This window comes from Magnolia sinica, chromosome 12 (genome assembly GCF_029962835.1).
Source record: "Magnolia sinica isolate HGM2019 chromosome 12, MsV1, whole genome shotgun sequence".
In the NCBI taxonomy this organism is placed as follows: Eukaryota; Viridiplantae; Streptophyta; class Magnoliopsida; order Magnoliales; family Magnoliaceae; genus Magnolia; species Magnolia sinica.
This window is the reverse complement of record NC_080584.1, coordinates 12,344,771-12,466,666: the sequence shown is the minus strand read 5'-3', so window position 1 is coordinate 12,466,666 and position 121,896 is coordinate 12,344,771. Positions and strand designations below refer to the sequence as shown.

General features: G+C 39.4%; 3 protein-coding genes and 1 pseudogene across 5 annotated transcripts; 1 reads left to right on the top strand and 3 right to left on the bottom strand.

The window, feature by feature from the left end:
• Positions 1-12,006: 12,006 nt before the first annotated feature.
• Positions 12,007-49,826, bottom strand: LOC131219934 (probable LRR receptor-like serine/threonine-protein kinase At1g56130). Its single transcript, XM_058214920.1, has 22 exons — positions 49,652-49,826; positions 47,124-47,295; positions 46,797-46,868; positions 30,563-30,634; positions 28,463-28,534; positions 27,267-27,338; positions 25,017-25,088; positions 24,614-24,682; positions 24,185-24,256; positions 23,848-23,919; positions 23,656-23,727; positions 23,385-23,456; positions 23,188-23,253; positions 21,763-21,828; positions 21,227-21,271; positions 20,942-21,006; positions 19,519-19,892; positions 18,128-18,335; positions 16,349-16,519; positions 15,630-15,748; positions 14,687-14,897; positions 12,007-12,242 (listed from the first exon to the last, which is right to left on the bottom strand). Exons 1-22 carry the CDS (start codon positions 49,824-49,826, stop codon positions 12,007-12,009), a joined length of 2,625 nt encoding a protein of 874 aa, XP_058070903.1.
• Positions 49,827-64,212: 14,386 nt separating this feature from the next.
• On the top strand, positions 64,213-66,459 carry LOC131220932 (phenylalanine ammonia-lyase-like; annotated as a pseudogene).
• A 3,617-nt stretch (positions 66,460-70,076) lies between these two features.
• LOC131220931 (probable LRR receptor-like serine/threonine-protein kinase At1g56140) lies at positions 70,077-95,954 on the bottom strand. 3 transcript variants are annotated; one of them, XM_058215879.1, is made up of 29 exons: positions 95,763-95,954; positions 95,438-95,509; positions 93,787-93,858; positions 93,111-93,182; positions 92,809-92,874; positions 92,372-92,443; positions 91,901-91,972; positions 91,496-91,567; positions 91,012-91,083; positions 90,570-90,641; positions 90,072-90,143; positions 85,262-85,333; positions 84,906-84,974; positions 84,467-84,538; positions 84,073-84,144; positions 83,877-83,948; positions 82,979-83,050; positions 82,829-82,894; positions 81,660-81,725; positions 81,141-81,185; positions 80,811-80,875; positions 79,542-79,909; positions 77,961-78,156; positions 75,831-75,983; positions 75,117-75,235; positions 74,446-74,656; positions 72,888-73,119; positions 72,229-72,379; positions 70,077-70,727 (listed from the first exon to the last, which is right to left on the bottom strand). In XM_058215879.1, the coding sequence occupies exons 12-29, from the start codon at positions 85,327-85,329 to the stop codon at positions 70,386-70,388; spliced, it is 2,439 nt and encodes an 812-aa protein (XP_058071862.1). In that variant the 5' UTR covers positions 85,330-85,333; positions 90,072-90,143; positions 90,570-90,641; positions 91,012-91,083; positions 91,496-91,567; positions 91,901-91,972; positions 92,372-92,443; positions 92,809-92,874; positions 93,111-93,182; positions 93,787-93,858; positions 95,438-95,509; positions 95,763-95,954; the 3' UTR covers positions 70,077-70,385. The 3 variants fall into 3 exon arrangements, with proteins under 3 accessions (XP_058071862.1, XP_058071863.1, XP_058071864.1); XM_058215880.1 differs by lacking the exon at positions 90,570-90,641; XM_058215881.1 differs by lacking the exons at positions 90,072-90,143; positions 90,570-90,641; positions 91,012-91,083; ... (6 more) ...; positions 95,438-95,509; positions 95,763-95,954 and adding exons at positions 87,833-87,904; positions 88,037-88,345.
• LOC131219933 (probable LRR receptor-like serine/threonine-protein kinase At1g56130) lies at positions 88,227-103,870 on the bottom strand. The gene is made up of 15 exons (XM_058214919.1): positions 103,862-103,870; positions 103,638-103,692; positions 95,763-95,928; positions 95,438-95,509; positions 93,787-93,858; positions 93,111-93,173; positions 92,809-92,874; positions 92,372-92,443; positions 91,901-91,972; positions 91,496-91,567; positions 91,012-91,083; positions 90,570-90,641; positions 90,072-90,143; positions 89,650-89,707; positions 88,227-88,334 (listed from the first exon to the last, which is right to left on the bottom strand). The coding sequence occupies exons 1-15, from the start codon at positions 103,868-103,870 to the stop codon at positions 88,227-88,229; spliced, it is 1,101 nt and encodes a 366-aa protein (XP_058070902.1).
• Between the last annotated feature and the right edge of the window lie 18,026 nt (positions 103,871-121,896).

Genomic DNA, 121,896 nt, shown 5'->3' with positions numbered 1-121,896 from the left:
CCGATGCCCAGCTCTAACTACCCATCCATTTTGCCAGCTTAGCCATGTAGTGCCACTAGGACATCTACGAGGCTACCATGATGTATGGCTTTTATCCATACGGTCCATCCATTTTGCAAATCATTTTAGGGTAGAAGCCCAAAAATTAAGCAGTTCTAAGTCTCAAGTAGACTACATAATACTAGGGATGTGGGGGTGTGTGTGCCAGTGTAAAAAAAGAGTACATAATAATACGGATTAAAACTTAATGCCATATCTATGTTTTCCCTTCATCCAAGTCTATATAACCTTGTGAATAGATTAGACGGCAACTAACCATCACAGCCTGCCCTAATCAAGTTTCAACTGGGGTGTCATTATCACAATTTCATCCAGTGGTGTGGTCCACATGACCTTCGGATTTGCTTCTTTTTTAGCTGGTATTCTAAGATAATATGGAAAAGTGGATGGATTTTGGGGATAAACCCTATACATCACGGTGGCTCCTCAAAGCCTCCGTGTATTCCTAGCTAGGAGCAGGCCAGGCCCAATCGTGTGCTCACACAGCACACGGATTTTCTTGTGACTTCTGGCAGAGAGAAATCTATTTTATGCCCGGGGCTGTATGGGTCCAGAGAAATGACCCTGGAAAATACACCCCGTTTATATGTTTTGAAAGATCAAAATTGATGATTTTAAAAATCAAGCAGATCTAAAACTCAGTTGGACCACATCCACGGTTGAAATCATTCTGGAGTTGACCATGATGTTTATATGCCATCTAAGCCATTTATATAATTATTACCAGTGAGATAAACTGTAGGAACAGAAATCTTCCTGACACGTAACTTCTGTCAGCAAAGTATGTTCGATCCCCACTGTTTTGTATGGTATGGCCCACATTAGTTTTGGATCTGCCTGATTTGCCTGATTTTGAATCTTATTCTATTGTAGCCTTTCAAAACAGGTGGGCAGAGTGGATTTTTTACGGATATCCCTGCGAGCCTCGCACAGCCCAGGACACCTGGATATCTCTATGGCTCACACAGCCCCGGGTCAGACGTAATCTACTCCCGGGCACATGACCTGCTGCCGTACACGCGGGTGCGTAGCGAAGCTCGTGACCTGCACATGACCCGTGCAACATGGCCTGCTCCTGTACACAGCCCCGGGTCAGACGTAATCTGCTGCCGTACACGCGGGTGCGTAGCAAAGCTGATCATATCACCTATAACAAAATAGCTACATGCACTTTCTACCTGGCGTGTGTTCGTAGATATGCAGTAAAATAGGATACATCGCGACTTTATCAGTTGAATCAGGGTCCTTTTCAAATGTTACAAACGGTTTATATGATAGATCATAATGCAGACTCAGGTTAACCAAAGGGCATGCCAGGACCGAAATATTAAAACTGTTTGATTACTTAAAGTTAAGTGATGGTCCACGTTTGAAAGGAAAGACCCAATGATCAAAGGACTAATCCATGAGCTTTTGATATTTATGTATCACTCATCCAAGGTGAGATCCGTAATATTAATGGCTTTGATTATTGAAAGAGGACCCGGATCCAAATGCTAAAGTCCCTGTGGATTCTACCGTAACATGTTGTGACGTACTTTAGCAAATCTCAACGTAGATATGCATATTCTAAGATCGTTGTTATGGACCAAATTCATTTACAACAATGGGATTCATAGGGGTACCAATATACATATATGGAAATCCAATCTGTCTATCAGCTGAGAACCATTATTGGAACTGCACATACTCAGATCGATAGAAACTTGATAATTGCGACACCAATGGAATCAATGTGAAATCGCTCCTAAAACCTATAGTTTCACGAGGTGTGACTTGTCTGAGAATCCCATCAGCATTACTTCCATACCTTAACTGTATCCGCATGATTTAAAATTAATTGACAGTTTTGATTAAAGATACGCAATGTGGTGGCCTCGAACACCAACCTATGATTGAAGTTCCATCCACATTATTCCCTGTGATGTGGCCCACCTGAAATGTGGTTCTAGTTGAAGTTTTTATCTAGGGATTATAATTGAAGATAGAATCTGATGGACAGAGTGGATGCTGCATATACAACGTTGTGGGCTAAAGGAGTTTGGGTGTTGTACACACTGTGTAAAACAAGTGTCGCAGTCTGACAGGTGATTCTAGTCCCATCGCCATGGCTGTGTACCGGAGAGAAGATCCTCGCACCAGGCCCATGCGATGGGCCAGTACACCTAGAATCCCCAGCATCCACACAATAGACCTACCTGATGAGTGGCTTAGATCTTGTACACGTGTCATTTTTCCACACGCGAGAGTCTGATTGGTCAAAAAATTGCACCGTGTACTGCACGCAAAGAAAGTGGCATTTGCTTTGTCTCTCGGTTGACTCAAATTGTCTACGCCTGATTTTTTTTCCTACTGAGGAGGTATCTAAGTCATCAAACACTCAATTTCCATGCAAGCTGGCATTTGCTTTGTCTCCGTATCCTTATCATAGACTGTCTTATCTAAGCAATCAAACGCTATTTTCCGTACCTGCCCACAAAGAAAGTGGCATTTTCCTTGTCTTTGTGGGCCCAAATTGACTAGGCCTGATTTTTTTTCTCATGGGGAGGGATCCTATGCTAGACTGTCGTATCTAAGTCATCAAACACTCACTTTCCATACACGTCTCATGCAGGTGCAAGGTTAATGTGAACGGAGAATCCAACTGGTCGGATGATCCTAGCTGCCGATTAGACACTTACATTGTCCCGCCCTTGGGACCTTCACTTAGCTGCCCACTTGTAATGCTGAGGTCTATTTGTAGGGTTGTCAATGGGTACCGGCCCGTGTAATGGACCCAAACCTGTTAAGCAGGTCCAGATCTCCTTTTGGACCCGTTAGCAACCTGGTTCGGGTCTTAATTTTTTTTTTTCTTTTATCATAGTTGAGTTGGGTCAAGTTAGTTTTTATAATACTATAATATGCATTAAATATATATTGACTATTTTAACAATGAAGTGAGTTTCCAAACCGTGAGAATGTAAAAAAGCCTATTTATATACCATGCATGCGTCAAAGTGGCACCTGTGTGTGATCTAATCCATCCATCTACCTATGCACTCACACCTTAGTGATTTTTCACAATAATGGGTACTCAAACTATATATATATATATATATATATATATATATATATATATATATATATATATATATATATATATATGAGGCTACCACTGTACAGCAGCATGAGTAAAGACCCAAGGCTCATCAGGACCCAAAACCCAAGCACATGTACTACAAACCTGGGCAAGACTTGGGTATGAGTATTATAGAACCTAACCCATTGACAGCCCTAGATATTTAGTCGCAGAGGAGCAAATTATGAGGGTTTTTTTTTTTTTTTGGCAAACTCAGGAGCGTTAAAATTTAAAATTGTCTTAATGTTTCTTAGTGGAAATAAGGATTTTTGGTGACACATTGAGTTTTGACGGGGAATAAGAAGAGTTTTAAATTGTGTTTGGTTGACGCGCGCTATGATTTTTCTTGGAAAATACTGTAATTTGGTGGGTCACAGCATCTCTATCACATATATTGCGCCTTTAACCGACCATGACTTGACCATCGCTGTAAAGATAGCTCCAGCTGTTGATTAGTGGAAAAACAGGCTAGTTTGATTATTCTTATTGGAAAATGTCATCTCATTGATTTGGTTTCTCCATGATTATCCCACCTTTGATTGCCCATCTCTATGGAAAAAACCACTTTATCCGCATCTAATCAATGTCCTTGAAAATAGACAATCCATACAGCTTACAATGGAGATAGTCCAACAGGGACCATCATGTGGGGCCCATCGATCTCAAAAGTCAAGTCATGGGATGATCCCAACCAATCTATTATCAATGGTTATGAAAATGAGCAGTCCATATTGATTATACTAAAAACATATCTAGCCATTGATTCGGATCATCCATGATGTTGGTCTGCCGTTCATTACCCTTAATTAGCTTGTAAAATCACTCATGATCTAACGATCCCAACCATCTTATCAATACACAGTAATGGATGGTCCTATTTATTATTGTATAAAACGTCTGATTAGCAATCCAGACCATAAACCATGTGGGCCAGAGCTCTATTGAAGATTCATACCAAAAAGTTATTTTGGTAGAGGATCTTAGCCATCCGATCAACAGCTAGAAAATTGGGGGACAATATTTATTATATAGAATATGGTCCTATTTGTTAACCATCATGTTGGTCTATCCTACTTAAAAATTAATTTGGTCAAATGATGCTAACCGTCTGAGCAATGGCTTGAAAAATGGACGATCACTGTTGATTTGGACCTTACATTATGTAGGATCCACCTTTGATTTCCCTTTTAAAACTCACTTTCATTGCATGATTATAACTGTTAATGCAAAAATCTAGTCCACCTTCTTTAGACTTTGGAGTACCTGCATAGGAAGAAGACAAAGGAGACCCTGGATAGAGAGGGGACCCTCTAATGCCAAAGTCAGGCCAGGAATCTGGGTCTTGTAGTATTGAGGAGTTTTGGGTTAGAGATTTTGCGTACCTTTCACCATAGGCGGAGTCCTTATTTATAGCCTTTTTGGGGTGGTGGTGTATATTCACAATGACTCTTGGATGGTGATTACGTATTACGAAAGATATCATCCTCGGGACGTGTTGTAATTGATTTCATGAGATCCTCCTGAATATCTTGGAGGATAATTGTAACACCCCATACTTTCAGTACTCGGGTGTCACCATGTAGATCCAAATTAGCTTACATATGTGCAATTACCCACATAATTTACCTTACACGTCACTATCCAAAACCCTCAATCTATATATCCATCTTAACCCTTAACATTTTAGACTATGACAACTCACAACATCATAATAAGATTTGGAATCAATCTGTCCGTTTGACTATCACAAGTTGAACTGTATTTAAATAAATGAAAATCTTATTTGTATAATCTTAAGCGTGATGATATCTCATCATACACCTATTTAGTACAATCGATCTGTATGAAACCAATGTAGAGATCAAAATCACAAGATCCATTATTCATCAGTTTACAATGCCCCGTACAAAGATCCATCCTATTTAACTCCCAAATTTCACCTAGACATTCATTTGGACCCCTAGAATTATCAATAATGAAATACTAGACAATCCAATCGTTGGATTGGTTTATAATGATATTAACTCCTAATGACCTACAGTATGGCCCACAACATGAATTATATATATAGTGTGCAGACAATGGTAATAATAATACAAAAATGATATAAATACATATATATACACAACAAAATAAATGAAATAAAATAAAATTATTATTATTAAATGGGTAGTAACAAGTCTTGAAGATGTGGACAACCCACAGGGTCACTTTAGCCATTAACGATCGATTTGGGGTAAATCTGATCACCAGGACAATTATAATCATCCGTTATGGGTCAAGATGTGGTTAGCATGGCCCACCTGGGTCTCACCATTTACCCAAAATGGGCCAGGGTCCCTTTGAAGGGTTCCCAATGCGAATGGACGGTATGGATTATGATACTGACATCTCAGCGGGCCCTTATACAACGCATGTACACAAAAAGAACACTTAGGTGCGAAGTACACCAAACTCTTTAGCTCGGTCAGATATGCTTTGACCGACCATTTTGCAAAACACAAATATCTCCCGTCAACAGAGGTTTAAACCGACTGTGTTTGAGCACTTAGGTGGCCCACCACGGCCACTTTCCGAGCCATTTAAGCCTTCCAATCTCTTCATGGGACCCACACGAACAAAACGGTATAGCCATTTGATCATTTGTAAACAGACGAAGGAGATTGAATGCCACCGTCCATCCCGGCCAAGAAATCGCCTGACCAAGAGCCTGTGGTAAGAGGGAAGAGGGGACCGCCCTTCCTCTTTGGGAAGGATGAATCTCAGCCATCCAAGAGGGAGAGCAATCTCAGCCGTTCTCTCTCTCTCCCTCTATCTATAAGAAGGGTCCTGTAGCCCGAGGAAATTTCATCGAAAGCAGGTAGACAGAGAGTAACAGTGGGAGAGAGAAACAGGGAGTCGTTCTCTCCTGTTATAGGTTGAATACAGAGTCGACAATCACCCACCTCAGGTGATCCTTCTCTTTCCCTCTCTTTATAAGTTTTAGCTAAGTTTGGGTAGCAGTGGCTGGACCGATATCATGCCAAACAATGGCTGAGTGTCGGCCCAGCAATGGCAACCGTGGAAGACTGATGGAGGACCGAATGACGGCCATACATAAAGGCCAAATGGAACTCTGTTTGAGACGAGAATCATGCTTCAAACTGGCCTGTTTGGGGCTCTGTTTTGAGCTCTCTGTAGAGCTTCGAAACTAGATCAGAGGGCAAGCCAATCAATGGCAATAGAACGGACTGTTGAGTCTGTCGTTAGGTCCCTGTTTCGAATCGGAACTGAGCCAATCCATGACCCTGTTCCGGGCTGAAACCAACCCAACTAAAGCACAGTGTTGAGCAGGAGGCGTGCCTTAAAACAGGCCATTAATGGCGCTGGGAATAGCTCTCGAGCGGGGTCCACACATGAGGTGGAATCAAGCCAATCAATGGCTGAGAATCAGTCCGAGGAAACCGAAAATTTGGTCCCTGTTTTGGGACGGATCGGGCCATGCATTAGGACCCTATTTTAAGCAGGATCTAAGCCAACCAATGGCCCTGAATCTAAGCTTCAACCCAGGCCAAATAAGGCCGATACAGTGACGCTTTGAGCTGAGTATTTCAACCCTGTTTCAGTCCGAGTCCAAACCAGACAATGGCTGTGATATGGACCGAGATATCAGCTGAGGAGGAACCCTGTTTAGGGCCAAAGCTGAGCCAATCTCCGCCTCCATTTAAGTCTGAAATCAGACCTACAACAAGGCCGAGAAACAAGCCTGTTTGGAGCTCTATTTAGAGCTGAAACCAGACGGTCCAACAGGCCATCAGATGGCCCTATTTCGAGCACTATTTAGGCTGGGAATGGGTGTTGATTTGAGCTCTTAGATTAGCCCTTGATCGGCTTCGATCCGGCCTCAAAGACTGATCAAAGTTGTGCTGTGAATGGGTCTCAAAACTGGACCCCAATCCAGCTACAAACCGTCCGAGAAAATGGCTCCAAATGGCATGCAGGGAAGAAGCTCTTCACGTGCATACTAGTGGGCTAGTCATGGGCCCTGCAAATTGCAGGTGGGCCTCACTATGTTGGGCCACACATTGAAGAAGAATGGTGGGCTGTACGAATGCAGTGGCCGACCCTACTGCATATCCACACCATCCTCTGTCTTGCCGGGTTGAGAGAAACCCATCTGCACCGTCCAGATCTGGACGAGTGGTTGCTGGACACTTGAACGGTCCATAAATAAGTGCATATATTATATAAAATATACAATATATGTGATGTTATACTACGTAGGGTATACGCATATATGATACATGGGTGGATGTAAACGTGTCACATAGGACCCACACGCGTAAAGTAAATTGTGGGTGCATGCATGCACCAGCGAGTGAAAACAGAATATATCAGTTCACGTAAACCGATTGCAAAATTTTGAGATCTCCCCATGGCTGATGAATCTGGAAAATCTGAATGGTCCACTTGGAGCAGAACCTCATAAAACCCCCTGGTTTCCATTTTTACCTTGAACCAAAACTTGGGTGGGCCATGATTAATGCAAACAGTTTCTTCCCTTGAAAGTGCATTTATCTTTGCTATGGCCCACTAGAATCTTAAATCAGGATGAAAATTTATCCCCTAAGGTTTGTTGGGATTCCACATCTTATGAACCATTCGGATTCGACACCCATGTCACATGTGTGAAGGTGCACACGTGCCTAGGTGCCTAGGTGGGCATGCCTCATATATTCATGCATGATGAGTCCTGCATGTGTGGAACCCACATTTGTGCACACTGAATATAGACCGTCCAAGGTCGGGATGCAGTGCACCTGGACACACATCCACACTGTCCGCCCAGAGCTCACGTGATACATGTATAATATACACATATATATGTAAGGTTGCAAATATCATATACATGACGTATACGGGGATACACTGTGTGATGTACATGAAATAAAAGTAGTGTGCTAGCTCACCCATATGACGGTGGCCCATGTATGTGGGCCCCATCATGATATAGATGCTTATCTACACGTCTGTGCAATGGACCCACCAACTATATAACCGTATATTGTGTCCACTCGTTAGAACAAGTATTGACGGGCCTAGGTTCCTCTCAAATGAGCATCAAACCATCATGATTTGGGCCATTCGACCAACCATGGCATCCTAGAACCTTAGAACTTATCAGCTAATGCAAGGGATTTCTCTAGGAATCTGTTCAAGTGATGCAGAGACATTAGCTTCTCAAGAGGGCTCACACCAAACGACACCCTACAATGTATCTGCTGATGATTCTTTCCTCTTAAGCTTTCCATCTTCTCATTAGCTTAAGTTATAGTTTTTATTTAAATTTATAATTGATATCTCCCTTTATAATCACATGTGTTAGCTGGTGAAAATTGAATTGATGTATTACATGCTTTATGATTATCCTGTATAATTGTTTATGCTTGTGGATTTCTTTTTGTGCATTGCTTATGGAACTTAAACTGGTACATTAGTGGAAAATTCCCACGTATGAATATACACCCATACTTGGGATGTAACTTAACTAGTTGTGATCGTAATGGACCTTCGACTTGGTGGTTATTGAGTGATGGTCTAGATGCATCATTGATGTGGGCCTACCATCCAGGGTTGTTGTGTCCAATGGCTTTCAAGTATGGTCTTTTATCGCATGGTTCTGATACTCGCCCTATGTGGCCTACTTTGATATCGCCCTATGTGGCTTTGTTCTAGTATTTTTCCTATATGGGTCCGATGTTTTATATTGTGCAACCATGTGATGCTAAGCCCCATATATTGTAATGTGATTAGCCACTAGTCGATGGGGTTCCATTAAACATCCTAAGGTGGTAGTCTCATGGGTCGGGGATGGTGGTAATGGGATATTATGCCTGAGCTATCAGCCTACGTTGGGCCATGTGCTCCCCGTAGTGACCGTGAGCTTAGTTAAATTGGCTGGTTACAAATGGACTAATAATGGGCTAACAAGTCATGCATACATGACATATTTCGATGACTTGGATCACTCTACCTTGCGATTACACTGCGTGTTGCGCTTATGACCAGTCATTCGATTGTGATACTGATTCAGATTATCATGCCCTTCGATTACATTGTGTGTTGCGCTGATAACCAATCTTATCCTTGGGTGACGACCCCATTGCCCATCCGGATGTTTTACCCAGGGCATAGACCGTCTGGATATTTTACCCGGGTCGATCATTACATTCATGCATCCATGCATCTAACAAGACTGGATTTAACCTGTTTTGGTTGTCTGTATGTTTTATACTATTTTTTACCTAATGCGTCGGTGTATAATCTTGAGGGGAATTCACACTGAGTTGGCCACTCATCCATCAAATATAAAACCGTACAGGTAGGTGGCTTAAGTGATATGCATGTTCAGACTTGATAAGGAGTAGTGTACGATCACCAGGAATGCTTGACTGTATGCTTGGAGGAGCTGCATGATCTTGCGGCTTATATTTATATGCTTTCTATTATTTCTCATGTATTAGATCATGTAATTCTTGTATTTGTTAATTTTGGAGACATTGGTTTGTATAAGTCATTATGGGCATATTTGAATGATAATGAAATTTTTCTTTATGTCGATTTGTCCACACTACGCTCATTTGCTTACTCTAATAAAAGAAAAATATTATACATTCCATGTTTTTGGTTGTATCTGTTATGTTCACCTGGCTTCACGTGAATGTAACAAACTATCTCTAAAATCGGTCAAATATATGTACTTAGGATTTGGGGAAACTCAGAAGGGTTTTCGATGTTATGATCCGATTTCTCGTAGTGTTCAGGTTTCACGACATGTTGTTTTTCTTGAACACATTGCCTTTCATTCATCTCTTCCTCCTCCGCATACTCCAAACTCTCCTGGTCTAACTGCCTTTTTAGAAATTCCATCTGTCTCAAGTACTCTCCCTCTTTCATTACAGGTTTACTCATGTCAACCACGTACAGATCCACCACCTATTACTCAACCCGAACTACTGTACCTGTTGTAGATCCCGAACCTACCTCGATACGTTGTTCCGCTCGTGAACATCGAGCGCCTAATCGCTTGATATGCTCTATGTCTGCCATGAATGCTACTCTGGATATTGTTTCTATTCCTACTTCATACTCTCAGGCAGCCACTCATGATTGTTGGAAGAAGGCTATGGCAGAAGAACTTGCAGCATTGGATGATAATCATACGTGAGACATTGTCACTCGACCCGCTGACCAACAGCTAATTGGTAGTAAATGGGTTTATTCTGTCAAGCTCAAGTCTAATGGATCATTGGATCGATACAAGGCTCGACTTGTCGCTCAGGGATACAAACAGGAATACGGAATTGATTATGATGAGACATTCGCTCCCGTGGCCTAGATGAAAATTATTTGTACTTTTCTGGTAATATCTTCTGTTCGCTCTTGGCCACTTGCTCAGATGGATGTAAAAAATGCTTTTCTTCATGGAGACCTCCAAGAAACAATATATTTAAAACCTCCTCTTAGCTCTTTAATCCCTGACAATAAGGTATGTCACCTAAAGAAAGCCCTAGATGGCCTCAAACAGGCACCTCGGGCATGGTTCGAATGCTTTCACGATGTTGTTACAGGTGCTGGCTTTACTCAAAGTAGTCATGACCCATCCTTATTTTTGCGCACCACTGTGCGCAGAAATGTCATTGTTCTCGTCTATGTTGATGACCTACTTCTGACTGGTAGCGATGTTACTGACATCTTGGCTTTAAAGGAAGTTCTGCAATCCTCCTTCAAGATGAAAGACCTTGGCCATCTCACATACTTTCTTAGGCTTGAAATTTCACGTTCTAAACGTGGGATCCTGGTCAGCCAGCGTAAATATGCCAAGGATCTTCTTGCCTTGGCATCATTGACGGATCAGAAGACAATTCAGACTCCCTTAGAACTTAACGTTCAATATGGCCGTGATGATGGTGATCTACTTGCATAGCCCGACTTATATCGTCATTTGTTTGGGAGTCTGGTTTACTTAACTATGACTCGCCCTGATATTGCCTACGCTGTCCAAGTCGTCAGTCAGTTTGTTTCTTCTCCTCGGACTCTTCATATGACTGCGGTGTTGCGCATCCTATGATACCTACGTGGAACTCTAGATCGATCACTGTTCTTCTCCTCCACGGCGACTCTGGATCTTCGTGCTTATTCGGATGCTGATTAGGCCGGTTGCGCTCTCACACGAAGATCTACCACTGATTACTGTGTTTTTTTCGGCACTTCTCTCATCTCTTGGAAGTGTAAGAAGCAGGCCACTATTTCTAAATCAAGCACAGAAGTCGAGTATCGGGCGATGTCCGCTGCGTGTAGTGAGCTTGTCAGGTTACATGGACTTCTTTCCGACTTGGGCATTCCTCTGCAGAATCCTACCCCACTCCATGTTGATAATCTAAGTACCATTCAAATTGCCTCTAACCAAGTTTTTCATGAATGGACGAAGCATGTTGAAGTTGACTGTCACTTTATCCGCGAGAAATTTCAGTCTGGGCTCATTTCTCTTCCATATGTTGCATCATATGATCAGATTGCCGACATTCTCACCAAGTCTCTCACTTCTGCATATCATTCATTTCTAGTTGGCAAACTATTACTTGTCGATGACCAGCATTAATTTGAGGGGGGATGTTAGATAGGCTCACATACCTTGTATAGCTAGTATACCTTGTATAGTTCGTTTCCATAGGTAGAGGATTCTGATTTTATTAATTTCGTTGTATAGATGACTGTAATCTCTATATATTCAACCCCTTTGGGTTATCTCAAATACAAAAAAGCTTTCAGCTCCTCTTGATTTTCACTTACATTGTCCCTGCGATACGTGTACTGATGTGGGTCATCTTGTCATCATAGAGCTTGGCCAAACCAAAATCTGATATCTTTGGATTGAGATCCGCGTCGAGTAGAATATTACTGGCTTTGACATCCCTGTGAACAATGCGAGGCCTGGATTCCTCGTGAAGGTAAGCGAGACCTCTTGCCGTCCCCAAGCATATCTCCAAGCGGGTATGCCAATCCAGATGCAAGGTACTCTCTCCTGCAAGGAAATGGCAGCCATTGGCATTGAAATATAGTAAAATCAAGCTCTCCTACATCTACCTGTTACATTAGGATTTTGAATTGTACTCTATGTCCCATGTGCCACTGCTGGCATGTGGGGTTCAAGGTCCAGGCCGTTCCTTCATTGGGGCCCATCATATATGTGTAGTGGCCAGAAAACAAGCCAGTTTAGTCATCAGGTGGGCCACAATCCTGTCATGGTTCACCTCATGACAGGATATTTGGGCCATGGTACATACACGGTGGGGACCACCACATGAACAACATGGATCTTGCTAACATGGAGCACATGGCACATCCCATGCAGCCATCTAGACCATCCATATAGTCGACCAACTCTTTATCGAACCCCTAGCTCAAAAATCAAACAAGATACAAGTTCATAACACTGATCCATTGCCCATTTTTAGAAGATGAAGAAAATTTTAAGATTGACTGTCAAAGACAAAATGTATGTAAGATCATGTGGTTAGAAACAACTGAAAACTGCAATATTTCTACCAACACCTGATCCATGAGAGTGGCATTTCACTTGATTAGTTCAGATTCTTCAAATGGATCAAATGCACTGTTAATCTTATTGCCAACAGAATCAGTACAAGGCCACATTTGGATGGAATGAACTGCGAGCTGTTATTGGAAACAACCAAATTCCCAATCCCTCAATAAAATGCTAATGTCCTGTTTGGTTGCCACTTCAAAATAATTTCATCTCATTTTAGTTAACAGTAATTATGTATTAGAGATTTCAGTAAGGATTAAAACAAAAATCTTGATAACCATAATTCATAAAGAGAAATGCTCCACTGTTCTCAAAGCACTTTAAGTTATAGTGCTCCTAGTTGCATTGATTCACTTGGATGGTCCAATCAATCAATCTGAACTGTCCATTAAGATTGGAACACATTTGATGGGCTAGAATGAAAAAATACCACTGATTGTATCATCCAATGATTTGACCTTATTTTCTATAGTGATCCTTCTTCCAGGCTATTGATGAGATGGTTACAATGGCGTAAAAAACGTGATTCTTTAGAATCATAGGCAATCCATGATGATCCCTGACAAATCGATGGGTTATGTAAATGATCTTGACCATCCATATTTAGGGTCAATGGTTAATATTTATTAGATCAGTGTGATATTTTCATAGTAGACCATGAAATGTGAGTTGGACCTATTGAACAGTCTAGATCAATGGATTGGACTGTCTAATTGTCCCAATGCAACTAGTAGGACTGTTACTTATAGTGCTCGAGAACACTGGAACATTTCTCATTTATATAAACTATGATCTCTAATATATAATGAAATCATTTTAATGTGGCAACCAAACAGGGCAAAAGGTAATTACAATTTGGTAATTATTTCCACTTCACTGCGACAATTACTGCAATTCCATTCAATAGTGCATGCCTTGGACCCACCTCACATGATAAGGGAAGTGCTAATGTAAAATTGGCCATTTTGTCCGTATATAAGGGTGTGTTTGGACATAGAATCAATTTGAATAGCAATCGAACTTTTCATATTGTCTGTCGCCTTCAAATTGTAGTTACATTCCTTTGATGTCCTGGCTGAAAATTTCGTAATCACAATTCATTGCCTCTATTCCATCAATGCAAATGCTAAGGATGGTAAGTAATTGCAATCTTAATAAACTAATAACTGTAATCCAATTCGATCGAGTTGGTGTTGTGCCCTGAAAAACCAATATAGAGCTTGTCCACGGATGACATGGATGTGATATTAACGTCTTATCCATATAGCACGATGACCATGGGTCATAGAATGTTTCAACCATTAGACTTTTATTCTAGCCATTAAAAAGGTTTTGATCGCACTTGGTGATAGTCTAATCTAATAGTTTAGATCTGAGGCTCCACCACTTAGTTTGCATGAGTATTGGATCGCATCTGAGAGAGAGAGAGAGAGAGAGAGAGAGAGAGAGAGAGAGAGAGAGATTCCATATTTCCCTCCCTCCTTTCATCACACGTTCCACACGTGGGTCCACCTAGAAGGCTCTACTCATCTCCTTTGGCCCGGCTCCAAGAGTTGACTTGTTGGTTCTCAACTTCTCCCTCGTCCAGGGTAAATATAGGAGAGACCTAGTTTGAAGGACCAGCATTATCAAAACGATGATATATATATATATATATATATATATATCATAGATTTAAGGTAATTCTAGTTCTTAAAATTACCTTTTTCCATTCTAGAGATTTGAAAAATATCAAATGAGGATCCTTAGGCTTAGCACAAAATCTAGAATTTGAAAAACTTTAAATTCCACTGCATTTTGAAAATCCTAACAAATGGTATAACAAACGTACCCTAAAACCATATAAGACAAACTAAGGCTAGTGTTAGTTTTCATTCAAGTATATAATTTCATTGAGAAGGGAGAGGGTGGTAACATACCGAAGAGTGCTTGATCTAGGCTCTTGTTTTCCAGATATTCATAAACAAGGAGCTGATTCACTCCCTCAATGCAGCATCCATACAACTTCACGAGGTTCCGTTGTTGGACAGCAGATATAGTAGCAATCTCTGCTACAAACTGATTATTTCCTTGGTGAGATACTACTGAGAGTTGCTTCACGGCCACTATCCGCCCATCAAGCAGTTTACCCTGTGGTGAAAATCAGATCAATCGGTTTTCCTTTCAAGCATTTTCCATTAGGGAATTGAAATAGTACAAAAGTGTACGGCAATTTGCAGAAAATTAGAAAGGAAGAAAATGGATGTGAACCTTAGGAAATGGATGTTTTGGATGTGATCAAGACCATTGATCTGCCTCATACAGGTAGGGGCCCGGCTCACACGGGCCGCCTATCCCGAGTGTGCCCCTGTATCATAGGGCCACCCCACTCAAAGAGTCTCAAACACGAGACCTCCTGCTCTGATACCAATTTGATGTAGGACAACTAACCACTTGCTCCAAAAGCTCGAACTGATAGAGCATGGCGAATTAATCTCTTTATCTCATAGCTCAGGCCCCACATCTTATGGGTTAGGACCTCGGCCGAGTACCCCTTTATGGGCCTTACATCACATGGGTACCGCCTTACATGAGCCACTCATCTCAAATGGGCCGCCCACCCCGAATGGGCCCCTGCATCCCACAGGCCACCCCACTCAAACCCAGTGTGAAAATGCCCTGCATTACTTTTGTTCCATTAAATGTGAACAATTGTTTTTTTTTTTTTTATTCCTTGCCATCTTTCCGATAGAAACCATCAAAGGTTCAGGATTGTTCCATTAGGGAGTGGGCATCCTTGATGGGATTAAAATACCGAGGCTCGGGACTGTTCAAATCTTCTAATCATTGTAGTCAACATGCATGCAATAAAAACAAACTGACCTTAAAAACAGGCCCGAATCCTCCCTCGCCCAGCTTATTTTCAGAATTGAAGTCTTCGGTGGCGGTCTTCAGTTCCATGTAACTGAAAGTGTTTGGTCTGAGACCCATTCCAAGAAACTCTGCAGATACACATGAAAAGGCAGGATGCATTCATACATTTAGTTCAATCCAATACATGGCTAAGAAACATTTGTACCATTAGGCAGTCCAAGTTATTTTGATTGCTCATTAAATTTGAATGTATTTTTCTTAGAAATCACAAGAAAAAAGTAAGGAAATAAAAGTACGCCCAGTTGAATAAAGTTAAACCCAATGAATGGGATCAATCGGCGCATTTAGGATGTGTTTGGATTCACTATCAAATCAAATTGCAACTGTTCATCTAATAAAATGGAAATCATCAAATTTTAGTTTCCTTAGAATTCATATTGAGGATTTGGGCTTTGACTCGTCATCTCCTCTTGATCAGATGGAACACTTGCGATTCAGTTGACTTGTCCATTGAAACACAGAAGTAAGCCACACTTGGATTTTCCCACTTACCAGATATAATTTTCTAGGCTAGCACCAAACCTTATTGGTTTGGAAAAACACCCAACGGCGATTTGATGGTACATCCAAACGCACCTTTAATGTACTGCCGATCTGTACCATGTGACTCGAACATTTCTGAATTTTCATTTTTGTATCTTTTAATTATTTACAAACATCGGAATTACCTTCGTCTTCATCAGTGCTCATCGTTTGACTCCTTTTCCGGATAAAAACTACAACAACCAATACAATGCATAGAACTCCTACAGAAACTGAAATTCCAACAGCCAAAGCAGTCTTGTTCTTCTTTCCTGAAGTTTGTGGAGTGACTGGAGTCCTGACAGTCGGTTCAAAATCTGGACAAGAACTCGGTACAATTAGTAATCAATGTTGAACTTTCAGATACTTTAGAACGCACTTTTAGAAGAATACTACAAGTGGACTTGCAGATGGTAATCAGGACTGTCGATTTGGCGAGTCATCACTTGGATGGTCCATAGAATGGACTATTGTAGCCATCCAATTAGTAGTGGTCAAATCACTAATTTACTCTGACTTATGAGCCATACTATGGAACTTTTGGAAAGAGCAATTGAGCAAAAGAACAAGACATGAGATGAATATATCAGAAAATTAGTTTGGTTTTATGCCAAGGAGGTCTACCACTAAAGCTATTTTTCTAGGACAATTGAGAGAAATATAGGGAGAGGAGGAAGGATCTCCACATGGTCTTTATTGACTTAGAGAAAGATTAGGATAGGGTCCCTAGAGAGTTAATCGGTGTTGGGAAAGAAGGGAATTTCAAGAGGATGCGATGATTAAGGATATGTATAAGGGAGCAATAAAAAATGTGAGGACCACTAATGGAGGGACAAGTGAGTTCTAAATTTCAATAGGCTAGCACTGGGGGTCGGCATTAAGCTTGTATCTCTTTGCATCCATTATGGATGAGTTAATGAGATATTTGCAGGAAGAGATCCCCAATTGTGTATGTTGTTTGCAAATGACATAGTTTTGATTAACAAGGCAAGGGAGGACATAAACACAAAGCTAGATTTCTAGAGGGGTGCTTTAGAATCTCAAGGATTTAATATTAGTTGACTAAAACAGTGTATATAGAATAGAATGCAACTTTAGTAATAATAGGAGTGGGAACAAGGAATTAGTTACGATTGTTGACAAAGAAGTTTCCCAAAATAGCCAGTTTCAATACATAGGTCAATAATTCATGACAGTGGGGAGATTGAGAAGGATGTTGCACCCATAGAGTTCAAGCAAGGTGGAAGAAATGGAGATGTGCATCTAGAGTTTTATGTGATTGGCATGTACAACTCTAATAAAAGGGATATTTTATAGGATAACTATAAGATCAACCATGCTTTACAGAATAAAATGTTGGGTAGTCTAGGAACAATACGTTAATAGGATGTGTAGTTGAAATGATGATGTTGAGATGGACTAGTGACAAGATAAGGAAGAATAGCATTAGAAATGAATGCATTGGAGGGAATTTAGGAGTAGTAAAGTACATTTAGATGGTTCGGCAATGTGCAGCAGAGATCAAGAAGCTGGTTAGATGGAGTGAGTTGGTACAAGTTAGAGGCTCTAAAAGGGAAAGGGGAAGGCCCAAAAGGACATGGGTGGAGGTAGTAAGAAAAGACTTAATGACCTATGGTCTAACTGAAGTTATGGCCCTTGATAAAGTGGAATGATAGAAAAGGATTCATGTAGCCAGCCCCAGTTAGTTGGGATAAGGCTTAGATGATGATGATGATGATTTTTGGCCAATGGTCCATCCACATGATAACCACCAAAAAAACAATTGCAATTACCATCCATGATCGCCACACTAACAGTTGGGATCACACTAAATAGAATTTCTATGAAGAGCTTTGGGCGATAACAACATTTCTCTTTGTTCTAATATAGAATCAAACTTCAATCACAAATTCTTTAAATCTTACTAGGAGTAACACGGATGGCCGAGATGGTGGGTCCGTAAGTGCCTAGTGAAGGTATACAGCAAGTTCCCTTTCCAGCCCAAAGGAGATGAATTTCAAGTACGTTTTGGGATACCATAACCTGTCGTTGCTTCTCAATGGCTCTGTAGACAGAACCTGCTTCCTTTTTTATATTGAAGTCTTTCCATTCCAGTTTACCCCGCACCATTAACTTAGCTTTAAAACTAACAGAACTCGTTGTCACAATGAATTCAAATTTCAAAAACAGAATTTTGATAGGAACAGATAGTCATTTCAAAAACAGAATTTTGATTGGAACAGATAGTAAGGCATTATGTTTGGGACTCTTTGCGAGTAGATGGAATTCAAGAAAACGTCTACCCATTTTCAAATGAATGATGTTCATTTGAAATTGCAGATCTCAATAGCTTGATCAATGTATAATGCATGGAAAAAGAAAAAAGCTAGTTCATGATTAGAATAATCAAAGAGTTCTGCTTAAATCACATAGATCTGAGACAGACACAAAATGAAATGACTAGTGCCACCCCTCCTCACCCCTATGCGGGGCTAATAGCAATGTCTATGAGAAATCCACTCCATCCATCGATTTCTCCAGCTCATGTTAGGACAAGAGCTCAAAAAAGCAGCAGATCCAAAACTCAAGTGGACCACATGACAGAAACAGTGGGGAAATAGGGATGGAAATGCCCATCATTTGAAACCTTCCTGGGACCCACCATCATGTTTGTATATATTCCATCCATACTGTTCATACTGATATTCCCACTAAGATTGACTGAAAACACAAATAATATCGTGATGTAAACTTAAGTGATCCCATGAAGGTTTCAATGATGGACTTCCAATCCCCACCACTTCCTGTGGCACGCCCCACTTGAGTCTTGGATCTGCCTCATTTTTAAGTTCATGTCCAAACATGAACTGGTGAAACCAATGGACACTGCATTTCTCATGGACATCACGGTGGGCCCACATAGCTTCTGCTTTCAGGAACTTGTTGGCAGGGCACAGGCAGTTCGCATCCATCTGAGACATGCACCAAGTGGACCCTGCCGCCTTGATGACCCAGTCCATTATGCCAGTCCACACTCATCAGGCAGGCTGCAAGTATATTTCAAACATGCACTGTTGCCAATTTTCAGAAACCAACCGATTATTTCACTCTTCATAAATTTCTGGACTACCAAACTTTGGCCAGATTATCTACACATTGGGTCTCATGTGATGGATGTGTCGAATGTCGTATGCATGCGAAGCTGGCACCTGTTTGTACATAGAAGAACTTATGGTGGGTCTATCAAACATATGGGATTTGGGTTGAAAAATTAAAAAGATCTTACAAACTCAGAAAAATGTCCTAATACACATACCTGAAGATAAATGTCGAAAATGCGCTTTCCAGTGCTCTGCCATGATTGTGAATCTGGAAATTCCGTCTCTGCAAATTTCAGATTTACAGTGTAGTTCCCGTTTTCGAGCCCCAGACCGTAATATCTCAGCGATCCTGGTGATAGCCTTGCATATTGGAACAGCCCCAAGTCTACTGTATTCGAAAATACATCCTGATCATATCTGAAATATCTAGTGTTGCTGCCATCACTAAACCTTCCGACATTACTGACGGCCCACTTCTCTGTGTTGGTGACATCATAGGATGCTGGGCCCAGAGTTGCATTGTCTGCCTCATACTCAGTGTTGGTAGTTATCATTGTGGGCCCACCACACCTTATCGCAAATGAAGAATCTGTAGATCAATGGAACAGTGAGACACTGATCAGTTTATAGCATACTCGATGGATTGTTCATGTACAGTGGTACGGCAATCTTTGGATCGTGATCAGATGATGGGGCTCATCGACCCATTGCATGATCACCGTTAGATCATGATTTGCAGCGATGTTTTCAATGAACATGGAAGGTCCAATGCAGAAAATGAAACATTGATCTCATTAAACTGAAACTTAATAAAACAGTACACGTGATTGTCCAACGTAGACCCCATAATGGGTGGGCCATAACCCAATGACAACATCATTAGATGATCCTAATCATTTGATCAGAAAGACATTGATAAAAATGTCCTCCATTCGAGCAATTATGATCATCCAACTGGCATTATTTTGAGGCCATTGCCCATCTGTGGTAAGTAATACATGATGATCTATATGGTGGGTCCAACCTAATACATGGCTTGGATGTCTTACACATGTGCCAAGTTTACACGTCGAATCGCATGTATAGAGGTACAACAAACCTCTGATTACTTTCAAGTGCTATATCATACTATGGGTAAACCTCATACATATAAAGAAACAATAAGAACAGGAAGCTCCCACATTTCATAGGACCGTGATCTCATGCCTGGGTGACCAAAGTAATGTGTACATGTGGCAAATGTGGAGGAGATCTGAACCATTCATTCAGCTGTTGTGCTAGTGAGTGGGGCATAGACCAAACTTCACATTGATTGGATGATATAAAACAACTAATTTGAACAAATATGGACAGAAAAAGGGGCAACAGGATTGCAGTCAATCATACTCAATGAGAAAAACTTCATTGATTAGACAGCCCAAATTCCCCAATCAAGGATATTTCTGGTTGATAGCCAATCAATGATAGATGGTACAGATAACCATACACACATGCAACAAGTACAGGACAGATAATGGGCGGACGATAACTCCAATGCACCTAGGGGCATGGGGCCACTGGCCCATTTTATTACTATGTATATAGAGAGAAAAAAAAAAAAAAGATTATCTATTGATAGAAATGGAAAGAATGGCTTACAGATTGGAGGGTTCCTATTGCATGGAAAGCTTCGCTGAAGACAATTCAAGCTTAAAGGCAAACCACTGAATGCACAAGAAAAATGACTGTTAAATAACGGCCATTATATGGTGGAATGACAGCCATTGATTACAGAGGATTTCTAGTTTGTTTAACCAAGAAGCCGAAATTCAACATGGATAAAATCAATTGGTAATAGGAAGTATTCAAATGGCCAGGTATATAATGTTGCAAACCAATGCTTTTATTGTTTTGACTCATTTAAAAAATGACATTAATAAGCACCTGCTGTTAGAACTATCGAATATGAAATTATTTGCCACCAAGCTCCTGCACACAGAGCATAGTGTCAGTATCATTGATAATGTTGAAAGTCGAGTGCTTTTATGATATGCATGTGAAAATGTATGTCCTCATTGGGATCAATGATCCAGTGAGCTATCACAGTGAATGGGCCATGCATCAAAATTACACTAATTGGACAGCTCTGACTATCCAACTGTTCTGCATTTTTCCTACCAAGTGCTTTTTGAGTGATCATCCCTTATGAGACCATAATTCGGTTGCTTTATCTTTCGGAGGGCCCACCAAATCATCAGTCCTGATTGGTGTACACACATTCCAAATGTACACTAGAGATGTTTTCGAATATTTCGGACATCAAAACTTTGAAACCATGTTTATATTATGAAAGCAAGAAAGAAAGAGGGTTTAATCCTAGCCCTGGAAATGGTACTCTGCATTTAACAGCGTAAAGTATGGTTTTACAAGTACAAAAAATGGTGGTGAAAAGAGGAAGGTTTGTGCTTCCTTAGACATACAAGTTTAAGCCGCCTTCTGAAACCCAGGATGGAAATCTTCCTGATAATTGATTGTATGATAAATCTCTGTAAATTAAAAAAAAAAAAAAGCAAAAAAAAAAAAAAAAGAAAAAGAAAAAAGAAGAAGAATATCAAAGATGATCGAAACATTGAATGTAAGATAGCATTTATCAAATAAACAGGCACTAAGTTATACAATTGTGATCATTAAAATGACAATCTTTGTCATACAAAACACATTATCTTTGTTGATGAAGAGCGCGCAATGGAAATTTATGGCCTGTAACACCTATCCGTACAGAGAAAACTATTTTGATTTTCACTGCTGAAAGTTTGTGATGACACACGACTTGCGGCAACACGTCGTACTGCTACTTGTCAGCTCGCCGTTACAAAATAAATCTTGTTTGTGGGGTCTTGTCCACATAAGGCCACATGTAATGATGACATAGAGCAATGGGCCACGATTCGACTATAGCCTGTTGGCATTTGAAATTCAAATGGGTTTCACTGTGAAAACATGGCGCTTGATGGAGATATAATGAACCTATGAAATCTTCACGATTGAGTCATTTACATAAAGCAAAGGCAGAGATAGCAGGGAAATGTGGTCCTATGTTATTTGCAAGGCTGCATTTCAGTGAACTACTGAGTACAATTCCAGTTATTAGTTCAATTGAAAGGAAGCAACCAAATTGTAGTAACCTTCAAATTCAGTGTTAGAGAAAAATAAATGTTGTTTATTTTATTTTTGATGCCCCCTACCGATCAATTTCCCCAAATTTCTCCTCTAATAACACAGTAAAAGGCCTCAAGTTGAAGTTATAATGTAATTTCAATGTGGGGTAAAAAACTAGCCCCTCATCATTGATACTATAGAAAGCAAGGGGTGTTTGGATGGAGGAAAAACAAAACATGGACATGTAAAAGTAAACTAGAATCATTAGAAAATTAAAAACCATGGATTCCAATTTCCCTTCATCTATATATTTGTGATTGCAGTTTTATATGGATTCCATGTATGATCATCTTAAACAGTCACCTCATGTGTCTTTTTTTTTTTTTTTTTTTTTTATAAATTTTATTTTACACACGCACACACACCCCACACACTCACGCTGGTGGAACTTCACCACCTATGGGTACTCGAACCCTTGACCGGGAGTTGAAACTCCTGAGAGTCTACCACCCGGGCAAGAGTAAGGACCCACCTCATGTGTCTTCTTTGCCTTGGAAGATTTAACATCTTTATTTTCTTTTACGGAGAAATGAATGCCCACAATTTTGAGGAAATCAGGAAAATGGAAACTGGTTTTGAAAGCTACTTATATGGTATCAGAGCTAGAGATTGGAATTCAACTCGATACTGTATCCAAACACAGTCTAAAGCTATAAGTTCAGTACAAATGAGTCAGATGAACATACATATTAAGAAGTCCATTGCTTTTTTGGGATGGCAGTGTACCGGATAAGATGTTGTTTCCAAGAAACCTGAAAATCACGATGATGAAATACATAATCAAAGAGAATTATGTAAAGAACATTTGATTGAGGAAAGGTTGTTTGATTCTTACAAGTAAACAAGTGAGCCTATATTGAAGAGAAGGTTGTTTGATTCTTACAAGTAAACAAGTGAACCTATATTGAAGAGAGACTCTGGAATTTGTCCACTTAAATTGTTGAAGCTCAAATCCCTACAAAAGTAAACAACTTAATATGGTAGAGGAAAACAAAAATGAGAATGAATTGCTAAGAAGGCAAGTCAAAGATCAACAGCATGTGACAAGTCCCTACTAGGTGAATGGTCCCCTCACGTCACATGGACATCAAATGTATGAACTCAGTAAACATGAGAAATTGTAATTTGAACCAAACATAACTTGACAAACTCACATCTGCATCAATAATCGGTGTCTTCCAATGGTGGACGGGATAGTACCAAAAAGCATATTGTTTCTTAGGACTCTGTAGAGAAAAGCACAAATCAGATATGAGTATGTTAAGTTTTCAAGGCATGGATGAAAAAAGAAAAATAAGATCTAACAAACTAGTATTACTGCATGTGCTGAGATCATATGGTCATACAAGTTGTTTAAAGATGTCATATTCTCAATAAAATTCAACGATGAGCTCCCATTAGACACATCACTGAGCCGCCTGTATGATTATACAATTAGTTAAGACTGTTTGGAGAAAAACAGTTTACAATTTTCAAGAGTTCTACTTTAAAATCAAATTGATAATCATGTAGATACATAGGAGCTATTTTTCTTTCCTAAACAAAAGAGACCCACTTCTCAATTTTTGGAATTTCTACTTGGGGTATGTCCGGTTGCACCAAATATCAAACACACCCTTAGAGCACAAATTCCAATATCAGAAATTAGAATATTAAAACAAGTTAATGAACAGCGACACTCACAAATCAGTCAGTGAGATCAAATTGGAAAAACTCGATGGTATCGGACCCTCAAAAGCATTGCCTTGCATATTCCTGCATCAACATTTTCATAGTCAGAAATATTCTTTAAAGAATTATTCTATGGCATATCAAGAAAATTGAGGTTTGCTAAGCTACTCATATGGTAGGTCCCACTTGCAGCTAAAATTAATGACCAGTCGTCCACATTCGACATACATGTGTGGCCCCCTAGATGACCGATCTTCAAATGCGGCAGGAATCCCTATCCACAGTCAGAACAGGATTTGGCAGGAAACCTACTTTGAGTGTGGATAGAATTCCTGTCCACCACCAGTAGATGGTGGGAGACCTTGTTACACAATCCCATGTATGCCAAATGAGAAGATAGGAGTTACAATCAGTTTGGAACTCTTTCAAGTATTAGCTTACAATTTGGTAAGATTCCAACTCCCAATGAAATCAGGTATCCTTCCTGTGAACTGGTTATCAGAGGCCCACCTGAAATCCAATCAGATTTTCCACGGTAAATGCGGATATTAAGAAATCTAGGGATCAGAAATGATAGACACGGCATACAAGTAACCAAAATTGAACCATCCAAAATCATGGGGCCCACAGTAGATGGGTCATAACCCAAAATCAGATTGATTGAACTGTCATAAGCCCTGGATAATGGGCATTAATCTGTCGAATTCAGATCATTGCGAATTTTCCCATTTTAATGCCCATTGGATGCAAACCATAATCTGTGCCACTGCTAGTTCAAGAGCAATCTAAGGTAGGGCCTATGATTTTGACGATTTCCATGCTTCTTATAATCATGAGCTCTTACAAGATATGAATGTTTCTCAAGCTAGCAAATGTTGAAGGAATCTCGCCGCTTAGCCCACTGCTATCCATATATCTGTGAAAAGCAAGCATAGATCATGAATTCAATTGTAAGATTTCTTGTTCTATTATCAGCTAGAGGAATGCTCACACCATCTCAATGGATGAAAAGTAGCTGTCCATTGAGTTACATTTAAAGCAGTTAACATGGTTGAGAGGGTGCTTTGAATAGCCATGTGACTGTAAACAAAGAGTCCAGGAAGAGAGTTTTACACATTCCAACAACCACTTCCTCTCTGCAAAATAAGTTTTCTAAACTTCTCATTTTTGCTCCTATTTTCAGGCTCATTTTTGTAGTTTTTCATATTGTTATTCTATCCTTGCATAAACAAATAAAAAGCTTTGAATTTCTAGTGACTTATTGCTAGAGTTGTCTGGTGCCATTGTTCTCCAATGCTTATTGAAGATTGAAGAGATCTAGACTAGAATGGATGTCCGCCTTACATCCCTAGAGAGGCGAACGCAGTGGCAGATGGGCTCGCTAGGCTGGGGACATGCAAGCTAATCAGGATTACCTATCGTTGGGAGATCTCCCGCCCTCCATTCGAGGCCTCTTGTTCCTAGATAGAGTGGGCCTAGGATCCATTCGCGAGAGCTGGGCCTTTTTTCTGCCTTGTCTCCATTACAATAGGAGGGCCTGCCCCCTTTTCTTGGCAGGCCCTCCCAAATTTTGTGCTTTCATAGCTGTGACCTTCTGTTCCTACGAATACAATCTATACTTCATTTAGAAAAAAAAAGAAAAAAGAAAAGGAAAAAAAGAAAAGAAAAAAAGAGGGTATGGATTGTCTGTTACCCAATTTCAAACTTAGGTTTTATCTATATTGGAGGCAAATACTCTCTCAAGTAAAGCAACTCCATAAAGCAACTTGAAGTGGCTTTCCTTCACATTTAAGGCATAGTCTTCAAGAAGAGCTGTTTCGTAGTAACAAAAGTTTAGTCTGACAAGAATATATTCCATGATTTGTCTACTACTTCTTTACATAAAAACAAAAACTATATAACTTGTTCTTATAAAAACTATAGACCATGTTCCTGGAATGTTATATGGCAGGCCATTCTATTATTGTACATAGTGCCACATTCGTGACACATGCTACACATGCCAATATGCTAAAACTATCGTATGAACCTTCTATACCCTTCGTGTGCCACATTTGTCACATGTGCTAACTTGGACATGTGATACACATGTTGCATATGCCACCACACAAGGTCAAACATCCCACATGCGACATGGTATATCTTCGAGAACCTCACATACACCCCATATTCTATTATACATTTATTAGCACCGCATATGCATTGATGTGCTAAAATTTCAATATGTATGTAATCTTATTTATTTTAGGTGCTTGACAAACAACATAAGAGTAATTAGTCCACAACAATAGCATGATTAAGCTAAGACAAGACTAGGACGAGCCTCACTTGGATAGACAGTCTAAGACCAAATTTTTTCTACTATCAAACCACCCTAAAATAGTTTTGTTCAGGTTAGTAAATCATGATACTATGCATGCTCAACTGCATTAAGGCTTTGTAAGTACCCCTTTTTTTTTCCCCATAAAGGTTTAAAAGAAAAAAGAAGGCTCTTTCTCTCATTTATTTGTATTTCTCTGTCTATCTTAGGTCGATAATAAGAGTCTTTTCTTGCTTGCTTTCTTTTAAAAATAAAAAGTCACATGGTCCTACTAATTGATCAATAATATACGAATCCACCCAACAAATAACTTCCAACCTTTTGTGGATGTGACATCCCATCCATTCAATACTCCGACGCCATTATTGGGATTATCTTTTGCAAAGAACACATATCCGCTCACCCCGAGTGAATCATACTATGATGTTTTGTTATTTATCAATGGCTAAACATTATTGCTTTGGTCACCTAACGAGTGAATGAGGCTGAATTTTGTACAAGATTATGCTTATGGTAGAGCCAACCTATTGGAAGGGTTGAATGTCACAAAAACATAATAGGTTATTGGAAGTAATTTATTGGGTGGACAGTAACTTATGGTCCAATTGATTAGACTTAAAAAAAGAAAAATAAAAATAAAAATAAAACCACCACATATTAATCACTATTAAATTTGAGTGACAAATTCTAAATTCTAAACACATCATATGCCATTTTTAAAGAAGAATAATAAAAAATAATTAAATAATTTAAATAAATAAAAGCAGAACTTACAGTTGTTGCAGACTGGTCAAATTTCCCAGCTCAGGTGGGAGCGAACCAGAGAAGTTATTTGAGCTTATACCCCTGAGATAAATAATTATTTAATTATTTAATCTCCAAAAATATCCCTGTTGCTTGAAATCACTACAATGACCTCCATCATTTCGCTATCATTTGAGAACTGAAATGTAAGTACCATAACTTGTGGTGCAGCAAACCTTTCCGGCCAACATGACTCTTCTGTAGAACATCCGTACCATGCCAATTTTAGGTCCGATGATGAAGATCATCTAGCTTAAAAATCAGATGGGTCCGCTTATTAAGTTGACCACGCCTGAATGTTGATTCAGACCGTCGGTTATCCACTCATTTCAGGACGCTGTTTGGGTGGGGACCCCAGCATCAGCCAGATAGCTGATGTCAAAGCTCTATGGGACCTACCATGATGTATGTGTCATATCATGCTATCCATCCATTTTTCCAGCTCATTTAAGAAAATGAGCCCGAAAATGAGGCAGATCCAAAACTCAACTGGACCACATGACAAGAAACGGTGGGGATTGAACGCCTACCGTTGAAAACTTCTCGTGGTCACAGAAGTTTTGGACCAATGTTTTCCCTTCATCCAGGGTTATGTGACTTTATGAACAGTTTGGATGGAAAATAAACAGTGTGGTGGGTCCCGGGAAGTTTTCAACAGCAACCGTTCAATCTTCACTGTTTATGGTGTGACCCACTTGAGCCTTGGATCTGCCTCATTTTTGAAATCATGCCATAAACCGAGCTAGAAAAATGTATGGATGGCGTAGATAAAACATATACATCATGGTGGGCCCACAGAGCATTGACATCAGCTGGCAGGCTGGTTTTGGGTTTGGGGTCACCAGCCAAACCGCGTCTCTCATTCCAACGGTGCAGCCCACTTGTGGAGAGGTCTGGCCTGTTTTTCGTGCCAGGTGTTTCATGGTGGGGCCTACCATTTTGAATGTGCTGATTCCCCCACAGAACTGGCATGTTTACGGGAAAGATCACACCATCTTTACCACGTGCTACATACTAGCATTCCCCTTTTAATTTCTGCACTACATATCCTTACGTGGTTAGGATCACCTTTTCATTGTGATTTTTAGTCTATGGTCCATTCATGGAGCCTTACATCAAATGAATGGTTCAGATCATCACACACTTATATGCGAAGGAGATCTTACAAGGAGATTACGTTCTGAAGGTTTCCCAGCTCTTTTGGGATGCTGCCTGACAAGGCATTCATACTAACAGTACTGAGGAACAAAAAATCAAAGCAAATGTTAGAGTCATAGTACATTGCACCATAAATCAGGCACGTTCAATTTACACGTTTCACACACATATATCTTAATCCGAACGGTCCAAAGTGTGCCCCATCAGGCTATATTCAATTTTGACGGTGCAGATTTGGGTACATATATGCCATGTCCAGGTTGAATTTGCTTGCCAGCATGATCTATCATATAATTCATCCATAAATACTAGGATGATTGGGCATGATCCTGATCGTTCATGTGGGGCCCATGCTATAGTTTCAGAGTTTCCGAGATTTGCTATGGAAAGAATACAACTGTCCAATTATATGATCAAAGGCCCATAGTCGGACCCACAAAATGAAAGGTTTTTGATCATCCACCCGTGTGTAAGCCTTGTACATCTCTACATAAGCACAGCTTTGAATGTGGCACAGGTGCACAGATCTGAGCTTTCTATAAGGTGGCCCTCACTCATAGATCTTCTGGCCTAAAAAATCCTGCAGGTTTACTCTTTAAGTGGGCCACAGTGTACAAAACAAACTTCTAGCTAAAGCAATTTTTTTTCCAGCCATCCATTTGTTGTGTGCCCGCACCAACAATGAAAAGACCTGATTTTTAGCTAGAATATCTAAACAACGTGATCAGCGGATGGAAAGCTCCGATCTTACACGTTTGCCATTGTGAGACATGCGATTGGAGATAGACGGATGAGATTTGTATTGTTCATTGTGACAGTCCAAATGATGCTGATCGGATAATCGTAACCATCCAACTGGAGGCCAGGAATGGACGGTTAGAAAGAAACTGGTCAGCTTTCCGAGTTCAACGGTCGGAAAATTAGATATGCTTTTCCCCACGACTACTTTAGGGTATTAACCATCCATAAGCGGTCCATAATTAGGACGGTCTGCAGATGGTTAATAAGTCCCTAACCACCAACTGGAGGCGTTGGTTGGACTTTTATTTATAACCGTCCGTTCCCATCCTCAAAAGTTATTGAAATCCGTGGCTAGGATCATCCGGACCGGATGCGGATTGCGTCCTACCCGATTACCGTCCGGGCGGGGCTCTGTGGGGCCCACCGTGATGCAAGTGTTTTATCCACGCCGTTAATCGATTTTATCAGGTCATTCTAATTAAAGCATTCAAAATGAAGAACGTCCACAGCTCCAGTGCACCACACCAAAGAAGCTGCAGTGGTAATCACACCCACCGTTGAAACCTTTCTAAGAGCCACCTTTATGTTTTTTTACCATACAACCTATTCATACGGTCATGCATACGTGGATGAAGTGAAAAAACAAATATCAGCTTGATCCGAAACTTCTCCAGATCCCAAGAAGTTTTTAATAGTGGACGTTCAATCCCCACTTTGTGGTCCATTCAATTCTTATACCTGCCTCATTTTTTGGCTCATATCTTAAAATGATCTGAAAAAAACGATGAACGGCGTGGATAAAACATTTACATCACGGTGGGCCCCACAGAGCCCTGCCCGAACGGATTACTGTCCGGGCGGGGTAGGACGCAATCCGCGTCCCATCCGGACCGTTTATAAAGATGTAAACTTTATAAAATTCAACTGGTTGCACCGGATACAAATTACTGTAATAGTTAGCCGCCATTTCGAAAGTGGTGGTGACTCATCCACCTACCACGTGGCACTCAAATGCAGCTATCCAGACCATCCAAATTGTGGGGAAATTGTGGATGGAGCGCGCGCGCACACACACACACACACACATATATATATATATATAGATATATATCTGATCAAGGAATCCTAACCGTCCAATTGATGGTTATAGTATGAACGGCTAAAAGTAAATAAATGTGTTCCAAATTCGAAATCAGATGGCTCCTATAATATTCTTCATGTAAATTTTTTATGTGTGTTACATCCACCAGTATTTCAGAGAATTGGGTGGTCTGGATCGCCCTACCACCATGCCACGTGGACTGTTAAAGGGTGACAAATAATAACAATAGCGGATATTTCGCTGTGGGAGAAATTTCGATACTTACAAGTATTGCATGGACCTTAAATTGCCGATGAATGCTGGCAAGGTACCCGTTATGTAGTTTTGCGTAAAATCCCTGCAATGTAAAGAAAACACTTGGTGAAGTGTGACACGTGTGCAAGACCAAAGACGCTCATCAGGTGGGGGGCCCACAATGTTGATTTCTAACCAAGCTTTACCTCTAAATTGATGAAATCGGATTGCGTACTGAGTAACTCAGTACGCTCATATCCTGCTGAGTAAACTCTGTTGGGCCCACCGTGAATACATGTAGTTTATCCACGCCGTCCATCCTTTTTTAAAGATAATTTTAGGGGTTGAGCCCAAAATTGAAGCATATTCAAAGCTCAATTAGAGCATACCACATAAACAGTGGAACTATTGATTTCCACCGTTGAAACCTATATAAGGCCTCCCGTGATGTTTATTTGTCATCCAATCTTTTCATAATATAAAACAGACACATATAAAGTGAAAATACAAATATCAGCTTGAAATATCAGCTTGATATAAAACTTCTGTGACCCACCCTTAAGAACTTTTCAAAGTAAACATTGAATTCACACTGTTTCAAGTGGTGTGGTCCACTTGAGCTTTTTATATACTTCATTTTATGGATAAAGATATAAAATTATCTGATAAATTCAATGGACGGAGTGGATGAAATGCATGAATGATGGTGGGACCCACAAAGTTTACTCAGTATGTGATGTGACTCCTAATAAATTAATAGGCACACATGTATGTTGAATGTTTGCTACTCGTCAATTTCCCCGGCCATCCCATTCTTTTTATTTCATGCGTAGCCCCTAGGTATGCCAATAAGTCTAATCTATGCCATTGACCACACGCGCGCGCCGAGCCATGCCATGACGTGCTGAGTCGAGTCGGCGTGTGCGACGGGAAGGGACGGGGTAAGGTGCGGGTGCGAGTATACTCGCATGGGTGTATGTGTACGTGACTGTTCGGTTGGTCTTACCTGTTAGATTTAAACCCAACAAACCTAAGCCTTTCAAAAGGGTGCTTAATGCACCACTTCAAAGTCTATATAAGGACTTCCGTTCTAATTTTAAAAAATGAAATCTTTCTTATCTTCTTAAAACTTTTCGAAACCTATTACACTTAGATCACTGTCCAAGGAGAGCAAATTCGATTTCAAGCCTTTCAAGCCGAGTGACTCACGTCATGCCTTGACTCAAATATATAGGTTTTCTATTTCAAATTTAATTTTCTTTTTTTCTTTTTGTTTCTTGATTTTAAACAGTCTATTCAATTCAACCAAATATTCCAACAATATTGAAATTGAATTGTTGAATTAAATAGACTATGGCTACCGTAACAGTAAATGCTTCTACCAAGTTAGGCAAAATTGAATCTATCGTTGGACAATGCTTTAAACAGTGGAAACAAAAACTGATGTTCACACCGACTACCCTTAAAGTTTCATACACACTATCTGAATCATTTACTATAGTCCATCAAATCAAACTAAAGTAGTAGATAAAAATAATTGCAAAAATTATATTCTGAACTATTTGTCTAACGAACTATTTAATGTATATGCTTCTTACGAGTCTGCTAAAGATATATGGACTGCTTTGGAAAAGAAGTAAATTTTGGAAGATGCAGGCGCTAAGAAACATGCAATCGCTAATTTCCTTCACTATGAAATGACAGATGACAAACCTGTCACTGATCGGATTCATGATTTTCGAAATCTAGTTCATGAACTGTTATCAGAAGGAATTAAGTTGGATAAAACATTTCTGTTAGGAGCGCTGATAGAAAAGCTACCACTCTCTTGGAAAGAGTATAAGAATAAAATGAAACATAAAAAGAACGGTATTTTATTGGAAACTATAATCGTATATATACGAATAGAGGAGACTAATAGAAAGAAGGACCAAAAAGAAAATGAAAATGAGATAGATTCAAATGTGAATCTTGTGAAATCAAGTTGGAAAAATAATAAGAAAAAAAATAGGCAAATGTCTTAACTGTGGCAAACCTGGACATTATGCCAATGAATACAGGCTCAAAAAGAAGAATGTAAACAATTAATTAAAGAAAAATGAAAATTGTTACAACTGTGGAAAGCCTAAGCATCATATTAAAACATGCAGGCTTAAGAAAAACAAAGATAAGCTGCAGACTAATCTTATAAATAGGCAATGGGTCTGACATGGTATTAGTTGTGGTGTTAGAAGTCTTCCTTATAGACAACTTGGAGTGGGTACTAGACACTGGTGCAACTATGCACGTGTGCAAAGATCGTAACATGTTTACCTCCTACCAAGTATTAGGAGATGATGAACAGGTGTTCATGGGTAAAGTTAGAACATCTCCAGTTATAGGGAAAAGGAAAGTACTTCTTAAACTTACTTCTGGAAAGACTTTACTATTGAATGACGTCCTACATGTGCCTGACATTAGAAGAAACTTGGTCTCTAGTTCACTCCTCAATAAGACTGATGTCAAGTTAGTATTTGATTCAGATAAACTTGTGATGACTAAGAATGAAACTTTTGTTGGTAAGAGATATTGTAGTGATGGTCGATTCATTATAAATGTATTCAATGATAGTAATAAGAAAATATCCATTTTTGTTTATATCGTTAAACCCTTTTATTTATGACATAATAGATTAGGTCATGTTAATGTAATGTCTTTGAAGAAAATGAAAAGATTAAGTTTATTACATAATATAGCTAATGAAGAAATCAATAAATGTGAAACATGTGTAGAATCAAAATTCATTAAAAAAAACCATTTAAATGAATAAAATGATCCTCTGTTCTATTAGAGTTGATATGCAGTGACCTAGGTGATTTTAGAAATCATATGTCTGAGGTGGAAGATATTATATAACTTTTGTAGATGATTATTCTAGCTTCACTAGAGTCTATCTATTAAGGAATAAAGATGAAGCTTTAGATGTTTTTTCTAAGTACATAATTGAAGTTGAAAATCAATTAAATATAAAAATTAAAAAACTTAGAACAAATGGAGGATGTGAGTATGAATCTTCTTAATTTAGAGAATTATGTAAAAAGAGTGGAATAATTCACGAAAATACAACTCTTTATACACCAGAACAAAATAGAATAGCAGAACGTAAGAATGGAACTCTTAAGAAGATGATGAACGCTATGTTAAATAGTTCAGGCTTACCCTTAAATATGTAGAGAGAAGCAATTTTGTCTGCTTGTTATATCCTAAATAGGATTCCTTCTAAGTCTTCTGAACAAATACCTTACGAACTTTGGAAGAATCATGTTGCTAGTTATAAATATATTAAAGTATGTAGGATTGCTTGAAACTAAGAAAAGAAAGTCAGGCCCTAAAATGACCAATTATGTATTTATAGGGTACGCACAAAACAGTGCAACGTATGGGTTTTTAGCTTTAAAGACTAAGTATAATATTCTAGATCCCAATACAATTATAAAAGCTAGGGATGCAGAGTTCTTTGAGAACGTATTCCCTATGAAATCCAAATCTATAGGAATGGAGGAAGTTAATGAATCAGATATCGCATCTACTAGTAAAAGTACTTACGAGAAAGTAGTAAAAGTGATACAACCAAGAAAAAGTATTAGAGTTAGAAGAGAAACTAACTTAGGAGATGGTTTTTTCACCATCTTAGTAGAAGATGATCTTACAACCTATATAGAAGCGATTAACTTTCTAAATGCAACCTTCTAGAAAGAAGCAATAAATGATAAGTTGAAATCTATTATATCTAATAACACTTGGAAACTTGTAAACTTACCACCTGAAAATAAACCAATAAGATGTAAATGGGTGTTTACAAAGAAACTAAAATCAGATGCAACTATTGATAAGTTTAAGGATAAGTTGGTAGTAAAAGACTTTAAACAAAAAGATGGAATATATTATTTTGATACATATTCCCCTGTAACAAGGATTACAACTATCAGGGTCTTAATAGCGATAGCTTCCATATATAAACCGGTGGTATATCAGATGGAAGTTAAGACGGCTTTCCTAAGTGAAGACTTAGAAGAAGAAATATATATGAAGCAACTTGGGAGTTATAAGATATTATGTAAAGAAAATAAAGTATGTATACTAATTAAATCACTATATAGTCTAAAACAAGCTCTTGAACAATGGCATGAAAAATTTGATATTGTTTTAAAATCAAATGGTTATTATATAAATGATGTAGATAGATGTTTATATAGTAATTTTTTTGAAAATGATTGTGTTATTATATGCATTTATGTTGATGGCATGCTTATTTTTAAAACTAATATTAAATTAGTTATTACGACTAAGAAATTCTTGTTATCTAAATTTGACATGAAAGACTTAAGAGAGACTAGTGTAATCTTGAGTATTGAAGTAACTAGGAAAGATGACGTTATTGTATTATCACTATCTCATTACATTAAGAAGTTACTGAGAAAATTTAACCATTTTGACTGTTTATCTGTCAGTACAACTTATGATTATAGTGTGACTATCATGAAAAATACAAATAATAGTATGTGTCAATTGGAGTATTCTAGAATAATTGGTAGTATCATATATCTAACAAACTGCACTAGATCAAATATAACTTTTGCAGTCAGAAGGCTAAGTAGATATATACATAACCCTGAAAAAGAGCATTGTAACGCATTGTCTAAGATTTTGAAATACCTAAAAGGCAATATGACATATGGTTTACATTATAATGGTTATCCTGCTATATTAGAAGGATATAGTGATGTTAACTGGATCACTGATTCAAATGAGACAAAATTCACTAGTGGTTATGTCTTCACTTTGGGTGGAGTAGTCTCTTAGAAGTCTACCAAATAGACATGTATCGCTCGGTCAACTATGGAATCCGAATTTATTGCATTAGAAAAGGCTAGATCAGAAGTTGAGTGGCTTAGAAATCTCTTAACTGATGTACCATTGTGGCCAAAGCTTGTATCGGTCATATCTATTCATTATGATTATCAAGCAGCTATAACAAAAGCAAAGAGTAAAATATATAATGGAAAGAGCGGGCATATTAGACTCGGACACAATATAGTGAAATACGTGTTGCGTGATGAAGTCCTATCTATTGACTTTGTGATATTAGAAAAGAATCTGGCAAATCCTCTGACCAAAGGACTATCTAAAAGATTAATCAATGATACATTGAAGGGAATGAGACTAAGCCTAATATATGAGCTACCAGTCTCGGCAACCCAACCTATACAAGTGGAGATCACATGAGATAGGTTCAATGGGTAAACAATAAGACACGAGGTAGATGATTACACTGAGATATATGAGCCCCTTCTATGGTGTACAGTGTGAGATATAACGCAAAATGATGAGTTTTTAGAACTCTTAATGAATCCATAGCCATATATTTGGTGGTGTATACAGTTGCTATATACAGTTGATAGAATTCACCTATATGGGTGTGGAGGTGGAGGCCACTTTCTGTGAGAATCTAAGCGAATTCTCTAGAGCACTCATGAAATCCAGGTAATGATGTATGACCGAAAAATACCGAACCGCATAATCACTTGCAGAGGAAGAGTTGTATGAGTGGCATGTATTTGCGATTTATATTAAAAGGATTCAAGTTTAAGACTATGGTGTGACCTGATTTTGTAGACTTATCTTGCTTACTCTAATGTCGGTTCAAGTTTATGGTGGCGCCAACATCATTGCACTAACTCGAAAGACTTTTAATTTTGAAACATGTGGGGTATTATTGTATTTTGTTTCAAAATTTATATTTAAATTTGAATTTCAAATATTTTGGTTTCCCTCCACATTTAAAATTCTGATATTTTGGGTTTATGAGTTTTGTCCCACATCAGATTTTCTAAAGAAAATCTTCTTATATATAAGATAAGCCTTTTGATTTGAGGCTTGAGCCCCATTCAAGGGGCATGTGAATTTGGTTCCCGAAGGGGGCGGGGGCCACGCGCCAAGTCGAGTCCGAGTTTGTGTCCATGTGCGCGTGCGCAACGCTACGAGACAAGATGGGATGGGACGGGCTGGGCTGGGATGGGGAGTGGTGTGGATGCGGGTGCTGGCGCAGGTGCGGGTGAACTCACGTGAGGTATGTGTGTGTATGGGTACTCGCGAGACTTTATTTACGAAAGTGTACTCGCACTTGCACCTTTTCATTTTAAACTAGAGAGATGTAACTGTTGGGTTTAAACCAAACAGACCTAACCCTTTAAAAGGGTGCTTAATGCACCACTTCAGAATCTATATAAGGACTTCCATTCCAGTTTCAAAAAATAAAATCTTTCTTATCTTCTTAAAACTCTCTATCTTCTGGTTTACAAGTTTTGATTGGTGAGTTCGTCGCTCAGTCAACTCAGAACTTTTGGGTTAAACTGCAAGTGGTTCGAGCTTGTGTACAGTGAGTGCACCGCTAGGACCGGGTCATAGTCGATGTATCCTGGAGGTTGATTGCTTTGGAAACCTGTTTCACTTGGGACACTGTTTAAGGGAGCAAATTCGATTTCAAGCAAAGTGACTCACGTCATGCCTCGACTCAAATATATAAGTTTTCTATCTTAAATTTAATTTTCCTTTTTCTTTTTAGTTCTTGATTTTAAATAGTCTATTCGATTCAACCAAATATTCCAACACTTAGGACTCAAGAGGGTTGTGGTTAATAAGCTTAGCCTGGGTTTTGCATGTAGTAGACTGAGCTCGACTTAGGGTTGTCAATGGTCGGGGCATAGGCTTGGCCTAGTAGTTCAAAATCCGGGCCGAAGCCAACCTGAAGCCTGGCCTGTTGACAGCCCTAACTCAACCCAACTAGATATTAAGAACAATAAGCTTGATCTCTATGTGGCCTAATTACTAACCATGTTATATTTTATATCCATGCTATCCATCTATTTTGCTAGATTATTTTTTAGCATGAGCCTAAAAACAAACAGATCCAATTCTCAAGAGAACCATATTATGGTAAATAGTGGTGAATAACTATTAATAAGCCACAAAAGTTTTTGATCGAGATGATATTTGTTTTTTTTTAAAAAAATTAAATTCGTCCAGTTTTATGTGACCTTATTAATAGGGTGGATGACAAATGAATGTTGCCGATACATTATAGTGGGCCCTGAAATTTTTTTTAATGATAAGACGTTCAATCACTACTATTTCTTATAATATAGTCCACCTAAAGTTTGGATCTTCTTCATTTTTTAGCTCAAGATTTAAAATAATATGACAAAATAAATGGATAATGTAGATATAAAATACATACATCAAGGTGAGCCCCACGATATGGGTGTTGGGGAAACGGCGGAATCACACAGAGATGAATCTAGGATAACAATCCAAAAGCGCCAAGAAAAAAGGAAGGAGAACATAACGATTTAACGTGAAAAACTCTTTCGAGAAAAAACCACGGCACGAAGTGACAAAAATTCACTACGAAAGCAGAAATTACAAAGAAAGAAGACTTACCCGATTCAAACAATCTTAAATCTCACCCTTGCTACACCTCTTTGAAACCCTATAACTATTTAGAAACCCTTGGAATGCATCCTAATCCCATTTACACCCATATATATAGCCTTGGAAAGAATCCTAAACGAAATAAGAAATAAATCCCGCAATTTCGCAATTTTGTAAAAAAATCTACGCAGAATCTGATTAGATTTATGACATCGAATAGAACAATCTCCACCATATCTTCAATCTTCAAACGTGTAGCTCCTTGTCCTCTTCTCTTATCTCTGCCTCGCATCATAGCTTCATCAATGCTTCTCGTGCACACTTCGTCTTCCTTTTACGTTATTGCCAAGCCTAGAGAAGTTGTACAAAACTTGAACTTCTCTGTAGGAACAAACTTGGTGAGCATGTCTGCTGGATTTACATTAATATGAATCTTCTCCATAGTTATGCCTCCTTCAAGCACCTGTCAGATAAAGTGGTGACGAACATCAATGTGTTTAGTACGAGAGTGATAAACAGAATTTTTAGCCGAATTTATAGCGCTTTCGCTGTCACAATTAATCAGCACGACTTCCTTCTGAAGCCCTAATTAATTTATCATGCCTCTTAACCAAACACTTTCCTTAAACATTTCTGTCACTGCCATATACTCTGCTTCGGTCGTGGAAGGAGTCACTACGGACTGAAGCTTCGACATCCAACTAATTGCTCCACCCACTAGAACAAACGAGTATCCTGAAGTTGACTTTCTGGAATCCATACTGCTTATGTAGTCTGAATCCACATAACATACCAACTTTGCCCCTATATTCTTAAAAGTTAAGACAGTTTTTTATACCTCAAATGTATCGAAGTAGTCATTTCACCGCTTCCCAATGTTGCTTGCCGAGGTTTGACATGTATCTGCTTACAACACTGACTGCCTGTGAAATGTCTAATCTTTTACAGACCATGGCATACATTAAACTGCCAACCACATTCGAATAAAACACATGAGACATAACATGTTTTTCCTCATTTGATTTAGGACATTGTTCTGAGAAAAGCTTGAAGTGAGCAGCATGGGGAAGCTCACCAACTTTGCCTGGTCCATCTCATACTTGATTAGCACATTTTCAAGGTATTCTGTCTATGATAACCAAAGATTGCTCATCTTCCTATCTCTATGAATATTTATGCCGAGAACCCTCTTTGCAGCCCCCAGATCTTTCATCTCGAATGTTCTTGATAATTGAGTCTTCAGTACGTTGATTTCAGACGTATCATGATTGGCGATCAACATATCATCTATATACAATACTAGGATGATGAATTTGTCATCACTCAATGTCTTGTAATAGACACAGTGATCGTATTCACTCTGAATAAATTTCTAACTCATCATGAAAGAATCAAATTTTTTATACCACTGCCTAGGCAACTATTTCAAGCTGTACAACGACTTCATTAACCTGTAAACTTTTTTCTCTACCCTTTTAACTTCATAGTCCTCTGGTTGCTTCATGTAAATCTGCTCTTCCAACTCCCCATACAGGAATACAGTCTTGACATCCATCTATTCCAGCTCAAGATCATATTAGGCAACTAATGTCAACACAAATCTGGTAGATACTTGCTTAACCACTAGGGTGAATATCTCTGTGAAGTCGATTCCTTCTCTTTGAGCATACCCCTTTGCTACTAGTCCCGCTTTGTATCTGTCATGTTTTCTTTTGAATAACCACTTGCATCTGATCGCTTTTCGGCCCACTAAAAGCTCCACCAACTCTCATGTGTTGTTTTTGTGCAACGAGTCCATCTCATCATCCATAGTCGCCTTCCACTTTTCTGCATTAGGCTCATTAAGAGCCTCCTGAATAGTAGACGGGTCTCCCTCATCTATAATGAGGGTATATGCAATATTAGAGTCGTCTCTATATATTGTCGGTAACTTGCGATCATGCGGTGTGTTTATTCTCACAAGTGACTGCTCCACCTGCTCTTATACCTCTGTCTGCATATTTGTCTCTGCCTGAGTATCATATGTGTCAATCTAGAGATCTACGATCAACTTTTCTGGTTCCTCTTGCTCCTCTTGATCATTCTTGTGGAATATGGAGTTTCATCAAATCTGATGTCATGGCTAGTGATAACTTTACGTGTGACCTTGTCGAATAATTTATAACCTTTCACACCAATACTATAGCCAACAAATATATACTTTTTGGATATATGGTCTAATTATCTCTCTCAACTGACAGTACATGAGAGTAAGCCTCACAACCAAATATGTGCAAATCTGAGTAGTCAATCTTATGACCACTCCATACTTCCTTTGAAATTTTACATTCAATTATCGTAGAAGGAGACCAGTTCACCAAATAACAAGCTGTGTTAACGGCCTCTGTCCATACGTCATTGCCCAATGCAACATTACTTAACATGAGTGGGGCACTCTTTAAGAGAGTTCGATTCATCCGCTCAGTCACACCATTTTGTTCAGGTGTGTGGCACACTGTGGTATGCCTAATGATCCCTTCATCATTGCAATATTCATTAAACTCATTGAAAGTAAATTCTACACCATTGTCAGTCCTTAAAACCTTTATTTTTGACCTTGAATGTTTTTCCACCATTGCCTTCTATTGTTTGAATATGGTGAAAATTTCAGATTTACATTTCATGAAGTAAACCCAAACTTTCCAAGAATAGTCGTCAATGAATGAAACAAAGCATGACGACCCCCAATGGAAACCTCTGGCGATGGCCCCCATACGTCAGAGTGCACATAATCAAGCACTCCCTTACATACATGTTTTCCTGATTTAAAAGATAATCTAGATTGTTTACCATATATATAATGCTCACATATATCTAAATCAGAATTCTTATAAGCTAAAATCGAACAACGATTAGATAGTACCTTCATGCCCCGCTCACTCATGTGACCCAGACGAGCATGCCACATATGTGCAGATATGGAATATGCAATAATCGCTGCTGCTCCACCTGCTAAAGTGCTCTTGATCAACCTGTAAAGGTTTTCATGTCTTTGCGCTCTCATAACCATGAGTGGCCCTTTTAAAACTTTAAGGACACCATTAAGACTAGTGAACTTGCACCCTATAGCCTCGAGTGCACCGAGAGAAATCAGAATCTTCTTCTTATCAAGAACGTGACTGACATCAGTTAAGGTACGCTCTATCCCATCAAACATCTTGATGCTCACCGTACTAATAGCCATAATATTACAGGCATTGTTATTACCCATAAAGACCTGTCCACCATCGCATTCTCTATAACTGACGAACTAACTCCGATGAGGAGTCATGTGATATGACACTCCTGTGTCAAGGATCCACTCATCTTTATGATATTCATGCAAGTGTCAGATCATGGACATGGACAAAACATCACCTCCACTTGTCTCTTCATCAGATGTGACAACATTGGCCTCCTTGGAAGAAGCCTCTGAGTTTTATTTCTTTACTTTAAGATTTGAACAATGCTTTTTCATGTGTCTAATCATCCATAGTTCCAGCACTTCAATTTTCTTTTTCCCTTGCCCTTAGATTTGGATCTAGGTCTTGAAGATCTTGTACCTCGATCAGTGTTCCTGCCTCTCGTAAATAGTGCATCAGAAGATGTCCCTATGCCACAGTTTATCTTTCTCATGGCCTTCCCTTGAAGGGCTGAGATAATAGTGTCCACACTCAGGGATTTATATGCGGTGCACAATGAGTCTCTGAATGACTCATACGATGCCAGAAGAGAATTCAACAACATGCATGCTTGATCTTCATCTTTGACCACTTCCTCCATATCCAGTAACTTGCAAATTAATTTATTAACGTAACTAATGTGGGCCTCCACATCTCCACCCTCTGTCATCTTGAAGGTAAACAACTGTAACTTCAACTGTAGGTGATTTTTAGTGGATTTTTTCACATAAATATCATCTAACTTCACCGATAAACTAGCTGCAATTTTCTCTCTCAAAATATTATAGAGAACCTTATCCTTGAGACACAAACGAATTGAGGATAAGGCCTTCTTATCAAGAGTATTCCAATCATCATCACTTATAGTCAGCTTTCACTCCTTAAGAGAACCATAGGGCTGAAAGTTGGACGAGTTTAACCCGATCGACCTATGATCGACCCGACATTGGGTTGGGCTTGGGCAGGATGTATCGGGTTTGGTCTCGGGCTTGGGCTATACAAACACCAACCCGATAAAACTTGGGTTGGGCTCGGGTTGAGGTCTTGGGTTGCCCGACCCAACCTGAACCCGATCAATATATAAGTTCCTTATAAATTAATTATAATTGAGTGCAGATCGTCTGCGTTGAAGGCACAAAAAATCCCAATGCCGTCGGGTTTCATTGATCCACGTCATTTCGATGACTTAAGCTAATAATACGACTTTTAAAGGATTAGTTGTCCTATATATTTAGCTTGTTTGTTTAGAAAAAATGAACTTCTTTACGATAAATAACTACATATATAATTAATAAAATTATAGGTACAAAAAATAAGACATGTATTGAAAATATAACTGGCTAACATAATAATGAAAATATTAGCATATATCTACCCGACCCACAGGGCTAACCCGACCGAGCCCGCTTGGGTTGGGCTTGGGTTGAGAATTCCCAACCCGAGGTTGGGTTAGGTTAGGATTGAGGTATGGGAACCTTGGGTTGGGCTAGGGTTGAGCACCAACCCAACCCAACCCGCCCGACTTTCAGCCCTAGAGCACTATCTTCACCTTGCTTGGTTAAGGAACTGATCATCTTGATCTTTCATAACTCAAAGTTATTTTTACCTGAGTACTTCTCAAGGTTATACCTAGTGTTTCCTATTAATGTCAATCCTTCAGATTCAGGCCTGCGCCCCAACAATTGCTCTGATACCACTTGTTGGGAAAATGACGAAATCACACAGAGATGAATCTAGGATAACAATCCAAAAGCACTAAGCAAAAAGGAAGGAGAACATAACAATTTAACGTGGAAAACCCTTTCGGGAAAAAACCACGACATAAAGCAACAAAAATTCACTATGAAAGCAGAAATTACAAAGAGAGAAGGCTTACCCGATTTGAACAACCTCGAATCTCACCCTTACTATATCCCTTTGAAACCCTATAACTATTTAAAAACCCTTTGAATGCATCCCAATCTCGTTTACACCCATATATATATATATATATATATAAAAGAATCCTAAACGAAATCGGAAACAAATCCCACAATTTCGTAGTTTTGCGAAAAAATCTGCACATAATCTGATTAGATTTAAGACATCAAATACAATAAAGGGCAACACTGTCTTGGGTGAGGCTAGCGTGCTCCCGCTAGATTGTGACTATCCATACTCAGGCACCTAAAATGTGTGTATGTGGCATCCATTACATGGGACTTGGGTTGGGTGAGCAGTGGTGAAATGCTTAGATTTGATTGGTAGGTCATATGTTATTAGAGATAAACAATGTAGCGTGTGGAAAAACCTTATAAAAAGCAGGCCTTCTCTGATAGTGTATTGCCTCACCAATCATATTTCCTCACATCATTTCACCGCCTAGGTGGGTGTGGGTGGTGAGCTACTCCCCCATTGCATGGAATGAGTAGTGTTGGGAGGGAAAATAGTAAGTCGGATAGCTTAACTTGTGGAATGGACCAACTCTACTAAACAGCACGAGCCCCTCGACACTTAAGCCCTAAAGGGCATCTACGTCTAGAAACAGGCTGACCTCCTAGAGGAATGGTGAACTGTAAGGACACACAAAGAGGAGGCCACCGTAAGTCTACTCAAATGGCCAATTGCCGACCTAACCTATTGGTCGGCCATAGCTCGGCCTTAGATCGGCTATAGGTCGATTATAGGTTGGCCATAGTCCGGTTGAGGCTTGACTAGAGCTCGATCATAGCTTGACCAGAGCTCAGTTTTAGGTTGAGATGACCTCTAAGAGAAGGCATATGCCGGTTCCATAGAGAATTCGGTAAATGACCTATCCATGAACTAATAATCTGAAGATCCTTCCAACGGCCCAAAATCTCTCCCAAGATCTTTGGAGGATTAGATCGGATCCCAAGAACTTCGGAATCTAATAAGGATCCTGAATGGATTTTGAAAAAGGATTTGTCTCCGGTATATCAGGAAAGACTCCCTACCACGTACGTCTTCCCTCTCCTATAAATAGAGATATTCCCAGCCAATGTAAGATATGCACATCTACACCCTAATACTCGACTGGTGACTCTTTTCCAAAGATATCCTACCCATCTAAAGACCCCAGAGATCTGACTTAAGCATCGGAGGGTCCCTTGTACAAGCCAGGGTCTCCTTTGTTTTTTGTTCTTTTTTGTGCAGGTTCAAACGGGTTAGCCAAGGAGGGTCTGTCGGAAAATTGCATCAACAAGTAGTTCACCGTCCACCTTAGTATTATGAAATGATGCAAGAATATTTGATTGGCGGCTGCATCATGTAATTAGATATGAGGCAAATATAACTGATTATTGATTGGGTCCTGCCCCTGCTTGGATGGATTACCATCCCCGCAAATCTGTGGAAGGGTCCATCGTGATGTATTGATTTATCCATCATCTATTTTCTTGAATCATTTTAAGGTATGAGCCCAAGAAAGAGACAGATCCAACGCTCAAGTGAACCATAACAAATCGGGGACTCGGGTTACATTAAATGCACGGAGTATTAAATGCAAGAGTCATTTGTGGGGTGATCAGTTGAACATTGTATCTGCTTCATTCTTAGACTCACACCTTAAATTGATCCAAGAAAAGGAATGGACGGCACGGATAAATAGATATATCAACCCCTCCACAAATGGGTTTCCCCTCTTCCTTCATCCCTCGGTCCAGGACTGGCTGAAGTAGTTGGTGGAAGTTTGGCAGATAAGGTTTGGAAGCATTTCTTCAGCATTTTTGGGTTTGCCCTCTTCCCTCATCCCTTGGTCCAGGACCGGCTGAACTGGTGGTGGCATCTGCCCCTACCAGGCGGTAGCATCTCAGAATTATGGTGGCTTTCCCCCTCCTTTATTCTATGGGAAATCTGGAGGGCCTGGAATGAGGCAAGGTTCGACGGCTCTATGGTTTCTGCTTCAAGGGTGATTAAAAAAGTGAAGTGGTGGTTGGGGAAAGTGGACCGTGGAAATCCGAGGCTCTCATCCTAGCCGATGATCCACTCCCTTGCTCTCTCTGAGCTGGGGATATCCCGCCCCCCTCCCCCTCCAAAAACGTTCTCTATTGTGAAGTGGATCAGGCCTAGAGAGGGTTGGGCCAAACTGAATGTTGATGGCTCTGCTTTATCAAATCTTGGGCCATCAGGTGGGAGGTGGCATCATTAGAGACTGGCATAACAATATGATTTTCGCTTTTGTCAAGGGCTATGGGCACAGTTCCAACAACATGGCGGAGCTTCGGGCGATGTGTGATGGGATGGCCTATTGTATGAACCTCCGAATAAATAGAGTGATTGTTGAATCCAATTCAAAATGGGTGGTGGGCTCACTCAATGAGAGGTCCAGCAATACCTGGAAATGGAGGTACTAGCTGAGCCGGGTTAGAGGGTATCGAAGTAGGGGATCTTTTAATCTCTATCTAATTCCGAGAGAAGGAAATGGCCCGGCAGACGGTTGGTCAAAGAAGGGAGTGAGAGTCAAGTGAACCGGATTTTCTGGGAGACCTTTAGCCTGCCCTGTCTTGTCAAGCGCCAGTATCGTATCGGTTAGATAAGGCGGGGTTGGGCTCTATTAGAGAGCATCAATAGAAATTCGCAGTGTAGGATATGATAGGCAGGCTAGCCTTTTTTGTAATGGGTCTTCCCCGAGTAGCCTAGTCCTGTACGTCTTGATTTATCAATGAATACATAGAGATTTCGGAAAAAAAAAAGCCCCTCCACAGATCTGCCTGGACGGTAATTCGTCCAGACATGGGCAGGACGCAATCCTAGGCAGGGCTGGATGCAATCCACTTTCACATTAAATTAAAAAACAGAGAGAGAGAGAGAGCTCAGATCATGCTTGACAGACCATGCCTCACCATTGAGGCTACACAACCTCGATGGCGTGGCCCAATCCGCTTCGATGTAAAAACAAGGGAAGGGGATTGCTGTACGCATACTAAGTAAACTTTGTGGGGCCCACCGTTGTTTATGTATTTTATCTATTTCATCCATCTATTTTATCAGCTAATTTTAGAACTTGATTATCAGCTAATTTTAGAGCTTGAGAACAAAAATAAAGCATATTGAAAGTTCAAGTGGACCACACCAATGGAAAAAGTGTCAATCAAAAGTCTACGTTTAAAAATTTCTTAAAGCCAAGCTGATATTTGTCTTTTCCCTTCATCTATCTCTGAGTAATCTTACGAACTGTTGAATAAAACTGATGGAAAGTTTCCACAGTAAAAATCATTATTCCCACTTCAATTTTGAGCTCAACTCATGAAATAAGCTATTAAAACTGATGAACAGTGTAGATAAACTACGATAAAAGCCTACTGAGTTAGTCAATACGCAATCCAAATTTCCAAAACAAGAGACAAGTATAGATCATTTTTTCCCCAACGTTCAATCGATGATCATAACTTTTGATTAATGGATGTTTATCCTTTGCAATCAAATCATTGAATGGCATCATTCATTTAAACTCTACATCAAATATCCACCAACCAACTACTCAAGAAGTTAAATAAGTGTAGTTTTTTAAACTGGGTCCCAACATTTGAACGGTTGATATTAGTTAATTTCTTGTATCATAACAGCAACAACGAAAAAAGGGAGGGGAATCCGTACAGGTGTGTCAAGAAAGTCAGGTTTTGGAGCTCTTCCGGAATTGGCCCTTTCACATTCAACCCCTTCAGTTTGCTGAAAATGAAAAATAAAATAAAGTGTAAGTAGGATTCCAAGGAATACACGAATCGGTAATCCACTACACCTTTACCTACACGTTGTATTTACTCTCGATGATCGAAGCCATTCATCTGGTGATCCACACTATGGATGAGCCATTACACAAAGATCAAATCGATCAGGAAATTCTAAAGATCCAAGGCCCACCAGACGGTTCACTTGATAAATAATATTTTCTTACTAAGTTAGCATATCTGAGTGTACACTTACATTTGGGTTATGTGGCAGGTGGATCCACCGTTGAATGAGCAATCACATATGATCCCTGGGTTGCTAATCGTTGATGAATTAACGGCGATCCCGTTACATGGCTCTCCACTTATGTTCCATTCATTAGAAGCAGAACGACCCCAATGTTGGAAAATGGCATTAAGAGCTCTCACTGGCCATACACATATAGAAAATGTTATAATAAGCCCATGGGGGCCAACACTAATCAACGGCAGTTAGGAAACCCAAAAAAAGAAGGGAAAATGAGTCGGAAATTATAATATTTTGGAACTATGTGGGGCCCAACCGTGATATCCACGTGGAATCGAAACCGTGAATCTGGTGTAACTCCTCGTGTGCACCATACATCCCAAGAATCATCCGCAACAAAATCCCAGGTGAGACACACTACACGGAGAAATGTACAGTCATCCATAAAACCCATATATTCACTTGTTGTGGCCCATCTGAATTTTGGAATGGGTTGATACAAGGTTTCTTCCTTCATCCTAGTGGGGTTCACCTGATGAATGGGTTGGATGACATATAACCTACATGGTCGACCCCACATTCCATTTGGTGTGTATCCCACTTCCCATCGTCCCCCACTTTTCCACTTTTTTGTGGCCCACCTGAGTCATGGATCAGGCCTAACATTATGAAGGGGCGCATATAATGGATGGGTTGGATGGAACTCACACATCATAGTGGCTCCCACAATCTCGAACGTATGGTAACTAATGTTGGAGGTTGCTGATGAGAAAGACTTCTATACATGTCGGGCCATGGTTCGATAATCAAGACCGTTGATCTAGTCTCGTGCATGGTGGATTTGAGATGTCCTGAAAATTTTTAAGATTGCGAGATCCAAACCCTTCCATTGATTGTCTTCAAATGTATGAGTTAAGTAGATAGTCATATTCAAGCCAAAATATTTCAAAAATAAATAATAATCATAATAATAATAACAATAACAACGACAACAACAACAGCAAATAATAATAAGAATAAATTAAATAATTCTCCTCAGTTGGTTTTTTCTGATTCTTGCAATTGCAGTGAGGCCCATCCATAGGTGCTTTGGATCATTGAATTTGAGGCTTTTATTTGTTGACTTTTCATCATTGAACGAGTGGTTTATTAGGCAGCCGATCTCATCAGATCTCGGTTGTACACTACTAGTCTACCTATCTCAGCGATTGGGTCATAGTTGTTCCGTTTGAATTGAGCTGCAAATCCAATTTTAACATGCTCACATTCCAACGGCTGAAAACCAAACACCAACAGGAGTTGCAATTTCGCAGAAACCCAAACATGCCCAAGATTGGATTATAAACAAACGTGGCATATATGAACAATTTTATAAACAATCACATGAATGCTTTTATCTCCCAGTGTACTTTTGTATATGCCATATAAACTGGATTGGATATGCAAATCCAATGACCGGTAGATCTTAGCTTAAATAAATCAAAGACCTTGGTGTTGCATCAGGACAATTAGACGGTCCAATTGTTCTACGCAGACCATTTATTAGGTCCGGTATACATTTCTTGGGCCAGATTAAAAAAAAAATCACACCAATGAGATGATCCAATTCATCTGTAAGTTGTGGCCTTCTTTTTTATTATTCATCCATTCCCAAACTAAGGATGAGATGGTTAAGATTGCATGATAAAATTAATTCTCCCGTGATGGGCCTTACCAAAGAGATGGCTTATATTGTTGATTGGACCTGATTTTATTTAAACGATCTTGATCATCCAGTTGACAGACTATTGATAGGATGAGTAGAATGGTCTGATTTATGTTCTCTGCACTTATAGTGCTCTGTATCATTTATTTAGTACACATGATCGGCAACTAAGCATCATTATCCAATCTAAGAAAATACTTATAAAATTAAATTAAATTTTTTTTTAAAGGCTATAGATCATCCATCTGGTGGCCCACAGCATCGATGGGCCTCAGCCCAAGAAATTGCACCACCCACTTAATCCACAAACAAATGGTCACATGCACCCAAGAAAAAAAAGAAAAAAGACAACAGAGAGAGAGAGAAGAAGAAGAAGATGAAGAATGGTCTGCCACGGGGCAAAAGTCCAATTCACGCCACTTTTGGTCCATAGACCATATATGGTACAGACCAGAAGATTGATGGTTGTGATTGCATTTTTTTTTTCCATGAAAAACATAAAATAAAAATCATCTCAGGCCATCTAAGCCTTGTTCCAATAAGTCGGGTCATTAATTAGAAATGCCAGCAGCTAACTTAATACAACCCCGTCCTTTATCTGGGCTTGGGACCAGCAATGAGAGCAAGCTCCCAGCGGTGTTCCTACGTACAGAACTCCTACTTAGTCTCAACTTGCTACTTCATTAAGAGAAAAAAATTAAAAAAAAAAATTCAAAAGAAAAGTTACAGCTGGGTTTCAATAAAAAGATTCAATGCAAGACAAATAGAGTCCTTGTTGAGATGAAACTCTAAATTTTCATAAGAGAGAGATTGAGATTCTAAGGATGCAAACCTTCATCTGGGTCTGTTGTAGCATTAGTTGTATCTTGAGCTTTGCATCTCTCCACCAAACACAAGAGGTGTATGCACCAGAAGCAAAAGGCAAGCAGTGTATGAAATGGAGATTTTGGCATGGATCTTTTCATCATTCCATGCACCAGAGGTGTACTGTATATAGGCCTTCTCATTTCCCGAAACTATGCAACTTAAAATCCCAAAATCCCATAAATAGATGGGTCTCTTTTGATTACAAAAGTCGTCTCCTAAAAGTCTTGTTTACACGGGTTCGGTTGATATAAAAATGAGAGTAAGGATATTTTTTACTCCCCACTAATGCAACAAAGGCTATGGTGTAAATTGGATGTCTTAAATCTGTATTTTACCGCACTGCTCGACCAGTCGAGAGACTTGCTCGACCGTTCAAGAGGCTTGCTCGATTAGTCGAGGCCCGATCAACTCGAAGTCCAACGAGCATAGCTTTTAGGTGTTCGGGCCGCTCGACCAATCGAGGGTCAGGCTCGACCGGTTGAAGGGGTCCTTCGATTAGTCGAAGCCTTGGCTCGACCAATCGAGGGTTATGCAAATACTGCGCGAATTTTGTGCAGACCACGTAAATTTAATGTGGTTTCTGGATTTTTCCAAAGAGGTGAGTAAGTGGAGTTTCATAAACTATAAATAGGGGTCCCTAGGGCTATTATAAAGTATTCTAAGGCTTCCTAAAGAGATTCCAAGGGTTTCTAAATAGTTTTAGGGTTATCAAAGGGTGTAGTAAGGGTGAGATTCGAAGTTGTTCGAATCGGGTAAGTCCTCTCTCTTTGTAATTTCTATTTTCATAGTAAAGATCTGTCGCTTTGTGCCGTAGTTTTTTCCCGCAAGGGTTTTCTATGTTAAATCTTTGTGTTTCTCTTGTGATTACTTGGTACTCTTGGATTGCTATCCTAGATCTAAATTTGTGTGATTCCACAACACAAATCTCAACAAGTGGTATCAGAGCAATCGTTAGGGCATAGATCTAAATATGAGGGATAAGTAATAATGGTAAGCACTATGTATGATATTGAGAAATACTCAGGGAAAAATAACTTTGAGTTATGGAAGATCAAGATGATCGGTTCTTTAATCAAGCAAGGCGAAGATGGTGCTTTTGAGGAGCAAAAGTTTATTATGTTTGATGATGATTGGAATACTCTTGACAAGAAGGCCTTATTATCGATCAATTTATGTCTCATGGATGAGGTTATCTACAACGTCATGAGGGATAAAACTACGGCTAAGTTATGGGCAAAGTTAGAGGATGTCCATGTGAAAAATCTTCTGAAAATCGCCTATACTTGAAGCAGAAGTGGTATAACTTTAAGATGAAAGAGGGTGGAGATCTAGAGGCTTACATCGGCAACTTTAATAAATTAGTTTGCAAATTGCTGGATATGATGAAAGATGAAGAACGAGCATGTAAGTTGTTGAATTCTTTTCCGACGTCGTATGAGTCATTCAAGGACACAACGTGCACCACGAATAAACGACACCATTATCTTGGTCCTTCAAGGGAAGGCCATGAGAAAGTTAAACATCGACATGAGGATATCTTTTGATGCACTGTTTACAATGGGTAGGAATTCTGAATAAGGTATATGTTCTTCAGGTTCTAGATCCAAATCCAAGGGTAAAGGCAACTGAAAGGTAAAGTACTAGAATTGTGGGATGGAAGGACATGTGAAGAAGGATTTTGAAAATCTTAAATCGAAGAGAGAAGAATTTGAGGCTTCGTACAGGGAGGCCAATGCTGCCACGTCAGATGGATCGAGTGGATATGACGGTGATGTTTTGTTTGTGTCTACGAATAGACGACCATACAATAATAGTAGGGGCGAGTGGATTCTAGACACAGGGGCATCCTTTCACATAACTCCTCGTCGGAGTTAGTTCACTAGCTACAGGGAGTGCGATGGTGGACAGGTATTTATGGGCAATGACAGTGCTTGTAATGTTGTGACTATTGGTACGGTGCATGTTAAGATGTTTGATGGGACAGAGCGTACCCTGACTGGGGTGAGGTACGTTCCTTATATGAAGAAGAGCCTGATTTCTCTTGGTGCACTCAAGGTTATATGGTGCAGGTCACAAGTATTGATGGTATCCTTAAAGTATCTAAGGGGGCACGGGTAATCATGAAAGCGCAACGACTCGATAATGTTTATAGGTTGATCGGGAGTACTTCAAAAGGTGGAGCTGCACTGGTTGTGACGAATTCCACCTCTGCACGTGTGTGGTATATTGGGCATGAAGGATATGATGCATGGACAGGGATACAGAGCAGGTGGAGTAGCCACCTGTAAGAAGAATCATACGGCATAATCACAGGATATCGGCAAGGTACATGGATGATTCTAATATCGCAGGGGATCTGTCTTCTAATCAAATGGCTCTAGGTGAGCCTGGTGCTGAGAAGTGTAAGGTGACTATGAGCGATGTGATGGACTCGTTGTACCAGACTGACAAATGAGAACGAGTGGAGCTTTCAGTGGGCCAGAGAGTGGTTGGATGCAGATGGATCTTCATGAGGATACAACATAGATATAGAGTGAGGTTGGTAATGAAGGGTTATGCTCGAAGAGAAAGGATCGGCTTCTCAGAGATATTCGCACCGATGGTATAGCAGATGTTTATTAGATCCGTGATTGGCGCTGGTTGACCAATGTGATCTCGAGCTGGAAGGATGGATGTGGAGTCTGCAATTCTGCAAGGGAAATTGGAAGAGCAGATCTACATAAAGCAACCCGAGCAGTTCGAAGTTAAAGGGGTTGAGAAAAAAGTTTGTAGGAGGTCGTGGTGCGACCTGTCGCCTAGGCAGTGGTATAAAATTCGATTCCTTCATGGTGAGTCAGGTATTGTATGTTGATGACATGTAGATCGTCAATCATGACATGTCTGAAATTAACGTACTAAAGACTTGGTTAAGTGGGACATTTAGGATGAAGGATCAGGGGGGCTGCAAAGATGGTTCTCGGCATTGAGACTGAAAGAGGAGTAGGCTTTAGTTATCTCAGGTAGAATACCTTGAGTAGGTATTGATCAAGTATGTGATGGACCAGTTAAAGCCAGATAGCGTTCCCTACGAGTCTCTCCTCAAGTTTTCCTCAGGACATGTCCTAAAATAGGTAAGGAAAAGCAGGATATATCTCATGAGTCTTATTCGAATGCGGTTGGCAGTGTATGTCATGGTCTGTATTAGACTGGTTATTTCACACACTATCAGTGTTATGAGCAAATACCCGGCAAGCAATATTGGGTAGCTGTGAGATGGTAAGAAGACTACGTCTTTACTTTTGGGAAGACATGAGCAAAGGTGGTTGGGCATATGGATTCAGATCCAGTAGACATGCTCACCTAGATCGTTCTTACAGAGAAGTTCAAGTTCTGTGCAACTTCTCTAGGCTTGGCGATGACGTAAAAGGAGGACAGAGTGTGCACGAGAAGTTATGATGTGATGCAAAAATAAGAGAAGAGGTCAAGAAGCTATACGGTTGAAGATTGAAGACTGAAGACATGGCGGAGATCGTTGTAAATTGGATGACTTAAATCTGTGTTTTACAGCACTGCTCGACCAGTCGAGGCCCGCTCGACTTAAAGTCCAGCGAGCATAGTTTTTATGTGTTTGGGTCGCTCGACCAGTCGAGGGTCAAGCTCGACCGGTCGAAGGGTTCCTTCAACCAGTCGAAGCCCTGGCATGATCAATTCAAGGTTACGCAGATACTGTGTGGATTTTGTGCGGACTGTGTAAATTTGATGCGATTTCTAGATTTTTCCAAAGAAGTGTGCAAGTGGAGTTTCCTAAACTATAAATAGGGGTCCCTAGAGCTATTCTAAAGTATTATAAGGCTTCCTAAAGGGATTTCAAGGGTTTCTAAAAGGGTTCTAGGGTTATCAAAGGGTGTAGCAAGGGTGAGATTTGAGGTTGTTCGAATCAGGTAAGTCCTCTCTCTTTGTAATTTCTATTTTCATAGTGAAGATCTGTCACTTTGTGCCATGGTTTTTTCTTACATGGATTTTTCACGTTAAATCTTTGTGTTTCTCTTGTGATTGCTTGGTGCTCTTGGATTGCTATCCTAGATCTAGATCTGTGTGATTCCGCAACACAAATCCCAATAGGCTAACCCCTGTGACTTGTGTGTTTTTTCAAGACTAATTAGAAGAGTAAGCTAACCTTATTCCTTACATATTATCCATATCTCAAGTGGTAGATTGAGTGAAGATAACCTCGTTTCAACACTAAGGTCTTGGTATCGATTCTCAAGTGGGGTGTGTACTAACAAGTTAACCCATATATCTATATATATATATATATATATATATATATATATATATATATATATATATATATAGATTGATATATATATATATATATGTATGTATATGTATATGCATATGTGTGTATATATGTATATATATATGTATGTATATGTATATGTATATATATGTATGTATGTACACACACACACATACACAAAATCTATATACATATATATATATATATATACATACATATATATATGTATGTATATATATATATACATACATATATATATGTATATATATATATATATATATATATATATATATATATATAAAAGAAGAAGAGAAAAGCTAACCGTATTCCTTAGGGGCCATTTGGAGCGGTGTAAATGGAGGTAAATGACTTTTCAGGTGTGTTTAGATGGAAATAAATGCATGGAAATGAAATGAAATGGGAGTAAGTGAGCTTGCAATGAGAGAAGATTTCGAAGTAACGAAGGAAATGCCTTCCTGAGCTCTCTTAGAGAGTCGCACGAGTAAACAAAGGTGTTTCTATGCACATTTTCATTACCTACGAAGTACACTAATGATACTTCAAAATAATTTAATTATCAGCTACGTCACTAAAATCACACAAATAGAATGATCAATACTGTCCAAAGGATGGCCATCTAAACAGACAACTAAAAAACAATGGCAAGCTGCTTATTTGTGAGCCTTACATTTGTGGCCCGCCCGAAGCTTGAAATTTCCTCATTTTTTGTAAAAGTATATATTTCAATGGGCTTATTATAATCATTCTATTAAATATTAGATATGTATACTAATTTAGGATAATAAGGCTAATTTGAAATATCACACATGTTCCCGTAAATATATTAAAAATTTTCAACGCATTCCAATTCCTTCTATTTACTCCCATCCAACGTAGTATTTGGATTTTAAATGCATTTCATTTACTCCCATCCAAATATAACTAATTAAGCCATTTACTACCAATTCATTTACCTCCAATTCCATTTCTCATTTACCTCAATTTACTAGGTTTCAGTTCATTTAACTCTAATTCCATTTGTCATTTACTTCCATCCAAACACATGCAGTGGCATTGGCAGGACTCCTCGCTCCAGCCATTTATTAAGCAGCTTATAATAGTATCTTTTCTTACTTGAGCTTGTAAACTCTAGTTTAATAACTCTTTCAATACTCTCGTACTAGCGACTAGGTTTAAACTGACTTAAGAGGGCCCTAGACTGCTAAATGACCAGGACAGGGGAACAAAGGAATTAAATGCCGCCGCCTTACACGACTTCTATTAAGACATCTCTTCCTTTTTATCTTGTGTAAGATGGGGAAGAACTTTGATACTCTGGAGGTGGTGGGCGATATATGGTTGATACATGGGCACTAAGAAATTGTAGACGTGGCATGAAAGTTTTTTTTTTTTTTAATTTGAAGACGAATTTTATTTATAATCAGCCAAAGATGTACAATCTTTCAAGCGGGAACCAACAAAAAGGATCGGGCCTTGCCTATCGTGTATACCGGAAACAACCAAAGCCATGCACAAAAAGACAACCGAATTGTCCACATGAAAAACTGCCCAAACAGGGGCTAGCGGGGGACCGATTAAGAAAATCTAAGAATACCGATCCCTGCATTGTGGAGGACCAGAGAACCCCTGATGGTTCTCGGAAGGTCAGCCTGTGAAAGTAACTTAACTTAAACCGTCCAAATGTTGGTTGACACTTTTGATGGGTTGCAAAAAATAAAAAATAAAAATACAACAATCTGTGGACATTCATCGTGATGGGCCCCACAGAGTTTACTCAGTACACTTTACACAATCCACTTCCCCTCCCTCCAGCCATTTATTTAGTAGCCAGTAGTAGCATCCTCTTCTTACTTGAGCTTGTGAACTCTAGCTTAATTATTCTTCTGGTAATGTCCTACAAGCGACTTACTTTGAACTGACTTAAGAGGGCTCACTTGACTATTAAACGACTAGGATGGGTGACTTAAGAGGGCTACGGTTTACCTAAGAAAATTAAGTTTTTATATTAAAATCCATAACTAATTCTTAATATTGGAAAATAAGAATATGCTATAGGAGCAACCTCACACATGCACCGTGGCTACAGTCCTGGTGTGTCTTTGATCAAATACATTTGGTTTTCACTACTTTTTCTTTATAAGGACATATCCTCTCCACTACAAAATCATTCAAAAATTCTCTCTTCTCTAAATTTTTCTTTGGTCTGTGCTTTTTTGGTGCAAATTAGTTTGAGTATTTTTAAGTTCATATGGCGTGATTAATAGTGAATTAGATCTAAGCTGTTCATCTTAGAGGAAATTTGTTGTATTTCGAAGGCAAATTTGTTGAAACCCAGTTCATTAGGAATCATTTTCCTTTAACGGCAAATAAGTCTTTAAGACAACAATAATAACATACATTGACCTCTTCAAATTCTTTTGTTATTATTTTTTATTTATTATTTTGAATTTTCTGATATATTTCTATAATTTAAAACTAATATATGATGTAGAACTTTTCCATGTGCTTGACCGGTTGAGTTGGAAGAACTTAACATCCGTTTCTTACACACGCTCAGCGAGGGCAATTATGTAGCTGATGGTGTAGCTCTAGCATTGGTATTCCGAATAGGCTTTTCCTTATATAGAGAGATCTTCCAAGGCTCATCAGGGAATCCCTGCTCTTTGACAAAACAAGCGTAGGTCAGCTCAGACACTCCAGACCCAAGGAGGGGGTCGGATGAATTAGCGCTTCTCAGCAGCCTCATTCGCTTCTAGCACTGGGGACAACCTCTGGCAGTTTTTCCATCCTGCGCTTCATCAGGGATCTTTTTTGGACAGCTCGCGTTCTCCTTCTCATTTGGCCCAGCGTTTCTTTTTTTTCTTTTTTTTTTTTCCTGTTCTCTTACCGGGCGGTTCTCCCCTGTTTTGGCTGGGGTCAGCTAACCTGTTTTCAGGTTTCAGTGGCCGGTTTACCAAGATGTACATTTTCTTTTGTCAATACAAATCAGGTGGAATCCCACCTTTCAAAGTGTCGCAGAGCCAAACAAGATCCAGGCCACTCATTAGGTCCTGCTACTGCGAAGACTAAAAGGAAGACTGTTCCACTCACCAGATGGGGTACGATATAGTGTTACAATGTTGACCAAAAATGTTGACATTTGGTCTTTCTTTTTTCTGACCGTCCATTTTTCAGATACAAGTGTTCCCTTCCTGATGAGTGGACAGCCTCACTTCTGGGACATGACATGTTTATGGACTCGATAATGGACTGGATTCCACACAACACGTTCAGCAGTGTTTCATTCCTCCACCGTGATGTATGTGCTATATCCGCACCATCCATTCATTTTGTGAGAACATTTCAGGCATTGGTGAAAAAAATGAAGCACATCCAAAACTCAAGTGAACCACGCCACAAAAAAGCAACGGGACAATGATGGCCACCGTTGAAACCTTCTTAGGGCCTCGTGATGTTTATTTTCCATCCCACTTGTTCATAAGGCCACACAGATCTGGATGTAGGGAAAATAAAAATATCAGCTTGATCCAATACTTCTGTGGCCTCAAAAATTTTTCAATGGTAAGTGTTAAATCTCCAATTCTTTCTATGGTGTGGTTTACTTGAGATTAGATTTACCTCAGTTTTGATTAATTAAAATGAACACAAGAAATGGATGGACGGTATGGATATAACAGATACATTATAAAGAGACCACATTACTTAGTGACGTCAACATACCACCAACCATTGGCGGTGTCCACGCAATCCGCTTCCGTTTCACGAAGGCCTCGGTCCATCTCACGTTCCCGCGGGCATTCTCCTTGGGATGGCGGAGCACGTCTCCCATCATCAGTTTTGCTGGACCATTTCAGGATGTGAGCCTACACATAAGGCATATGAACACCAACCGTTGAAACCTTCTTACCAACCATTGAAACTTTCACCAAGACCACCACAGTTATCTTTATACGCCATGCAACCCGTTCATAAGGTATTTCGATCACAGTGCCTTAATAAGGTTTTAATGGTGGGAATGCAGTTATCAATTCTTCTTGTGGTTATTCACCGCTCGACTTCTGGATTTGCTTTATTTTTGAGCTGAAATTCTAAAATGACATGGCATAACTCATGGACAACATGTATTTTACATGAACAATCTCAGTTATCACCAAGAACGCAAATATAACTAGCGAACACGAGCACGACTTGGCTGCAGACCGAGAACAAATGATATGGTTTAGGGACGTGGATTTCCTACTGGGCTGGAAACTTAGGTGGGGTACATCATGATGTTTGTAAGAAATTTACCCTGTCCATCGGTTTTATAAGATCATTTTAGGACTTGAGACCAAAGACTAGCAGGATCGAAGACTCAAGTGGGCCGCACTAAATGAAATTTTGAGTAGGGAAATTTCTACCTTTGAAACCTTCCTAAGGTTAATAGTGGTGTTTACATGCCATCCATACCGTTCATGATGTTATTATTGAGATGAACTGAAAACACAAATATTAACCTGATTCAAAACTTTGATAGCCCCATGAATATTTCAAACTGTGGATGTCCAATTCCCACGTTTTCGACCTACTTGGGTCTTGGATCTGGCTCATTTTTAACTTATGCCCTAAAATGAGCTCAAAAATGGATAAATGGAGTGGATTTCTCAACAACAACAACACAATGAGCCTCACCTAAGTTTCCAGCGCAGAAACTTGGTGTTAAAGGCTTTGGCATGAAATTCGCCTACCCCTATCAACAAACATTAAGGTGGACGCTGGTAAGATTCTAGTGGAGGGTGTTCAAAGACTACTGTTTCCTGTGTTTGGTTCCCTTATTTGCTTTATTTTTGGGACCATATCATAAAGCAAGTTAGAAAAACAGATGGAAGCTGTCGACAACGATGGATATATGGGACCTGCTGTCCATGTCTCACCGGACACGGATGGGTGGGCTCACTGTGATGTATCTACTATGATGTATTTGTACATTCAAACCCTATATCCCTTTTCTCATATTGTTTTATGGCATCCGAGCAAAAATGAGGCAGATCTAACCATCAACTGGACCACACCCCAGATGACACTTACATTTAATGCAACTGACATTTAATGCTTTGCGCATTTTAATGCAACCAAGCTTATTATTTGGTGTGGCCCAGTTTAGCGTTGGATCTGCCTCATTTTTGTGTTCATGACTGAAAATAATTTAAGAAAAGAGATAGACAGCTTGTATGTACAGATACATCACGGTGGGCCTGCCAACAGAACTGCCCATTCGGTGCTAGGGACGGGAGGGGGTAGTAGGCAATCCGTGTCCTGTGTCTACCTGCTGGATTCACAGCCAGTCGTGCTCATCGTATACAAATGCGGTTTGCATGGTGACTTCAGCACCACGTGGCTGGACATATACATATGCGAATTATGTGGTAGCTGGAACGACGCGTAGGGTAGCGGATTGCGTACGGAGTAACTCAATACGGTAAGCGTACTGAGTAAAGTCTGTGGGGACCACTGTGATTTATGTATTTTATCCGGTCTGTCCATCCATTTTACAAGATAATTTTAGGTCCTTTGAACCAAACCGAAGCATATACAAGGCTAAAATGGACCACACCACAAGAAACAGTGTGAATTGAATTTCTACAGTTGAAAAATTCTTGGGGCCACAAAACTTTTGGATGAATATTATATTTGTTTTTTCCCTTCATCCATGTTTGTTTGATCTTATGAACAGTTTAGATGACAAATAAACATCACTGTGGGGCCTAGAAAGGCTTCAACATTATTTCCACTATTTCCTGTAGTATGCTCTACTTCGAGATATGTATAAGTTTCAATTTTGGGCTCAACACTTAAAATGAGATGGAAAAACGGATTAAAGGTGTGGATAAACCACATAAATTCACAGTGGGCCAACTGAGTTTACTCTGTACGATAAGAGCACTGAGTAAGTCAGTACGCAATCCGATTTCGATGCGTAGGTGGACAATGACGCGTAGGTGGATGTGGACGTGGACTAACTGAGGGATGCGGATTTCCTGCCAAAGGCACGCGTAGAAACTTCCTGCGAAAGATTATGTGTTCCAGTGAAAACATGCCAACTGTATGAGTGACGTGGCAGCATTTAAATCCTGACTAACGGCGTCCCGCTAACCGTGAGACTCGAGCCCGTATGCGGGCGCGCCTCTTCGTTTCCTTTTTCCTGCGAAAGCATTTGGCCGCACGAACTTGCGCAAGAATTCCGTGTGGGTAGCGTGATGTTTTTTTATAAAGTCATTCCGCCTATTATTTTTGGAGCTCATTTTATGACATGCGACTAAAAATAAAGTATATCCAAAATTTAAATGGGCCACATGAGAGGAAACAGTGGGGATTTAATGACCATTGTTGAAACATTTAAATGGGCCACATAAGTTTTGTATCGGTTTAACTTCTTGATGTTTTCACTTCATCTAAGTAAAAATGACATTATAAACGGTTTGGATGGAATATAAACATAAAGGTGGAGCGTAGGAATGTTTCAACAATAAGCACTCCTTTCCCCACTCTTTCATCTCGTACAGACCGCTTGAGTTTTGGATACTACTCATTTTTAGTGGTATCTCCTAAAATGAGCTCAAAAAATGGATAGATGGGTTTGATTTCTCATTTGGATATTGATCTGGACGGAAAGCATTTTGGGCATTAAATGTTCTTCAGGTGTTATTATCTTCTTGACCATTAACCAAAAAATGTCCACATTAGAGATCTTTAACAATTTGTTCTAGCATATGGATCAATAGCTTGCATTCAACTTGATTCGAGAGTTGAGTTCAGGCTATCAATGAGAAAAAGGCTGGATAGATTGTTCGCTTCTATGAAAGAGGCCATAACGATGAGGCCAAACGATGCCCTGAATTGAAGAAAGTGACGCAACTACGTTTGAGTAAGTTAACGTGGCTCATTTGTGTAGGATCTTGCATACATGATCCCATGTTAATGTCAACACTTGATGAATGAGTACATATCTTGCACACATGGTCCCAGGTTAATGACCGCACTTGATGAATGAGTTCATATGTTGCACACATGGTCCCATGTTGGCACATGTGACAAAAGATCCTCCTTTTTTACGTGTGCACAGGGCCCATTACAAGGGCTCAGTGTTGCGCGTGCTAGTTGCATCAATTTGGTGGTGTTATTCACATGTTCTCATTTAAATAGTTGTTCACCATTTTTTTCAACATAGTCACACAGCTGTAGAGTGAAACAATCTGAATTTTAGGCCAAAGTTCTAACTCATGTAGACCACCTAATTGAAAGCTCAGGATCTCACACAGGTGGCATGTGGGGGTGTGCTTGCTTGAGGATGAGCACTGATATTTGTGCCTGCACTTCATGAATGGGCTCATATCCTACACACGTTGTCACACATTAGTGCATTTGACAAAAAGAGCCCCCCTTATTTACATGGGCACAAGGGCTCATCACAAGGGTTCGGTGTTCCAAGTGCTAATTGCATCAATCTGATGGTGTTATTTCACATCTTATTTTTACAACATGTGTTAAATAGGCCACTCATCAAGGTAGCACACTCAAATTCTTCACTATGTTATCTTTGTATAGAAACTGATCAAGCTTCTAATACAAGATTAGAATGCAAAACACAACAACCCAAGAGTTCAAATAGGATTTGAAAGAGTTCCATATCCCAGTGATTCAAATACCATTAATCACATCAACTAACAAGAAAAAAATAAATAAATAAATAACAACAACAACAACAACTGGCTTTCATGAAACCAAGCCCACAACACACTCAAAAGAACCATAACATACACCTACCAAGTGAGTGACAACTAAATTTTCCTTTGTTTTTTTTTTCCTTTCCTGTATAACATTTTTTACACACAAAAAACAGCCTATACGTCTATTCAGGCACGCTTTACAAAAATAAAAGGAAACCATACCTATTATATGAAAGAGGTATACAAAAATAACATAAACAAACAAAATAAGACAATAGGTGAGAGGTCTAAGCACTCAGATAGCCTTGACAAAACTGCTACACAAACTATCAGTCTAACCAACAATGGGCAAACTCGAACAGCCCAAAAAAACACAACCTCTGAACTGAAGTGGAATAGCCTTACAAACCCCAGCACAGGACTAATAGTAAGCTCCACATCTTACAACAAGAAATGATGGAAAAGGGCTACCCTCGCATTCAACAAATCCAACATGCACAAAAGGTGGGTAGACTTGCTCATAAATGCCATAGTTGTTGATGGTATTATGCCTGAATTGTTTGTCATATCTACTACAGCTGATTGAGCATCAGTTAAACCTCGTTGTGACCTTAACATGTGTACTTTTGATGGTGTAACGACCTCATGATTATGCTCCGCAAGAAATTTAGTGACACTGAATCTACCATTTATTTGAAGCCTAATAGTCATTTTTGCTCAAAATCCTGTTCTTATATTTGGACGTTGATACTTTACTTGATCAGTTCGCTTATCTTCCTGTTTTCGACCTTCTTTATAACAACAAAATGTTTTTTGAGTCACGATACCAATATCTAATTTGTTACATGATGATTTTCGAACACTAAACCCTATCTTCTCAGCATATTTATTAAAAAACTCATATGCACTCTTCAGAATTGAACTCCATTCGAAGGTTTGGTTCATCTAATTTCTCACCCATCTCAACCAAAACTTCCTGTACTACTTCCTGAACATGATGACCCTCTTCAACGTTGAAGTCCAACCTTCGACATGATTAGGGAAAAACTTGGCTATCCAAGGCACTCATGTCATCCATTTACCTTTAGTACCAATATAAAATTGTCAAAATATAAATGTAGATACACATACACAATAGTGAAAAAATCTAGAAAAAAAATAAGGCAACAATAGTAGAAAAAGTAACAGTGTGCCATTAAAAAAAATAAACCAAAATTGCTAGTGTATTTATCTAAATACTGAAAGTGTAAAACCATGAATAAAAATCATAAAATAATTCATTGAAGTAAAAAGTAAGCACACTTTCTACATTTTCCTAGAGCAAATGCATATACACAAAATCTTTAGAGGCTTCACTTAATTAGGGGTGGCAATGGGCCGGGTTCGAGTTGGATTAGGATCAGCCCAAGCCTGACTCACTTATTAAATAGGCCACAAATTATTGTCCAAGCCTTGTTCTATGAAGCATTATCCTATGGCTTGACCCCACTTTCACGTGCTGGATATGGTCATCAATGGACTAGGCTTGGGTCAAGAAAAATGAGTATCTTGAATAAAGTCATTCTAATAGGCTCACCAGAGTGCCGAAATTTTGGCCCAAAAGCCAAGCCTGGCCCATTGATAACCCTTATACTAATTTCATCTGAAGTTTGCACAAACAGAATCCATAACATCAATCTAAAGTCTAGACCGGTCATAAACAACTACAAGAGGGTTGTCCTCTTCTTGCAAGGACCTACAGGTGGGGATGACTTTAAACTAACCCATCTTAGGTGGAAAACAATCCACGGTACCACACATCATCCACCCATGGTGCAGTCAATGTATGCTCAGACTTTTTCACTTTAATGTCTTTGTGTAGAATCAAAAAAAAAAATAAATAAATAAAAAGATGAAGAAAAATCAATACAAGCAAATCACATATCTCATATTTCAATTTGCGAATGAAATTGAAAACCTATATGCCCCTAAACTATGAAAAAGTGAAAAAAAATAATAATAAATTCTTACATTTTTAAATTTCAACCGAAATATAAAAAACTCCTAAATTTTTGGGAAGGAAACGGTAAATAGTTACCTATTTAAATGGGAAAATATGTGCAACCAAAGTGTCGTGTCCCAAAATAAAAGCTTGGCGAGTGTTTTTTTAACCTCTGATTCAAAAAGGATAAGAGGAAAGGGAAAGAAAGAGAAAATCGTAAAAGAAGAAAGAAAAAAAGGAATCGAAGAGGCGCACCGTGGGATGTGCTTTAGTCTCACGGTCAACGAAGACAACGTTGGCCAGGATTTAAATGCTGCCACGTCATTTATACAGATGGCGTGTTTTCATTGGAACACGTAATCTTTCGCAGGAAATCTGACTGCATGCTCTAACGTGGCTCACACGCTGCCACGTGGCACCACAAGGCACCTCTACCAAATCCAACCGTAGGATCCATCTCCAACCACCAATATCCAGCCCACTCAACCCAAGAAATCCCTCCCAACTAAAACATAAATATGAACACAACAAAACCAGCTTAGCCGGTCAGGAAATTCAATCTCTCCGATTGAAATTTCCTTCACCCAAACACCCAAAAACAGAAATGGGAGATTTCTCAATGCCACTCTGCACGAATCCCCATACAACCGTGACCCCATGTTTTTCTCCAGCTGAAGACCCCCTCAACTGGGGTGCATCGGTCGAGCCACCCAGATGCAGCCATCTGGACCAAGTCAAACAGATGCTGCCCGAATTTCGGGCCCCACGGATTGAGCTGGCGGGGTCCGGACTAACGGTGGGCCGTGTGGCAGTAATCGCACGATCAGCAAACATCCACGTGGATCTAGCCGTTGAAAACCGTCCATCCGTCGATGCAAGCAGCCAATGGGTGACAGACAACACATCCAAAGGTGTACATAGCTACGGCGTGACCACTGGATTCGGCGCGACATCCCACCGAAGAACCGACCAGCCCGGTGCACTGCAGAAGGAGCTAATCCGGTTCCTCAAAGCTGGCATTTTTGAAAAAACCGAACAATTGCCGGTATCCATCACACGTGCCGCCATGCTGGTACGTGTCAACACTCTACTACAAGGCTACTCTGGCATCCGATGGGAGATCCTTGAAGCGATCATCGGGCTATTGAACGGTCGGATCACACCGATCCTCCCGCTTCGTGGAACAATTACTGCGTCCGGCAATCTTGTACCGTTGTCATACATCGCAGGGCTGTTAACTGGCAGACCGAATGCGAAAGCCGTCCTGCCAGATGGCACCATCGTAGGTGCTGATGACAGCCTAAGACGAGCTGGCGTCACTAGTGGGCCATTTGAATTGCAAGCAAAGGAAGGGCTGGCGCTTGTCAATGGCACAGCCGTTGGATCTGGCCTTTGCATCCATCGTGCTGTTTGATGTAAATATTCTCACCGTCCTTGCCATCGTCCTATCAGCAATCTTCTGTGAGGTGATGAACGGGAAGCCGGAATTTGCTGATCGTCTGACACACCAGCTGAAACACCATCCTGGTCAGATAGAAGCTGCTGCAATCATGGCCCACCTTCTGGAAGGAAGCTCTTACATGAAAGCAGCTCAGAAGCTTCATGAAATGAACCCACTTCGGAAACCCAAGCAAGACAGATATGCACTGAGGACATCTCCTCAGTGGCTTGGACCCCACATTGAAGTAATCAGATCAGCCACACAATTCATCCAACGAGAAATCAATTCCGTCAACGACAATCCACTGATTGATGTGTCCATGGACAACACGAGACTGTCGATCGCAGCGATTGGGAAGCTCATGTTCGCTCAGTTCTCTGAGCTTGTCAACGACTTCTACAGCAACGGTCTGCCGTCGAATCTCACTGGTGGGCCAGACCCAAGCTTGGATTATGGATTCAAAGGTGCAGAAATCGCCATGGCGGCTTACACATCAGAGCTCCAGTTTTTAGCTAATCCAGTCACTAACCACGTCCAAAGTGCCGAGCAGCATAATCAAGACGGAAGACGGCTGAAGCCGTCGAGATACTTAAACTCATGTCGGCGACGTACATTGTCGCTCTGTGTCAAGCTATCGATCTCCGGCACGCTGAGGAGAATCTGAAACATACAGTGAAGCAAGTGGTAGGTCAGGCAGCAAGGCGAGCGCTGGCTATCAGTACACATGGCGAGCTTCTTGAATCTAGGTTTTATGAGAAGGATCTGATCAGAGTCGTTGAATCCGAGCATGTTTTTACTTACATTGATAATCCATGTAGCTCGACCTATCCATTGATGGAGAAGCTGAGGCAGGTGCTTGTTGAGCCGGCCATGGAGGATAGAGAGAAGGATCGTGGGGCTTCGATTCTCCAGAAGATTGCTGTGTTTGAACAAGAGCTGAAGACCCATCTCCCCAATGAAGTTGAATCCACCAGAAATGCGGTTGATGCTGGGATTCCTGCCATACCCAACAAGATCAAGGAATGCCGGCCATACCCGCTGTATCAGTTTGTGCGATCGGAGCTGAAGACATCTCTCCTGTCAGGCACTAATGTGCTGTCACCAGGAGACGATTTTGATAAGCTGTTTGTCGCGATCAATGATGGGAAGCTCATCGATCCACTGCTGGGCCTGTTTGGATGGATGGGATGGCTCTCCAATCGAGATTTGCTGATCGAAATTGGATTTTGTTTGGGTTCCTTGATTGGAAGGTGGCCCGCCGCACATGAACATGATGAAAATTTATGCATGTATGAGTAATCTGAGTACAGCAATGCAAATAATAAAAGATGGTAAGCTTAGTTCATGGATTTGAATTTTGATAGATGGCTGTTTGGATATACTGAAACATTGGAAGATCAAAACACCATCCTCTGCAGGGCAGGTTCTGCAACAAAGAGAAGCTAAAAGCTCTGTTTGCACTCGTTCATGCACCGCATGTGGGGACCATCTGATGAATGGAGAGGCTGGTTTTGGGTCACTATATAGTGGGGTGGGGGCCCACATGATAAGTGGTTTGGATCTGGAATACTCGCAACTGTGATGATATTTGCTAGCTTATGGTGCGTTTGGTAGGACCGCATATCATGATATTTCACACCAAATTAAGCTGATTTAATCAGAAAATATCATGATATTGCTATAACGCACGGAATTATAGAAATCCATTCCTTATTCTTGAAAAAAAGAAAAACTCTGTTAGGACTCCGTTCGTGCATTTGTGGCCTATCTATGACCAATCCAATGAGTGGAAAGGCTGGTTCTGGATCACCATATAGTGGGGCCCACATTATAAGCGTCTTGGATCTGGAATTCTTGCAAGCGTGATGAAGTTTGCTAGCTTAGGGTGCGTTTGGTGGCACCAAATATCAAGAAATTTAAGGATATTTTGCACTAAATTAGACTGATCAATCATGAAATATATATATCATGATATTTTGTGCAACCAAACAAGCCCTTAGTTCCTTTGTTTGGTGGTCATCTGTTTTCATAAACACACCAATATTAGATATCCGTACCTTGTTCCTAAATTATTTTAAAAAAAAATAATAAATAAAAACTGTTTGGACACGTTTGTGCCCACGTATAGCCCATCCTATGAGTGGAAAGGATGGTTTTGGGCCCACTGCATAGTGGGGCCTTCATGATAAGCGGCTCGGATCTGGAACTCGTGCAATTGGTTTGCATCAAGAACACGCCATGTTATAGAATGTATACCTTATTCTACAACAACAGAAGCAAAAAAAGGATCTGTTAGGACTCACCGTGCATTTGCGGCCACACATGTGGCCCATCTGATGAGTGGAAATGCTGGTTTTTAGGTCACTATGTGGTGGGGTCTGCAGGATCTGGAACTTGCACGATTGCAACGAAGTTTGCATGAACACAACATGTTATAGAATGTATACTATATTCTACCACAACAGAAGCAAAAAACTCTGTTCAAACTAACCGCGCATTTGTGGCAACACATGATGAGTGGAAAGGCTAGCTTTAGGGTCACTATATGGTGGGGGCTGCATGATAAGCGGCTCGGAACTATAGAAATTTACAACTTATTCTACGGGGGGAAAAAAAAAGAAGCTGTCTTGACTCGTGCATTTGGAGTTTGTCGCAGGGAGGGACGTGACAAAGTCGATCACCGTATTCCTCAGCAGATATCTACTCCAGATCCGCATGAAGGTGTAAAAGTAGAAATAATTTCTAATAAATTTAAAATAACTTGATTGATTGATAAAAACGAAATTACAAACCTTTAATGATGAGTTCTAAGTTAAGATGGAGTTTTAGACTCAACTAAAACGCCCTAAAAGCGTGACTTATTATATATAGGCTAAAAATAGTAAGTGTCTAATTTGGCACAACCATGTGATTCTTCTAACTTTTGTAAGACCTATACGACTTCTACGACTCAAAGGATCAAAAGTTATTCTCCAACTAAAACTTACAATCTATAGTAAAAACAAAAATAAATGAGCTTTGAACCACCGAAAGGATGGAATTTCGCAAATCAGGTGTAGTGGGATTGGTTGGCTTAAGTAGGTTCTTCTACACCCAGATCCATAGCTCAAGTGGTAGACTGAGTGAAAGATACCTCGTTTCAACACTGAGGTCTTGGTATCAATTCCCTAGTGGGGGTGGCTAACAGTGAAGTGTGAACTAGCCTTGGGTGTACTAACAAGCTAACAAAAAATAATAACAACAATAATAATAGGTTCTTCTACCCAAAATTATATATAACGTCTAAAAACTTATCCGGACTTGCAAGATATGACTGATTAAAGGTTCAGACGGTCCATATGTTTCACCTTCTCTGGTCCATCTTTGGCAGGAAATTGTCTGCGACCCACTCTACATCAGAGTTGCATGTGTGGCCCATCCATTGAGTGGCAAGGCTCGTTTTAGGGTCACTATACATTGGGCCCACATGACTAGTGGCTTGGATCTGGAATCCGTGCAATTGCAACGAAGGTCGCTAGCTTTGTTACTTGTTTGGTGATTATCTGTTGGCATAAACACACCCTGTTTTAGAAATTCAGACCTTATACTACAACAACAGAAGCTATAAACTCTGTTCAGGCTTGTTTGTGCATTAGCGGCCACAAGTGTGGCCCATCTGATGAGTAGAAATTCGAATTTTGGGGTCACTAGATAACGTGGCCCACATCATAAACGGATCAGATATGGAATTGGTGCAATCCTTATGAAGGTTTGGTAACTCAGTTCCTATGTTTGATGGTTCTGTTTGCATAAACACACCATGTGATAGAGAAATATACCTTAATCTACAACAACAGAAACAGAAACTGTTCTGTCCAGTCCGTCCTATTAAATGATGACAACTTGTTGTAATCATTCATTTATAAGCCACCGATCAGATGGCTAGGATCGTCTGATGGAGGAGATGTTACAAAATTGATATGGTCCAACTGGATGAACAAAAGGGTAACCCAAATATGGAAACTCCTGAAAACTTGATGAATAGATGAAACAATGAGCAAATGCAGAGCAAGATCAGCAATGTGGCCCACCTGATGAAGGAACCAGCCCGATCTTTTGGGTGAGGGCATGCTCATGGCCGGACCCACCTGATGAATGACCTAGATTCCATTGGCATGTGCTAGATAAATCTCTCTCTCTCTCTCTCTCTCTCTCTCTCTCTCTCTCTCTCTCTCTCTCATGCAGAGCCGGTCACGGACAGTTTTATGGCCAAGATGGATCAGAAAAGGCTTGATCGGAAGCAGAGGTGATCCGGACCGTCAGAACTTAAAACGGACGTATCTCGCAAACCAGAATGAACTATTGGACGTATCATATGTGATTTTGGGGTAAGACAAGCTACTTAAGCCACCCAACCACGCCAGGTTGCCCATGCCGAATTTGCAAAATACCATCAGATCCATGGTCGAATTCTTGTTTTAATTTCATTTTTATTATTTATGGTAAATTTTAGTTTAATTATAACTCTTCATCCGTGGCTTTAGGAGTTGCGCTCAATATAAAAAGTGCTTTGAATAGTCAGGAGAACGTCGATCATGGTTCGGCTAAATAGGACACTTACTATTTTTGGCCGAAAACCATGTGCACTAGTAGTTTAATTCTGAAACTTATTCCATGGCTTAGTATCCCTATTTAAAGGGGTGTAAAATTTATTTATTCATCAGAATTTTTTAGAATATTATTTCAATTTTCTTGCTTTTTTGCTCGTGGATTCAAGAAATCTCTATGACAAGTCCAGAGAAGCTTCATGGATTCGAAGTAGTTATCCTTGAGGAAGACAGTGATAGACCTCATCACGTTCATCCCTGTGTCACTCTCTCTCTCTCCCTAGGAGTTGGACAATCTTTTGTCTCATCACAGCCCAAGATTTGCAAATTGGAAATCAACAATCCATTCATTCCTCTCTGAACTTTCCAACAATGCTTGTTCAAAATCACTCAATGCTACTTCATTAATGAGTATATAGTAGTCCACAAACTAAGAACAAGCTAAATAGATGGAAACAATATCTCAAATACCAACAACCAAACCCTTGGCAATCACTAGTGGGTGGTCCTTTAATTCTTTTTTTTTTTTTTTTAAATTATTTTTTAACAAATTCAAGTTTAAACGAAGATTTAGATGATAAATGGGAAGAAGTCTGAATATCATATGTTGGCTTTGTGGAGGTACCATATTGTGTGTAGACCCTCAGATCTTGAGGGCCCACTCTTCTGCACAGACTTTCAATCATCACTGTCCATTTCCAATAACCTCATGCAGCATTGCCTCAGTGGCACCCTGGCGTGAGCCGCTTGCATTCAGCGGCACTGTCGAAGTATCATAAATCATGAAACTGCCTGTATCATCAGATGGCAAACCAGTTAAGAAGCCGGGCTTCGATGAGACGGTGCCCACTTCAATGTCTCCCAACAGCATGTTCACCACCCGTGACATGGATGGGCGTAGTGATGGCGATGCCTGGATGCATAGAAGAGCAATGCCGATCATCCGAGACACTTCTCCTTCATTGAATTCTGATAGTGTTGGATCCACCAGTTCCAATGCGCGGTCGTTTTCATGGAGATACCAAGCCTACGAGGTCATAGAACAGATCTGATTTAATAATAATAATAATAATAATAATAATAATAATAATAATAATAATAATAAAACAAAAAGAAGAAGATGAAGAAAAGAAATGAGATGTGGGCCATATGTGTGTATGCCCCACCATCTAGAATATAGATGATCTGGCCCAAAAATCAGGCTGGACGGCCTATCAGGTGGGCCGAACTTGCATGTTGATCGAATACAGCCTGCAGGTCATTTTCTTTTTAACTGTCCATTTTTACCTTTTTAAGTACATGGGTGGCCTACCTGATGAGTGGTTTCAGGCCAGGGAAGTTCGTGAAGAGGTCACCATGATGAATGGTGTGAATATTGCATAGGCACCGTCATGTTGGCATGGAAATACAATTTTGTGCTTCTCACAATTGGTAGCGCTACGACGATCCATTACGAAATTGGACAGTTCTCAAACAATCCGATTGGAAGTTCTTCCAATCGTTGTTTCAGAATCAGTTGCAACCAAATCAAGGTTGATCATATCACCCAAATGAGGCCGGAGAAGAGTGCCATGAGACTGGGAAAGCAATGAGAGAGTGTTCTTCCTGACTGTGCTTTAATCCCTTTTATCCACCATCCTAATGGTCTCAGATCAGCAACTCTCTCTTAAGGTGAAATGGTTCCCTCATTTGGGAAACAATCCTAACCATTTTACAAAATTAGTAACAGTAATAATTATATTAATACAAAATCAAACTGATTTTAGAAGCTTGATTAACAAGCCTATGTGGGGATTACTGGAATATCCACCATGAAGGGCCTCATGGCCATTGATCCAACACCCCCAACAGAGAAATTTTCATCATTTCAATAGCTAAGTTGGGAATGCTTGAGTACCACTCTCCACCTTGAAAGGCTATTGTTTAACTTAGTAGAATTTGTTAATGGATCACTAATTGTTACTTCTAATTTTCAAGATTTCAGTATTTCAATCATATAAGTTTGTGGAACAAATATTTCAAGAGCCCCGCATTGGTACTTGAGAATGTATGTAATGCTGGGGCATTTTCACACCAGGCTCGAGTGGGGTAGCTTGTGGGATACGGGGACCCACTCAGGGTGGGCGGCCCGTGTAAGGTGGGTGGCTCGTGTGAGGCGATACCCATGTAATTTGGGGCTCACGAGGGGGTTCGGCCGAGGTCCTAACCCATGAGATATGGGGCCTGAGCTATGAGATAAATGAATTAATTCGCCATGCTCCATCAGTTCCAGCTTTTAGAATAAGTGTTTAATTGTCCTGCATCAAATTGATATAAGAGTGGGAGGTCTCTTGTTCGAGATTCCTCACTAGGGGTGATTAATCTCTTGGATATTTGTTTGGGCCAGAACATCCAAATTCAACTAAAATGCACGTCACTAAAGTTAGCTGAGTTTGAGCTCTTAAATAAGTATTTTCTTTTGGCTCATTTTTCTAACTACCAAAGAATTTCGGATTCTCAAGTGTAGTAAGAAAATATAAATGCCATACCCATTCAAGGAGATACAACTTCTCCGGATCCACGTCCTGGTATGTGTTTGGCCTTCCACTTACAATCTCCAGAGCAACAACTCCAAATGCAAATACATCAGCCTTCTCTGTCAGATGTCCACGCATGGCATACTCCGGTGCAAGGTAGCCACTTCGAGAATATAAAGATCGCAGTTTCAGGTATATATACTCCAATATAAACCAACATCACGTAATAAGAAACAAAGGCCACGTTTGGATGCAGAATAGAATTGAATTATATATGATAATTCAATTCAATGAAGTGAAAATTGTTCTACATCGAATTGAATTGTTGCAGTTTAGTTCAATTGAGCACCCAAACGCACCCTTGAGAATATCATATTAGCTGTTTGAGGGACTTCTACAGAAACGAACATCGCGTAATAAGAAAGGCTGTGTTTGGATGCTCAATTGACTAGCATTGCAATAATTCAAATCAAGGTGAAATTTCCCAAACAGTAAAATCCTACTCCATTCATAATGACAAACCAACCCCAACATCGAAAATATGAAATGGAACGACTTCTGCCTTGGTCTTTCACTCTACAATGAGTTGGGTACTTGAAATTTAGTTCAATCAAGCATCCAAACGTGCCCTTAAGAAAGGAAGGCTAATGGGAAGTGTCATCAATGCTTACATTGTCCCTGCGACACCTGTACTGATGTGGGTCATCTTGTCATCATAGAGCTTAGCCAAACCAAAATCTGATATCTTTGGATTGAGATATGTGTCGAGCAGAATATTACTGGCTTTGACATCCCTGTGAACAATGCGAGGCCTGGATTCCTCGTGAAGGTAAGCGAGACCTCTTGCTGTCCCCAAGCATATCTTGAAGCGGGTATGCCAATCCAGATGCAATTTACTCTCTCCTGCAAGGAAATGACTGCCATTAGCATTGAAATATAGTACAATCAAGCTCTCCTACATCTAGCCGTTACAGTAGGATTTCGAATTGTACTCTGCGTCCCATGCACCACTGCTGGCATGTGGGTGTGAGGTCCAGACCGTTCCTTCAGTGGGCCCATCATGTATATTTAGTGGCCAGAAAACAAGCCAGTCTAATCATCAGGTGGGCCACAATCCTGTCATGGTTCACCTCATGACAGGATATTTCGGCCATGGTACATACATGGGGGGACCATTCCATATGAACAACATGGATCTTGCTAACATGGAGCACATTGGCACATCCCATGCAGCCTTCTAGACCATCTATATAGTCGACAAACTCTTCATTGATCCCCTATCTCAAAAATCAAACAACTTCATAAAACTCTAATCCATTGCTCACTTTTAAAAGATCAAGAAAATTTTAAGATCGACTCTCCAAAACAAAATTTATATAAGATCATATCATTAAAAACAGCTGAAAACTGCAATCAACTGATCCATGAGAGTGGCCTATCATTAGGTCAATTCATATTCTTCAAATCGATTGAATGCATTGTTCAAATTTTATCACCAACAGAATGGTACAAGGCTGCATTTGGATGGCCTGTTTGGTTGCCACTTTAAACTATTGAAAATACCAAATTCCCAATCCCTCTGTAAAAATGCTAATGGCCTGTTTGGTGGCAACTTAAAAATTAGTTCATCTCATTTAGGGGTCATTTGGATCGTAAGCTACTAAATTAGATAAGTAAGCTACTTATTCCACAAGTAGCTTATCTTAGTTTCTACTTATTAAGAAGATAAGTATGTTTGGTAAACAACATACTCATCAACTTCTCCTCTCTTTCGTCTCTCCTGATGCCTCTCTTCAGAAACTAATGAAAAGTAGAGAAAAAAAAAAAAAAACTGAATTGATTGAGTACTTTTAAGTAAAAAGTTACTTATAACTAATCATAAACCAAACTTATCTGAATTAAGTCAGTTATCTACTGCTGTAAGTAGAGAAAGTAACTTATTTAGTGGTATCCAAATGGGCACTTAGTTAACAGTGATTATGTATTAGAGATTTTGGTAAGGATTAAAAAAATATCTTGATAACCCATAAGAGAATGCTCCAGTGCTCTCAAAGCACTTTTAAGTTATAGTGCTCTTAGTTGCATCCATTCACTTGGATTGTCTAATCAGTCGATCTGAACTATCCATTTAAGTTTGGAAAAAAATTGATGGGGTTACAATTCAAAAATATCACTAATTGCATAGTCCAGTATATAACTTCATTAAGAAGGGAGAGGACAGTAACGTACCAAAGAGAGCTTGATCAAGGCTCTTGTTTTCCAGATACTCATAAACAAGTAGCCGATGTGCTCCCTCGATGCAGTATCCATGCAACTTCACGAGGTTTCGTTGTTGGACAGCAGATATAGCAGCAATCTCCGCTACAAACTGACTCTTTCCTTGGTGAGATGTTACTGAGAGTTGTTTCACAGCCACTATCTGCCCATCTAGCAATGTGCCCTGTAGTGCAAATCAGATCAATTGGTTTTCCTTTACAAGCATTTTTCATTTGGGAATTGTAGTAGTAGAAAAGTGTATGACAATTTCCATACACATACTTAACCTAAGGAATTGAATGATTTGGATGTGATGCAAACCATGGATCTGAAGTGCAGTATTAAAGATGGCTGATGACCTAAATATCTCTCAAATTTGAAGATCCCAACCATTTGATCATTGTCTTTTGTTCCATTGAATGTGAACAATTGCTGGTTTTTTTTTTTTCCTTTACCATTTTTTCATAGGTTGCCTTTTTTTTTTTCCCGTAGATTACCCATCAAAGGTTTGTGATTGTTCCATCAGGGAGTGGGCTTCCCTCATCTGCAGCTGGGCCCCACATGCATGCAATCACCATACTGAGGCTCTGGACCGTTTAAATCTTCTGATCATTGTAGTTTACATAGAATAAAAACAAACTGACCTTAAAAACGGGGCCAAATCCACCCTGACCCAGCTTATTTGCAGGATTGAAGTCTTCAGTGGCGGTCTTCAGTTCTGCATAACTGAAAGTGTTTGGTCTAGGACCCATTCTTAAAAACTCTGCAAATGCACATAAAAATGTAGGTTGCATTCATACATTCACTTCAATCCAATACATGGACTTAGAAACATTTATACTATTAGCAGTTGAAGTTACATTTATTTTGATTGCTCATTGGATTTGGATATATCTATTTTAGTAATCATAAGAAAAATTTAAGGAAATAAAAATATACCCAGTTGAAAAAAATTAAACCAAATGAATGGGATCGGCACATTTAGGGTGTGTTAATTTGGATGTGCTATCAAATTGAATTGCAATCGTGCATCTAATAAAGTGGAAAGCATCATATTTGAGTTTCCTTAACATTCATATTGAGGATCTGGGGTTTGAATCGCTATCTCCTCTTGATCAGATGGAACACTTGCAATTCAGTTGACTTGTGCATTCAAACACATAATTAGGCCACATCTGGATTTTCCCATTTACCAAAGATAGGCTAGCACCAAAGCTTGTGGTTTGGAAAAACCTCCAACTGTGATTTGGTGGTACATCCAAATGCACCTTTAATGTACTGTTGAACTGTACTATGTGACTTGAACATTTCTGAAATCATTTTTGTATCTTTTAGTTATTTATGAACTTCAGAGTTACCTTCATCTTCATCAACACTCAGCCTTTTACTCCTCTTCCAAATAAAAACTACTAAAACAAATATAATGCTTAGAACTCCAGCAGAAACCGAAATTCCAACAGCCAAAGCAATATTTTTCTTCTTTCGTGAAGTCCCAACAGTAGGTTTAAAATCTGGACAAGAACTCAATACAGTTAGTCAATGTTGAACTTTCAGATATATATGCTAGAATATACTTTTAGAGGAATGCTAAAAGTGGACTTGCATGTCGTGATCAGGACTGTTGATTTGGTGAACCATCACATGGATGGACCAAAGATAGGATTATTGTAGCCAGCCAATTAGTAGTGGTCAAATCACTAATTCACTATGACTTATGAGCCATACATTGAAACTTTTGAAAAATAGAGACTCAGCAAAGACTAAGGCATGAGAATATTAGAAAATTGGTTTGGTTTTATTTCAGGGAGATCTACTGCTGAGGCTAATCGCCTACTTAGACAATTGATGGAGAAATAGAGGGAGTGGAAAAATCTCCACAAGCTCTTTATAGACTTAGAGAAAGTTTATGATGGGATCCCTAGAGAATTAATTGTGTAGGTGCTAGGGAAAAAATAAATTTCAAAAGGATGTATTGATATGATTAAGGATATGCACAAATGAGCAGTAATAAGCGTGAGGACCACTAGTGGAGAGACAAGTCAATTCTCAATTGCTATAGGCTTGCAACAAGGGTTGGCATAAAACTTCTATCTCTTTGCATTTTTATGGACAAGTTAATGAGACATTTGTACGAAGAGATCCCTATGTATGTTTTATGCCAATGACATAGTCTCAATTGACAAGCTGAGGAAGGGTGTAAACACAAAGCTAGATTTATGGATGTGAAATTATTGAGTAGTCTCCCTTTGAATGGTGAATCCTCTAAAGAATACCTTGGAAATCATAGGGAATTTACTCGTCAATGTATTCAAATTCATTCGATCTTTTAGTTCCCTACTTCACCTCAATAGTTATGCTATGATGTCCCTTGAAACATATATGTAGTGGATAGACTTCTGTAACCATGCCATAGTTGTTTACTTGACCAGAATCTCTTTTTAAAATAAATGGAACGGTTAATTCCATGAAAGAAGTCTTTTTAATGAGGTAAAACTGGCAATTTCTATTTATTTGTTACAGAATCGGCCAAGAGGTCCTTAAGAATTTACAAAGCATATGGAGTACAATTTTAGTAACAAGAGGAGTGAGAATAAAGAACTAGTTAAGATTGTTGAGCAAGTAGTTTTCCAAAAACGACCTCTTTTAATACTTGATTAGTGGAGAGAATGAAACGGATGTTGCCCATAGAATTCAAGCAGGGTGGAAGAAATGGAGATGTGCCTCTAGAGATTTATGCGATTATTGTGTACTACTCAAACAGCCAAAAGAATTTTTTTTTTAGGACAACCATAAGACCAACCATGCTTTACGAGACACGTTCATAGGATAAATGTGGTTAAAATGAGGACGTTGAGATGTATAAGTGGCAAGACAAAGGAAGATAAAATTAAAAATAAATGCATTAGGTGGAATTAAGGAGTGATAGGAATAGGCAATAGGATGAGGGGAAGTAGACTTATGTGGCAAGGAATGATAGAATTAGAAATAAAAGCATTTGGTGGGATTTAGGAGTGATAGCAATAGGTAATAAGGGAAAATAGACTTAGATAGTTTGGTCATGTGCAATGAAGATTAAAAAAATAAAAAGTAAAATACTGCACTAGTTATAAGGAGCAGGTACATGTTGAAGGCTCTAAAAAGGCAAGGGAAAAACCCCAAAGAATGTGGGTTGAGTTAGTAAAAACAGACTTTAACCTATGGTCTAACTGATTTTATGGCATTTGATAGAGTGGAATGGAGGAAAAGGATTAATGAACCCAGCCCCAATTAGTTGGGACAAGGCTTTGATGATTATGATGATTTTTGGCCAATGGTCCATCCACGCAACTACCACCCGACCAACCAGTTGAAATTACCATCCATGATTACTACATATACAGTTGGGATTACACTACATAGAATTTCTATGAAGAGCATTGAACAATAACAGCATTTCTCTCAGTCCTATTATAGAATAAAACTCCAATCACAAATTCTTTTAATCTTACTGGGAGTAACACGGATGGCCGATATGGTGGGTCCATACGTTCCCGGGGAAGGTATACAGCAAGTCCCCTTTCCAGCCCAAAGGAGATGAATTTCAAGAACGCTTTCCGATACCATAACCCATTGTTCCTTCTCAATGCCTCTGAAGGAAACACCTGCTTCCTTTTTTATATCGAAATCTTTCCAGTACAAATTGCCCTGCAACATTAACTTGGCTTCAAAACTAATAGAAATCGTTGTCATACGTTCCCGGGTATGCCAGAATATTGGTGGATGTCATCTTCGCAGGACTGCGCCCTCTTGGAAGTGGCGTCCCTGGTATGCCAGAATATTGACCCTCATGGGCAGAGGAAATGTGGTTATTCAGCTCATCAAGAGAGAGGGCAATGGCCCTGCAGATGGCCTTGCGTGTGCGGTGAGCGAGAATCAGATGACAGTCCTCTATCTTAGTGAGTTGGACCCCCCGGATCTAGTTCGGGGTAGGTGTTTCTTAGACAAAGCAGGCCTTGGAGCTATAAGAAGGGTCCAGAAAGGTCCCTAGTTCATTTTTGGGTTATTTACCTTGTATAGGGGTGGCCCTGGCGGGCCCCTGCTGATGATAGGTTCCCCTGAAATTCAGAGGTTCCCGAAATGTGTGCAGTCTGGATGCCATATATGAAAGTTACTCTTCTTAAAAATAAGTAAATAAATAAATCCATTCCATTAAAAATAAAAAATAAAAATTGTTGTCATAAGGAATTCAAAATTTTAAAAAAAAAAAAGAATTTTGGTAAGAAGAAATGGTAATTTGTTATGTTGGGACTCTTTTCAAGTAGATGGAATTCAAGAAAACATCAGCCATTTTCAAATTGAATAATGCTCATTGGAAATTGCAGTCTGTATACCTTGATCAATGTATAATGCATGGAAAAAGAAAATAAAAAGCTAGTTCATGATTAGAATAATCAAAGAGTTTTGCTTAGATCACATGATCTAAGACAGACAGGAATTGTTTGTGCCCCTTGCCCACATGAAGGTTTTTTTTAATAGATGTGTATTAATCAGAAAAATCTGGACTTCAAATCCCCATGTGGCACACCCCACTTTTGAGTTTTGGATCTGCCTCATTTTTAAGCTCATGTCCTAACATGATCTGGAGAAACTGATGGACGGAGTGGATTTCACATCGACTTCGACGTAGACCCACATAGCTTCTGCCTTTAAGAACTTGTAGGTGGGGGCACAGGCAAAATTCGCTTCCATCTGAGACATACACCAAGTGGGCCCTACCACCTAGATGACCTAGCCCATTATGCCAGTCCACACTCATCAGGCAGGCTGCACGTTTATGTCGAACGTGCACTGCTGCCAATTTTCAGAAACAAAGCAATTATTTCACTCTTCAAAAATGTCTGGCCTTACAAATTTTGGCCATATGATCTACACATTGGGTCTCACGTGATGGACGCAACGAATGTCCTACACATGCGAGGCTGGCACGTGTTTGCACGTAAAAGCCCCTGTGGGTCTATCAAACATGTGAGATTTGAGTTGAAAAAAGAAAAAGATCTTGGAAAGTCGAGAAAATGTACTAATACACATACCTGAAGGTAAATATCAAAAATGCGTTTTCCAACGCTTTCCCGAGTTTGTGAAAATTCCGTCTCTGCGAATCTCAGATTTACAGTGTAGTTCCCGTTTTCGAGCCCCAGACCATAATATCTCAGTGATCCTGGTGATAGCCTGGCGTATTGGAACAGCCCCGAGTCTATTGTATTCGGAAATTCTTCTTGAGTGTACCTGTAATAGCTGGTGTTGCTGCCTTCACTAAACCTTCCAACATTGCTGACGGCCCACTTCTCTGTGCTGGCCACATTATAGGATGCTGGGCCCAGAATTGCAATGTCAGCTTCATACTCTGTTTCAGTAGTTGTCATTGTGGGCCCACCACACCTGATCGCAAATGAAGAATCTGTAGATCAATGGAACAGTGAGACAATGATCAGTGTATATATAGCATATTTGATGGATTGTTCATATGCAGTGGTACGGCGATCTTTGGGTCATGATCAGATGGTGGGGCTCATTGCCTCATCGTATGATCATCATTAGATCATGATCTGCGGCACTCTTTTCAATGAACATGGAAGATCCAATACAGAAAATGAAACATGGATCTCATTAAACTGAAACTTAATATGATTACATAACACTAGCATTGATGGTCTAACATGGACCCTATAATGGGTGGGCCATAACCGAATGACAACACCATTTAGATGATCCTAATCATTTGATCAGATAGATGCTTTAATAAGAATGTCCTCCATTTGAGCAACTAGGATCATCAAACTGGAGTTATTTTGAGGCCATTGCCATCTATAGTGAGTAATAGATGATGATCTATGTGGTGGGTACAACCTGATACATGGCTTGGATGTCATACATATTGCATGTAGAGGTGCAACAAACCTCTGATTACTTTCAAGTGTTATATCATAACTATGGTTAAACCACATACATCCAAAGAAACAATAAGAACAGGAAGCTCCCACATTTTATAGGACAGTGATCTCCTGCCGCGGGTCCCATTGTATCGTGTAGATGTTGCAAATGTGGATGAGATCTAAACCATTCGGTCAGCTGTTGTGTTAGTGAATGGGGCATAGACCAAACAACACATTGATTGGATGATATAAAACGACTAACTTTTTTTTTTTTTTGGAAACATGATGAACAAATATGGATGGAAAATGGATAACTCCAATGCACCTAAGGGCATAGGAACACTGCCCCATTTTATTTTTATGTATATATAGAGAAAATAAGAAGAAGAAGATAATCCATTGATAGAAATGGAAAGAATGGCTTACGGATTGGAGGATTCCGATGGCATGGAAAGCTTCGCTGAAGACAACTTAAGCTTAAAGGCAAACCACTGAATGCACAAGAAAAATGACTGTTAAATAATGGCCATTATATGATGGAACGACAACCATTGATTTGGTTGTTTTGACTCATTTAAAATGCAACATGAATAACATCAATGTAGGAAAAGGCATTATTCAGGTGGCCACGTATATAATGCTGTGAACGAAATGCTTTTATTGTTTTGACTCTTTAAAAAAAATAAAAATAAATAAAAAATAAAAAATCCAACATTTATTGTTTTGACTCATTTAAAAAATGACACTGATAAGCACCTGCTGTTAGAACTATCGAATACAAAATTATTAGCCACCAAGTTCCTGCACACAAGTAGCAGTGTCAGTATCTTCAAAAATGTTGAAAGAGAAGTGCTCTTATGATGCACATGAAAATGTATGTCCTAATCAGGATCGTTGCTCAAATGGGCCACGCACCAAAATTACAGTAATTGGACAACTCTGACTATCTAACTGTTTTGCATTTTTTCCTACCAAGTGCCTTTTGAGTGATCATCTCTTTTGAGACCACAATCCAGTCACCTTATCTTTCTGGGGGCCTACCAAATCATCCGTCCTGATTGGTTTACACACATTTCAAATGTACGCTAGAGATGTTTTCGAATATTTTGGACATCAAAACATTGAAACTATGTTTATATCATGATAAGAAAGAAAGAGGATTCTATCCTAGCCCTGGAAATTGCACACAGTCAGCATTTAGCAATGTAAAATATGGTTTTATAAGTACAAAAAATGGTGGTGAAAGGAGGAAGGTTTGTGCTTCCTCAGACGTACAAGTTTAAGCCTTCTTCTGTAACCCAAGATGGAAAGCTTCCTGATAATTGATTGTATGATAAATCTCTGCAAATTATAGAAAAGAATATCAAAGATTATCCAAACATTGAATGTCAGATAGCATTTATCAGATAAACAGGCACTAAGTTATATGATCATGATCATTAAAATAGATATCTTGGGCATACAAAACACTATCTCTATTGTTGAAGAACAATGGAAATTTAGGGCCTGTAATGACTCTCTGTAGAGGAAACTATTCTGATTTTGGTTGCCAAAAGTTAGTGGAAGTGGCAGAGCTGTTTGATTGTGCTTGGTGGCTTGAGCTGTTGTTCACTGTCATCTGCAGTTATGGAAGTAGGATACATCTTTGGTTGTATTGCATTAAAATAAATTTAAATAAATAAATAAATAAAGAAGAAGAAGAAGAAGAAGAAAAGAGAGTAGCCTGTTGGTGCTTGATGGAGACATAATGAACCGAAGGAATCTTCACGATTGAGTCATTTACATAAATCAATGGCAGAGATAGCACAGAAATGTGATCACATGTTATGTTTAAGGTTGCATTTCAGTGAATTACTGAGTACAATTCCAGTTATTAGTTCAATAGAAAGGAAATAACCAAATTATAGTAACCTTCAAATTCATAGTGTTAGAAAGAAATAAATGGTCTGTATTTTATTTTTGGTGCTTCCTAATTATAAATTTCCCCAAATTTCTCTTCTCCAGTAACACGTTAAAAGGTCTCAAGTTGAAGTTATGATGTAATTTCAATATGGGTTTTTGCCAAAAACTAGTCCATCATGGATACTATAGAATGTGAGGGGTGTTTGAATGGAGGAAAACCAAAACATGGATATGGAAAAGTAAACTAAAATTCTCTGGAAATGGAAACCCATGGATTCCAATTTCCCTTCATCTGTATGTTTGAGATTGCAGTTTTACATAGATTCCATGTATGCTCACCTCAAACAGTCACCTCATGTGTCTTCTTTACCTTAGAACTTTTAACATCTTTGTTTCTTTTTGGGAGATGAATATTCACAAATTTGAGGAAAGACTGGAAATGGAAACTGGTTTTCAAATTAGAATTCAACTCAATATTGTATCCGAACACAGCCTAAGGCTATAACTATTAAGTTTAGTACAATTGAGTCAGATGAACATACACATTAAGAAGTTTATTGCTTTTTTGTGACGGCAGTGCACCAAATAAGTTGTTGTTTCCAAGAAACCTGAAAATTGCAATGAAGAAATCGATACATCAAAGAGAATTATGTAAAGAACATACGATTGAAGAAAGACTGTTTGATTCTTACAAGTAAACGAGCGAACTCATATTGAAGAGAGAGTTTGGAATTTGGCCACTTAAATTGTTGAAGCTCAAATCCCTACAAAAGTAACCAACTTAATATATATGATAGAAGAAAACATAATTGAGATGAAATTACTAAGAAGGTGAGTCAGAGATTAACGGCATGCGACAAATCCTTTGAATGGGCCTACTAGATGAATGGTCTTGATTATAGTGTGGTGAGGCACAAGGGATGCCCACCAGTGTAAGAAGCAACAAATGACTCCATTGGTTCACCTTGACTAGAAGACTTGCCCAAAATGTTGAAAGTAGAAACTCGATGATTAATAAGCATTTTTAAAAATGTATTATAAAATACACAAACTAATGAAAATAAGGAATCCTATTTGAGTTTTTTAATCAGTGGATGAGTTCCTCATTGATTCGGCTTGAATCGGAATTCAATCGAGTTGAGTTGACTCAGTGAGTTTCATTATCTAAGATTGCCTATGTCTGACACCTCGAGTCTGCTTCTTATACCAAGACAGCCGAAGTTGATCAAGTGTCAATGAACTTCATGTCTGCATAGCACGCACCATACACCAGACCAGGCATCTCATCGGCCCTGCCATTATTGATGGGCCAGTAACCCAAAATTTCTGTGATTGGGCCGTCCTAACCATTTTTAGAATGAACCTTTTTCTCACTAGATGTCAGCAGTTACTTGGGATCATCCAAGCAGTGTGATTTCTGGACTAAGACAATTCACTGCTGAATGAATGGTTTTGATCTCATCCATTTATGCCCATGTAAACCAATTACTTAAAGGCACTGGGTTCCACTCCCATCATATAGACTGAAAATACTTGAACTCAGTAAGTATAAGTATGTAATTTGAACCAAACATAACTTGAAAAACTCACATCTGCATCAATAATCGGTGTTTTCCAATGGTGGATGGGATAGTACCAAAAAGCATATTGTTTCTTAGGACTCTGTAGAGAAAAGCACAAATTAGATATGAGTATGTTGTTTTAAGTTTTTGAGGCATGGATGAAAAAAGAAAAATAAGATTAACAAATTAGTATTACTATGGGATGAGAGATCATATGGTCTTACAAGTTGGTTAAAGATGTCATATTCTCAATAAAATTCACTGACGAACTCCCATTAGACACATCACTAAGCCGCCTGTATGAGTACACGGTTAGTTAAGGCCATGTTTGGAGAGAAACAATTCACAATTTTCAAGAGTTCTCCTTTAAAAATCAAGATATTCGTATGGATATAAAAGAGCTATTTCCTCTTTCCTACACAACCGAAGAGACCCATTTTGCAAAATTTGGAAATTCTACTTGGGCTGTGTTTTGTTGCACCAAATATCAAGAAATTATTTCATGATATTTGGTGCAACCAAACACACCCTGGAGCACAAATTCCAATATAAGAAATTAGTAATGTAAAGGAAGAACAAATAGAATATTAAAACAAGTTAATGAATACCAACACTCACAAATCGGTCAGTGAGGTCAAATTAGAAAAACTCGATGGTATCGGACCCTCGAAAGCATTGCCTTGAATATTCCTGCATCAACATTTTCATAGTTACAAATACTCTTTACAGAAGTATTCTATGGCATATCAAGGAAAATGAGGTCTGCTAAGTGCAATTCTTAAGAACTCATTTGGTTGGTCCCATTTGAAGCTAAAAGAATGACCAGTTGTTCACATTTGATGCACATGTGTGGCCCACTAGATGAACCGATCATTGAACATGGTGGGAATCCCTATCCTAATTCAGAACAGAATGTAGTAGGAAACCTTCTTTGAATTTGGATAGAATTCCTATCCACCACCAATGGATGGTGGGAGACCTTGTTATGCAATCCCATGCATACCAAATGAGAAGACAGAAGTAATTATCAGTATAGAACTTGTAAGTATTAGCTTACAAATTGGTAAGATTCCAACTCCCAATGAAATCAGGTATCTTTCCTGTGAACTGGTTATCAGATGCCCACCTGAAATCCATTATGATTTTCCGCTGGATATTAACAAATTAAGGGATTGGAAATGATAGAAATGGCATACAAGTAACCAAAATCGAACTATTCAAAATCATGGGGCCAATGATCCAAAGCTCTGGATAATGGGCATTAGCCTGTTGCATTCAGAACATGCAAATTTTTCCATTTTAACACCCATTGGATTCACACCATAAATTGTGCCACTGTTGGTTCAAGAGCAATATAAGGTGGGGCCCATGATTTTGATGGTTTCCACATTTCGTGTAATCACAAGCTCTTACAAGATCTTCATGTTGGTCAAGTTAGCAAATGTTGAAGGAATCCCACCGCTTAGCCCACTACTATCCATGTATCTGTGAAAAGAGCATAGATCATGAATCCAATTGTAAGATTTCTTGTGCTATTATCAGCTAGAGGAATGCTCACATTATCTCAATGGACGGAAAGTAGCTGTCCATTAATTTGAATTACATTTCTCAAATGGTCAAAGCAGTTAACATGAATAAAGGATGCCTTGAATAGCCATATGACCGTAAACAAAAGGTGTAAAAAGGGAGTTTTACACATTCCAACAATCACTTCCTCTCTTCAAAATACATTTCTAAACTTCTCATTTTTGCACTTTTTTCTTGACACATTTTTGTAGTTTTCTGTATTATTATTTTATTATTCAGAAACAAATAACAAGCTTTGAATTTCTGGCGACTCATTGTTGAAGTTGTTTGGGACAAAGGATTTCGCAATGCTTATTAAAGAAGGATGAGTTTCGAGGTTCATTATACTTTTTGGGGATGGGTTTTCTTTAACCTAATTTCAGACGGGTTTCATCTATAATGGGAGCAAATACTGTCTAAAGAAAAGCAACCCCGTAAAAAGTGATTCACGTGACTTTCCTTCACACTTAAGTCATAGTCTATCTCATGATCTATTTAGTAGCAGTGAAGGTTTTGTTTGATAAGTGCTATCATTTCTCCGGCAGCATATCTTAGCGGGGAACCGGTAGGCAAGCATATATATCATCTTTTTGTCCACACATTTGCCCAGAACTGGCATTCCAATCTCTTCTTCACGTAACCAAATAAAAACAAAAACTATTTATCTTTTTTATAAAAACCGGAGAACTAGTAATGGTACATGGCGGACTATTATCTTGTAGTACATATGTCTACGTGTGTCATGCATGATGCATATGCCAGTACATCGAGAGTGCCATTGTCCATCTTCAACCACTTTAAATATGCCATATGAACCATCCATACGGCCTTTAGTATTACATTTGTCACACGTGTTAAGTTACACATGTGACGCATGTGCTGCATGTCCTACCATACAAAGTCAAACATTTCATATGTGAAAAGTTGTATCTTTGAACACCCACATACCACATGTGCCATTGTACATTTTCAAGCATCGCTCATGAGCAACATATACTAATTCTAATGTGCACATAAACCAACTATGCCAATTAATCTACCTATTCAAGGTGGTTGGTAAATATTGTGAAAATTATTAGCATGACTGAACTAGGCAAGATTAGGATAGGCCAAACTTATATAGCCTAAGCTAGATAGCCCGTATAAAACTAAAATTTCGTTGCTACCTGACTATTTTATTACAACAGTTGTAAAACCGCTTGTTAAGGCCAGACTATTTTATCAACCACCGATTTGGAGCCACTAGCTAATTCCATCTTTGCTTTTTCTACCTTCTATGGAATCAGCTCAAACGGTTGGGCTGAAACTAGGGCAATCTGAGAGGGCCTGTTCCGTTGCATGGAGTTGGGCTTCACCAAGGTGGAATTAGCTAGCGACTCCAAATTGGTGGTTGATTCCCGTGCCAAGAAGGACACCCCTTCATGGGCCATGCGGTATTGGTGGGTAAGAATTAGGTTCCTCATGGACAGATTGGAAGTTTCTATCTCCTACTCCCCAAGGGAGGCAAATGATGTGGTGGATGGGCTTTGAAGTGGCGTTCAGCTCCATGGGCTATTCGAGTCTATGACTGAGCTGCCCTCTCTCATTAGAGGTCTTATCTTTCTGGATAAAGTATGTTTAGGCTATTTGAGAGAATCCTAGATATTGTGCATATCCCTTTTTGGTTGGTGGGCCTGTTTATTCCTTTTTGTTAACAGGTCTATCCATACTATGTACAGTTTTTCAACTCCATATATATGAAATAGCATTTTATTGAAAAAAGAAAAAGAAAAAACAAAAGGAAAAAAAAAAAAAAAGAAGTTTGGAGATCATGATACTGCTCAAGTTCAGCTGCATATGGGTCTCATGATTAATCCTCTTACCATAGAAAAGGTTGAGGAAAAAAAAGGGGGGGGGGGGTGGTGTGTGCGGGTTGCACTTAGTAGATAGCTTCCAAACTTTTATGTGTTTGACATCCAAATCATCCTTTTATGTGTTTGACATCCAAATCATCCAATAAGTTGGCCCAATTATTGGGATTACCTTTTCCAAAGACCAGCACATTCACTCAGCGAGTGGAACACACTTATATTCTCTTATTTATCAATGGCTAAATATTTCTGTTATGTTATGGCCCAACTAATTAATGAGTGGATGGGGCTGATTTTTTTAGAAGGCTATCCTCATGGTGGAACCAACCTATTGGAAGGGTTGGATGATAGGTTAGAAGTAGTTCACTGGGTGGTCTGACTTCCGGTCCAACTGGTTGAACCAGAAACCTTCTCAAATAAATAAATAAAACTACTGCATATTAATTACTACCACATTTGAGTGAAAGTTCAAAATTTCAAGCACTTCATATGGCAATTCTGACAAAGAGTAATTAAATTGAATTTTATATATATATATATATATATATATATATATATATGAACTTACAGTTGTTGCAGACTCTTCAAATTCCCCAACTCAGGTGGTAGCAAACCAGAGAAGTTATTTGCGCTTATAGCCCTGGAAATAATAAATAAACAGTTATTTTATCTCTAAAAAATATCCCTATTTTCAACGGAAATCACTACAATAACCTTCATCATTTCTCTATCAATTGAGTAGCATTGAACATGTAGCTGGAAGTAAGCTAACTTGTGGTGGAGCCAAAACTCTCCGGCCAACATGCCACTGGTGAACATCCACACCATACCGATGTTAGGTCGTTTGATGAAAATCATGCCAGACAAAAACTCATGCCCATGGAACACCTTTTATTGGAAGGGGAGAATTGATTAACTCGAAGGTAAAACATCCATCTCTTTTTAGCATGTCATGAAGGAAGCTAATAGAGTAGCAGATGGGCTGGCCCGCTTTGGGCAGCGAAAACCAGCTGGATAAGGATTTTGTCTGTCTCCAGGATCTCCTGATGAAGATTAGATGTGAAGTCTTTCTACACAAAGCAGGCCTTGGAACTGTTAGAGAACCTTAATAAGGTTAACTAATTTCTTTCATATGATAGGCCACCTCCGCCCTTTTTGTGTTGGAGGCACAACCCGAATCTGACTTGTACAAATCTCTGTTCATCAATGAAAGCTGTCAAGGTTTATTTTTTTTTTTATTTTTATTTTTTTTTGTTAAATAATAATAATAAAATAGTCAGGCCAGACCATCGGTTATCCACTCATTCTAACCGTGCGTCTCACCTGTTGAGAGGTATGACCTGATTTTTGTGTTAGGTGCCTTCATGGCGGGGCCTACCATTTTTAATGGTACAGATTCCCATAAACGAGGCAAGTTGGCTGGAAAGACGTGGCTTCACGACAAGATGTGCCCCACCACCTGAACTAGTCAGACCGTTCATCTAGAGTTCCCTCGGTACATGGCCCATGTGGAAAATTTTAAATCCTCGCCTTCATATGAGCGTGATGATCCCCCAACCAATGAAATTCTTTTCATATTGAGCTTACACCATGAGAGCTTTTAGATGAACGGTCTGGATCTTTGAGGGAGAAGGATGAGCGGCTGGGGAGATAGGAGATATGAGAGCAATGGGCATGCACCCAGCTACTACCACATGGCTCACAAATACATCAATCCAAACCCTCCAAACAGTGGTACCCACTGATGCAGGGCACATCCCTGTAACAGATTGATTAGACCATCCTGACCTTTTATCAAGGCACACTTGTATGTTCATTTCAAACTTGACTATTTTTCATCTCAACCATCCACTAGTGTTTATCAACCAATCAGCCAGTCAGAATCAACCGTCCAATGTGACTTTTTGGGTGTCCCATATGAATTAAGCAGGCCCATGACCTTTGACCTACATTTATGCCTCGTAAACAATAGTTGTGTGCATGTATATGAAACGTCACATTGTAAAATTTAGGTTTATTTCATTATTTATTTGGTAGCAGTAAAAGTTTAGTTTAACGAACACATAAGCTACAATAGTTATCATTTATTTACATAAAATTAAATAAAAATAAAAATAATTTATTTTATTTGTAAAAAACTATAGACTACCTTTTCTCTATAATAATACATGATAAGTAGTAAATCATAATTCATTGGGTGGACAATAACTTATGGTCCAATTTATTGGAGTTGAATCCTTCTCAAATAGAAAAATTAAAACTCTCGTATATTAGTCAATACCAATTTCAATGGCAAATTTGAAATTCCAAACATCATATGGTATTTCTAAAGAAGAATAATTAAATAGAATTTAAAAAATAAAAGTAGCTATAATTGTTGCAGACATGAAAAATTATGAGGTCGGGTGGGAGTGAACCAACAAAGTTATTATAACTTATATCCCTGAAAATAAATAATTAATTATAGTTTATTATTTATCAATAATTAAACATTGTTGTAATGATTTGGCCCACCTAATGAGTGGATGGGGCTGATTTTTGTACAACGCTATTTTTAGGGTGGAGCCAACCTATTGGAAGGATTGGATGTTACGTGAACATGATAGGTTGAAAGTAGCTCAGTGGATAATGAATTAGGGTCCAATTGATTGGACTGGAAACCTTTTTAGAGAAAATAAATAAATAAATAAAACTATAACATATTGATCACCACCAAATTTCATGACAAATTTGAAATTCCAAACACTTCAAATGGCATTCTTAAGAAGAATAATTAAATAGAATAAAGAAAGAAAAATAGAACTTACAATAGTCGCAGACTCGCCAACTTCCCCAGTTCAAGTGGGAATGAATTGTTGAAGTTATTGTAGCTTATATTCCTGAAAATAAATGACTAATTATATTTAGTTATTTATCAATAGCTCACTATTGTTATTATGGTCTGTCCTACCTACTAAGTGTATGGACTGATTTTTGTACAGGTCTATCCTCATGGTGGAGACATCTTATTAGAAGGTTGGATGTCATGCAAATATATAGGTTGCAAGTATTTCACTGGGTGGAGAGTGACCTATGGTCCAAGTGGCTGAACTTAAAACCTTCTCAAAAAGAAAAATATAAAATATAAAACCAGAACATATTAATTACTACCAAATTCGGTGGCAAATTCAAAATTCCAGACACAACCTATGACATTTTTTTAAAAAAACTTTAAGTTATTAAAATAAATAAATAAATAAATAATAAAGCATGTGGCATTTTTGAAGAAGAATAACTAATTAGATTTGAAAAAAAAAAAAACTTACAATTGTTGCAGACTTTCTAAATTCCCCAGTTGAGGTGGGAGCGAACCAATGAAATTGTTGAAGCTTATATCCCTGAAAAGAAATAAATAATCATACTTTGTTGTTCATCAATAGTCAAACATTGTTGTAATGGTATAGCCCACGTATCAGGAAGTTGGGGCTGATTCTTGTATAAGGGTATCCTCATGGCGAAGCCAACATATTAGAAGGGTTGGTATCGTCACAAACACGATAGGTTGGCAATAATTCAAGGAATGGATAATAACTTAGGTCCAACAAGCTTTGAACTTAAAATCTTCTAAAAAAGATAAATAAATAAAACTATCCCATGTTAACCACTACTAAATTGGGTGGCAAATTCATAATTCCAAATACATCATATGGTATTTCTGAAGAAGAATACTTTAATAAATTTTAAAAAATAAAAATAAACAGAACTTACAGTTGTTGCAGACTTGACAAATTCCCCAACTCTGGTGGGAGCCAATTAGCAAAGTTATTGTGGCTTATATCCCTGAAAGTAAATAAATAATTATATTTTGTTGTTTATTAATGAATAAACATTGTTGTTAGTCCAACCCACCTAATGAGTGGATAGGACTGATTTTTATACAAGACTATCCTCATGGTGGAGCCAATCTATTAGAAGGTTGGATGTCGCACAAACATGCTCAGTTGGAGGTAATTCACTAGGTGGAAAATGACTAATGGTTTAACTAGTTGGACTAGATACCTTGTTGAAAATAAAAAATAAAAAATAAATTTACCGCATATTAATCACTGCCATATATGGTGGCAAATTCGAAATTCCAAATACATCATATGGCACTTCTAAGAAGAATCCTTATATAGAGAAAAAAATAATAATAATAATAAAAAATTAAAAAAAAAAAAAAAAAAAAAAAAAAAGAGGAAGAAGAACTTACAATTGTTGCAGACTTGCCAATTTCCCTAGCTCAGGTGGGAGATAATCAGCGAAGTAATTGTAGCTTATAACCCTGAAAATAAATAATTAATTATATTTTATTATTTACCAATGGAAAATCATTAACGTCATGGTGTAACCCACCTAGTGAGAGGATGTGACTGATTTTTTTTACAAGGCCATCCTCATCATGAAGCCAAGCAATTGGATGGCTTGGATGTCCATGAGTGGACAGTAACTTATGACCAAACTGGTTGGACTTGAAACCTTCTCAAAAGGATAAATAAATAAAAAACAAATTATTTCCTATTAATCACTACCAAATCTAGTGGGGCATTCAAAATTCCAACACATCACATGGCATTTCTAAAGAAGGATAATTAAATAAGAAAAATATAAAACTTACAATTGCTGCAGGCTTGACAAACTCCCCAACCGAGGTGGGAGCCAACCAGAGTAGTTATTGTGGCTTATATCCCTGAAAATAAATAAATAATTATATTTCGTTATTTATCAATGGCTAAATATTACTGTTATGGTCTGGCCCACCTAATGAGTGGATGGGCTGATTTTTGTATAAGGCTATCCACATAGAGGAGCCACTTATTGGAGGGGTTGGATGTCAAACAAGATTAAGATAGGGTGGAAGTAATTCAATGAGTGGACAGTACCTTATGGTCCACTTAGCTGAAATTGAAACCTTGGCAATAAGAAAATAAAAATAAAAAAACCTACCACATATTAATCCTACCAAAATGGATGGAAAATTCGAAAGTCCAAACACATCGTATGCTATTTATGAAGAAGAATAGCTAAATTAAATTAATAATAATAAAAATAATAATAAATTTAAAAAATAAACAAAATCAGAACATACAGTTGTTGCAAACTAAACAAATTCCCCAGCTCAGGTGGGAGCTCTGCAGCGTAGCTATTGTGGCTTATGTTCCTGAAAATAATTAATTAATTACATTTTATTATTTATTAATGTTTAAACATTGTTGTAATGGTCCCATCTAATTAATTAGTGGGTGGGACTGCCTTTTCTACAATGCTATCCTTATGGAGGAGCCAACCTATTCCAAGGGTTGGATGTGGCATGAACATGATAGATTGGAAGTAATTTATTGGACGGAAAGTAACCGACTTAAATTGTTCTCGAAAAGAGAAAGGGGAAAAAAAAAAAAAGAACTGTTGCATTTTAATCACTACCAAATTCAGTGGAAAATTTGAAATTCTGAACACATTTTATGGCATTTCTTAAGAAGAATAATATTTAAATAGTAAAATGAAATAAAATAAAATAAAACTTACAGTTTCTGTGGACTTGGCAGATTACCCAACTGGACTGAACCAAAGAAGTTATTTGAGCTTACATCCCTGAAAATAAACAATTATTGAATTATTATTTTTTTTGTTATTTATCAATTAATAAATATTATTAATATAATCTGGGGAAACTGTTGCATATTAATTACTATAAAATTAAGAGGCAAATTTGAAATTCTAAACACCTCATTGCCATTTCTGTGGAAGGATAATTAAATAGAATTAAAATTAAAAATTAAAATAATAATAATAATAATAATAATAATAATAATAATAAAAGAGCTTACAGTTGTTGCAGACTTAGCAAAAGCCTCAGCTCAGACGGAAGCAAACCGGAGAAGTTATTTGATCTTATAACCGTGAAAACAAATAAGTAGATATTTCATCCAAACAATACCCCTTTTTTGCCTTAAATTACTAAAATAACCTTCATCATTTCACTATCATTTGAGAACTGAACATGCAGCTGGAGGCAGGCTAACTTGTGTAGAACATCCATACCAGGCCAATGTTAGGTCCTAATGAAGATTATCTTTCTCAAAAAAAACTAATCAGGAATGCAGTTTGGCTGGTGACTCCAACACCAGCTAGCTGGTGTCAAAACTCTATGGGCCCCATCATGATATAAGTGTTTTATCTATGCCATCCATCCATTTTCCAGCTCAGTTTTGGTGGACCCCACTACAGGAAATAGTGGAGATTACACGCTTACAGCTGAAAACTTCACAGGGGCACAAAAGTTCTGGATGAAGCTGATATTTGGTTTTTCCCATTGTTTAGGTCTGTGTGACCTTCTGAACAAGTTGGATGACTCTTTCTCACATCCTATCATGTTCCAAATTCGAAGGGAAAAATCAGATGGCGATGGTCTGGATCGCCCTAAACCACGCCACGTGAACTGTTAATGAGTGACAAAAACAACAACAGCGGATATTTCGCTGTGGGAGAAATTTCGTGACTTACAAGGAGCGAATGGACGTCAATCTGCTGATAAATCCTGGCAATGGACCCGTTATGAAATTTTGTGACAAATCCCTGCAATATAGAGAAAACACTTGATGATGTGTGACACGTGTGTTAAATCAAAGCCGCCCATCAGGTGGGGCCCGCTCTAAATTGTTGATAGGCCACACAAGTTCATTGAATGTTTGGCATTGGTCAATTTCCCTGGCCATCCTATTCTTTTTTACATGTGTGGCGCACCCCATGAGCGGATCCATTGGATTTCGGGGCCAGGCAATAAAGTGGGCCCCGATTGAGTGACCTTAGGACTCAAGTGGGCTATGGTTAATAACTTTAGCCTGGGTTTGTATGTAATGGACTGAGTCCAACGTAGGGCTGTCAATGGAAGGTCCAGCCCGTCAGGTCTGGCCCATTTAGTTCAAAATCCGGCCCGAAGCCAACCCAAGGATCCCGACCCCAAGTGACGTACCCGGCCCAATTACTAACAAGACCCGATCTTTCAAACACGTTCCCGAGTCCTGACCCGACTTGCGCTCTGGCCCATGGATAGATGAATCAGATGAGTTAAGTGCGACTCGTCTGAGTTGATTTGGACTCGGTCTGACCCGATCCAGTTCAACACCACGAGTCAGCTTAGAGTGGAGTGAGTCGGACCGATTCATCTATGACTCGTGACTCGAATCGAGACCAGATTAGTCGGCACGATAGCCCATACGGCCAAGCACCTAGAATAGGGCGCCGCTTCGGTGGATGCATGACAGTGGGGCCCATCTTGATGTATGTGCAGTGGGGCCCATCTTGATGTATGTGCCTTACATCCACGTCATCCATCCATTTTGACAGCTCATTTGAGGGTATGATTCCATAAACGAAGTACATCCAAATCTCAGGTGGACCACACCCCAGGAATCAGTGGTGATGAAATACCCACCATTAAAAATTTCTTGGGGACCACCGAAATGTCTATTTTTCATCTAACCTGTTGATAAGGTCAAAAAGATCTAGATGAAGGGACCACACGAATATCAGCTTGATCCAAGACTTTTGTAGCCCACAATAAGTTTTTAACTGTCAATCAACACCTTTTCCTGTGGTGTGATCCACCTGAGATTTGGATCTGATTCATTTTCGGGATCACATAATAAAACGAAATGTCCAAAAGGATGGACGTCGTGGATGTAAGGTACACACATCACGCTGGGTCCCACAGTCAGGTATCCACCGAAGCTGCACCCCCCTAGAATGTGTACGCGTGGGATGAATTAACTCAATGTAAACCGCCAAAAAAACGAGATCCACTGATTGGTTGAGTGATCACAACCTTTGATCAATGTATATCTATCCTTGGAATCCAGACCATCGAATGGCTTTCATTTCTACTTCACATCAAATATCCACCAAGCGGCCACTCAAGAAGTTAAATAAGTGTAGGTTTTTATCCACAGTCCATTTAAACTGGGTCCCAACATTTGGTCGGTTGATCATAGTTAATTATACTCCACTTTTATAATTTCTTAGGGTCTGAGTATCAGCTACAGCGCTCAGCCAGAGTATGAAAGCGTTTTTTCATACCAGTCCCCCGACAACAACAACGACAACGAAACGAAAAAAAAAAAAAAGAAAAAAGAAAAAGAAAGAGGAGAGTGTGTACAGATCCGTGAGGAAAGTCAGGCTTCGGAGCTCTTCCGGAATTACCCCTCTCAGCTGCAACCCTTGCAGTTTGCTGAAAAGCAATAAAAATAAAATGTAAGTAGAGTCCGAAGGACTTCCTGAATCGGTAGTCCAATACACCTTCACGTACACGTAGTATTTACCCTCAAATGATCCAAGCCATTCATCTGGTGGCCCACTATGGATGAGCCATTACACAAAGACCAAAATCGAATAGGCAATCATAAACATCCAAGGCCCACCAGATGGTCCACTCGATAAATAATATTTTCACACCAAGTTAGCATATCTAAGTGTATACGTACATTTGGGTTATGTGGCAGGTGGATCCACCGTTGGATGAGCAATTACATTTGATCCCAGGGTTGCTGATATTTGATGAATCAACGGCGATTCCACTACATGGCTCTCCACTTATGTTCCATTCATCAGAAGCAGAAAGATTCCATTGTTGGAAAATGGCATTAAAAGCTCTCACAGGCCATACACAAAAAAAAAAAAAATGCTATAACAAGCCCATGGGGACCATCACTAATCAAAAGGCTGTTGGGAGGCAGAAACAATTGGGAAAGCAGTTGAAAACTACCATATGTTCGAACTGTGTGGGCCCCACCCGTGATGTGAACGTGGAATCGAAACTGTGAATCTGGTTTACCTCCTCGTGTACACCATTTATTTCAAGAATCATCCCCAACAAAAGCTCAGGTGGGACACGCTAGGGTGGGAAATTTACAATCACCCTTAAAACCGATATATTCACTCGTGACCCATCTAAATTTTGGAACAGGTTGGTATACGATTTTTCCATTCGTCCTTAGTGGGGCTCACATGATGGACATAAACAACATGATCTAGCGAGTGGCCCACTTCCATCGTCCCCACTTTTCCCCATATATAATGGACCGGTTGATGGAACTCACTCATTATAATGGATTTTAGGTTTATATATCTATTTACTGCTAATTTAGCCATATTAGATGCAGCTAATCAGATGATGTCATGTGATAACAAGATTTTAATAAGATACAAATGGAAGATCTTTTAGATATTCTAATGATTGAATTCCATTGTAATCTAAAAATTCACAAGTATTCTAAAAGAATGAGTCCAACAAACTACTGTTATAGTACACGTGTAAGAGTCCACTACTCCCCTATGGTGGCCTAATGAATAATAATGAGTATTAGTCAAACTACTATCGTGGCTAATGACGAATTCAGCTTCACGTGTAGTCTAAACTACTTAAGGAGATATGATACAGTACCTGTTATGGGAAAAATCAAATTGACCTGTCGCAATCAATCGTATTTTGGAGTTGCGCCGACTAAAACATTACCTGAACAAAACTCCTTAAATTATGGAGGCATCAATGATGAGATGGGCTGACCTCAAAAGACCAATACTGAGCTAAACCGCTCAAGGGCAAAGCTCAACAAGAGGATTCACCCGTCGAGCTGATCAGATCGACCAAGACCTAAGAAGTAGGATATTTGGATAGAATCCTGCCTTGTAAAGATAAATGAAAGATTTCGTAGGATCCTATTTGAAGATCACGCTAAACGATACGGGCTCAACGATACTTTTAGAAGCAGATCCTCATTTAAATATAGACCTTCAACGTATCTAGCGGATCCTACCAAGATATGCAAGTCTAATGTATCCTACCAGGATACACTAATTCAAAAGCCACCTAAGCATCATATAAATACACCCATGACCGTTGAAAGAGGTAAGCACAAAAATCTTAACTCAAGTCCCATTTCCATTATTCAATCGGCTTGACTTGGACGTCAGAGGGTCTCCGGCCATAATCGGCGCCCTCATTGTCTTTTACATGCTACTATTGTAGGTACTTGTACATTTACAGGTGTAGTCCCTGCCTATCCAAATTCAAGCAACATTTTGGCATTGTCTATGAGAATGAAAGAAAAGCCATTAAAGTTCCTCAACTTCAACACGGCTCTGCGTTCTTCTCCTCTCTTACCACAATGGCCAAGAAGAAAGGAAGAGCACTGGACGCAGCTGGGCCTATGTAGGAGAAATGACCCAAGAATCCCTAGGCTTTACAATTGGCTCCCTGGTCTCAGGCACTATCACCAATAAATGCGCAGAGACCTCAAAACTAGGGAAATCGGCTCGTCTGCCTTGAAAATCAGGTAAGGGCTCTAATCAGCAATATCGACCACATCATGAGGTTGTTGGAAAGATAACATACAATTCCCACCGATCAACACGCGGAGTTGGAAGCAAAAACTAAACATTCCCATCTAATGACTTTGCGCCTTATGCCACATGCCATGAAGGCCCAACTAGGAGGAAGTATGTATGTCCTAGCACAAACCCTGCAAACCACCGAGTTCGCCGATTCAGACTTGCGGCATATACTAGAGAAAAGAAGGCGAGCTCAGGGAAAGGCCCCAAAGGTCATGACAAAAAAATGAGATTCCCTCGGGGGAGAGAGAAATGAAAGAAATCCGAGATCAGCTTGGGGTTATTCAACAAGCATTCTGAGCTAAGGCCCCAGCATTCGTCGACGCCCTACTCGAGCAGACCGAACTGCTATTCACGGATGACATCATGCATACCTAATTACCATCTAGATTTCGGATGCCCTAGGTAAATTCTTATTCAGGTTCAGGGGATCTAAGCATTTAAAATCCTTCAGAGTATGGATGGAGCTTCGTGGTGCTTCCAAACCTATGATGTGCAGGGCGTTCTCCCTAATGCTAATTAGAGTTAGCAGGAAGTGGTATAGGCACCTAAAACTAAAATTCATTGGCTAGTTTGCGCAACTCAACATTGCATTTACTACCCAATTCATTGGGGGAAAGGACATAAGGAAACACATGACCCACCTACTCACGATAACACAGAGAGGATGAACTCTTGAAATATTACATTATAAGATTCAATGCTGAGGTTGTTTAGGTGGACAACTACTCTGATGAGGTCACCGTCACACCCATGATGGCTAGTCTCAAATGAGAGAAATTCATTTTCTCGATTGGGAAGAACCCCCGATAAATATTGTCGACCTCCCTAACTAAGTTAAAAAATATTCTAATGTTGAATAACTATTCAGCGCATACAGAGCTACTCAAGGATAAAACAACTCGGCAAGAGATAGGAAAAGAAGGGAAGGGAATGATGCACCCAATACGAGCTCCAAGAGTAGGAAAGGATGACGATCAGAGTAGTATCCCCCGATCCAGCCAACCCTTAGAAAGTTGGTTCCACAAATATACTCCTTTGAATACCACACTTAAACAATGCTCATAGAAGTCAGGGACAAAAAAAATTCTTAGGTAGCCAAATAAGATGAGAGCTGACTTAGAAAAAAGGGATAAGAAGCAATATTGCCACTTTCACCATGATCACGGTCATAACACGACCAAATGTTTCAACCTCAAGGAGGAGATCGAATCTCTTATTCGAAAGGAACATTTGCGCAAATCCATCGACGGAGGCAGAGAACACCAACCAGCTATATAGTAAGAGTGATATGACGAGTAGATTAACAACGAAACAATAGGCGAAATGCACACCATCTTTGGATGACTTGCCAGGGGTGGAGACTTAAACCAGGCACGCCGAGCTCAGGCATGAAGTGTGAACATCATTAAAGGGGAGCATCAGGTTTACCTCACTAGGCGACCCAGCAAGGAACCTGGGATGGATTCATGTAACGTCACCTTCACCAAAGAAGACACACACGAGATTCAACATCCACATGACGACGCCCTAGTGGTTACTATGACTGTCGCCAACTATAAGTTGCACCGAATATTGGTCGACACCAGAAGCTCACCGGATATCTTGTTCGCAATCGCATTTGATAAAATGAGAATCAGGAGATCAAGATTACGGCCTGTGTGAACCCCTCTACTCGACTTCACAAGAGAAAATGTGACATCAGAAGGAAGTATTCTCTTACCAATAACACCCAGCAAGGGTACTAACCAGGTCACCACCAAGGTCAACTTTCTTGTGGTAGACTGCCCATTGGTGTACAATGTGATCCTAGGCAGGTTATCCTTAAACGACATGCGAGTTGTAGTCTCCAATTCCCACCTTGCCATGAAGTTGGGTCTGAGGATACCAACACGAAGCTTGACAATGCTATCTGACAGCCCTCCAAGGAGAGGCACAATGACACCAAGCAATGCAAATTACCTCTCTACACTCATATGAAGAAAGTGCATAAAGAGGGTCACCAATAGAAGGCCTCATTGCGATACAGCTCTCTAAAGCCGGCCCATCTCGTATTGTTCAGGTCGGATCGTTACTCAAACCGTAACTTTAAGCAGAAATAGCTGACTTGCTAAAATAACACTCCAACGTATTTGTCTGGTCGCACTAGGATATGTCCAGTATAGATCCAAGAGCTATGGTCCATCGACTGAATGTGGACCATGATCACAAGGCCGTAAGACAAAAAATGTGAGCATTGGATCCCGAAAGGTATGTGACAAGCGATGAAGAGGTCAGCAAGCTCCATGAAGCCAAGTTCATCGAGGAGATGCATTACTTCATTGGTTAAGCAAATGTCATACTAGTAAAGAAAGCCAATGGGAAATGGCAAGTCTGCGTATATTATACCGACCTAAATAAAGCTTGCCAAAAGACAATTTTTTCCTCCCTAGGATGGACCAGTTGATGGACGGCACTAATGGGTGTGTACTCATCAACTTCATAGATGTATATTCAGGGTACAATCAAATTATCATGTACGAACATAACATGCAGGACAACCTTCATTGCTGACAGAGGTCTATATTGCGATTGAGTAATGTCGTTCAGGCTGAAGAACGCTTGAGCAACGTATCAGCACTTAGTGAACAAATTGTTTGGCAAACTAATCGGGAATACAATAAAAATATACATAGATGACATGCTCATCAAGATCTCATGAAAAAAATGACCATGTGATACACCTGAAGGAGATGTTCAGATCTTGGAAAAATATCGAATGAAACTGAACTTGAATAAGTGCACTTAAAATATCGAATAAAACTAAACCCGAGTAAGTGTGCTTTCTGCGTCAGCTTGAAAAAGTTCCTTGGCTTCTTAGTGCTGAGTTGGATTTCAGGTCGAGTTAGTAAGTGATCCTATATGTAATATGTAGTGTATGAATGTGAGATCCAAGCCGTAAATAAGGTGAGCCCGAACAGTAATTCCCTTGGTGAAGAAACTAGCTTGGCTGTTTCCTATTCAGGCGGGCCACAATTTTATCAAAACTCTTGTATAAAGTTTTGTAGCTATACATTTTCTTTAATAAAATGTGATCAACTGAATGGCATGAGATTTGTATCACACCGTTGAATGGTAAAATCAATTCGATGGATGGCTAGGATAGCATGCCCATGTGCCACTCTAGCTCATATGGCTAGGTGAGATGCCTAACACATGCGTATGGAACATGAACCTTTAGTCCGGTTCTTAAAACATCGATAGCAGCTGTGGTCACGTCGGTGGGCCACAGTCCAATTGAACGGTGCCATTCCACCAGGTCAGCATCACAAAGTAAAAAACCATGCAGTTCACAGTTTTATTTTGATTAGGAAAATGGAAAGAAAGAGAAAAGCTTAATCACTATCTGGTCCGTGATAGCGACCATTTTAAAGTTCTGGTATCTTGCCAATCTGGACCATTCAAATTGAGGGTCCCATTGTCAATTGAAAATTAGTCGAAAGAAGAACTGATCTAACCATCTTCGTATGTCATCCTTTTTTTTCTAGTTGAATTTGGACCGTTTATGTTTATTTCCATTCATCCATTTGATATCCACCAATTGGATCATTAGGATAGTTCAAGTAATTATTGCAATCCAATCCTATAATACATCCAAACGAAGCGTAAGCATCTTTCCCGGTCAATATTGGATGCGGTCGCCCGTGATTCAGTGAGCACCCAAACATGACAAATTAAGACACGTAAATGATTTAGTGTCCCAGTACACTTTTCTACATGCCATATTGAACTGGATTGATATGCAAATCCAATGACCGGCTGCTTATATAAATCAAAACTTTGGCTTTGTTGTTGTAGTGAGACCGTCCATTGGGTCCGGTGCATATGCATGGGCCAGATTGAAAAAAATTCATACTCATCAAATGAAACAATCCATCTGTAAGTTGTGGCCTTCCTTTTCATTATCCATCCGTTCCCAAGCTGAGGATGGGATGGTTAAGATTGCATGATAAAATTAATACTCCCATGATGGGCCCTAAAAAAGAGAGAGCTGATGTAGAGCAGGTCGCGGACACTTTCATGGCTAAGATGAACCAGAGAAAGCCTGATAGAAGGCGAAAGTGAACAGGACCATCAAAACCCTAAAGCAGGATTCCGGTATTTGACATACCATATATGATTTTGGGTAGGAGAAGTTGTTTTATCCAACCAACACCGCTATGCTAAGTTGCTCATACCAAATTTGGGAGATTCTATTAAATTGACGGTCGAAAGCTCATTTTAATTTTAGTTTTACTATTTATAGTAAGTTTTAATTTGATGGTAACTCTTGATCCTTTGAGCTTTAGGAGTCGTGCCCAACATGAAAATATATGACTCAAAAAAATTAAGAGAATAACATAGTTTGACCAAATTGGACACTTACTTTTTTTGGCCAAAAACTTTGAAGTCTAATAGAAATCATGATGTCCATAAATAATAAGTTTACCATTTATAATAAGTCACTTTTTAGGAAGTTTGAGTTGGAGTTTGATTACGAAACTTCTTCCTAGGTTTGATATCAGAATTTAAAGTATTGTAAATTTATTTTTATCATCAATCAATTTATTTTCAAATTTATTAGAATTTATTTCTAATTTCCTAATTTGAAGAATTTTTGCAAGGAGTCGAGAGAAGCTCGGTGGATTCTCGGAGTAATTATCCCCTTGAGGAAGACGTTGATCGACCTCATCACGTCCATCCCTGCGTCAACAGCTAAGATTGTTGATTAGACCTACTTTTATTTAAATGATCTTGATCATCCATTTGATAGGCTATTGATCGGATGGCTAAAATGGTATGATTTGTGTTCCCTGCACTTATAGTGCCCAGGATCCATCTGGTCAGCAAATCGGCGTCATTTTTGGATCCAAGAAAGTATGGAAAAGAACACTTTAGGTTCCATCACTATGCATGTGGTGTATGGAAGATACAGACCATCCATCTAGTGGCCTACATCGATGGGCCTCAGCCGAAGAAATTATCCTGGTCACAGACAAAATTTTAAAAAAAATAAATAAATAAAAAATAAAAAATCCAGTGATGAAAAGTGATCTGCCACGCCACTGGGTAAAAGTCCAACCCCCGGATGCTCATAGTTTTCCAATTGACAGAACTTTTGGTCCATGGCCTATTCATGGTACAGAACAGAAGATGGATGGTCAATTCTTCTTCTTTTTTTTTTTTAAAAAAAAAAAAGAAAAGAAAAAAAGAAGAAGAAAAATGCTCCGACTTCTATTTCTTCACCTTCATGTCGTATGAGCTTTGTTCTAATTATTTGGGGTCTGATACATGAATCCTATTCCATGGAGGATTCATAAGGAAAGCTCCCAGTGATGGAGTTTTTTTTTTTTAAGGAAACAGGGGAACATCCCCAGAATATATTGCTGAAGAAAAAAAAATAACAACCACCTGTAATTCGGGGGGACTCCCAAAAGGTGGGGCCCGCCTATCATATGAGGACCGCAAGCGGAACACCGCACCGCTCCCAACCTATACAAGAGAAAAACACGAAGAAAAAAAGGAAGCCCACCGATCAGCCCAGAAACCACCTCACACCACCAGTGGTAGGGTCAAGGTTACCCCTTGGCCTCGACTCGGATGGCGCCCAACCTGACCTTATCTAGGAAAAGAAGCCCCCTGGTCTACCTAGGAAGGGCTGCTGAGTGGGAGAAGATAGCCGAGCATTGATTCTCGCTCCCCAATCTGGCCAGCTCATCAGCAGGCCCATTCCCCTCTCTGAGAATATGAACAAACCTGACCTGGCCCTAATCAGTGACGGAGTTCTCGGAGAACTCCCACTGAGTCTGAACTTGCTACTAATTAACAGAATAATAATAATAGTAATAAAATAAATCAAAAGAGAGTTACAATTGGGTTTCAACCAAAAGATTCAAAACAAGAGAAAAGAGTCTTTGTTAAGAAGAGAGATTGATTCTAAGGATGCATACCTTCAGACAGGTCTGTTGTAGCAATACTTGCAGCTTGAGCTTTGCATCTCTCCACCTAACGCAAGAGATGCAAGCAAAAGGCAAGAAGTGTATGAGATGGAGAAATTGGGAGGGACCTTTTCATCATTCCATGCACTGGATGTATACTGTAGCTGTCTTTTGATCTCACCAAGCTATGCATTACAACTTATGGGTATAAAAAGCTGGGTTTCTCTTTTGATTACAAGAGCCATCTCCTAGAAACTAATTTTCTTTAATGGATATGAATATTCGAGTTTGATAGATATAAATAGGCTGTTAGTACTGTGTTCACTACAGGTGGAATTGACCTAATACTTCGATGTTAGGCCAATTCCACCTACAGTAAGCACAACACTAACAGCATATTTATTTTGCCTGTTGTTACAGTAATATAAAAGAAATTAGTGATTACAAATTATTTTACTAACATAATAATTACAAATTATTTTACCAACATAAAATGGATGAATGGATTATATAAAATTGTTGGAACTCTATAAGGGGGCCTTATTGATCAATGATTTGGATTGTCCTGATAGTTGGATTATGTAATCAAGTAAACCAGTGGACCCCACTTCAATGTGATTCTCACAAAATATCTATGAAAGTATTCGTAAGGGGTTGGAATGCTATAGCTGCATATGCAGGTAGCTATTTGAAGACTACTAGGAAGCTGATAGTGTGGAGCATGTGAAGAGAGTCGTGATGGGTTTCAAACTCTCTTCACCACAGCAACTATATAACAAGTGCTAGGTCCCCGATCCAACACAAGTCAGAAACGTAAGTCCCATTTAAGTTCTGAATTCAGGGAGAGGAAGATCTGGTATTCTATTATTCTCAGTCATGGCGTCTCAGTTAGGTAAGCTATCTAAACTCTTAAATCTCTATGTCCTATGCACAACAAGATCTCAAGGATTTCCGCATTAAGCTAAAATTAACAAAAATAACACCAAAGTTCAATTGAATTCTTATAAAAATTGTAAAGCCCCAAAAAGTATTGACGGTACAACATACAAATGGAAAAGTATGCGTAACCCCTTTATTTTCAGTAACTGAAGTCTTTACTCAGAATTTATGGTGCAAACCAACCACAACAGTCACTTGAGATAAGAAATATTATAATTTCTCAACCTCTAAGTGATTATATAGTTTTTAGCCAACTGTAAAAATCTAAAAATGCATTTGGCTAATGGCGACTCTAACTTAAAAATTATTTTTACATCAGAGCCAACCCACACTTAATCTAAACCTAACAAACATCATAGAACATCATAGAACACAGAGTCTAGTTAGAGAATATTGTGAGGATCATTTGTCGGATTTGTGCTTTCCCGGTTTGTGCGAGTAAAGGCATATTCACACTCTTATTAGTTATTCTTTTGCAATTAGTTTATTTATTATTTAACAATATTTTTATTTTTAAAGTTTTTTTTTTCTATTATTTAATCTACCAAATTAGTTTCAGATTCATATAAATACACCCAAGCCATCCCTTGAGGAGGCCATTATAATCCGATAGGACTCGGAAAGATCAACGCCGCCTCTAACGACTTCCTGTTTAAAAAACTCTCTGGCTTTTCATGGGGTCATCTAATTGTGAATGAAGATAAACTTTGATACTCTGGTGATTGATGATTGATACACATGCACTGAGGACTTGTACACGTGGCATGAAAGTAACTCAATTTATACGTTCAAATGTTGCTCGCTGTCATAGATTGATTTTAAACCTAAAAAAAAAAAAAAAAAAATCAATCGGTGGACATTTATTGGACCATTAAGATTAAAAATACCCAACGGTTTAGATTGAGCAATAAATGCCCGTGAATCAGAGGTTAATGTTGTTAAAACAATCTGATAGCTGGTATAATGAGGCTGTCTACAGTGGGTACTACAGTTTGGACAGTATCACTTGATTTAATGTTTTAATGTGTGCCACGTATAAAGTTTATGTGTGCCTGTGTATCAACCATCATACTCGACCTGAGCATCAAACAGCTTCCATTTGGACTTTAATTATAAAATAAATGGACGTTTTAAAAAATTTGACTCGCGGTCATACTCATACTCAAGCACAGGCATCACCCGCAAGGTCCGCTTAAAAATCGGATTGCGTACTGCGTACTGAATTACTCAGCACGCGCTTATCGTACTGAGTAAACTATGTTGGGCCCACTAGGAGTTCATGTGGTTTATCCACGCCGTCCATCCGTTTTTCCAGATCATTTTAGGGGTTGAGTCCAAAAATGAATTATATCAAAAGCTCAAGTAGGCCATACCAAAGGAAACAGTGGAAGCATTGATTTCCACCGTTGAAACCTTTCAAAGGCCCCCAGTGATGTTTATTTTCATCCAAACTGTTCATAAGATCACACATACATGGATGAAGGAAAAATACAAATATCATCTTGATATAAAACTTCTTTAGGCACCTAAGAACTTTTCAATGGTAGACTTCAATTCACATTGTTTCAGGTGGTGTGGTCCAGCCGAGCATTGGATATGATTAATTTTTGGTTTAATGCCCTAAAATTATATGATAAAACGGATGGACAGAGTTGATACAATGCATGAATGAGGGTGGCCCTCACAGAGTTTACTCAGTACGCAATCCTCCTCTATGAGCCTATTGACCAGATTTTACTGTGGGCCCCGCTGAGGAGCGGATTGGGTGTCTCACATGTGTTCTCAATGGCACGTGTGAACAGCAAGTAGCATGGCATCTTTGTTGCCCGTGTGGATGACTTCCAGTTACATGAAGATGGCAAATGGATGAATTCTGAAGACATGGTTGTCACTGACAAAAACATCCTATTTATTGCTGTTTGATTGGGCCACGTTATCACACATTACATTTAATGCAGTGGCCCTGATTAGGTACCGTAACACCCCTGTAGGCTCGGAGCTCGGGATAGGCGGAGGCCCGGAGGGGCCACTCATGATGTATGTATTTTATCAACAGTACTATTATCCATCCATTTTTTTCATATCATTTGAAATTAGTAGTAAAAAATTAAATGTGATCCAGGGCTCAAGCAAGCCACACCATAGGAAGGAGCGTGCTAAGGACGCCAACCATTGAAACCTTCTTAAGGCCCACTGCGTTATTTATCTTATATTGTAAGTGTATTCTCTGAGATAAGATCTACCCAAGATCTGTCAACATAAGTGTATGCCGCATGATTCTAAGGTAATTACCAATACTTGCACATGTCTTGCGTAAATGTTGAGGTCGTGCCTAAAATCACGGATTATCCTGCTCTACCTACACTATAAATAGAGGACTCACCTACATGAAAAGGTATGCAAAAGCTCTCGACCAAAAACCCTCTATACGACTAGACCCAGATTTCTAGCCTGACTTTGGCATCGGAGGGTCCCCTGGTCAAGCCAAGGTTTCCTTTGCCTTCTTCATATGCAGGTGCATGCTCGAAGCTTGGAGGAGAGCAATCTAAATTTTTGCATCGAACAAAAATAATAAATTGATTTTGTATTTGTTAATAAAACTAAATAATTAGCCTATTTGGTTAAAGTACTTTTAGTAGAAGGATATGTTGATCGATCGAAGTCAGTATTTGGTCAATCAAAAGAATCGATTTTTGTCCATCGACCAAAGTCGAAAATCATCTTGAGTTTTGATTAATTAATGTCCAGGTTCGATCGATCAAGGGTCTCCTCGAGTGGTCTCAATTAATCGAGGGTACCGATCGAGAATGACTAAATTTGTCTAGCAAACAAACCGATTTAATCCAATCAAGCCCGATCGATTGATGAGAAGGGTTCGTTCAATAAAAGGTGGTCAAAAGTGTCTAGATACTTAACAAACTAATTTCAAATTTTATCGATTTATGGTATTGATCGAGGGCCCTCGAGCTATCTCGATTGATTGACTGCATTAATCGATAACCCATGTTGTTTTTCAAATTTTAAATATAAGAATTTATGTTAGGCCATCTTACTTGAGTCAAAGGTGAACCCCACTTATTGGAGTAATGTAACTAAATTATGGTATGTTAAATCATCTTAATATGGATTTGAAGTATAGTTTCTAACGCATTTAATTATTCTAAGGATTCGACCCTATCATAAATAGGTGAGTAAATCCCAACGTATCTCATACTTGTACAGTTAATGTAACGTCTTGAATTTTTGCTATTTTAGATTGCCAAAAATTCTTAATTTTTTTAAAAATATAACTAGCTTACGTCATCACTTACTGACATTTGATACTCGAAGTGAATCTATACGTGGGTGGTACCGATAAAGAACTATACAAATAAGATTAATCAACCGTAAAAAGTCAACGAATCCGACCGATCACTTAAACATCGAGTTTAGCTCCATGATTTGTTCACGTAGGGCCCAAATCTAGCCAATATATTACTGACCAATCGAGATAATCATAACTAAATAAAGACCTACCTAAAGTTGAGACAACTATGGGTCGAATCTTGATTAATAAACCAAATCAACCCGGTCACTCATTTAACCTAAGAACCAACGATCTAGAGTGATCATGACCGAATCACCATTTTCGCTAATTTTGAATAGGTCTACTATGAACTTAGTTAATTCAGACCCTAGCAACTATGCCTAAGAAATCTCCCTACCCAATTCATTCGAAAAATGCTTTGTTTATCCGAACAAGCTCTAGACCGCTCGTTAGCGGGTCACTAGTTCCGAAAATATAGAATAATGTCTGTCTCATTGGGCTTGACGTTCATTGCGGGTGGCGAATAAATATAGTAACCAGAACTGCACAACTTGGGCCAGAGGCCGAGTGCTTGAAATGTGCAAATACCGAAGGCTGAAACCTGAAACTTAAGTGAAATGAACCTCCCACTCTTTCATGAAATTATAGTTTTTCGACCATTAAATCGCAACCAAACTCGAGGTATGAGTTAAAGATATTTCTATGCTTATATCCATAGAGTCGCGGCCCCGATCGAGTACTGACGACCGTTAATCGTAAGAAGGATCCCTCCAGTCCATCAAGGCATCCAATCTCCACCAAAATTGGTCTGATCGCTCATCCTATGATGGGGCACCTACCCCAAGGCATGGATGGGCCAGTGGGCCCCTGAAGTAGCCTTATGGGCCAACTTCAGCCCACTAGGGTCATGCATGCTAGAAAAAAGGCCCCTTGGACCAATATAAGGCCCAAAAATTCACTCCTTTACTCCCATACAAAATTTCAGCTGTAAGGGAGAAAGGGAGTGGGGAGAAGTTGGAAGAAGGAGCTCCTTGGGGGAGCTGATTAGGGAAAATTCCCTTTGCTGCTGCCCACAACGGACCCCGCAACCGCCCCCCATCATAGAGAGCGGGCTACTGGCGATAGAAAGGTAACTCTCTAGTCCTCTCTAAATTTCAGCATCGTATAACTATTTGCATGCGCCCTTACGAGCTAATTCTGTCGGCGGAGGGCCTCGATACGTCAATCCCTGGACCCGAAACCTCAAGAGCAGCACCACGAATCGACGGACTACTTTTAGGTGTGGACCATTACCTTTAGGTTACCGAGCATGGTAGTATAGGACACTCTATGATTGAGTTGTTGGCCTACGCAGGGGTGACAAATCTCCCTGTAGTGACTGTGAGTAGCCCGGTATACAACCCGCCATTCGTATGAGCCACAAGTCTTCTGAGCCAAGCATGGTGGTATAGGATACTATGCTTGAGTTGTTGGCCTATGCAGGGGTGACGAACCTCCCTATAGTAACTGCGAGTAGCCCGATAGACAACCCGCCATTCGTATGAGCCGGCTGGGAGTAACGAACCCGGACGGATTAAGGATCGCATGCACGAGGTCGCTACGGCCACCCTGCGCCTCGCGATCGAATTTGGGGCATTGATTTCGTAACGGTGGCCTAGTTTTCCTAATCTTGTTGGACGGACAGACATAACTAAACACTTGATTAACATTATCATAGACGCATTGCATTAGTTAGGCTGATGACTCGGCAGTTGAGGTCACATTGAGAGAGTGTTGGTCATAGCGAACATATAGATGGTGTAGCTTGAGGGAGTGTTGGATGGCAATGACATGCATCATATCATAATACCATGCATGTGCATTAATAAGAGTGCCTAGGAATTGTATCTTAATTATTTTTCATTAATTGCGCCTGTGGAATTGATAGCTTGTGTAACTTGATGCTAATAGAACCACTGAATTGATCATTCACTTCCACTCTGGGACAGTGTTTTAAAATACCAACTAGACACTTTTGTAAATGCAGGTATTGTGGAGTCTAGAGGAGGCGCACATAAACTCGAATGAGTCCTCGTACTTCCAGTTGCTGGGTGGGTCGATGTAGGACACTTTCAGGACGTCAATGAAATTTTAAAGTCGATACATTTTGTAATTTTGAAACTGTATATTTTGCTCAGTTGTAATCTCTTAATCTGGATAAACATATTTTACTTATTAGTTAATTTACTTACGTTAAAATTTATGTTTATTTCAGAGTACATCGCATAATCTATTTTAATTCAAGGAATTACTCAAATGTCAGGTAAAACGAACTATAGAACCCTGCTTCCGCAAAGCATAAGTGGCACCCGGGATATCAGGAGTCGAGTATCTACTCGGCCCCTAAAATTCGGGGCATTATAATTAATATAGAAGATGTGATTGTTGTGACTGATGTGTATGATTTGATTTTCATGTGACTATTGTATGGTTGTCATAACATGATCCATGTTATATGACATATTATCTGAAAGAGTTTTGATATATATATATTGAACATGTAAACATGTCAATCATTGATATTTTAAGTTCATTATTCCTCTAAAAAATATATGTATTTCTTAAATATACATGACCACGCATGGACATTAAGCACGGATGACATGCATCCATTATAATTGTATACACACCTTGTGCTTTAGTTCCCAGGGGATCTCCTTGGATTGTTACGCCTGGTGGATTCGTTACCAGATGCCCATGATAGTGGAAGCCTACTCACGGAGTAGATGAATAATTACCCAGGCCTACTTAGGTGAATGTCTAATAGTTACAGATTGCCCATGCCTACCTACGGTCGATTTCTGAAGAGTATAATTTTTGGGTTAACAGATATTCAACCTAAGCAAGTGGATGATCATCCTAATTGACATGCATATTACAACATTTTTGCATTCATAATCATACTGCATGCACACTATTTTTGTTATATTGTGCTATGTATGAACCAGGCTGGGTTCACTCACTAGTCTTGCTAGCTAATGTTATAGATTAATAACCATACGGAGATAGACGATATAGGACGATCTAATCAAGTGTTGGAAAATAAGGCCAGGTTGGTGGATAAAACTCAAGATCAATGGTTGTATTTGGTAAAAGATGAGCTCATTGCATTACATAATTAAATTAACTATGCAATAAATTATATGAGTTTTAGTTTTCATTCATTTTAATTACTGCCGATTTGATTAAATTTGAAATATGTTTATAGCCATAATTTTGTTAGGCAATGATTAATTAATTTAGTTGAATAAAGTTTCAAATGGGTGGACTTAGACTGGTTTGGATAATTGTTTTATAAATGAAGAATGTTATAGAGAGAATGTTAATAAATGTAGTGAAAATAGTTTGTTATATGAATGTTAATGTTGTGACGATCTAAAATATATGTAAATTGTGCCTCTTAATAATTGTATAATAAGCGGATTTATGTACACTTCGTGTATGAGTCATGGACCGTAACTCGGGTGTAAGGGTGCATACTGTATCTGAAGTGTGGGGCGTAATAATAGAAAATTAATATGAGCTACACCAATTGGGTCGATGAAAAATTACTCATATAGCTTATTATTTCAAACGGTTTGACCGGCCTCAGTTTTCCACGAGGATGATTTTCGCATTTGAACTTTATCTGAACGTGCTTTTGCATAACACATAAATTAACAATGGCATTAGATCTGAATTTTCTTATACCTAAGGTTTGCTTGGGTTTATTGAGAGCTCAGAATTTCAACAACACTCTTCTATATAAAAACATTGTCTATAAAACATTATTATTTCGCACCCACAATCACATGTTCCAAGATGGAGCAAACATGTGAGGTAGATATAAGCTCTTAGAATGATTGGAATAAGTGATTTGATTAACTGCCTAAAATATCAACCCATTTTGCTACTTAGGTAGGACATTCAAAGTACAATGATGGCCATCCATTTGTTTCATATGATGTGATTTGTTGAGTTGTGAAGTAGCCTAGTTTTTAGAATACCCGATCTAAAAACGACCACATGATGGAAGGCTTTGATTTGATTTCATGCATGCATTACATATTGTCACATGTGCTTAGTTGTAGGTTTCCACGAGCATGTAAAATCAACAAACTTCCAATTTTCAATAGGGGTGCAACAAGAGCTGAAAGTTGGGCGGGTTCAACCTGACGACCCGTGACTGACCCGACATTGGCTTGGGCTTGGGCAGGATATATCGGGTTTGGTCTCAGGCTTGGGCCATACAAACACCAACCCAATAAAACTTGGGTTGGGCCCAGGTTGAGGTCTCGGGTTGCCTGACCCAATCTGAACCTGATCAATATGTAAGTTCCTTATAAATCAATTATAATTGAGTGCGAATCATCTCTATCGAAGGCACATGAAATTCCATTGCCGTTGGGTTTTATTGGTCTACGTCATTTCCGATGACTCAAGCTAACAAGGTACATCGGATTTGTCTCTCCCAAATAGATTGCTTGATACACAATACAACTTTTTAAGGAGTAGTTGTCCTATATTTTAGGTCGTTTGTTTAGAAAAAATATTCTTTATGATAAATAACTACATATATAATTAATAAAATTATAGGTATAAAAAATAAAACTTGTATTGAAAATATAATAGACTAACTTAATAATGAAAATATTAGCATATATCTACCCGACCAACCAGGCAAACCTGGCCGAACCCGCTTGGGTTGGGCTTGGGTTGAGAATTTCCAACCCGAGGTTGGGTTAGATTGACTTAGGGTTGAGGTATAGGAACCTTGGGTTGGGCTAGGGATGAGCACCAACCCCCCCAACCCGCCCTAGGTACAACTCAAGCGTTTGGGATCGAGTTGAGGATCAACCTAGGCCCAACCCAACTTCAAAAGGACCTAAGCCGCCGCAACTGGACCCAACCCACGTTCCAACCTGAGGTGCCCACCCAGAGTCATTGGTGCTTGACTCAACCAGACCTGACCCGACCCAAATACAGGTGATTACTCTCGACCCTGCCTTAGTTGCTGCTAATTTGCTGAACTTCACCCTAACCTGAATTCAAACGAGGCCAGAGGTTTCCAAACCAAGGAACTGGATGACTTGAAAGTCAATGGGGTTCTGATGACGGGGATGCATCCCCTCCCCACGTATTGCAATAAGATTGGTCATCACCGTAACAGTTGGATTCGTTTCCTTTTTTCAATAATCCAAACCGTTTATTTGATAGGGATTTACTTGGATGTAAGATGATGAAAAAGATTAGATTTAATATTTTAATCTATTGATTATGCAAAGGTTAAGATGAGCATTCATATTCGTAGCAAAAGAACCAAATTCAAAGGATGAAATAATCGAATCGAGGGTTTTTATTTGTTGATTTTCCACTATTCATAGTCAGAATCGTACTATAAACGGTCTGGATCTTTGAAAGATGACCCGGATTGAAAGCCTATAGACTTACGGCTCGTATTGCAATACGTCAGGATGTACTCGAGCAGACCTCTTTCAAATTCCGCAGTTTCCTAGGCCTGCGAACGCATGTAAAATGCTATGGTTGGATTCATGTTTTGGTTGTATTGTATTGTATCCGGTACTATTCACGTATACATTGGGCGATATTCAGAATACATTCAGTGGAGGTATGCCACTAACCAATGTTTGGATAGGACGTATTACTCTAACATGTATACAATTTCATGTCAGATCAATGTTTGGAAACGATCGGATAAGGGTCACACGATGTATATACGAGCGTGTAGTGGGGCCCACTCATTGTTCCATTGAATGATCTGAGTTGTTCATTCACTTCAGAGGGTGGGCATTACCCTTGCTTAGGTGTTCTTTCGTTTCTATGCAAACTATTGCAGAATCTCAACCGTTAAACATGAAATGGATGGCGGAGTAAATACCCTCATGGGCCACAATGATTTCACTTCAAAAGCACTCCCTTTTCGTCCTAAATCCAATGGATGGAGTGGATTTTCCAAGAAGCTTCAATAAGTGGGCCACCAAACTTCACAGAGTCGACGTACGTCGACTCTGTTGCAAAACAGAGGTTCCGTCTTTTTGTTGTGGGCCACCATCATGCAGTGAAAGGTGGATTTGAACCGTTCATCAGGTAGAGGGAGAAAAATTCATCAAAAATATGTTGACCTTTTATGGTCATGTACTTCCTCATGATCGCTATAATGATCAAAAGAAGACCGTTCGGTTGTTATTTCAGCTTGATTGTCTTAGTGGGCCACATCATTGGATGATCAAAGCTCACCATTCATGGTTTAAATCTCGAGAGGAAGATGATGGACGGTGTGGATTTGTTAAAAGACGGCCAAACTGGGCATTACCAGCAACACAGTGAAAGAAGAAAATGCTTTCTTCCTGTTTATGTCTGACTGAATCGTCTGGCTGGTTGCATGGTACAATCCCATCAATGATGCAAAGTAGTTCTCGGGCGTATTAGCGCGTGTTGAATGTGTTGCCCGCCGTTCGTTTCCAAACGAGGGACATGTCCCATCAATCCCACTAATACGATACTATACACTCGAAACCGTGAATCCAAACACGCCCTTAGGTATAGTACTACTATGTATCATTTCTTTGGTCCATATGTAAGCAACTCAGCACCATTTTCGGATCCCAGAAAACATGAAAATAAAAATTTTCGGCTCCACCACTATACATGTGGTGTATGGAAGATACAAACCATCCATTTGGTGGTCCACAACATGGATGGGTCTCAGCCCAAGAAATTGCACCACTCACTTGATCCACAAAAATATGGCCGCCCACAACAGGGATGTTTGCGAATGCAGTTGGGTTTCAATCAAAAGATTCAAAACAAGAGAAAATAGAATTTTTGTTCAGGTGAAACTCTAAATTTTCATGAGAGAGAGAGAGAGAGAGAGAGAGAGATTTTCTAAGGATGCATACCTTCAGATGGGTCTGTCGTAGCATTACTTACAGCTTGAGCTTTGCATCTCTCCACCAAACACAAGAGATTTATGCACCAGAAGCATAAGGCAAGCAATGCATGGGATTGAGATTTAGGCATGAACCTTTTCATCATTCCATGCATTGGAGGTGTACTGTAGCCAGGCCTTCTTATCTCTTGAAGCTATGGAAGTTAAAATCCCAAAATCCTATAAATGGATGAATTTCACTTTTCATTACAAGAGTCGTCTCAAAGTCAATGCATGACTTGGTAGATACAGACGTGAGAATGACGATATGTTTTAGTCCCCCTAATGCGGGAAAGGCCAAGTACTCCTGGTTCTTCCATTCCGGGTGATGAAAGGTAAAACACTGCAGGTGATTTACTTTTTTCAAGGTTAGAAAAAAAATGAGCTATGCTTAGGTAAAGGTATCAACATCTAATGGCTTTAGTCGTGTTGGCAGGGCTGTCCCTTCTGCTATTTATTTAGTAGCTGGTAGTAGTATCATCTTCTTACCTGAGCTTCTTAAATTAAATTACTCTTTGGTGGTTTTATTAATGTGGCTGTCTTACCAGCCAATCCCAGATTGCCTGCTACAGGAAGTTAAGTGGGGCCCACCATGATGTTTACGAGAAATCCACCCCGTCCATGTGCTTTGCCCGATCATGTTAGGACTTGGGCCCAAAAATGAGGCAAATCCAAAACTTAAATGGGCCACACAATAGGAAAAAGTGGGTACGGAAATTACTGATGAAACCTCCCTAGGTCCACAGTGATGTTTATATGCCATCCATACCGTTCATAAGCCACTCCTGCTAAGATGAGCTGAGAACATGAAAGATGTTACCCTAATCCAAATATTTTGTGGCCCCATGAATGCTTCAATGGTAGACATTTAATCCTCACTATTTCCTGTCATGCCGCCCACTTGAGTTTTGGATTGCTTCATTTTTGGGCCCATATACTAGCATGATCTGGAAAAATGGATGGACAAAGTTGATTTCTCACAAACATTATGTGGGCCCCAAGGGACTCATATTTAATAGTGACTCCTCAAGTATAGGGCTTGGCATAGCCGGTGCTAGGAAAGCTCCATGGGCCCACCATGATATATGTGCTTTATCTAACCTATCCATTAATGTTGTGAGCTTAAGATCCAAGCTCTAAAATGGGGCAGATCCAGAGCTCAAGTAGACCACACCATTAGAGCTAGTGGGGATGGTGACGCCCACCGTTAAAACTTTCCCAGCGCTCACAGCATGTTTAATTGGCATCTAATCTGTTTCATAAAGTCACGTGGATTTGAACCAAGTAAAAACTTAAAAATCAGCTTCATCTAGGACTAATGCGTCTCATGATAAGTTTCAATTTCAACGGTAGGCAGACATCAATCTTTTTTGTTTCCTATGGATCAATCTTTTTTGTTTCCTATGGCGTGGTCCACTTGAACTTTGGATTTGCCTCATTTTTGGAATGATGCCCGAAAATGAATGGTATGGATAAAACATCGTATATCATATATAGTGGGCCCACGGAGCTTCAATACGGGCACCGATCAGTTCGGAGCTCCGCATTGGAGAGGTCAATGCAGAAAACGCGTCTCATTACCAACCAGGAAATGACTAAGAAAGATGAATAAAGGAAAACAGAGCTGCCTCACACGACTTCCATTTATAAAAGCACCTCCCATTTCTTTCCTTTCTCACGACGCATCTAATTAAATGGAGATGAATGGCTGATGAGGTAGAGGATTACGTGGTGTGCCCACCTGTGTTGACGTCACTAAGTTCTGTGAGCCCTACCATAATGTATTTATTGTATCTACACCATTCATCCATTTGGCCAGATTATTATGAGGTTTGCGTCGGAAAATGAATCATATCTTAAGCTCAAGTAGACCACCTCACAAGAAGCAGTGGGGACAATGATTTGTGCCATTGAAGCATTACTAAGTGCCCACCATGATGTTTATTTCCATCAAAATTGTTCATAAGGTCTGAAAATCTTGGATGAAATAGAATAAAATAAAATAAAATTAGATTGATCCAAAACTTTGCGATCCCAAGAAAGTTTCAATGGTAGACGTTCAATCCTCATTGCTTTATGCAGTGTGGTCCAATTGAGCTTTGGATCTGTCTTGGGCTCAAGCCTTAAAATGTTCACGTCGAATCTACAGACGATTTGGATATGACATATACACCATCGTTGGGGCCCATAGAACTTGGTTAGGTCAATACACGGAGATCAGTAGGGTGTGGCACACCATGCAATCCGTTTTGGTTGGTACATGGGACTTGGATTGAATAATGTAGAACAGAGTAGGTAGGCTGCGTGTTGATGTGCAAAGCTTTGTGAGCCACTTCATGATGTGTGTGTTATATCAGCATAGTTCATCAATTTTTTCATAACATTTCAGGGCATGAGTCTAAAAATGAGGCAAATCTAAAGCACAAATGGACCCCACTATATGAAATATTAGGAGATTAAACACTTATTATTGAAAACTTTTTTATGGAGTCACAAAAGTTTTAGATCAAGGTCATATTTGTGTTTTCCTTTCATCCCGGTCGGTAATCGGTATGATCTTCTGAACAGGTTGGATGGTAAATAACCATCATGGTAGGTCCTAGGAAGGATTCAATGGTGGGTATCATTGTACTCATCTCGTCCCAGGGTAATGTTTTGGTGATGTTTATTTGTCATCCAACCTGTTGAAAAGGTTAAAAAAAACACCTGGATGAAAGGGAAAAAAACAAGTATCATTTTGATCCAAAACTGTTATTTCTCAAAACAAAAAAAAAATGTTTTTAATGGTCGATCATCATCGTTTCTTATAATATGTCTACTTAAGATTTGGATTTGTTTCATTTTTCTGCCTATGCCTTAAAATAATATGAAAAAATGGATAGACGCCGTGGATATAGAATACATATATCAAAGTGGGTCCTACTATAGACACCACATCTTGGGTGATGCTGTGCGTACCTAGTCGGCTCCTTGTAGGGTTAGAACGCAATTCACATTCTTGTTGTTAGGGCAGTCAACATGTTAGGGCTGAGGTAGGTTTCGGCTTGAATTTTGAATAGAGCTGTACACAAATTGAGTTAGCTTGGTTAGTTCCCCTGACTCGGTTCGGAACTGAATTTGAGCCAAGTCGAGCTGATTTTTTGAGCTCGAACAAATTTCGAGCCTAGTTCAAGCTTGCCTGAGATCGACTCGATTCAGGTCGAGGCCCAACTCGAATGGAACTCAGATCGAATCAGTTCGGTGATTCGGTTATTTTAATATTGATGTTCAAATCGAACTTAGATAGAACTACTTCGATGACTCGGTTATTTTAATATTGATGTTGCTCAGCAAGTGTTTGATGAAATGACTCAACGAAGTGTTAGCTAGTAGGGAGGAATGTACGGATATGAAACAAATACCCTTGTATCTTGATTTTTATGTTGTCTATTGAGTGTTTAATAAAATACTTGTAAACCGATGCTACTGTTTTACATTCCATGAGAAACTGACGGTGCACTCCATGTATTTGAGAAAATGCTGCAGATGCTCGATGAACTTGGCTTAAACTAGCCTGAGCTGCTTACTGAATTAAGCTCAAGCTGAGCTGGCCAATCAAGCTCGAGGACCGAGCCAAGCCGAGTTCAAAGTAGGTCAGCTAGTGGCGAGTTGAGTCAAGCTGTGCCAGTCTCGTCTCAGTTCAAGCAATGTACAACTATAATTTTAAACTAGTTCCAGCCTCTATTCAAAATTCTGATTTTTTAATGCCTAGCCTAGAACATGTACACCCTAGGAGTAGTACACGATTAGGTGAGACCCGCACGAAACTCACCAACCACAGTACGGTCCTTGGCGTAGGGCCAACCTTGATGCATGTATTCTATATCCATGCCGTTCATCTGCTTTTTAAAATTATTTCACGTTATTATGAAAAAAACGAAGCAGATCCAGTAATCAGGTGGACCATAGGGAAGAGTGATAATTGACCGTTAATAAGCTACAAAAGTTTTGTATGAAGTTGATATTTATTATTATTTTTTTCTTCTTCTTTTTTACTTTCAGCTGTGTATGTTATCTTATCAACGGATTAGAAGGAAAATAAATACTATGGAAACATGGAAACATTAAAGTGGGCCCTGAGAACTTTTGAATGGTTGTTCGTTCAATCACCACTGTTTCCTATGGTATGGTCCACCTGATAATTGAATCTACTTCATTTTCATGATACTTCACTAAAATGAGCTGTAAAAACGGATGGACGGCGTGGATGCAGAATACACATATCAAGGTGGGCCCGTGGTAAAAGAGGCACCATCTCGGGTGAGGCCGGGGTCTCACCTAATCCGCTCCCCTGCTGTACAGGGTTCCGGTCCTTTTGTAATGGCTGTAAATTGGAAAGACGATCCTCGCACAACCGCCAATGCGATCACCAGCAATGACACCAAGGAATCTCCATCATTCGTATTATGGGATCCACCTGATGACTGGTTAAGATCTTACACACGTCTCAGGTTGCCATACTTGAGAGGCGGATTGGCCAAAATAAGGTGCACGGTGTTGGACGCGGATTGCGTCCTACCCCCGTCGGGACGGTAATCCGTCCGAGCAGGGCTCTGTGGGGCCCACCGTGATGTAAGTGTTTTATCCACTCCGTTAATCATTTTTCTCAGATAATTTTCAAAATGATACAAAAAATGAGGCAGGTCCAGGGCTTAAGTGGACCACAAAGTGGGGATTAAACGTCCACCATTAAAAACTTCTTGGGAGCTGGAGAAGGATCGGATCAAGCTGATATTTTTGTTTTCACTTCATCCACGTATGCATGACATCATGAATTGATCATATGGTAAAAAACAAACATCACGTAGCCCTTAAAAAGGTTTCAACAGTGGATGTCATAATCACTCCAGCTTACTTTGATGTGGTCCACTGGAATTTTTTATATTCTTCATTCGTTTTTAATTCATGACTTCAAATAATCTGAGAAAAGCGAGTCGTGGATAAAACACTTACATCATAGTGGGCCCCACAGAGCCCGGACCGGACGGATTAACGTCCGGGCGGGGGTAGGACGCAATCCGCGTCCCACGGTGTTGGTGCACGAAAATAATAATAAATTAATAATAAAATAAATAAATAAATAAATAAATAAATGTGACATTTACTTTTGCCTCTGTCTCCCAACGTGACTAGTTCTGATGGCCCTCGCTATCCCTTTTCTACGGCGAAGCGGATTGCGTACCGAGTAGCTCACTCCGCTAAGCGTAGTGAGTAAACTCTACGGACCCCACTGTCATTCATGCATTGTATCTACTCCGTTCATCCCTTTTATCACATAACTTTTTAACTCAAAATGGAGCATATCAAAACCTCAAGTGGACCACACCATCGGAAATAGTGCGAATTGAACATCTACTATTGAACTTTTTTTAGGGGGTAACCGAAGTTTTAGATCTAAGCTAACATTTGTTTTTCCATTCATCCATGTCTGTATGATCTTATGAACAGGTTGGATGACAAATAAATGTCACTTGGGGCCTTAGAAAGTTTTCAATGGTAGAAATCAATACTTCCACCTTTTCCTGAGGTATGCTCCACTTGAGCTTTGTCTATGCATCAATTTTGGGTTGAACCCCTAAAATGATATGGAAAAGCAAATGGCTGGCATGGATAAACCACATGCATTCACAGTGGGCCCAACAAAGTTTACTCGGTACGATGAGAGCCTACCAGGTAACAACGCAATCCGAATTCTTTCTAGGGACATGGATTGCCTTGCCTCCAACCCCGCCCGTCTTTAACCGCGAACCGACAGTTAGGTGGGCGAGCCCACCGTAATATATCTATTTATCCATGCCATTCATTTCTTTTCTTAGATCATTTTAAGGCATGAGCACAAAAATAATTAAGATCCAATGCTAAAGTCACTACAAGAAATTCCACTTTTACCTACTAAACAATTCGCAGGTAAACGGTTAGGCAAAAAGCTTTACCTACGCAAAAATTCGTTGGTAAAAGACGACTTCGTGAAGACTTAAGAAATTTTTCGTAGGTAAAAACTGTCTAAAAACTTTATTAAGACGTTTTCTTAGGTAAAAACTGTGTTAAGACATTTATCTATGATAGTTTTCATAGCTAATAATTGTTTACCTACGAAATATTTCGTAGGTAAAATGGTGTTAAGACTTTTCCCTCCGAAATATTTCGTAGGTACAAACTGTGTTAAGACTTTTAGCTACGAAATTGATTATAGGGAGAAATGTAGATTTACTTTTTACCTACGAAATCTGAAGTAGGTAAAAACTATTAACGAAACTTTTACCTACAAAATGATTTGTAGGTAAAAAAATGTGAATAAACCTTTTACCTACGAAATATTTCGTAGGTAAAAATGTTGATGAAACATTTGCTTACAAAAATTGTCGTAGGTAAAAGTCTCTCTTTTTTTTTCCCCTAAAAAACAGACAAAAATTCATGTTATACACCTATTACAATATATTTCATTATATTCACATTCTCATGTTTCCAAACAAACACAAACTACATCCATCCAAACACAAACCACATCCATACATACACAAATAATCTTATCCACATTACATTCATCCATGCACAAATACATATTTCTCATTATGTAGAATCACAAGGCAAAAAAAGCAAAACAGAGTCATCAGACAAGATTCCCCACCTATATAAATTACAGGCTGTACTATCATGTAGGACGAATGCTCGCATACAACTGGTTGGTGTGTAGGGCCCACTGTCATGTTTGTAAGACACCTGACCTCACCCATACAGCAAGGTGCCTCCACAATAAAAATAAGACACCTCAAAAATCAGGTAGATGAAAACATTAGATGGGTCCCCCATGAATGCGGAGGCTTTTGGGTGGTTGCCATTGGTTTCTATGGTGAGGTGCACTTGATAGTTTGATTAACCTGATTTTTCGGGCATCTTTTTCATGGTGGGATGACCTCACTAGATGGTTTGGATGTTACACAAACACCACAGTGGGCCGGCAGACCAAATAGTTGGATGTACAACTAGTTGTGTATGAGCATTTCTCGTTATGTAGAATC

Coding starts and splice junctions, on each gene's coding strand:
- LOC131219934 (XM_058214920.1), bottom strand. CDS start 49,826: ATGAGAAGGCCTATATACAGTACACCTCTGGTGCATGGAATGATGAAA. Junction 46,869..47,123: donor ACCTGCCACATAACCCAAAT/GTAAGTGTACAC, acceptor TTTCATTTTCAG/CAAACTGAAGGGGTTGAATG. Junction 30,635..46,796: donor CTGACTTTCTTGACACACCT/GTACGGATTCCC, acceptor TTTACATTGCAG/GGATTTTACGCAAAACTACA.
- LOC131220931 (XM_058215881.1), bottom strand. CDS start 88,122: ATGATTTTCATCAAACGACCTAACATCGGTATGGTGTGGATGTTCACC. Junction 81,186..81,659: donor ACAGAAGAAGGCTTAAACTT/GTACGTCTGAGG, acceptor ACTTGTGTGCAG/GAACTTGGTGGCTAATAATT. Junction 70,728..72,228: donor AGTTGTATCTCCTTGAATGG/GTATGGCATTTA, acceptor ATGACCTCGTAG/GCTTGGTATCTCCATGAAAA.
- LOC131219933 (XM_058214919.1), bottom strand. Junction 91,973..92,371: donor TTGTTTAGTTTGCAACAACT/GTATGTTCTGAT, acceptor ATTTATTTTCAG/GGATATAAGCCACAATAACT. Junction 91,568..91,900: donor TTGTCAAGCCTGCAGCAATT/GTAAGTTTTATA, acceptor ATTTATTTTCAG/GGTTATAAGCTACAATTACT.